At 42.4% G+C, this 144,179-nt stretch overlaps 2 protein-coding genes across 2 annotated transcripts; one reads left to right on the top strand and one right to left on the bottom strand.

The window, feature by feature from the left end:
- Nucleotides 1-41,274: 41,274 nt before the first annotated feature.
- On the top strand, nucleotides 41,275-73,999 carry COPB2 (COPI coat complex subunit beta 2). Its single transcript, XM_061167702.1, has 22 exons — nucleotides 41,275-41,401; nucleotides 46,559-46,696; nucleotides 52,193-52,279; nucleotides 52,513-52,639; nucleotides 53,565-53,713; nucleotides 55,531-55,677; nucleotides 56,517-56,616; nucleotides 57,276-57,418; nucleotides 57,664-57,863; nucleotides 59,215-59,325; nucleotides 61,304-61,392; nucleotides 61,485-61,591; nucleotides 62,804-62,947; nucleotides 63,818-63,948; nucleotides 64,707-64,914; nucleotides 69,417-69,527; nucleotides 70,485-70,699; nucleotides 72,550-72,642; nucleotides 72,731-72,911; nucleotides 73,097-73,165; nucleotides 73,323-73,394; nucleotides 73,636-73,999. Exons 1-22 carry the CDS (start codon nucleotides 41,399-41,401, stop codon nucleotides 73,729-73,731), a joined length of 2,721 nt encoding a protein of 906 aa, XP_061023685.1. The 5' UTR covers nucleotides 41,275-41,398; the 3' UTR covers nucleotides 73,732-73,999.
- Nucleotides 74,000-74,577: 578 nt separating this feature from the next.
- Nucleotides 74,578-88,050, bottom strand: MRPS22 (mitochondrial ribosomal protein S22). Its single transcript, XM_061167703.1, has 8 exons — nucleotides 87,854-88,050; nucleotides 83,448-83,611; nucleotides 82,187-82,351; nucleotides 80,453-80,596; nucleotides 80,057-80,140; nucleotides 78,690-78,835; nucleotides 75,684-75,792; nucleotides 74,578-74,706 (listed from the first exon to the last, which is right to left on the bottom strand). The coding sequence occupies exons 1-8, from the start codon at nucleotides 88,023-88,025 to the stop codon at nucleotides 74,611-74,613; spliced, it is 1,080 nt and encodes a 359-aa protein (XP_061023686.1). The 5' UTR covers nucleotides 88,026-88,050; the 3' UTR covers nucleotides 74,578-74,610.
- Nucleotides 88,051-144,179: the final 56,129 nt, after the last annotated feature.

Genomic DNA, 144,179 nt, shown 5'->3' with positions numbered 1-144,179 from the left:
TTTAATACTCTACAGATTATCTGCTCGTGATCTCAGTCTAATGTTGCCAGATTTAACAATAATAATAATAATGATGCCAGGACAGCCAGTTAAATTTGAATTTCATATTAACAAAAAGTAATTTTTAGCATAGGTATGTTCTAAATATTGCATAGAATAAAAACTACACTGTAATTTTATGGATATAATTTAAATTATATTGCATAGATAAAGAACTATTATTGCTTATCTGAAATTCAAATTTAATTGGAGATTCTATATGTAAATTGGCAGCCCTGCCTTGGTCAGTCTTGCTCCAGATGGGGAACAAGAGTTTTGGGAATTCTCAGAATTTTATTCACTCATGTTCTTCTGGAAAGTTTACGAGTCATGGCAAGTCAAGTCATGTTCCTTGACCACCACTCTTTGGGCTTTTGGGCATGAAGTTGTACCCCTTTCCTTGATTGGCTGATGCTAATTTTTATTTTTGGGGCAAGGATGGTGTGGGTGGCAAAGGAAGGTTGGTTTTAATTCTGTGATTCTTTCATTAATTATTCCGGGAAGGTGAGTTGTGATCCAACTTCATATTCTCTCTAGAGCTCAGGAATTATATTCTTTACTAGAACCTTTAGAAAAAAACAAAGGTGAATCCAATCCATAATCCACAGCAAGTCTCCTCGGAAATCTGTTTTCTCTGTTTCCTAATTCTCTTACACTCCACTCTCTCTGAAGCCCCTCACTAGCCAAAATGCCCTCAAAAGTATGTCTCTCTACCTCCAGACTTTGAAACTTTTTTTTTCATCTCCTCCCTTCTTTCTATCTACTCTTTTTACTCTCTTGGTGTGGAGGTGGAGTAGGGAAGGATTGAAGTAAGGATAAAGTGAAACCAGGTAGAAAATTAAGAGGGAGTGGGTTCTCTTTGGTGGGCTGAGAAAGAGAAATATCTTGAATATCTCCATGCTAATAATTGATATCTCATCTCAAGTTCAGTAGAGATCTTTACAGTTTAGTGATCAGGGAGCTTAAGTTGATTTTCCCAAGGTCACATAGCTAGTCATGGGTACAGCTTGAACACACCTTTGGATTCCAAAGGTTTCTATCTCATGACTCTGCTTATTTCATATTTTAAGTGTACATCATAGTAGTGATATTTTTGTAATTTTCATTACCTGGTGGCAGATATGGTGATCAACTCCCCAACATTTAGTCCACCTCTGTTTTAGTTTGCTAGGGCTGACACAATGAGATATCACAAAGTGGGTGGCTTAAACAGAAGAATTCATTGTCTCATAATTCTGGAGGCTAGAAGTCCAAGGTCAAGGTGCCTGCAGGGTTGGTTCCTACTCGGGGCTGTGAGGAAGAATCTGTTCCCAGCCTCTCCTCGAGCTTCCAATGGTTTGCTGATAATCTTTGATGTTCCTTGGCTTCTGCTGCATCACTGCAACCTCTGCCTCCCTCTTCACATACTGTTCTCCCTGCGTGCAGGTCTGTGTCCAAGTTTCCCCTTTTTATAAGGATAATGGGCATATTGGAGTAGGGGTTCATCCTACTAAATAATTGTGTTTGTAATGACCCTATTTCCAAATAAGGTCACATTTCAAAGTACTGGGGGCTAAGAATTCAACATGTAAATTTGAGGGGTGGGAAATGGGGACATAACTCAACCCATAATATCTTTCCCCAAATTGATATGCCTTTGCTGAGTATGGACTGCAATATCAACTTGGCTCATTCCTCCTCTGTATTGTTCATGATGAGTAAGACATCACTTGTGGGAATAAACTGCCATCCAGGGAGTGCTTTCCCAGGTGTCTCCCCATCCTCTCTCTCAGACCCCAGGAAGCAGTGCCTTATCTCTGCAGTGAAAAATGAAATGCCCGCTCATCTAGGGGGCTGGGCTGCTCTGTGATTCGTTCTGTTCTGCGCACTTTTTTGTGTTGGCTTATTCTCAATATAGGGGTATTATGGCCGTAGAGTCCCTTGGATTGCAAGGAGATCAAACCAGTTGATCTTAAAGGAAATTAACCCTGAATATTCGTTGGAATGACTATTGTTGAAGTTGAAGCTCCTCTACTTTGGCTACCTGATGGCTTCCAGACTCACTGGAAAAGACTCTGATTCTGGGAAAGATCGAAGGCAGAAGGGGAAGGGGTGGCAGAGGATGAGATGGTTAGCTAGCATCATCGACTGAATGGACACGAATTTGAGCAAATTCCAGGAGATAGTGGAAGACAGAGGTATCCAGTGTGCTACAGTCAATGGGGTCACAAAGAGTCAGACATGACTTAGTGACTGAACAATAACAACAATTCTAGATGTCATACCCAGACTTGTCAAACTGCAATAAAGTAGTCTATTTTTGTGGCTCTTTCTTTAAGAACCAGGGAACTTTTTCTACAAGGTCCTGGAAGACTTCCCTCTGGGTCTCATTGACTGTTTCAAAACTACATGACCACTTGTAAACTTGTAACTAACAAGATGATGCAGTTCCTGCTCAGCAAAGACATACAAAATGTGCAGTCCCCAGCAAAAAATAGGCAGTTAAGTTAGACTGGTCTTTGTTGTTGTTCTCACTGCTTTCAGCTTGATGGAACTCTCAGGAAAACTAGAAATTCAAGAAGGTGGTTTGCTACCAACTGCCATTGTTCATTGGAAGCTACTGATGGTCAGCTGTTCTGGGGAAGAGAGCAGGTCAGTGCCTCTAGACCCTCAGGGACTGAGTCCTGAGAAATGATTTTCCTCTGAGAAAGGACAATGTCCCCACCCACCCCCCACAATACTTTTCAAGGTGGGGTGTTGTGCAGGAGGGGAAACAGAAACCACTCTAAATTCACTATCTGTCTCCTCTAGACTCTAGACTGACTCTTCTTGGAGGTCCTCTTTCCATTCAGAGCTGGACCACAGGCCCAGGTCTAGGTGTCTAGAGAATCTGTCTCCTCCCTTTGATGTTTATATACAACTACAACTCCTTCTTGAATTCTACCATTTCTTCATTCCTGGATTGATGGAGGAGCTGAAATTGGAGCCCATGGCAATTATCCAGCCCAAGTCTTTCATTCTGGAGAAGATGCCCAGAGAAAGAAGTTGGCTTGTCCAAAGTTTCACAGGATATTAGTGACCAAGGTGTGCTGAAGACAAACCCTACTGAGGGCTGTGTTGTGTAAAAGCTGGCCAGGAAACATGTTTTTACCCAGCTCAGTTTTATGCTTATGTTTCTTATTGAGTAGAGGCAGAGGGAAGGGTTAAGATATATGTCATTGAGGGGCAAGGGAAAGAAATAACCACCATGTAAGTGCAATTATGTATCTGCCTTCTTCCACTCCCCATATTTTTAAGAGTCACTCAGGTTTTGTGTGTTCATCCCTTTTTTTAATTGTTGCATAGCATTGCATTATATGGACATATAGTAGCTTTTCGTCCATTCACCAGCTGATGGACATCCAGTTTTAGGCTACTGCTACCAACTGCATCCAATTTTGGGCTACTGAGAATTAAGCTGCTATGAACATTCACATACAAATGGTGTGAGGACTTATGCTTTCATTTCTCTTGGGTAAATGTTTGGATAAACTTCTCTTGGGTAAATAGGAGTAAAATTTCTAGAAATTAAATTAAGTATATGTTTAACTCTGTAGAGCCAAACTGTTTTCCAAAGTGGCCTTATGATTTTACATTCATGCCAACAGTGTGTGAAAGTTTCAGTTGCTCCATATTCTTGCCAAATCTTGGTATTGTCTTTTTCATTTTAGTCATCTAGTGGGTGTGTAGTAGTATCTCACTATGTTTTTGACTAACGTTGAGCATCTTTTAATGTGTTTATTTGCCACCTGTATATATTCTTTAGTAAAGTATTTGTTCAAGCCTTTTGCCTATTTTTAATTGGGTTTCTTGTTTTATTATTGAGTTGTGAGAAAACTTTCATGTATTTTAAATACAATCTATTGTTAGATATATGCTTTGCAAGCATTTTCTACCAGACTAGACCATGATATTTCATTTTCTTAATAGTATCTTTTGAAGACACTGTCTTTAATGAAGTTCAATTTAATCATTTTTTCTTTTATGATTCATGCTTTTTGTGTCCTATTAAGAAACTCTTGCTAACCCAAGGTAGCTAAGGTCTTAGTTTATATTTTCTTCTAGAAGTCTTTTAGTTGGCTCTTACATTCAGGTCTATGATCCATTTTATGCTAATGTTTGTATATAGAGTCACATAAGGGTCAAGAATTGTGCTTTTACATAAAGATATCCAATTGTCAGTCCTTCTATTCTTGAGGTTCCTGATACTTAAAAAAAGAAACTACACCAAAACAGAATCTTAAAATATTTTCACATATTTTAAACATTTACATTAAATGAGTTAGTACTCTTAACCTCAAATTATGAAAGGACAGTGATTATATGTATAATCTCATTTGCTCAAATGATCTCAAGGTCTCTGAAGATAAGCCCCACTTGCATGCCTGTTTCCTTCAGCCAACTGGTAGCTTCTCAGCTTACGGCTGTCCACACTAACTGAAAAGTGAGATGCTACACTTTTACAGTTGTATAACAACAACAATAATGATAATCTAAAGGTTTACCTTCCCAAAGTATTGACTGCTTGCCAGGAGCTGGGGGAAGATGCAGAGTCACCAGAGAAGTTTAGTCCTCCATGACACTTTGGTCCGGGAGTTGCCAGGTAGAAGTGTAGAGAACCATGCCTCCCAGCCTTCCCAGGACTGGTTGAGCCCTGGAAATCAGAAGTGGGAGGGGTGCATGGGGTCACATGAATTTCTTGGTAAACAAAGGCTGTGAAATGTGGAGAGGCAAAAGGTCCATTGGCAGGGAATAGGACAGGCATCCAGCAGACCTGGCTTCTAAGCCCAACCACCCCTAACAGCAGCCTGCTTTCTTGGACCTTCCCCCCAGTGTACAATATGGGATATGCCCAGGTGATCTCTATGGTTACCAAATATGACCTTATGCATGCATGCATGCTAAATTGCTTCAGTTGTGTCTGACTCGTTGCAACACTATGGACCATAGCCTTCCAGGCTCCTCTGTCCCTGGGATTCTCCAGGCAAGAATACTAGAGTGGGTTGCCATGTCCTCCTCCAGGGAGCTTCCTGACCCAGGGATCAAAATGACTTTATGGGAAGGCTCAAAAAAATGGAGCATGTGATAAGAAGCACAATCAACTTAAAGGCAACCCCATCGAACAAAACTGAAACAAAATGAGAAATAACTAAAGTAAGGACTGTATTACAATATAAAATAAATACACATGATTCCATATTAATATAAATTTTTATTGCATAAGTAAATTAAATGAGAAGAAGGGATGACTCTTCTATAGGGAAGACTCCCAAAAAATAAATGTAGAAGAAATGAAAACCGTAAAAAAATCTTGTAAATCAATTTATACCTCAGTTTAAAAAAATAAATGTAAAAAATCATGATTAGGAAAACACCACAGCAACAGTTATTACAGGAAAAATCTACTGATGGATGCTCAAATTAGTATGAGAAAGTTTGAGGATAAACAGAATATTTGCATAGTTTTGAAGTATTTCTCCCAAGATACTTATTAATTATAAAGGGAAAAATAGCAATTTTACACCATAGAAACCCAGAAGACACCCCCTCAACCAACTGCTCAAGGTTAATGATCACCAGTAATAAGGCATATTGATATCATATACCTCCAGATATATATGCTGAGAAGGTCACATCACTCTGAGCTATTCCTGTCAAAAATCCATAACCTCAATCTAATAGTGAGAAACATCAAATAAATCCCAAATGACAGATAATCTACAATATAACTGACCAGTGTTCTTTAAAGTGGCACCGTCACCAAAGGCAGGGAAAGACTAAGAAACTTGTCACAGATTAGAAGATTTTAGGAGGCCTGGCAACTAAATGTAATGTGAGCTCTACATTAGTGGAAGAAATTCAGATCAGGCCTATAGTTTAATTAATAGAAATTAATAGCACTAATCATCACATTCATAGTACCAATGTCAAGTCCATGGTTTTGATCACTGGACTATGGCTAGATAAAATGTTAGCATTTACTTTCAGGGGAACTGAGAGATGGGGACTATTTTGGCAACTTTTCTGTTTCCAAAAATTTATTTCAAAATAAAAAGTTTTTTTTAAAATATTGCTCTGTACTTAAGTGAAGTAGAAGTTCCCCTAGACATTGCAGTCTGAGGGACACAGGTAAGAATCCCCTGTCTTTCCCGATTTCCTCTCCAGCCTGTTAAGATGTCTGAGACCCCATCATTCAGGATGCACACCTTTCAACTAAGTTTTTGAATCCCATGATTCAAGATGCATGCCTTTCAACTAAGGATAGTCATGTAGCAGATATTTGTTAAGCACTTTCTACCTTCAGACACCTGCCAGGTACTAGGGATATGTAGTGAATAAGTCATATGGGACTTCTGTTCCCTTGGAGCTTATAGTCAGCCATTAGCATCTTAGTGTGAATTAGCTGGTTTGCTCCACTTTCTACAGCAGTCACAAACCAGGCTAAGGAGAGGGGATATTTTACTGAGTAAGAGAGAAGACTCAGAGCAGGGAGCAGGTGCCACATGCAAAAGGTAGGTCTGCACAGGGGCTTCTAGAAGTTCTAAGATCTGCCTATGGCCCCGAGACAGACAGGATGGGACACTGGGAGGCAGTTCACCCCATACCCTGCATGTTAAGGCCAACTATGAGACAGATTCCTGTGAAGCCTGAATTGAACCTAAAATAATAGGAATAACAACATCTGGAGAGCACTAACTATGTATGTTAGCATACATACTATGTTAGCATACTAACTATGTATGCTCTCATGACATGAGTGGTGATGACTCATTCAATCTGCCTAACAACCCTGAGGTAAGGTACTATTATCATCCCATTTTATAGATAAAGAAACTGAGGCTCTAGAAGTTTAGAAATTTGCCCAAGTTCACACAGCAGGTATGTGGTAGATCTGGACCATGGACTGGGGCAGTTTAGTTCCTAAGTCTGTGCACTTAACATTCATTCAAAACTTCTCCTAGAGCCAAGTGGAAACACAGGGAAGGAAGATGAAGAGTGCCACAGAGTCAGGACTAAGGCTTTTTCTGCATCTAAAGGAACAACAACAACAAAAAAAAAACCCTGAATCTTGTTTTGTATGAGTGCCTACAATGTTTTACACAAAGCTGCCCAGGGCTTTAGGCATTAATACTTCTGAGGGCTATCATTCCTAATTTACAGATGAGGAAGCTGAGGCTTAGGGAGGTTAAGAATTTTTCCCAAGGTCACATGAGTCTAATATTAGGGCAATCCAGAATTTAGCCGATTTGGGAAAGTTTTAGACTTGGCGACTATCAGTCTCACCCATGGCCTGGTACTAAATAAGCCCTCTCTTTCGGTCTCTCCCTCTCTTTCTCTCCTCCCCTCTTCTTCTCTCTCTCTCTCTCCCTCGCTTTCCCACAGGGAAGTTAATTATTTAATGCCCACAGTATAGATCTTGAGTATGGCATTTTGCAGCACTGAGCTTTAACAGTGCATGTTTAAATACATTTAATCCAATGAATATTTCAAGGTAATTAATCTCCACAGGGTGAGAGAATGCTCAGGTTTTCCAGCACATCATAATACATCTGAATCAGCTAAGGAAATGATCTGCTCACTCTGCAGTAGGTTGAGAAAGATTCTCTTAAAGACTTTTAGAGCTGACTCCCTGTGGTTAAAGAGCAAAAATGCGGCCACTGAGAAGTACTTAGGCACCGCCTAGTGGCTGAAAGTATTTATGCAAAGAGAGAATATGGCTAACAACTTTAGGACCAGATAACAATTCTTTAGGGCTACCAGGTGGTGCTAGTGGTAAAGAACCCACCTGCCAATGCAGGAGACATAAGGGGTGTGGGTTCGATCCCTGGATGGGGATGATCCACTGGAGGAGGGCATGGCTATCCACTCCAGTACTCTTGCGTGGAGAATCCCCATGGATAGAGGCGGCTTGTGGGATACAGTCCTTGTGGTCCCAAAGAGTTGGACTTGACTGAAGGGACTGAGCTTGTTTGGGGGTTTTTAGAGGGGTTGCCCTGAAGCTATCTGTTTTATGTTATAATATGAAATATATAATATATAATATTTGGTATTATTAATTAATATACGATTCAGTTCAGTCGCTCAGTCGTGTCCGACTCCACACAATCCCATGGACTGCAGCACACCAGGCTTCCCTGTCCATCACCAACTCCCAGAGCTTTCTCAAACTCATGTCCATTGAGTTGGTGATGCCATCCAAATAATATATGATTAATATTATAATTACTTCTATAAGAGAAAAATAGAATTTTATTATATATATATATAATGTATCAAATATACATCACCATTTTTCATGGGGATGACAGTGGGATATGGATAAGAATGAATGAGAATTACAGTCACACACCCATGTCTCCCTGCCTGAATCCTGTAACCCTTCTGTGAGGTGTTGAAATGACTGTGTTTGTTGTAGTCTGAGTTTGAGGCCATGGAATTCCATGCAGCTAATAGACCTTCAGTGATCTCCAAATTATAACAGTAGTCATAATGGCTGCCATCGACTGAAGGCTTTTGGTTGTGACCATGTGTGTATATAGGTATGTTATATGCCGTATATACATAAATGTATATGAAAGATTTAAAGCTTTTGTCAGTCCTGTGAGAATAAATATCATTATCCCATATTGCAGATAAGCAAACTGAGGTTCAAGGTCACACATCCTGTCAAAACCAAGCCTACTAATCTCCATATTACACTGCCTTTGTAACACATATTAGATTTCAGTCAGCTTGTGCTACCAACATCCAATCAACTAATATGCATTTGTATCCATCCACTTGATGCATGATACTGTGCTTGGTACTGTTGGGAGAACACACACGCACATAGAGTATGATGTCCATCCTTCAGAATTAAATGATTTTATTGCATAATGTAACACATAAAGGCTTAAAAATTAAGTAATAGCAATATATATACATGCATATATTTTCAAGCAGACAAAACAACCTTAGCAGATAAGACATTAAAACAATGCTTTGGCTTGTTTAATTGTCAAATAGTATGACAAGAGGGCTTCCCTGGTAGCTCAGCTGGTAAAGAATCTGCTTGCCATGCGAGAGACCCTGGTTCGATTGCTGAGTCAGGAAGATCCCCTGGAGAAGGCATAAGCTACCCACTCCAGTATTCTTGGGCTTCCCTGGTGCTCAGACAGTAAAGAATCCACTTGCAATGCATGAGAACTGGGTTCGATCCCTGGGTTGGGAAACAGTCCTGGAGGAGGGCAAGGCTACCCACTGAAACATTCTTGCCTGGAGAATCCCCATGGACAGAGGAGCCTGGTGGACTATTCAGTCCATGGGGTTACAGAGACTCGGACACGACTGAGTGACGAAGCACAGCACAGTATGAGAAGAATTTCCATGGAGAGGTTCATGAGGGGGTCTCAAAGCTCGGTAGGATTTAGGTGGGCTGTTGGGGGACAGGTAGCTCTGTCCCAGGAAGAAGCTACCCCAGAGGGTCATGAAACATGGTGAGGTAGCCACAAGTCACTGGGATGGGGGCTCAGAGACCCAGAGACTCAGTCCCTGGCTTGCTGGGCACATTGAGACAAAGAATCCTTCCCTATCTGTCCCTCAGTTGGCCCACTTGTAAATTTAGGGTGTTGGCCCCTCTAGGAACCTCGTTGGCCTGAAACTCTATCATTTCACAAGTCTGGAAGTTTGAGTCTCAGTGAGTCAAGAACTGCATGGTGTTTGGGAGTTTTATTGGTGGTGGAGTGGCTGTATTCCTTCCTGGAGGGAGAGGCGTCTCCCCACCCAGACTCATAAACGTGCCAAGGATGCCCCCTTGTGGTCATTGGCAGCACACCCTTGGGGTGGTCTGGGAAACCAAAGACATGCAGCATCATGACCCAGATGGTGGGTATGGCATTTCATGAAAAGATCATCCCAGCTTGGAGCATTGCAACCCATGTGTAAAAGAAGGAACAGAACACAGCATAGAAGGGAACCGCACCTGACAAGGCAGCCGGTGGTGCGTACTTTCCCATGAACAGTCTGCAGCTCCCAAAATACACATGCTCACATCTATCTCCAGGCTTTGAACATGCTGCTCTTTCTGCTCAGAACAAGCCACACACTCATACACTCACACACTACTAGGCATGTACATATATATGTGTGTGTGTGTATCTTTGTTCACAATATTCACTGACATGCATTCCATTATTACCGACAGGGATGAATCTCAGCTCAGGAACATAAGAAACATAATCTTTATTTTGCTATAACTCAAAATAGATTCTGATCTGAGCCCCTATTCTGCTAGATGCAGAGCCAATTTGGAGGGCCCCTTCAACACCCTGATTGCATCTAGATTGGGGGGGGGGCAAAATGATGGGGATTTATATAATATCTTGGACATTTCCTGTTCGTGCTGACTGAGAAGTCTCCTGACCTCTAGCCCTTGAGTTGCACAAGCCTCTTTGGACTTCTGTGGTTTTCCTCCCAGGGACACATCTAAAAATTCAGAAGGGAAAGGACCTTGCTTCACAGGACCCAGCAATAGCAGTAAATTCTCCCTCCACCGCCCGCCACCCCTTTCTTTCCACAGGAATCCTTTCCAAATTTCAGAAGCTGAAAGCTTTCCATGGCTTCATAGCACAAGGACCCAGTCCAATCACAAGAAGATAGGTCTGTAATGAGAAGCATTCAACAACGACAAAAAACAAAAAAACCCTTGATCTTTGGTGATGTCAAGATCATGAACAACAAGGAAAATCTGAGGAACAGTTAGAACTAGTCAGAGAATAGGGGAAATAACAACCAGATACAACATGGAATCCTGAGCATTAACAAAAAACTGAATGGGGTCTTCAATACGGTTAGCAGGATTGTAGCAATGTTAATTTCCTGGTTCTGATAACAACAGATGTTTATACAAAATGTTAATAATTGGGAGTGTATAGGTGAAGGATATAGGAAAACCATGCTATTTTACAATTTCCCTGTGAATCCAGAGGAAGTTCAAAATAAAAAGTTAAACAAAAATCTACTTGCTTAAACTTCTATGACAGTAGTTCTCAATTAAAGTAAGTTGCTTCATAAATAATAAAAAAGAACTTTTCTTGCACAAAGCACTGATACTTTTAATTAAGCTTTTTATTTTGAGGTAATTGTAAATTCACACACAGTTGTAAGAAAGAATACAGAGATCTTGTGTAACTTGCTCATTTTCCCCAATGGTAACTAACACCTTGTAAAACTACAGTACAAGATCACAACTGGGATATTGGTATTGATACAGCTGAGATATAGAACTTTACTATCACCACAATGATTCCTGCTGCTACCCTTTTTAGCCACACCTCCTTTTATCGCCCCCATGGTCCCCTTGCTCCTGGCAACTACTCATCTGTTCTCCATGTCCACAAACTTGTCATTTCATCCATACATACTGTAAATAATATAGTATTGGCTTTTGAACTCAGCATTGTGTGCACATGCTCAGTCATGTCCGGCTTTTTGCAACCCCATGGACTGTAGCCCGCCAGGCTCCTCCATCCATGGAATATTCCAGGCATGAATGCTGGAGTGGGTTGCCATTTCCTCCTCCAGGGAATCTTCCCAACCCAGGGATAGAACCCACTGTCTCCTGCGTCTCCTGCATCTCCTGCATTGGCAGGCAGATTCTTTACCACTGCACCACGTGGGGAGCCCAGCTTCATTCTCTGGCAATTCATCCAGGTTGTCATATGTATTATCAGTAGCCCCTCCATTTTTATGGCTGAGTAGTGTTCCATGGCGTTTATGTGCCGCAGACTGTTTAGCCATTTTCATTCTGAAGGACATCTGGATTGTTTCCAGTTTGGGAGTTAACACAAATAAAGCTGCTGTAAATATTTGTGTACAGGTTTTTTGCGAATGTAAGTTTCATGTCTTTGGAATAGAATCCTAGAAGTACAGTGACTAAATCGTATGGTAGATGCATGGTTAGTTTTTCAAGAAGCTGCTAAACTTTTCCGGAGTGGTCTCACCATTTTACATTTCCATCAGCAATGTATGAGTGGTCCATTTTTTCCACATCTTCATCAGCATTTTAGCCATTCTGACACGTGTAGTAATACCTCATTGTGGTTTTAATTTGTATTTTACTAATGGCTAAAGATGAACATCTTTTAATGTCTTTATTTGCCTTCTGTATATCCTCTTTGGTGAAATTCTCTTTTAGCAAAATTCTTTTCACATTTTTTGTCCATTTTATAATTGAATTATTTGTTTGTTTTACTGTTGAGTTTTGAGCATTCCCTATATATTCTAGATGCTAGTCCTTTGCAAGACATGTAGTGTATAAATATTTCTTCCAGTCTGTAGTTTATTTTTTTTCTCCTCTTAACAGTCCTTCACAGAGCAGAACATTTTCAATTTTTATGAAGTCCCATTTAGCAAATTTTCCTTATTTGGATTGTGCTTTTGTGGTCAAGTCTAAGAATTCTTTGCCTAGCTCTAGATTTGCAGATTTTCTCCTGTTTTTCCTTAAAAAGGTCTGTAGTTTTATATTTTACATTTAAGGCTCTGATCCATCTTGAGTTTATTTTTATGCAAATTATGAGACAGAGTGAAGTTCTCTTTTCCCTCTCTAGATATCCAACTGCTCCAGTATCATTTGTTGAAAAGCCTGTATTTCTTCAATCGAATCGTTTCTGCACTTTTGTTAAAAATCAGTCCAGCATACTTGTGTGCATCTATTTCTGGGTTCTCTAGTCCTGTTACACTGATCTATGTGAATATACTTCTTCCAATGCTATGTGGTCTTGTTACTGTAACTACATAATAGGCCTTAAAAAGATTATTCCTCTCACTTTACTTTTTTTCAAAATAGTTTTATCCACTGTAGTTCCTCTGTCTTTCCATACAAATTTTAGAATAACTTTGTCTATATGTACAAAATACTTTGCTGGAATTTTGATAGGAATTGCAAATATATATAAATCTGTGCATCAGTTTTGGGGAGAGTTGACATCTTTTCTATGTTGAGTCTCCTAATCCATGAGCAAGGATTGTCTTTCTATTTAGTTTAGTTGTTGTTCAGTTGCTCAGTTGTGTCTGACTTTTTGCGACCCCATGGATTGCAGCACTCCAGGCTTCCCTGTCTTTCACCATCTTCTGCAGCTTGCACAAACTCGTGTGCATTGAGTCAGTGATGTCATACAACCATTTCATCTTCTGTCATCCCCTTCTCTTCCTGCCTTCAATCTTTCCCAGCATCAGGGTCTTTTCCAGTGAGTCGGCTCTTCCCATCAGGTGGCTGAAGTATTGGAGCTTCAGCTTCAGCATCAGTCCTTCCAATGAATATTCAGGGTTGATTTCCTTTAGGATTGACTGCTTGGATCTCCTTGCCGTCCACAGGACTCTCAAGAGTCTTCTCCAGCACCACAGTTTGAAAGCATCAGTTCTTCGGCCCTCAGTTTTCTTTATGGTCCAACTCTCCCATACATACATGACCACTGGAAAAACCATAGCTTTGATTATACAGACCTTTAGATCTTCTTTATTTTATCAGTGTTGTGTAGTTCTCAGCATACAAGTTCTATACAAGTATTGCTACATTTACTCGAAGTATTTAATTTTTAAAGCAATTATAACTGGTAGCTTGGGCTTCCTGGTTGGCACTGGTGGTTAAGAACCTACCTGTCAATGCAGAAGACGTAAGAGATGCAGCTTCAATCCCTGGGTCAGGAGATCCCCTGGAGAACAGAATGGCAACCTACTCCAGTAGTCTCGCCTGGAGAATCCCATGGACAGAGGCCCATGGTGGACTACAGTCCATAGTGTCTCAAAGAGTTGGACATGACTGAAGAGACTTAGCACACAGCATTCTATTTTTAATTTCACTGTCCCTATGTTCATTGCTAGTATATAGCAATAAATTGTTTTGTATGTTTATCTTTATCATGCAAACTTGCTGAAACCACTTATTTGTTATAGTTCCATGGAGATTACTTGAGATTTTCTACATAGACAACCATGTCATCTGTAAATAGGGATAGTTTTATTTCTTCCTTTCCAATATGTATGCTTTTTATTTTTTTTTCTTGCCTTAATGCATGAATTAGAATGTCTATCACTATGTTGAATAAGAGCAATGAGAGTAAATGTCTTCCAGTTCAGTTGCTCAGTCGTGTCCGACTCTTTGCGACCCCATGAACCGCAGCACGCCAGGCCTCCCTGATCATCACCAACTCCCGGAGTCCATCCAAACCCATGTCCATTGAGTCGATGATGCCATCCAACCATCTCATCTTCTGTCGTCCCCTTCTCCTCCTGCCCTCAATCTTTCCCAGCATCAGGGTCTTTTCTAATGAGTCAGCTCTTCACATCAAAGTATCGTGGCCAAAGTATTGGAGTTTCAGGTTCAACATCAGTCCTTCCAATGAATATTCGGGACTGATCTCCTTTAGGATGGACTGGTTGGCTCTCCTTGCAGTCCAAGGGACTCTCAAGAGTCTTCTCCAACACTACAGTGCAAAAGCATCAATTCTTCAGTGCTCAGCTTTCTTTATAGTTCAACTCTCACATCCATACCTGAGCATTGGAAAAACCATAGCCTTGACTAGACGGACCTTTGCTGGCAAAGTAATGTCTCTGCTTTTTAACATGCTATCTAGGTCTTTGCTTTGTTCCTAATCTTGGGGGGAAAGTATTCAACACTTTACTATTAAGTATAATGTTACTGAAGGCTTTTAGAGATGACTTTCATCAACTTAAGGAAATTTCCTTCTATTCCTAATTTTCTGAGATACTTTATCATGAATGGGAGTTCAATTGATACCATCATGTGATTTTTTTGGCCCATTGATATGGTGTATTACACTGATTGATTTTCAAATATTGAACCACCCTTGCATCCCTGGTGAATAAACCCCACTTGATGTATAACTATTTGTATGTATTGCTGAATTACATGTGCTAATATTTTGTTGAGGCTTTTTATGTCTACATTCTTGAGGTCTTTAGGGTTTTTATTTTCGGTATTAGGGTAACACAAGCTTTATAAAATGATATGGAAAATTCCACTTCCTTTTTCCTAAAAGAGACTGTGTATAATTTGTGATAAATCCTCTTTGAACATTTGGTAGACTTCTCCAGTGAAGTCATTTGAGCCTGGAGACTTCTCTTTGAGGAGTTTTAAAATTATAAACTCAATTTTAAAAATAGTAATAAAGGTATTCAAATTGTCTACTTACTGGACTGGGTAGCCATTCCCTTCTCCAGGAGATTTTCCCAACCCAGGGATCAAACCCAGGTCTCCTACATTGCAGGCAGATTCTTCACCATCTGAGCCACCAGGGAAGCCCTTAATTTCCTTAATAGTAATAAAGTTATTCAAATTGTCTATTTCATATTAGGTTAGTTGTGTATTTTTTTAGAAATTGATCCACCTCAGCCTCAGACTTTTTCCTCTCCTTCCAGGACTCTGAAGACACAAATATTCTTCTTTATGTATTTTGTTTCCTTGCTGAAACTTTCTTTTTTCACTTTTCATTTGTTTCAAGCATGTTCATAATTGCTCACAAAACATTTTTAAGATGACCACTTTAAAATCATTGTAAGATAATTCTAGCAATTCTGGCATCTTGGTGTTGACATCTATTGATTGTATTTTTCCATTCAGTTTGAAATCTTCCTGATTCTTTGCATGATGGGTGATTTTCAATTGAAATCTGGACATTTTTGGTATTGTGCTTGACTTTTGATCTTATTTGAACTTTCTGTTTTACCTGACTTCCTCTGACACGCTCTAGTGATGTGGGGAGAAGAGAGGCATCTCATAGCCAGATAAAGGTAGAAGTTCAGGTTCACTACTTAGCCTCCTTTGACACCTAAGAGCAGTATGGGGTAGCTCCTCGTTAGGTGGAGGTGGGAGTTACAGCTCCCCACCAGACCTCCACTGACACCTGTCTAGCTGGGAGGGGTAGGAATGTATCATTGTTTTCCCCTAATGGCCTCCGCTAACATCATGAGGGTCAAGGGGACAGTGATCACCTTACTGCTAACTCTCCATTGATGTCACTCCAGCAGGATGAGGGGCATCTCCTTACTGACATGTGGAGGGGAAGTCCAGGCTCCCCACATGGTCTCCACCGACACTGTGGGGGGCGTGGGCAGGGATGAAGGATCCAGCTTGGTGCTGGCCTTCCCTGACACCACCACAGCAAGAAGGTTGGGACACCTCGTTACCATCTGGCATGGGTGCAGGCCTAGGCTCACTACTTGGTCTTTGCCAGCATGAGTGGGGTGGGACAGCATTTTTTTCTGTAGTGTTTGGCTAGAGAAAAATGGTTATCACCTAAACCTTTTCTGTCTTTCTAGATTTCTTATTTCCTGATCCATTGGTTAGTAAGAATAGGCTTTTATTTGGGATTTTTTGTTTGCTTGCTTGTGTCCACTGGTGTTTCCAGATTGCTGGCTTCCTCAGTTCCAAAGAAGCTGATGATATATAGTACAAAATGACAATCCAGGGAACTCACCATTGTGTCATTAGTTGGGTCTTGGGTCCCTGGCTGGTCTGTTATACTTAGGAAGAATAGTAGGGAAAAGTCTGTCTACTTCATTTTCCTGGAAGTGGAAGTCAAGTACTGACATTTACAAATTTTAAAACATCCAAATTGTTGAATTCTCTTGTCTATGTCCTATGTCCTTTCTTTCCTCTCCTTCACCTACTCAGTGACTAAAGGGGACTTCTCATAAGTCTGTTTTTTATACAGTGCATCTTACCCCTGGGGAAGTAATCACAAAATAGTTGACCATGAATAAGGGGGTGGGGGGAGGAATTTTAGCACACACGAAAAAGGAAATATGAGGTTAAAAAAATTGGGTCAATATTTTTAAAAATGGTAACCTCATTTCAAATGTATTATTTTTATAACACCTGCAGCAATCCATAAGTTAGGTATTATTATGAGTTTACATTGAAACGACTGAGGTTCCTAGAGGTGACAAGCTTCCCTAAGGTAAGAAGAAAATGTGAAGAGTTTGAGTCAGCTACATCTGTTCCCTTTATTAGGAAAGTGAAGACTTTCTCAGAACCTGCACTGACAGACTTCTACTAGCATATCACTGGTACAATACTATGTAACATGGCCATTCCTCACTGCAAGTAAATCTGGAAAAGCTAGTCACTGTTTCAAGTGGATGACTATAAGGAGAAGGTTGACAATGGCTGTTGGGTCCACCACCCTGCAGGTTTGCCATAATCCATAACTGTTATCCAGGGGCCTCTCCTTATGCTAACTGACCCAAATTTCCAGGGAATCTACTTCATTTTTAAAAGGTATATTCAATATACTTTCATATATGGGAACTTTAAAAATATATAATAGGTTGAAAAAAATTTAACTTAACATCTTCCTCACATCTTGGAATCTGAAACTGTAATGACCTATATATGGTAAGGGAAAAATTTTATATTTAACCAAAGAAGACATAAATTTCAGCAGGTTGAAAAGTTTGACAACAGAAAGTGAGCACCTTGGGCACTATTAAAAGATACCATCTGTATTAGTCAGGGGTCTTTATGAAGCAAAGCATATTTATGTATGTGTGTATGAGTGTGCATGCATGCTTAGTCATGCCCAATGCTTTGAGACCCCACAGACTGTAACCCACCAGGTTCCTCTGTCCATGGAATGTTCCAGGCAAGAATACTAGAGTGGGTTTGCCATTTTCTACTCTGGGGGATCTTCCTGATCCAGGAATCAAACCTATGTCTCTTGCACCTCTTGCTTTGGCAGGTGGATTCCTTACCACTGCGCTACCTGGGAAACTATGCGCGCGTGTGAGTGTGTGTGTGTGTGTGTGTGTGTGTGTGTGTGTGTGTGTGAGAGAGAGAGAGAGAGAGAGTTATTATGAGGAATATAATTATGGAGGTTTCAAAGTCCCAGACTTGCCATCTGCAAACTGGAAACCCAAGTAAGTCGGAAGCATGGTTCAATCTGTGTCCAAAGGTCTGAGAGCCAGGGAAGCCAATGGTTTCAGTCTCAATCCAAGGGCAGAAGACCAACATCGCAGCTCAAACAGTTATAGGAGCTCTAAAGGCCATATACAAAGATGAATTGACTGCCCTCTTTGTCAGCTTCAGCTTCAGCTTCAGTGTGTTCTCTGGACCTGTCTAGAGTCAAGGTGTAAGTTGTCACAAACAGTTTTGTGACAGTGTCACATGTTCCTGAAGTGCAAGGAAGACCCACAGAGGGAGGGAGAAAGGAAAACATATGCTGTAAACCATGGCCAGAGCTAAGGGCCTTGTTGGTTATGCTTTCCTTCAGGGTCACTTGACATAGAGAGTAGTCAAGCTCAGGATTGGAGGAAAATCTCTTCTACTCTATTGGATTGCTAACTGCCCAAGAAGTATAGCACAGTAGAAATAGCAGGCAGATATAAGACTCCAGATGTTGGTGATAATTGTATTTAACCTTTCCTAAAGGAACATTAAAGAGGCTTTAATACTTTGGGCGCGGGGGGGGAACCCCTGTGTGTGAAAAAAGAAACAGCAATTGCTGACAGAGTCACTTTCCTTCTGAAGGAACTATGCCAGAATCAATTTCCGACGGGAGGGAAGGGCCAAGAGAGTGCATTGTGGATTACAGTCACGTTCAACATCACATGCTAAATCTCTAAAAGCTTCTCTGGACAGATTGTAAATTACCCTGACCTTAAAGAAAATGTTCACATTAAGGCTTTGGTTTTTATGAACATTCCACCTGGACAGTCTGACCTGGCTTTCAATGAAATAAGAAACGAGCCAAGAAACCAGCTGAGTCACACAGAACCAAGGCTTGGTTTGATGATTGATTCAGAATGTTTCCTTGCCACCCATATATTGAGGAGAGAAAAGAGCATTATTTCCATAAATGATGACCAAACCCAGAGCTAACTTGGAATGACTACTTGCTACCCTGGGTTTCCCTGGTGGCTCAGGGGTAAAGAACCTACTGCAGTGCAGAAGATATAGGTTCTATTCCTGGGTCGGGAAGATTCCCTGTAGAAGGAAATGGCAATGCACTCCAGTATTCTTGCCTGGGAAATCCCACAGACAGAGGAACTTGGTGTGCTACAGTTCATGGGGTTGCAAAAGAGTCAGACATGACTTAGCAACTACACAACAGTAACAACTTGCCTCACCAAATTTGCTTTGGTTACTGTCAAAAATCAATGTGGGAGGAGAACAAGATGGTGGAAGAGTAAGTGGACGTGGAGTACATCTCTCTCCACAGATTCATCAGTTATACACCTTCAGACACAGAAGTGCTTGGAGAACACCAGCTGAGAGTGGACAGGAGCACCTGACCAGTGAAAAAGAATATATAGAACCATGCAAAACTTGGTAGGATGAAGGAACTAGAGGAAAAAACAGGAGTGTTAGTAGTAGGACTGAACCTGCCCTTGGCAGGTGGAGGAACTGAAGCAGGGATCCGATCCCCACATGGGGCAATTGTCTGAGTCAGAGGAGAAACATTTAAGGCTGAGAGTGAGACAGTTGACCCGTGGCAGCCTATATGGAATGCGAATCAGACAGTCCTTGTTGCAGCCATACATACCACGGACAGGGATGCAGTTGCCCTAGAAGGGGCAGTGGCTGGGAGCTGGAGTTGAGAGATTGTGGAGCAATCCCAGGGTAAGGACTGCTGTTGACTGTGGAGAGGCGGATCAAGGGATTATGAGGGAGGAGATTGTGGTGGGAAATGCCTGTGGATGAAAGCCAGTCAGCCATGGAAGCAAGGTGATACTGCTGAGCCACGCATAGAGGGTGGAGTTACTACCATAGACTCTCTCTCCCCACTCGCCATTATCTGGAGCTGAACAATAGACAGGCTGGTCCATCAAATGCCTGATGCACTGAACTACAGAGTAGGACGCCACCCAGGGTGCCACTTTAAGTGCCTGAGGCACAGATCTACAGAGTAGAATCCCAGCCAGGAGGCCCCTCTGTGTGTCTGCTGCTTGGAACAGCAGAGAAGGACCCCAGGCAAGGGAGCCCTCTAAATGCCTGAATGGGCGGAGCTACAGAGAAAAACTGGCCAAAGAGACCTTCTGATCACCAGCTACAAGAGGCTCGAAAAAAGACTCTGATAGGGCCATAACTCCTGCGGTGGAGACAGTCCATGTCGCTGCACACTGGACACCACCAGGATCCCTGCAAACCAAGCACCTGTGCCACCTTCACGCTCAGCTCTCACTGGGGCAGAGCTACCACAGGCAAAAAAAGCCTCACGTCTATGCACACAGGGTCACTTTGATAGTGTCCCACTCTTTGCAACCCCAGAGACTGTGGTCTGCCAGGCTTCTCTGTCAGGGAGGGTGGTTCTCCAGGCAAGAATACTGGAGCATATTGACCAATACTTGTTGCCATATCTTTCTAGAGCACTGTATTTCCTGCTGCCCTAGCTGCCAACTCCCCTGAGTACCTGGTGCTGCCAGAACCCCTGCAATGCAAGCAGATGTACCACCTCCACACCTGGCCCTCATGGGGGCAAACCCAAATCCTCCAGGGCAGCCTCAGGAGCAAATCCCAGTGGACGACCCACATGCAGAGGTGGAAGTAAAACCACAATAGAAACCCAGGGGCAGTGTGGCTAAGGAAGAAGACCCAAAACCTTCCCACCAGCTGTACAAGCTGCAGATAAAATCCACACGACCAACTAGGCAGATTCCGTGTCTATGGAATATATAAAAGTCCATCGAGAGCTCCCACTAGGCAGATTCCGTGTCTATGGAATATATAAAAGGCCACTGAGAGCTCCCACAAAAGAAAACGACTAGTTCTCATAGCTGTGGACATTGAAGGCAAGAACACACTGAGGTAGGTCCAGATTAGAATCTGAGCTGCCTCCCCAGCAGGTCCAGAGATCAGCACAGCGTTTGAGGGCCTCCTAGGGAGGTGAGGTGGCCTGTGACTCCCAGTGAGGAAAAGGGCTCTGACAGAGTGACTCAAGAAAAACATTTATTATTCTTATGTTTTGACTTGTTCTGTAGATTCTTTTGGATTTTTTCTTTTTTTCTTTCCTTTTTATTCCCCCCTCTATTGTCGTTGTCAATTTTATTGGCACTATGAAATCTAATTAAGCTTTTGAACTTTTTTCCCCCTCAGGTTTTTTTTTTTTGGCTATTGTTATAAACCTCTGCCTCTACATTGGGCTTTTGCAGTTCTGTGTTTTCCTTTGTTTTCTTTTTTCCTTTTTAATTTTAATTTTTAAAATCTATTATTATTTTTTCTACATTTATTCCTTTGTTTGCCTTTTCTACTGTTCTTTCCCCCTTGCACTTCATTTTTAATGTATATAAATCTTCTTCATCTACCTCTATTTAATTTTGCATATCTATTCTCTCTTTCCTTTCTTTCTTTCCTTTCCTCTCAACATATTTGTTAGTTCTTTTTTCATTGCTTTATTGCTCACTTGACACCTTGCTTTAGTTTTGTTTTCCAGTTTGTGCTTTAGTTACTTTTGCTATTTACTAGTAAATATAATTTTTGATTTCCTTTGTCCGCCAGGTCAATCTACTGTACTTTATTTTTGTTGGACTGTTTTGACTTTGCTCATGGGTGCATATGTATATGTGTCTATTTCATTATTTTAATTATTATTTGCCTGATTTTGTAACTGCCATTTGTCTGGGGTTCATCTTTGATTTCTCATTTTTGGATATTTGTTTTAATCTCACTTAATGTCATAAGGAACCTCTTGTGGACTCCTCGTTTCTGACCAGAGATCAAGCCCTGAGCCTGTGGAGTAGGAACACTGACTCCAAGACCCTAGAAAACCAGAGAACTAGCCCTAGGGAGTATCAAATAGTGAGAACTCACACAAACAAAATGACTTGAACACAAGACCCGGCATTATCCAACCACCAGCAACACCCTGTGCAGGATGCCTCATCTAAACAACAAACAAAATAAAAATGCAAACCAAATCATCAGCGGACAGGATGACCACCTCACTCAGCCTTGCCCATCAGAGGAAAAACAAACAAAAACTCAGCATAAATCTCACCCTATACAAGCTTACACAAACCACTGGACCAACTTTAGGAGGGCAGAAACCAAAAGAAGAAAGAATTCAACCTTGAAGCCTGGGAAAAGGAGACTTCAAACATAATAAGTTAAAAAAAAATAATGAAAAGGCAGAGAAATTCTACACAAATGCAAGAACACACTAGAAACACAGAAGTCCAGATAAATGAAGAGGAAACAGGCAAACTACCTGGAAAAGAATTCAGAATAATGATAGTAAAGAAGATCAAAAACCTTGAAAACAAAGTGGAAAAAAATGAAAGAATAAATTAACAAAGACCTAGAAGAATTAAAGAATAAACATACAGAGATAAACAACACAATTACTGAAGTTAAAAGTACTCTAGAAGGAGTCAATAGCAGAATATCTGAAGCAGAAGAACAAATCAGTGAGCTGGAAGATAAAATGGTGGAAATAACTTCTGAAGAGCAGAGTAAAGTAAAAAGAATGAAAAGAACTGAGGATAGTCCAGAGACCTCTGGGACAATATCAAATGCACCAACATTCAAATTATAGGGGTCCCAGAAGAAGAAGAGAAAAAGAAAGGGTATGAGAAAATTTTTGAAGATTATAGTTGAAAATTTCCACAACATGGAAAAGGAAATAGTCAATCAAGTCCAAGAGGCACAAAGAGTCCCATACAGGATAAACCCAAGGAGAAACATTCCAAGACATGTACTAATCAAACTAATAAAGGCTAAACACAAAGAAAGAATATTAAAAGCAATAAGGGAGAAGCAACAAGTAACATACAAGGAAAACTCCATATGCCTAACAGCTGATCTTTCAGCAGAAGCTCTGCAGGCCAGAAGGGAATGGCAGGATATATTTAAAGTACTGAAAGGGGAAAATTTACAACCAAGATTACTGTACCCAGCAAAGATCTCATTCAAAATTGGTGGAGAAATAAAAATCTTTTCAGACAAGCAAAAGTTAAGAGAATTCAGTACCACCAAACCAGCTTTGCAAAAAATGTTGTAAAGGGACTTATATACATTTAACATACAAATGTTAAAGGGGCTTAAATAGTCAAGAAATACAAGAGAAGAAAAAAGATCTACAAAATCAACCCCAACAATTAAGAAAATGGCAATAGGAACATATATATCAATAACTAATTTAAATGTAAATGGATTAAATGCTCCAACCAGAAGACACAGACTGGCTGAATGGATACAAAAACAATATCCATATATATGCTGTCTACAAGAAGCCCACTTCAGACCTAAAGACACATATCGACTGAAAGTGATAGGATGGAAAAATATATTCCATGCAAATGGGAAGCAAAAGAAAGCTGGAGTAGCAATCCTCATATCAGAAAAAATAGACCTTAAAACACAGAGGATTACAAGAGATAAGGAAGGATGCTACATAATGATCAAAGGATCAATCCAAGAGAAAGACATGACAACTGTAAATATCTATGCACCCAGTGTAGGAGCACCTCAATACATGAACACTAACAGACACAAAAGGAGAAATGGACAGCAACACAATAATAGTAGGAGACTTGAACACCCCACTCACACAAATGGACAGATCATCAAAACAGAAAATTAATAAGGAAACAGAAGTCTTAAATGATACATTAGATGAGATGGTTTTCATTGATGTCTTCAGGACATTCCATCCAAATGCAGAATACACCTTCTTCTCAAGTGCACATGGAACACTCTCCAGGATAGACCACATCTTGGGTCACAAATCAAACCTCAGTAAATTTAAGAAAATTGAAATCATATCAAGTATCTTCTCTGACCACAACACTATGAGACTAGATATCAATTACAAGAGAAAAAAAACTGTAAGAAACACAAACACATGGAGATTAAACAACACATTTCTAAATAACCAACAGGTTACTGAAGAATTAAAAAAAATTCTAGAAACAAATGACAATGAAAACACAACAATTCAAAACCTATGGGATGCAGCAAAAGCAGTTCTAAGAGGGAAGTTTATAGCAATACAGTCCTACCTCAAGAAACAAGAAAAACATCAAATAGACAACCTAACTTTACACCTAAAACAACTGCAAAAAGAAGAATAAAAAAAACTAGTAGAAGAAAAGAAATCATAAAGAAATGAGTAGAAATAAATGAAAAAGAAAAGAAAGAAACAGTTGTAAAGATTAATAAAACTAAAAGCTGGTTCTTTGAGAAGATAAACAAAATTGACAAGCCTATGGCCAGACTCATCAAGAAAAAAGAGAATAATCAAATCAACAAAATTAGAAATGAAAAAGGAGAGGTTACAACAGACAGTGCAGAAATACAAAGGATTATATGAGACTATTATGAACAACTATATGGCAATAAAATGGGTAACCTGGAAGAAATGGACAGTCTTAGAAAAGTTCAGCCTTTCAAGACTGAACCAGGAAGAAATATAAATTATGAACAACCCAAAGACAAGCACTGAAATTAAAGCTGTGATCAAAAATCTCCCAAAAAACAAAAGCCTAGGACTAGATGGCTTGACAGGAGAATTCTATCAAACATTTAGAGAGGAGCTAATGCCTATCTTTCTAAAACTCTTTCAAAAAATTGCAGAGGAAGGAACACATCCAAACTCATTCTATGAGGCCACCATCACCCTGATACCAAAACCAAAGACAACACAAAAGAAGAAAACCACAGGCCAATATCACTGATGAACATAGATGCAAAATTCCTCAAAAAAATTTTAGCAAACAGAATTCAGCAACACATCAAAAAGTTCATACACCATGATCAAGCTGAGTTTATTCCAGGAATGGAAGGATTCTTCAATATATACAAATCAATCAATGTAATACACCATATTAACAAATTGAAAGATAAAAATCATATGATAATCTCAACAGATGCAGAAAAAGCCTTTGACAAAATTAAGCACCCTTTTATGATTAAAACTCTTCAAAAAATGGGCATAGAAGGATCCTACCTCAACATATTAGGGCCATATATGATAAGCCTAGAGCAAACATTATTCTCAATGGTGAGAAACTGAAAGCATTACCCCTAAGATCAGGAACAAGACAAGGGTGTCGACTTTCCCCACTATTATTCAACATAGCTTTGGAAACCCTAGCTACAGCAATCAGAGAAGAAAAAGAAGTAAAAGGAATCTGGATTGGAAAAGTAGAAGTAAAGTTCTCACTGCTTGTAGATGACATGATACTATACATAGAAAACTCTTAAAAATATTGTCAGTAAATTACTAGAGCTAATCAGTGAATTTAGCAAAGTTGCAGGATACAAAAGCAATACACAAAAATCACTTGCATTTCTGTGTACTAACAATGAAAAATCAGAAAGAGAAATTAAGGAATCAATCCCATTCATCATTGCAACAAAAAGAATTAAATACCTAGGAATAAACTTACCTGAGGAGACAAAAGAACTTTACACAGAAAATTTTAAGACACTAATGAAATAAATCACAGATGACATAAATAGATGCAGAGATATTCCATGTTCCTGGGTAGGAAGAGTCAATATTGTGAAAATGACTATACTACCAAATGCAATCTACAGATTTAATGTGATCCCTATCAAATTACCAATGGCATTTTTCACAGAACTAGAACAAAAAATTTCACAATTCATATGGAAACACAAAAGACCCCGAATAGCCAAAGCAGTCTTGATAAAGAAGAATGTCACTGGAGAAATCAAACTTCTTGACTTCAGATTATACTACAAAGCTACAGTCATCAAGACAGTATGGTACTAGCACAAAAACAGAAATATAGACCAATGGAACAAGATAGAAAACCCAGAAATAAACCCATGCACCTATGGGTACCTTATTTTTTACAAAGGAGGCAAGAATATACAATGCGGCAAAGACAGCCTCTTCAATAACTGGTGTTTGGAAAGCTAGACAGCTACATGTAAAAGAATGAAATTAGAACACTTCTTAACACCATACACAAAGATAAACTCAAAATGGATTAAAGACCTAAATGTAAGGCCAGAAACTATAAAACTCTTAGAAGAAAATATAGGCAAAACACTCGATGACGTAAATCAAAGCAAGATCCTCTATGACCCACCTCCTAGAGTAAGGGAAATAAAAACAAAAGTAAGCAAGTGGGACCTGATTAAACTTAAAAGCATTTGCACAGCAAAGGGAACTCTAAGCAAGGTGAAAAGACAACCCTCGGGATGGGAGAAAATAATAGCAAATGAAACAACGGACAAAGGATTAATTTCCAAAATATACAAGCAGCTCATACAACTCAATGCCAGAAAAACAAACAACCCAATCAAAAAGTGGGAAAAAGACCTAAACAGACATTTCTGCAAAGAGGATGTACAGATGGCTAATAAACCCATGAAAAGATGCTCAACATTGCTCATTATTAGAGAAATGCAAATCAAAACTACAATGAGATATCACCCACACCAATCAGAATGGCCATCATAAAAAGTCTACAATAAATTCTGGAGAGGGTGTGGAGAAAAGGGAATGCTCTTGCACTGTTGGTGGGAATGTAAATGGATATAGCCACTATTGAAGACAGTATGGAGACTCCTTTAAAAAAAAAAAAAAAAAAAACTAGGAATAAAACCACCATATGACCCAGCAATCCCCTCCTAGGCATATACCCTGAGGAAACCAAAATTGAAAAAGACACAGGTACCCCATTACTCATTGCAGCACTATTTACAGTAGCTAGAACATGGAAGCAACCTAGATGTCCATTGACAGATGAATGAATAAATAAATTGCAGTACGTATACACAATGGAATATTACTCAGCCATAAAAAGGAATGCATTTGAGACAGTTCTGATGAGGTGGATGAAACTAGAACCTATTATACAGAGTGAAGTGAGTCAGAAAGAGAAAGAGAAATATTGTATTCTAACACATATAAAGAATCTAGAAGAATGGTACTGAAGAACTTGTTTACAGGGCAGCAATGGAGAAACAGACATAGAGAATAGATTTATGGACATGGGGAGAGGGGAGGAAGGGTGAGATGTATGGAAACAGTAACATGGAAACTTACATTACTATATGTAAAATAGATAGCCAATGGGAATTTGCTGTATGTTTCAGGAAACTCAAACAGGGGCTCTGTATCAACCTAGAGGGGTGGGATGGGGAGGGAGATGGGAGGGAGGTTAAAAAGGGAGGGGATATATGTATACCTATGACTGATTCATGTTGAGGTTTGACAGAAAACAACAAAATTCTGTAAAGCAATTATCCTTCAATAAAAAAATAAAAAGGAAAAAAATCAATATGGGACTTCCCTGGTGGTAGAATGGATTAGAATCCACCTGCCAATGCAGGGGATGTGGGTTTGATCCCTGGTTCTTGAAGATTCCACACACCATGGAGCAACTAAGCCCATGTGCTGCAACTACTGAAGCCTATGTGCCTAGAGCCTGTGCTCTGCAACAAGAGAAGTCACCACAATGAGAAGTCCATGCACCACAAAAAAGAGTGACTCCTGCTCACTGCAACAAGAGGATGCCAGCATGCAGCAAGGAAGACACAGAACAACCAAAAATAAATAAATTTTTAAAAAATCAATGTGACATTTGGAGCTTTCTTTCAGCTTTCAAAACTACAGTTGAGAGCACCATACCATCTTTCATTTGTGGCCCAGTTACTGGATACTATATAGGTAGGGTTCTAGATTGAAAACAGCAGACACTAACTCTGGGTATGTATTCGATGCATATTGGCTGGGGAAGAAGGCCAACCTATGAGCCTACCAAGGATCTGTGTGTGCAGCACAGTGCTATGGGCACTGCATAGGCATCACAGACCTGCAACCCATCCACTGGTGCTACTGCAGCCCATCACTTTGGACATACACTCTACACTCCTGGATTCCACTGTGAATTATCACCAGCAGACAAGTCTCTCAAGATGCAACTTAGACAGGAACACCTTTCAGTTGGTGCTGAGACCACAGGGCCATGCTTGAGTTCAAGCTGCCAGGGGGTGTGCAAGTCCTCCACATACGAAGGACATAGTAGGCACTCAAAACAACAATGTTAACTGTGGATTTGAGGCCCAGGTCTTTCACATATTGTGATCTTGAGAAGTTATTTAAACTTTGTAACCACCAGATTTCTCAACTATAAAATGGAGATACTTTCAGGATTGTTGGCTGAAGGACCAAACTCTGTGACACATGGCCAACAGCTGTTACTATCTGACAGTTGAAAACTGTCCCAGTCTTAAGCGTCTCTTCCTCCCAGGAGAGTTCCTCAGTCTCCCAAGGGAGCTGGTATCCCACGCTCCTCCTTTTGTGCTTGGTTTTTACCTTCTCTGCAGAGCTCAACACAGGCAGCCAACACTATTGGATAGCAGGAATCTTCACCATATCCCCAGTAGCACCTAGCAATGCCTTGCACACAGTGGGTCTCTATAAAAAGTCATTGAATTGAAATAGTCAAACTAAATTATTCATGGCCAACTTTCCATTTAGCAACCTAAATGTGCTAGTGAGTTGTCTAAATTGCTTTTTCTCAACAGTAAAAAGGAGATGTTTTGTACTGAGAGGCACACAAGCAAGGTTTGGATTCCTCATTCAGCATATTATGCAAAGTCATGACAAGATAACCCTTAAACACATCCTTTAAAAGTAGCCATGCTGGAGATTGACATACAATCTTGCCATAAATCTAAAACAGCTATTTCCACTTTGATTACTGATTTCTGAGTTAAGAACTACAGGAGACAGATGGGTTACATTTAAGGACAAGTGATAGAAAACTCACCTGTTTTTAAATCTCAAAATCCCACTAGAGAGGGAACAGGATCTCATCATAAGTATAAAGGAACTGAGGTGTTTAGAAGGAACAGCAGATTCACTCCTAGTGTGTGTTCATTCCAAGAAGAGAGAGATGCTGTTAATATTTCTTTATTTCTTTTTGTTTGTTTGTTTATGTTTTTATTTCTCTTGGGTATATACTAGGTGTAGAGTTGCTAGTCACATGTTAATTCTATATTTAACCTTTTGAAGAACCATTAAACTATTTTCCAAAGCATTGCACAATTTTACATTTCCGCCAGCATGGCAACAGGGTTCCAATTTCTCCACATTCTCGCCAACACTCGTGATTATCTATCCTTTATTATTTTAACCACCCTGGTGGCTGTGAAGTGTTTTTTTAAAATTAGTTTATTTATTTCAATTGAAGGATAATTACTTTACACTATTGTGGTGCTTTTTGCCATACATCAACATAAAGCAGGCATGGGTGCACATGTGTCCCCCCATCCTGAAACCCCCTCCCACCTCCCTCCCCACCCCATCCCTCTGGGTTGTCCCAGAGCACTGGCTTTGAGTGCCCTGCTTCATGCATCAGACTTGCACTGGTCACTCAAATAGTGGAATTTGTATAGATTTAGATGTATGATGCAGTTTCACTACATAGTCACAGGCTACAGAACTCACTTTATCTTAACTCCCTGTTGAATCCTATTCAGGGTTTTGTTGTACACACTAACCTTTCAGCAAATTGCAAATAAGAATGGCAGGGAACAGATTTGGTCTGAAAATGTTCTAAAGCTGTGTTAAGAACCCTCTTCATGGTAATCCTGATTATTGAAAGACATGGCTAAATTTCTAGGCTTCCTGCCTTCTCCCCTAACACCAAATACAAGATTGATGTTCCTCCTTATCCAGGGTTCTTAGGGGCTGTGAATAGCTTGCATCTCTCATTGGTGTCACATGGATGCCCTCTTAGCACTGCCATTGGTCCCAGCTGCCTATGGGAATACGACCTTCCTTGTCTAGGGCACAGGGGTGGAGCCTCCTGCGTAAGCACTGCTGGGACCTGTCAGGTGACCACTGCACTGTGTCCGTCATTCTTTACTTATTCACCTGTGGCTACAAGTCACTAAAATTTGTAGCTAGTCCCCTACTCTTTCTCCTGTAATTGGATTTATAATGAATCCAATCTTCCTGGGTTTGGGTTTCTTTAAAACACAGGCAAAACAACTGTATAGAACCCCTTTAAACAGTGCTCACCCTGGATATGTTTGTGAGGACAATGTTTTTATTATCACAGTAAGCTCAAGACCTTTAGAATAGGGATGGTGTCTTTTCTACCTAGATCTAGAACTCTACATGATTCCTAGCACAGAATAGGTCACCAAGATATACTTGTTGAATTTGCATTGTCTATACTATAGGCTTGGTGCTTGAACTTTTTAATGGGTTCCATGAAGTCTTAAAACTGTATGAAAAGTACATACACATACACTCTTCCCTTTAGGAGAATATTCCATCCTAATCTGGGAACACCAGTGACTTCTGTGAACACTTCCCTTGTATACTGATCCAGGTGAGGAAGGCAGCAGTGTTGGAGAGAATGGAAGGAGAACCTGAGACAGATGCTTGAACAGAGGTTGTTGGAGAGTCAAGCTGAGAGATGCAGGGAGAAAAGAGGCACATGAAGGAATGTGGGGAAAATTCTTGCCAAATATGTCAAAACATTACCCTGCTACAGCACTAGAGACGGGGTCAACTTTCAGAAGCACTGTAAAGGGCACTCTCTCACCTCCGTTGAGAGAGGAAATGCGATGTGTGCTCCTGGCCACTTCAACATACACTCTTCTCTCCGCTGTAAATCAGAATGACTCACTGTCATTATTGTTTTTCATACTCAAAATGCCTTCATTAAGACCCAATTATAAAATCACTCAAGGCTTCTGGTTTCTGTTAATAGCAAGCTGGTATACTCAGATAAAAACTCTTGGTGAGAAAAGAACAAATACCATATATTAATGCATACATATGGAATCTAGAAAAATGGTACTGATGAACCTATTTGCAGGGCAGGAATACAGACACAGATGTAGAGAACAGACGTGTGTGCACAGTGGGGGAAAGAAAAGATGGGACAAATTGAGAGAGTAGCATTGACATATATACACTACCACAACCATGTGTAAAATAGATAGCTAGTGGGAAGTTAAACACAGGGAACTCAGCTTGGTGCTCTGTGACGACCTACAGGGGTGGGATGGGGGGGGGTGGGAGGCAGGGCCAAGAGGGAGGGGGTATGTGTATACTTACGACTGATCTACGTTGTTACATGGCAGAAACCAACATATCATTGTTAAGCAATTATCCTCCGATTAAAAAAGCAGCCGATTAAAAAAGCAAACAATAACAACCTTGGGTCAATATCTGAATGAAAACCTCTATCGAAATGGTAGGAAGGAAGACTATGGGATGATCAGAACTCCCAAGATCATCTGCCAATACTGCTGTGACCAGTAGGAACTAGATGGGCACATGTCAAAGCCTGAGACCCACCAAAACTGAAAAGTCTTATAGGACACTTTCCCCAAATCAATACACACACAGATTGAGGATAAACCAAATGTAAATCTGCCTCCTCCTACCCATCAGCCTCAGGGGACTGCAGGAAAACCTCCCATGGCTATAAGCAAGGCAAAAGAATTAAAAAGAAAAGGAACAAAATGTCTTCAAGAAGGGGTAGCCACAAAATACCCTGTTGTGGATTTGTACTGTGGGTACACTTGACCTGGGTGGGACAGAGGCATTTAAGTCATGAATTTGGTATGAATAGATCTCAGTTGCTATCAGGTGCATGGCAAAACCAAATAAAGCCTCTCTGAAGGGGATGCATCTAAACCAGGCTTCAGATATCCCCCTAAATAATTTAAAGATGGGCTTGCCTGGTGGCTTACAGGTAAAGAACCTGCCTGTCAATACTGGAGATGAGGTTTCAATCTGTGGGTTGAAAATATCCCCTAGAGAAGGAAATGGCAAGCCACTCCACTATTCTTGCCTGGAAAATCACATGGACAGAGGAGCTTGGTGGGCTAGAGTCCATGGGATTGCAAAAGAGTTGGACACAATTTAGCGACTAAACAACAACAATTTAAAGGCAGTGACTAGTTATCCAATTGAAGATAACTAAGTATCAAGGGAACAAGAACCAGCAAAACAACAGAGAGAAGAAATAAACCCACACATACTTCTGCTATTAAAGCCAGGCTTCCATGTTTATGGAAATAAACAATAACCATGAAAATAGCTATACAGAGACTATGAAAAATTATGTACTATATCTGAAAAAAAGAACCAAACTAAAAATAAAGATAATAATTGAAATTTTAAACTCAACGATCACATTTACAACATAGTGACACTATGAGGGAGAAATAAAGAACTGGAAGGTGGGGTCAGAGGACCTTACACAGAATGCAGGACTGAGAGAAGAAAATGGAAAAAATATACACTTGCAAAAGAAGTGTGTAGAAGTCATGGAAAATGTGGTACAAGGTTGGTACAAACATTGGCATGCTAGGAAGATATAAAAGAGGGAAAAGCAGATGTGGTTGAGAATTTTTCAGGACTGATGAAAGATACCTATCCTCAGATTTAACAGACTCAGTAGATTCCAGAAAAATAAAATAAAACCCATTCCTAAACAGCTCATATTAAAACTTCATAAAATCAAGACATAGAGAAAACATTAAAACAACCAGAGGAAAAAAAGATTATCTTCAAAGAAGGAACTGACAATGGACTTTGAACAGCAAGTGAGAAAAGGGAAGACTGATACAGCTTTAATGTGCTCAAAGAAAATTAGTGCTAAACCTATAATTCTATACAAAACCACAAATGAATGAATTTTGAAAGAAAAGAAAAAAATGAATTTGGTCCCTTTCCCTAGAATGTGGTCCCCTGTAAAATTCTTGACACTCTGAGAGGGGTCTGAAAAACCCATGTTGGTTGATTGCACTTTAATATGACGGGCTAGGTGATGAGTTTTCAGAACGGTGTTTGAGAAAGTCATAGAACAAGGCCCTGTAATGGCACACAGTTAGTGGGAAAGGGAGGAGAGGATACCTGAGAGACTGAAGTGGCTGCCAAAGACCAGCCAGGCTTACCTTATAATTTAAAATACCTGCTTTCTCCTTTCACTGATTCCTCAAATAGATGCAGCAAGGACCAGCTCATTATCCTTACCTTACAGGCAGAGTTGATACTCAAAATACTAAGGGATCAGCACTCATCAATCAGAAGAGATGTCTAATACCAGACTAGCTGCTGGCTGTTGCCTAAGTTCAGGGGTGTATGTTGTTGCTCCTTTAGTGGCTACAATAGGGAGAAACCCAGGGGAGACACTTGATCAGCTTCAGCTGAGATAATGGAGACATTCAAGGGAGCAGCTATCTAATAATTGGTATATTAATAAATTTGTTGGCATCCTAATACATACCTGCTAAACATAACCCTTTTAGCCCTTCCACCAGGCTCTTAGTGGGTCTCATTCTTCCTCTCCTCTCTGATCACTACCTCACCTTGCCCCACCCCCGCCCACAACTTCAAACATTTCAACAAAGCTGCTTCCCTGTATTCTATGAGGAATACATCTTAGCAAAAACACCTTTCTCACAACCCTCAGACAGGTATTGCATATTGTGCCTAGGTAACTGCCTGGATATGACTATACCATTTTGTTGCAACTCAAATGGACTTTATAAAATGAAAAGTGAGATTTATGCAGAAAATAAGAGGTATTTATTTGCTTTATAGCCAGATTCAAACTAAGCTTCCTTCATATGACAAGCTCCTTTGCTACATTTTATATTTGCATAAAGTAATTTATTTTCTTTATTATACAGTTTAGATTAATAAAAGTTAGAAAATATAAATAACCAAAAGCACCTGCAATTTTTTCCTATCTCCCTCAGATATCGACTTTATCTCTATATGTACATACATCTGTATATATGAACAGATATATATATATGATTCAATTAACATTCACTTTATATGTAAATCTTTTCAGGATAAAGTTATATCTGTATTCATTGTCAATATCAGAGGCACCAAAGTATGGCCATATTTAGCAAAGGAAACACTTTCTTCTTCTATTTGGATTTTAGTGAACGGATCAAGCACTATCCATGTGAAGTTGCTTTGACATCAAATGCAAAGTCCTGTAACAGTGCGGCTCAATGTGATTTGGATTATCATCTTCAGGTACAAAAACATATCAGAGCCCAAGCACTTCATTTTTAAGCTTTGGGGCTTGAACTTGATTTGAATTCAAATTAAGTAATGCCCTTAGATCAACTTGAGCTGACAAATTCTTTAGAAGAAAGTGGAATAAGGCAATTTGATGGAAATTATACTGTGCAGTGCCTTGTCACTCCAGATATTTCACCTTTACATTAAATTTTTTTTCAATTAACTTAAAGGTAACTGCTATATGCCTGATATTCAAGCTGTCATTATTATTCATTTATTTATAAGCAGCACTATCATTTACAAGGACCTAATTCTTAAGGAAACATAATTGCTCTAAACCGATCAATTTGCTTATATAAAACTTTTCTCTGGAACAAAAGTTAAACACTGGTTGTCAAAGCATGTTCCCTGGGGATCCTCAAGTTTATACAGCATTGTTCCAAGCTTCAACAAAAATTTGCTGACTTAAGGTGACTTACTGAAAAAAAGAGCAATGTATGCTATAAAATATGCAGAAAGAGCTACTTCACTGGCACCGGAATGAAGTAAAAAAAAAAAAAAAAAGTCCATTAATATATCCTGCACCCACTCCCTTCACCCATTTCACTTGAAAAGAATATAGAATCACAGACCTAAAATTCTAAAGAAACTAAGTAGAAAGAGAGTTTAGAGTTCATTTTTCCAAAATAAATGTGTTTTGTAGGTAATGAAATTGAGACCCAGAGAGTTCATTCCACAAGACCACCCTGAGCCAAAAAAAGTCTCCAGAACCTACTGGTCTTGACTTAACCATGGGTAGTCTTAGCACCCCACATATGAAGAACTGATAGAAAGCCAAGTGTGTGGACTGCTGTGCAGGTCACTAAATGACAAATTCCCAAAACTCTGTTGCCATATTTTCAATGTCTAGCAATTTCCACCTAAGAAATCACCCCCTTTATTCATTCAAAGCTCACTTTAAACTCTGCCTCCTCAAAATATGTTTATTAAAAAGATATGAAAGTGAAAATTGAAAGTGAACTCGCTTAGTTGTATCCGACTTTTTGCGACCCCATGGACTGTAGCCTACCAGGCTCCTCTGTCCATGGGATTTTCCAGACAAGAGTACTGGAGTGGGTTGCCATTTCCTTCTCCAGAGGATCTTCCCAACCCAAGGATCAAACGCAGGTCTTCCACATTGCAGGCAGACGCTTTACCATCTGAGCCACCAGGAAAATCTAAAAGATATGAGGTTAATACAATTTTTAAGAAGGTAAAGCTATACTTGTATCAAAACATGACTAACGATCTGGATAGTTATGCTTTCAGGTAAACAAAAGCAAGCATTCCATCTACCTCAAATCCCACAACAAGCTTGCATGGAGTAAATTTAATAAGTTTTAAAATTTTGGAAGGTAATCATACTAAGTGTATAGCACATTGTAGTCGAACAACGCTTTTGCAACCAGTCAAAACTGCCTCTAGTGTCAGGCAACCCTAAGTTTCATTGTTCTTAGAAGACAACTCAGTGGTTCTCCATTTCAATTTAGTCTCCTGCTGGTTAGCATGCGATTATGTGGTCAAGACTCTCATTCACCTCATGAAGAAATCCACCTGAGAACCTTAACATTTCCTTTAATAGGGAAAGTAACTGACATGCAATGATGAATCAGTAATAGAGCATGAAGATTATCCTACTTGACATTCTTCAATGGTTCCCTAGAGCCTTCAAGGTAAAGTCCAGACTTCTTACACTGGCAGTCATGGACTTTCAGGATCTGAGCTTCATCTATCTCCCTAGTCCCATTTCTCAATCCTCTCCCTTCTTACTCTTTGGCCCAAGCATGCTAAACTACTTTTAGTTCTCTGGAAAAATTGAACTCTCAAGTCTTTCCACTTAAAATGCCCTACATATACCCTCTTGACATTTGTCTTGCTAGCTCCTACTCAATACCGCAAAAGTTTACTCCATCCATGTGGAGTAGTTATCATGCGGTAATTAATGTCAACTACACCCCCAAATACAGGAACAATTAATCCACTTTCAGTGAGACATCAACATTTGTCTTTTCATGACTAAACTTTTGGTAAAATATTTTATACTCACCACTTTCACTGCTTTATCATCCAATCATTTCTTAATCCTTTGCAAACCCATTCCCCCTAGCATTACTTGACTGAAAAGAAATTTTTAAGGCTACTAGTGTCCTCATAATCATTTAGTTCACTGACAATAGTTTTTTCCCCCCAAAACCAAGTTTCCTTAAATTCTCTAAAGCTATCTAGACTACTGTCAATGAACTAAATGATTGTGAATCACCCTACTATATTCTACCTCCCTTTCCTTCAGTTTTTCTTGTTGTCGTATTCTAATTGTGCCTTTTCTGTGTCATTTTCTGGCTCCACTTCTTCCTCTAATTAAAGATATTCCTCTTGGTTCACTAGATTCAAAATATTAGCATTAGAATATCTCCCAATCCCTTAACTCCAAAACAAAGTCAAATCATTTGTGTATCTTGTTGATTCTACCTTCTTAGTGAAAAAGGAAAAACTCATAGTCCAGTAGAAAGAGCAGTCATTTTGGAAATAAACTTGGGTTCAGATCTCAAGTATGTCACCAGCTCTTGAGCAGTGTGGCACAGAGCTTATTATTTAACCCATTTGGGCTTCATCATCTCATGTATTGGGGGCTACCCAGGTAGCATTAGTGGTAAAGAACTGCCTGCCAGACATAAGAGAATGTGTTTGATCCCTGAGCCGGGAAGATCCCCTGGAAGAGGGCATGCTAACCCACTTCAGTCTCATCTATTGGGCTTCCCTGATGGCTCAGACAGTAAAGAATCTGCCTGTGAAGCTATAAATTTAAGAAAATAATGACTATATGTTAGTATTACTATGTGAATTGTAGCATGCAAAGTGCATGTTTCAATTACAAAAGTAAGCACCCAATGAAATCTATTCAATATTACTGTTATTTCCATACCCACTTCCTCCAAACGTGTATAGTATCTCACTGTTCCAATCCATTTCTTCATACACATCAATGAAAGATAAATCTTACAGAGTGCATACATAAACATGTTTCTTTTCTGGCTTAATTGTTCCCAATTTCTTACTGAATCAAAGTCCAATTCCTATTTCAGTAAAATTTCAGATTTTAGCACCATCCTTTCTTTCTAGCCATCTGCCTCATGCACTTCTAAATGAATACCATTCTCCAAGCAAACTAGACTTTTTGTGGTCCAAAAGTCCAGCTCAAATTCTGCCTCCTTTATGAAAATTATCTCCCCAGTTGGATATTTTATGCTGAGTATTTTTACTCGTACTTCTTACAAAGTTGTAATCCCTTTTAGTTTGGCCAGACAGCATGCAGGATATCTCAGTTCCCTGACCAGGATTCAGACCCTTCATCCCTGCATTGGAAGTGCAGAGTCTTAACTGCTGGACCTTCATGGAAGTCTCTTAAATTGTACTCCCTTTGAAGGGAGAAACTAGGATCTTATTCTCCTACTCACCACTTTGCTAAGTGATGAGACATGTATATATTTAAAAAATACCAACTAGATTTCTCTTCAAGGAATTATTCTCACTTCCTCAGCTTTTAATGAAGGGGTGGGAACAGAATAGGGAGGGAAGGATGTTTGTAGGGTATTAATAGAAGCACAAGTGAGCTTCCACTTGGAAAAAGGAAGAATTGAAAAGTCACCCTAGAAATCCAGTTGTGATCAATCTTTGGGAAACCCTTTATCAACTTGCTAAGCTTGTTCCTATTTATTTTCTTCCCCAGAGTTATTTTCTAACGTTCTAGTCTTCTCTAAACCAAAGAGTAAATGGTTTTACTCTTTATTTTTATTTTTTTTATTTTTGTGTAATAAAGTTTTTTTAAAGTATAAAGGAGATAGAGAAAGCTTCTGACATAGGCATCAGAACGGGGCAAAAGAGTACCCCCTTTGCTAGTGTTAGCAATGGAGTTATATACTCTCCAATGAATCCAAAGAATGTCTGGAGGTTGTAAAGACCTCACCAGACCTACTCCCATAATTTACATTTTAAGATAACAGAGCTGGCCAGAAGGTTTAATCCAAAGATTGTCCTCAGGCAGGATACATCCTTGTAAAGACCAGACCTACTCCCATAATTTATGTTTTAAGATAACAGAATTAGCCAGAGGGTTTAATCCAAAGACTGTCCTCAGGCAGGATACATTATTGTTATATAATCCTAAGGAATGTAGAGGAAAAAAAGTAAAAAAGTTTGTCCTTTCTTCCTCCTTGAATATCCCAGACCTCTCTCTCCTTGGGGACCCCTAGACTTCTTATCAACCTACCTAGGAAGTGACTCTCTCATTCCCCCCTTTTCTTTTAGGAGAATTATGTTGCCTAGGGAAAAGGGGCGTCGTTCTCATTCCATAACTGCTTCCGAGCTGACAAGGGATGTTGTCCCTAAATTGCTGAGGCAACATATTCTCCTAATCCTCATAGTGAGGATGTCTGATCCAGGGGCTCCAAGTAATAGTTGGAGGAGGCTGTGGCACTCATAGGAGCTCGGACAACTATTTGTAAATTAAAAGCTTTTAGACGGTTAGAAAATCCCATTATACAGTTACAGATGTAAGGCAAAATAGTCATTAAACCAAGTTAAAATCAAAATGAAAAGTCACATTATGTCCATAGTTACATCAGTCCATCTTAAGGTTGTTAGATGTCATCAGTTTAAGAAGAGGCATCACATGTGATTGTTGAAGGTATTTGCAGACTTGGAGAAAGTCCTTTCCTTGAAGTGGAGATGTCCACCATGGGACGCCTTCCACTGATGAAGAGGGGAGTGCTCCACAGACCCAGCAGTTAGACCTATTGTGGAATGCAGCATAGGAGTGAGCCCAGGACAGGAAGGCATTGTCTTGAGGATCAAACGGCAGACTCAGGATTTCTGGAGTCAGCAGAAGTAGGCTCACATAGATTATCGGGCCCATCTTGTCCTGAAGGATCCCGGACGAGCCCCCACGATGAAAGGTTGTTACTGAACGATAAGACGTGGGATTCTTGGCCTCTGGAGGAGATGAATTCAATCCGGGGCCAGAAACGAGGCTGGATCGCTCAGAGCTTTTGTGTAATAAAGTTTTATTAAAGTATAAAGGAGATAGAGAAAGCTTCTGACACAGGCATCAGAAGGGGGCAAAAGAGTACCCCAGGTTTTACTCTTTATTTTTAAACCCACAATTGAACATACAGGGACACACACACACATAATGTAATTTTATGTATTAGTTCATATTTTAGAATCTTATTTCTTTAAAATGAAATTTCTTTCAATCCAAATCCAAGAGGTATAATCTTCAGGCAGCATCTAGTATAGTGCTTTGGATATAGTACAAATTCAGTACGTATATTACATGAAATAATGTATAATGCACAACTACAGAACTTAATGGAAAATATATAGTCCAAGTGAGTATGATACTTGGGGGATAAGCCCCTCATCAATACCAACTAGGTAAACTCTTGGGTGCCTAGTGATGTACAAACTTTTTATTTTTTAAGATGAGGAAAACTAAGACCCACAAAGAAGTTACATTAGCAATAAAGCTCCTGCTAAAAGCCAAATTACTTGATAAGAGTCTATATGTCTCCCTCTGAATATTACTTTCTACACACACACACACACTTTTTTCCTTTCTGATAATTTAAAGGTCTACAAAAGCTCCAAGGCTACTTTCACGCCTTTGCTACACGTGTGTGTGTAGCAAAAGGTCAAAGTTATTTGGCCCACTGTGTTTAGAAAATTAAAAACTAAATTTATTTTAAAAAGTGGGAACTCAGAAGGTGGTGGTAGGCAAATGCTCTAGCAGTTCATCTTGCAATCCCTATGGCTCAGGTCCCTATGCTGGAGATCAACTACCTTAATGAAGGTGTATTTCAGTGAAGGAGAAAGAGCACACGACTTTGAGGACATATCACATCCTGACTCTATGATTTACTGTGTGGCCCTGGCTGGGATACTTCTTTGAACCTTAGTTTCCTCATTGGTTTCCTGAAATTCGAAGACGCTTGCTCCTTGGAAAACAAGCTAACCTAGACAGCATATTAAAAAGCAGAGACATTACTTTGCCAACAGAGGTCCATATAGTCAAAGCTATGGTTTTTCTAGTAGTCATGTATGGATGTGAGATTGGACCATAAAGAAAACTGAGCACCAAAGAACTGATGCTTTTGAACTGTGGTGTTGGAGAAGACGCTTGAGAGTCCCTTGGACTGTAAGATCAAACCAGTCAATCCTAAAAAAAATCAGTCCTGAATATTCATTGGAAGGGCTGATGCTGAAGCTGAAACTCTAATACTTTGGCCACCTGATGTGAAGAGCTGACTCACTGGAAAAGACCCTGATGTTGGAAAAGATAGCAGGCAGAAGGAGAAGGGGACGACAGGATGAGATGGTTGGATGGCATCACCGACTTGATGAACATGATGAGTTTGAGCAAGCTCTGGGAGTAGGTGATGACAGGGAAGCCTGGTGTGCTGCAGTCCGTGGGATCACATAGTCGGGCAGGACAGGGCAACTGAACTGACAGAACTGACTTCCTCATCAGTAACATGGAGATAATTCAGATTTGATGTGAAGATTAGAGACGAAAGTACTCTGGCACATAGCCGAAGACTGATATATAATTATAAATGAATGAACAATGCGGTGGATGCTCGATAAAAGGAGATCCTGCAGGGCCTGATACTCCTATCTCCTGGGGAGCTCCAGAGCTGAAGACTCTTCGCTGCCCTCCGATCTCCGAAGCATGAAGCTCAGCCCTGAAACCCGCCCACATCTTTCCAACAGAATTCGGTGCCCCGAGCAGGGCCGGAAAAGGACTGCTACATGGGCCTCATTCTCAGGCCGACCAAAGTACAAGTGGGCTGAGAGCCTCGCTTCATCTTCCCTTCTCTCCTCCGCCCTCTCCCTCTGACAGCACTTCTCAGCTCCTGTGACACAACTCCGCTGTGGGGGGGTTGCTCCGGCCGTTAGCACTCGAAAGTAGCATTTCGCTTTTTGTTCTCGTTTTTAACTCTCGGTTTGTTTCTACTCCACTCTCAACAGCCCCAGGGCACTGCAAAGGATTCTAGAGGCCACACCCCGCCTTCTCCCAAGCGGCCAGGTCCGCTTGGGGCAGTTTGGAGGCCCTGTTGCCTAGGAAATTGGGGCGGGGCTTAGGAAACCAGCCCGGCGCTGGCTTTGCGCAGGCGCTCGCTCTGGTCTTTACTATCGCGAGAACTCCTCCCGGAAGTTCCACGTCAGTCAGTCGCCTGGTCAGCGGGTCGGTGGGTTTCTCCAGGACTGCTTGGTCTATAGCGAGTGAGGGCGCCAGGCCTCCGACCGTCGGAGCCATGGTAAGTCCAGGCCTTGCAAGAGGCAGTGGGGCCCCATGTGGCCAAGGCCAGTTCTTGGGGCTCCTGGCCTGAGACCCGCAGTTGTCCGCGGCCTGGGTTCCCGCTGCGGCCACCGCCTCAGGCCTTGAGGGGTCCTGGTCCAGTTTGAATTCTGGAAGGGAAGAGGCGGCAGGTCGTTTGGGGAGGCAATGGTTGGACTTCGGTGCTTACGGTGTTTGCTAGAGCTTCTGCGGTCTGCAGTGGGGTCCTTAGTGTAGGGAAATATAAGAGGCTGAAAATGTTGAATTCTGTAGAAGGTTTTGATGAAACTACCTCATTATGCCTTTAAAACGGTGACAGCTGATTTTGCACTCTTGTGCTTGTTTTGGTATAGTATGACCGCAAACTGCGAACTTAAACAGGCAGGCGCCCCCCATCCCCCCGCCTTTCGAAATGTGAATGGATCCTATAGAGTCAAAAGTGGAATTTCAGATGCTTTGGAACCCCAGCTTAAGTGTCAAGGGAGAAGCTTAGAGTTGGAACGTATTTTATAAAACTGGTTGGCGTGCTTGTCTGCATTTGCAAATATACTGACTGAAGAATGACCCTGAAAAGATCCTGATGCTGGGAAAGATTGAAGGCAGGAGGAGAAGGGAACGACAGAGGTTGAGATGGTTGGATGGCATCACCGACTCAATGGACATGAGTTTGAGTAAACGGGAGTTGGGCGATGGACAGGGAGGCCCAGCGTGCTGCAGTCTATGGGGTTGCAAAGAGTTGGAGACGACTGAGCGACTGAACTGAAGAATGACAGTCACACAGCATTTTTGACAAATGACAAATCATCACACCATTTTTTGTATTGTCACCCCCAAATATGCGCTAAAATGTTTTTGCACTTGTTATACTAGTAAGAAAAACAGTATGATAGTGTGAGAATTTCTTTCCAAAAGCATGTAAGGGATTATGTATTTTGTATTTAAACATTTTCTTGCTTTTTTTTTTTTTAACTTGTTAGGCAGCACAGATTCAGAGCCTCTGGAGCTTGAAGACCTTAGGGATTAATAAGTCCAGGTCCCTCACCTTACAGTTAAAAGGGAGGGAAAAAAAAAAAGTTTAAGGCTAATTGCTGCAGAGTTTTAACTGCAACAGAAGTTGATTCCCTGGGGAAACTTATGAACGTTATGAATATTTCCATAAAAATGTGTAAAGAAACACAACGTTGCATAAAAATTTAATGGGCTTACTCACAGATACTGTCACCCACCAATACTCATTCATGAGCTTTCTTGGGTCCCCAGGTTAAGAGCCCCAGAACAAAACTTAAGTCCTACTACCTCGTATTACCAAGGACCTGCTCTGGAGTGTGCTGTGGTTTTCAAAATGGACATTTTTGGAAACAGCCCCTTGCATCTGCCTAATTTAGTTTTCTTTTAAGAGTATTTTTATGATTAAATATTTCATTCTTTAACACATTTAAAATCTTTTACAAAAGATTTTAAATGTAAATTTGTTCACTCATTTACCATAGAGTGTTTACTGTGTGCCATGGATTTTGCTAAACATTCGCTTCCTAATTCTCATAGCAGGTGGGAGAGTAAGTTATAAATGTTCATGGAGTGGTTAAAATAGGCAAGACATTGTTCTTACTGCTTAATACTGAATTTAATTCTCATTACACTAAGGGATAGATAATAGTCAATAGTTTTATATACATCAAACCTGAGGGAAGTTAAGTAAACTTGCCCACTGTCATGCATTTGAGATGAGTGATGGAACTGAAGCTTGAGTCTATCATGATTCTTTAGATCTTGATTATACTATCTTAAACCTCTTTTGTTGTTTAGTGGCTCAGTCACGTCCAACTCTTTTGTGACCCCATGGACCCACCAAGGCTCCTCTATCCATGGGATTTTCCAGGCAAGAATTCTGGAGTTAATTGCCATTTCCTTCTCCAGGGGATCCTCTCAGCTCAGGGATTGAACCCATGTCTCCTGTATTGGCAGGCAGATTCTTAAGTGCTGAGCCACCATGGAAGCCTCCCATACCCAAATATATAAGGTGCTGAATATTGCACATGAATGAGCTCTTTAGGAGCATCCACTCTAGAAACCAAAAACAGACATGTGCACAAATATTAAACGTTAAATTCTGTAGGATCCTGTAGGGAAGGATACTCCTGGTAGGGTAATCCAAGAGATTATATGATGGCGGTAACAGTTAAGCTAAGTCCTAAGTGCCTTCAGCCTTGGGGAGATACAAGGAGATGTTTAGAGTTAAGGCTGCAGTATGAGTATCTTCCCTGATAGCTCAGTTGGTAAAGAATCAGCCTGCAATGCAGGAGACCCTGGTTCGATTCCTGGGTTGGGAAGATCCCCTGAAGTAAGGGAAAGGCTACCCACTCCAGTGGAAAATTCCATGGATAGAGGATCCTGGTGGGCTGCAGTCCTTGGGGTTGCAAAGAGTCGGACACAACCGAGTAACTTCACTTTAATTTTCACCCACTCCAGTATTCTTGGGCTTTCCTTTTCCTTGTGGTTCAGCTGGTAAAGGATCTGCCTACAATGCTGGAGTCCTGGGTTTGATCCCTGGGTTGGGAAGATTCTCTGGAGAAGGGAAAGGCTACCCACTCCAGTATTCTGGCCTGGAGAGTTCCATGGACTGTATAGTCCATGGGGTCGCAAAGAGTCAGACACAGCTGAGCCACTTTCATTCACTTTTATGAGTACCTTACTCATCTTGGTATTCCACAGTCCCTAGTACAATGTCTCTGTCAAAGTAGGCACTAAAATATTGGGGGAGATGCAGCAAGAGCCCTTGGCTGTGCTTTTAAAAGCTGAGATTGTGCATTAGGGGCATGTTGTTATACTGGTGTTGCTTTGTACCGTGGGCCACCTTCACTTTTACTCAGTAATCAGTCATTTAAAACATTTTTTAATGGTAAAATATACATAGTTTAAAAGTGTACAATTTCCTCATTTGCTAGAGAAAAAGTATGAGATATGCTGGCTTATGTAAACTTCTACCATGATTCCTGGTATATAATAGACACATCATGTTTGCTAACTATGAAGAGACCAGAAAAAAAGTTAACATCTGTGAAGGTAATTAATGGGGCAAGATTCAGAAATAGATGAAGTGAAAAGTCCTGCTTCAGGAAGGAATGTAAAGATAATGGTTTGAAAGTAGAACGTTTGAGATGGAGAAGATATTTTTGTGGCGATTGTGAAGAGCCAGAGAACTTAGATCTTTTAAAGGAGAGTAAGAGGTGGAGGTTGTTGCCAGAAGGAGGGGAGGCCTTTATAGAAGTGACAACCAAGTTCAAAGTACTCAGTGACCCAGATTTGATAGAAGTCCAAAATGATAAGTAAGAGCCTTGTGAGGTGTTTGCTTTGTCTCAAGAAATTACCTCTGCTGAAATCATTTAGCAGTCTTCATTTGTGTAGAAAAGTAATGTTAAATTTCTCTCCCATTCATGAACATCACAGACGATAGCAAAAATAAAAATTTGATAGTAACTCAACTTGCCAAGTAAACTCTTAGGTTGTGTTTAAAACCTGCTGAAGGAGAAACATGTTTTAAATCAGTCTTCCTCATATCTGCTTCCAAGAGAGAACTGAGACTACTACCATAAGCCATCAGTGTGTATAATGAATTAACTTTTCTCCTAAAAAGCCATCCTTGGAAGAACTGAGAAAATAGTTAGAAAATCATTTTTTTTTTCTGTGGTTTGGATGATAAATCCAGGTTGAAAAACACTGTTTTTAACCTATTAGTATTTATGATGAGAGAGAGTATTTTAGCTTTGGTTCAAAATTCTCCTAATTTCCATTTGGTTATTATAACTTAAATCCATTAAAATATTATAAACATTCCCATTTGACTCCAGAGCCCTTCATGGACATGTATATAATAACCCTTATTGAGCCCACATTACATTGTCTGGCATTTACTATTAACACTATTGCCAAAATAAATCTACTATTCTCTGAAGAACTCAATTTAAAAAAATAGTAAAGGTATAATTGACATGATATTATATTAGTTTTAGGTGTCTAGTATAATGATTTGATACTTATATATAGTAAAACAGTCACCACAATAAGTCCGGTTAACATTTGTCACCATAGATAGTTACAAAATTGTGTGTTTTTTTCTTGTAATGAGAACATTTAAGATCTACTCTCTTAGCAGCTGTCAAATATGCAACACGGTATTATTAACTGCTTTGCTGTACATTACATCTCCATGATTTACTTTATAGCTGGAAGTTTGTACCTTTTGACCCCCTCTACCTATTTCTCCCTCTTCTACACTCCACCTCTGGCAGCTACAATCTATTGTTTTCTGTATCTATGAGTCAGGTTTGTTGTTTTTTTTTTTTCTCATATACCAACCAAAACAACATATCACAACATATTGAGGGCCAAAGCAGATATGAGAAATGAACTGTCTTCTGTTAAGTCAGAATTTAAAGAGTTCTGCAAAACTGTAAGCATCGCTACTCTTATCACTAAATTTCTTTTGAAGCTCTAGTTATTTTATTTAAGTTAATGTGAATAGGTTTAGTTTGTTTTTGAAAATGAATTAATACATGAATATTTTAAAGTTGTCTCAGTTTTCGTTTTTAACATGATAAATATTAATAAATATAATCTACATAAATAAGGTGGCTCAAACAGTAAAGAATCTGCCTGCAATACAGAGACTCGGGTTCGATCCCTGAATTGGGAAGATCCCCTGGAGAAGGGAATGGCTGCCCACTCCAGTATTCTTGCATGGAGAATTCCATGGACAGAGGAGCCTGGTGGGCTACAGTCCATGGGGTCAAAAGAGTTGGACACAACTGAGCAACTAACCCTTTCACCTTTCACCCTTCATATAAACAGAAGCTTTTTAATGTCCTCAAAAATTAATACTGTAAAGGTGTCCGTAAACCAAAAAGTTTGACAAGTGCTGCTGTAAGTTAAAGTTTTTTAAATACTCGTATTTTTTTGTATGTATGAGTGTATAAGTAGATGCTTTAGACTTTAAACTGTGACTACAATTTCGCATAGTAAAAACTGAATTGTTTTGTAGGCATGTTAATGGACATTTTACTTAAGATTGCAAACATGTTTCATTTGACATAGCAATGTAACATTTTGTTTGCTTGTTTTTCATGTTGTTTGTCCTTAGCCTCTGCGACTTGATATCAAGAGAAAACTTACTGCTCGATCTGATCGAGTTAAGAGTGTGGATTTGCATCCTACAGAGCCATGGATGTTGGCGAGTCTTTACAATGGTAGCGTGTGCGTTTGGAATCATGAAACACAGGTAGAAATTTTTAAGGACTTTATTAGAAATACTCTTAGACTGTTTATAATGAAAGAGGATAAATATAACAGTCTAGTAGTATGTGTGTGTATACTGCTTTTCCAAATAAATTGGTACAAAATATTTTTAATATAAGCCAACATTTATGAAGATAGAGCTTGTGGGAGAAACTATTCTGGGCTTATTGTATCCAATATTGAAGTATTAAGTTCTCATGTAGGTATATTAGCTCTTCTTTGAAGAAACTGACCAATATAAGATCACTTGCTGTAGATAATAGTATTTAATGGTACTTAATTTTCCATTCAATGAGTATTCTAAAAATCTTTATAATGGGATTTTTACTTTTACTGATTTTCCCCCACATGCTTAATATAATGCATGATGCAGATAACTTTCAGGCAGCCATACAGATTATAGACGATATCAGAGAGATGTTTGCAGTCAGCTTTTCATTACATGTGGAAATATGTCTTTTACAGATTTTCTGTCTTAAATGCTTTCATCTGAGTAAGTAATATATTTTTAACTTAGTTTATTTTTTCCAGTCTTTCTTGGCCATCCTTAATCTTTTTCTTTCAAGGTATAGAACATATAGTCAGCACTATACTATACAGTTTTGTGTCTATTTATACAATAATTATCCCCAACATCCAAGGTTAAGTTTTTAAAATCCAGATAAAATTCAGATTTGAGGAGTTTAAGATGGCAAAAATAGGCTGTAGGAGGAACCAAGTTCAAAAGTAAACTTAAAACCACCCTTTCAGCTTATATCATTCTAATGAAACAGTAAGGACTGCACATTTCAACCAGGACCCCACCAGTGATATTTTATTCACGTTAACATTTTGTTTTCTGCTGTATCCCAGTGCCTGTGACATTACCTGACACACAGTAAGTGCTCAGTAACTATGTGTTGAACTACTGAATAATAAACTTTCCATTTATCAGTATATCACTGATTCAGAATTTCTGTCCTCTGCAGTTTCAAATCTTGTGAATTCCTTTTGCCTTGATGTGGAAAGTACGCTTGCTAACTGCTTTTGGTGGGGTAGGGGATCTATTTTATCCAAATGTTTAAAATCTTTCTGATTTTATGCTTAACAGATGTATTGGTGCATCCACCACCCCTACCATGCTTCCTAGGGGTTCCCTCTGTCAGCTCCATTTCACCATCTCTCACTCTCCTTCCTCTCACTATGGTATGCTCTAAAGCCCAGGTGTACTTCCCTCATTTTTACTATAATGTAACTGCTTGATTCAGGTCATCTACTTTGCTTCATCTTTGTTTTTGTACCCTTCTGTGCCCTTCTGCAGGGCCATCTGCTTCCCCCTTCATAATTCCTCTCATTGGTAATTTTTAAAATTTCCTTCTTTCCTTCAAGAAAAGAAGGTTCTGTGAGGACAGGGATTTTCCTAGTGTCAATTCCCGTTGTTATTTCAAGTGGGCACCTGACAGTCAGGCTCATAGTAGATACTCAGTAAGTCTTGTTGAATGGTTGATTTGTTTTGGTTCTCCCTGCTTTTCTTCCTTTATCACCAACAGAAGTTACTTGGCACTCATGTATATGGATAGCAAGATGCTTGAAAGAGCCAGAAAGGTTTTTGGGAGTAAATTCAAATGTTCTTGAATTTCAAATAAGGAGGAGTTATATACTCTTTGCGGTGATGGGTACAGCAGTTTAAAAATCAGTATGTTAGAATTTGAAGCCATCCTGCTAATTAAATGATGTGGACACGACTTAACTATGTTGAGGCTTGATTTACTTACCTAAATGAAGATGATATGTTGCCTTTCTTACTTCACAGGATTGTCAGAAGAATTAAATTAGATAAAATTGTGTATGAAACCCTGTCAGGCACCATACAAGTATTTCTTTATTTATTTACTTACTTCTCATTGGTGATTTATATGTTGAGTGTGTAGTGTTTCATCCTCTTTATCTTGTTTAGCTTCTGGAGTAGGAATGCCATCCCTTAGGTCATTTGTATCAGCCACAGCACTTAACGTAGACCTGAACCATGACTGTTACTGCTGTGGCTGCTTTATTTTTTACTGCACAGCAGATCCCTGAGTTTGTTGCCTCCTTAAGAGGAGGCCTTACACATAGCTGTGAAAAGAAGAGATGTGAAAAGCAAAGGAGAAAAGGAAAGATACACCCATTTGAATGCAGAGTTCCAAAGAATAGCAAGGAGAGATAAGAAAGCCTTCTTTAGCCATCAATGCAAAGAAATAGAGGAAAACAATAGATTAGGAAAGACTAGAGATCTCTTCAAGAAAATTAAAGATGCCAAGGGAACATTTCATGCAAAGATGGGCTCAATAAAGGACAAAAATGGCATGGACCAAGCAGAAGATACTAAGAATAGGTGGCAAGAATACACAGAAGAACTCTACAAAAAAGATCTTCACGAGCCAGATAATCACGATGGTGTGATCACTCACCTAGAGCCAGACATCTGGAATGTGAAGTCAAGTGGGCCTTAGGAAGTATCACTACGAACAAAGCTAGTGGAGGTGATGGAATTCCAGTTGAGCTATTTCAAATCCTGAAAGATGATGCTGTGAAAGTGTTGCACTCAATATGCCAGCAAATTTGGAAAACTCAGCAGTGGCCACAGGACTGGAAAAGGTCAGTTTTCATTCCAATCCCAAAGAAAGGCAGTGCCAAAGAATGATCAAACTGCTACACAATTGCACTCATCTCACACTCTAGTAAAGTAATGCTCAAAATTCTCCAAGCCAGGCTTCAGCAATATGTGAACCATGAACTTCCAGATGTTCAAGCTGGTTTTAGAAAAGGCAGAAGGACCAGAGATCAAATTGCCAACATCCACTGGATCATCAAAAAAGCAAGAGAGTTCTAGAAAAACATCTATTTCTGCTTTATTGACTATGCCAGAGCCTTTGACTGTGTGGATCACAATAACCTGTGAAAAATTCTGAAAGAGATGGGAATACCAGACCACCTGACCTGCCTCTTGAGAAACCTGTATGCAGGTTAGGAAGTAACAGAACTGGACATGGAACAACAGACTGGTTCTAAATAGGAAAAGGAGTATGTCAAGGCTGTATATTGTCACCCTGTTTATTTAACTTATATGCAGAGTACATCATGAGAAATGCTGGGCTGGATGAAGCACAAGCTGAAATCAAGATTGCCGGGAGAAATATCAATAACCTCAGATATGCAGATGACACCAGCCTTATGGCAGAAAGTGAAGAGGAACTAAAGAGCCTCTTGATGGAAGTGAAAGAGGAGAGTGAAAAAGTTGGCTTAAAGCTCAACATTCAGAAAACTAAGATCATGGCATCCAGTCCCATCACTTCATGGCAAATAGATGGGGAAACAGTGGAAACAGTGGCTGACTTTATTTTTTTGGGCTCCAAAATCACTGCAGATGGTGATTGCAGCCATGAAAATGAAAGACGCTTGCTCCTTGGAAGGAAAGTTATGACCAACCTAGACAGCATATTGAAAAGTAGATACATTACTTTGTCAACAAAGGTTCATCTAGTCAAGGCTATGGTTTTTCCAGTGGTCATATATGGATGTGAGAGTTAGACTACAGTGAAAGCTGAGTGCTGAAGAATTGATGCTTTTGAACTGTGGTTTTGGAGAAGACTCTTGAGAGTCCCTTGGACTGCAAGGAGATCCAACCAGTCCATCCTAAAGGAGATCAGTCCTGGGTGTTCATTGGAAGGACTGATGTTGAAGCTGAAACTACAGTACTTTGGCCATCTGATGTGAAGAGCTGACTCATTTGAAAAGACCCTGATGCTGGGAAAGATTGAGGGCAGGAGGAGAAGAGGATGACAGAGGATGAGATGGTTGGATGGCATCACCGACTCAATGGACATAAGTTTGGGTAAACTCCAGGAGTTGGTGATGGACAGGGAGGCCTGGTGTGCTGCGGTTCATGGGGTCGCAAAGAGTCGGACACGACTGAACAACTGAGCTGAACTGAACTAAGAGCTTTTGTGCATTACCATGTCATCTTGTAAGTTGCATGTTCTGCCTGCTCACATGTGTCTATATCACAGTCAGCTGGTAATGGTTGTGCAGGTTGGAGCTCATGTCCCCACTTATTCAGTCTTTTCTGAAGAATCTTTGAGGTCTTGCTCAGGAAGCCAGATTGGGCTCAATGGTTCTTATGAACCAGTTCCTATATTTAAATTTGGTACACATGGTTAATCAATCAGAATATGCTCTTTTCATTATTCTCTAGTACAGAAACAGATATAGAAAAGTGATAGTTTGGGGCTTCCCTGGTGGCTTAGTGGTAAAGAATCCACCTGTCAATGCAGGAGACATGGATTCGATCCCCAATCCGGAAGGATCCCACATACCGAAAAGCAGCTAAGCCCGTGCACCACAGCTGTTGACTCCGTGCTCCAGAGCCTAGGAGCCGCAACTACTGAGCCCATGTGCCACAACTGCTGAAGCCTGTGCACCCTTGAGCCTGTGCTCTGCTTTAAGAAAGGCCACTACAGTGAGAGGCCCATACACAACAACTAGAGAAGAGCCCACACTCTCCACAACTAGAGAAAAACCTGTGCAGCAGTGAAGACCCAGAACAGCCAAAAAATAAATTATATATATAAAAAAAGAATGAAATAATTTTTTAAAAGCGATAGTTTGACTTTCAGAATTTTAAAGAACAAAGCATCAAAGTGAGAGGACAGAGAAATGCATTCATTGCTGTTCTTTCTGGCATGGTCTTCTAGTTTTCCACCTTCATTCTGTGTGTATAATTCTTTTCTGAGCAGCTTTCTATCCTGTGTATATAATTATATTCTGAGCAGCTTTAAAGGACATCTTAATCACTGTGAAGAATTAAGAATCACTTAATTCATCACTAAAAAGAAACAGCTTCTTATGGAAGTATATTGCTGAAGTATACAAAAGAATTGTATATTGTTTATAAGTTTATTTTATGAGTTTATGGGCTTAATTTTTAAAAGAAGAAAACTAAGAGCTAATTCATTCAATAAATACTTATTACACATGGGTTGTTTTTCATCCGCTGTTCTAGGCTCTAGGTATACAGTGGTGAACAAGATTCCCACCCTCAAGGGGCTTAGCAGGAAAGACTGACATTAAACATGTAATTATGAAAGTGCTATGTTATGAAAGTGGAGCATAAGGTTCTCTGGGTGGGTTTTCAGGCAGAGGGAATGGGAGCAAAGGTAAGACTGAGAGTAGCTAAGAATGGGGCTAGAAAAGTAGGGAAGGACTGGAGCACAGAGGATGAGGGACTTCATCTTGTGGACATATGCTTTCTTTTCTCTTTTATAAGTATTTTAGGTTTGAATCTGTTAAAGAAAAGATGATTGGTCAATGTTTTCCATTCTGACTGCTTTTATATTTTAGCTAGAGAATATTTTTAAGATTAGAAGTGATCTAAATAATTGGATGTTTTAAATATAACAGAATAGATTTTTCAGTTATTTTCTCATAACTCAAAGTGGTATGTTCTTGTTACATTTTTAAGACACTGGTGAAAACATTTGAAGTATGTGATCTTCCTGTCCGAGCTGCAAAGTTTGTTGCAAGGAAGAATTGGGTTGTAACAGGAGCGGTAAGTAAGCATATGAATTTCTTTTTTTTTCTTTTTTAGCATATGAATTTCTAATCCCATTTCTGAATTGGTCCGTGATTACCTAAATGAGTTGCAGAATTTTGATTCTGGCTTTCTTTTGTTAATTAGTGCAGTGTTTTGAAGTCTGGACTTTATACCTTGAGCCTATAGTATATTTTTTTGTGCAATTTACTTCATAAGAGTAATGATGGTTTTTAAATTTCCATTTCTAGGATGACATGCAGATTAGAGTGTTCAATTACAACACTCTGGAGAGAGTTCATATGTTTGAGGCACATTCAGACTATATTCGCTGTATTGCTGTTCACCCAACCCAGCCTTTCATTCTAACCAGCAGTGGTAAGAGATGACCCCTTTTGGTCATGTAGGTCTCTGAGTGATTCATTTTCATTCAGTGAGACATGCAGTTCATTTGCTGCTGTTACAAGTAGAGTTCTAATTCCAAGCAGCCTTTCAACTATTTAAATCCACTAACGTGCTATCAGTGCTACTTGCTTTTGTATTTTAATGAATATCAGCTCTACTTAGGTAGGATTTGTGCAGCAGTTGCTCCAAAATCTGTCAGGGAAGACCTGAAGGTCTAGATGCTGAAACATCTGCTGAACAGAAAGCTGAGTGAGTGAGTGAGTGAGTTAGTTTTTGGCAGATTGCCGTATACTCTAGTCAGTTTTATCTTCATATTCAGACTACTTTGCACCTTGGTATTATGTATGAAGCTGTGGAGCTTTTTGGAAGGCAGTTAAAACAAGTTGCACTAAATTGGTAATAGCTCTTTGAAACATTTTTAAGCTAGAAATTGAAAAGTAATTCAGAACTTTTTTTAACCAGTTGAAGCCTGGTGTGCTACAGTCCATCGGGTTGAAAAGAGTCAGACATGACTAAGCAACTGAACTGATTAAAAGAGAAATGCTTGTTTCTGAAATAGTCATTGTCATCATTATTCAGTCATACTTAGACTCTAATTAAACTTATGTTGCTCTTTCATCATTCTGTAAAGCCCGTTGAGTCTGTTTTAAATTTTTTCCATGAAATTTGTATATTTGCTCTTAGTAATCTCTTTTATCTCCATTCTTCAGAAAGTTAAAATTATTCTTAGAATAAGCATTTTGAAAAATCTGTCCAATTCTGATTCTGTGCCTGTAAGTCATGGAATATATGATTTGTGTTAGATTTTCTTCCTTAAAAAGGCACAGAGATTCTGCACCTTAGTTCTGAATGAAAGAAATAGAAATTGCAACTAACTGGAGACTTTCTTTTGGTCTAGATGACATGCTTATTAAACTCTGGGACTGGGATAAAAAATGGTCTTGCTCACAAGTGTTTGAAGGACACACCCATTATGTAATGCAGATTGTGATCAACCCTAAAGATAACAACCAGTTTGCCAGTGCTTCTTTGGACAGGACAATCAAGGTAAGGTGCCCATTGTTTGTGTCAGTTATGCTTGTTGGTGAGATTTAGTTGTGTTAGGTGTTTTACTGCTGGCTTCCCAGAAAGTTATTTCTATCTGAAAAGTTTCTCTCAAAAGCTCATTTTGAAGCAAAATAAGACTTCTTATTTTGATTCAGAAGGGCATATTCTGTTTAGAAAAATGGTGTGGCAACTCAGTGCTCTTAATGGAGGGGTGTTTTTCCATGTGGAAGCAATATATTGTAAGAGTTTTAAACCTCTGCAAACCCAGAGTAAAAAAATGCCTGTGTCTTCTCTAAGTCACTGTTTTCCTCTTTGTTAGTGTATTTGCTGCTGCCTTCTACTGATTATTAATCTATTTCATCTGCCTCCATTCTCTTTTTCTTACTCCATTTCTCCATACCACTACCAGTTGTCTTTCCAAAACCTGGGTTCTGTCTTATCAGTTCCCAATCTAAGGGTAAAGTCCAGTTGCCTTGGTATGGAATAAAAGGGTTTCCAAGACCAACCTTAGCTAATGTCACAAGACATCTCCTGTAAACCTGGTCTTCTCACCGTTTTCTCAAGAGGCCATGAATGTTCACAGAACCTTACCTCATTCAGCTGGTCCCTCTGCCTACAGTATTCTTTATTCTCCCTTTTTGAGTTCTTTTCTTCTGGAGAATTACTCATGTTTCAAGGCTTAGCAGTTATTTACTCTGAGAAGCTCCCTTCAGACATCCATTTCACCCCTAGACAGAGCCATTCTCATCTCATTCCTTTCTCTTTTTTTGGCCTCTATTATGGTCTTCCTGTTGAATAATAATGGGAAATCTTTATTCCTGAAATGTTGATGTTTGGGGCAGGAACCGTATGTTACCCTCCTCCCACAAGCAGACAAACATTAGCAAGCAGCACAGTGCCCTGTCTGTATTAGATGCTTAATACATGTTGCAATGAGTGCAGATATATTCCTTTTCCACTATAATATTTAAAATATTTCTATATGCATAGATTTAACTTTGCTTACATGAATAGGCTTACATCTATATAACATTTTTATTAGTTTTCCTTTAACTTATATAAAATGTTATCTTCTGTTTGACAACTTACTATTAAATGGAGCATGTTGAGTATCTTGGGGCTTTGAATTACTTTATTTTTTTTCTTTTACTGGATTATCCTTGCTTTTGACATAGGTTGAAAACTTAGAAATTAGTTTCAAACTTTCTTCACTAAATTAGATATAGCCTGAGGACAAAATTGTTTTACCTTTGGCTCTAGTAAAGTTTGTTTACATACCTTTATACTACCCACAGGGCTTCCCATGTAGTAGTCATACAAAATAAATGTTTGTAAAGATAAAGCTCAATAGCAGTGCTGTAGTAATATTTGACTGCTTTTTCATACTTTTAATTTTTTGATTAAAGCAGTAATTTTCTCCTTTTAGTATATCTTACTAAGCCCATTTTCATTAGCTTTGTGTTATTAATAACTCTCTCATAACATCATTTCCTACCCTTAAAGGAGTGTTTCTCAAAGTCAAGACACCTGGGGTGTCTGTTGATAATCTATATTCCTGAACTTCATTGTAGTTCCACTGAATCATAATCTCTTAGGATAAAGCCTGAAAATTGGCATTTCAGAGAATGCCATAGTGATTCTGCCCCCTGGAAATTCAAGTAAAGTGAGGAAGAACCCAAACAAGTGGGTTAAAAATATGAGCATTCTTCAGCTTCTCTCCTGGGCTTTGGCATTTCTGTGACTATCAGGGGTGTGGTGGAGCTGCCTTCTGAAATGAAGGCCCCATGTTGACTGGCAGATGCTGTTGCTCTCTGAAGGTGTGGCAGCTGGGCTCATCATCACCAAACTTCACTCTGGAGGGACATGAGAAAGGCGTGAATTGCATTGATTACTACAGTGGTGGTGACAAGCCATACCTCATCTCAGGAGCAGATGACCGTCTTGTGAAAATATGGGACTATCAGGTACAGTTTTTTCATAGCTTACTTGCCTTATGTTAGATATACTTCTCACTGTTTCTTATAGGACAGTTCAAACTTGAGTTGTTGAACTCTGTTTTGGGCATAATAAGTTAAGGCATCAGGAATTGTACCTAAACTGTGGTCTCAGAATTCCTCATGAACATAACAACAAATGCTTATTAAGATTTTAAAAATAAAATGCCGTCATGTTTATTTTTCATTTACTACTAGAAATGAGAAATTTCAAGATTTTAATTAAAATGAATTCTTGCATCCTTTAGTATCCTCATTGGCAGACTTCCATTTGTATTTCAAAACTAGCATACTAGTGACTAATGTCAGACATCACAATAGTGCTATCATTTTGCCACATAGACTTGTAAACCTGGTTATGAACTTTTGTTACTACACTTTTTATCTCCAAGATTTTAAATTTTTATATTTTTGTTTCTCACATCAAAATAGCCACGAATAGTTAATAAAATGAGAAAACCACTTATAGTGAGATACTCAAATCTGTGTTTAAATACAGGATAAAAACATTAAAGACATCTTAGGAAATTGGGGGACTGATACTTAGATGAAAACCAACTCTTTCAGGCTGTGTGTGTGTGTGTTTGTGTGTGTATGTTTTCTTCTTTAAATATGATAATTACTTTTGTCTGTACAATCAATGAGAAAACATGTACACAATAAGATGATTCTCTTTCGAAAATCTCTGTATTGAATACTATTTAGATTGTTATGACCATTACCATTGATTCTGTATCTGTGCTCTGGGAAAATTAAGGATGAGTTATTGTTTTCCACTAATGAGAGTGTTTTCTGTGTATTGACTATAGAATAAAACTTGTGTACAGACACTGGAGGGACATGCCCAAAATGTGTCTTGTGCCAGTTTTCATCCTGAGCTGCCAATTATCATCACAGGTTCAGAAGATGGTAAGTTAGAAATGTATATTTATTCCTATGCTTATCATTCATTGCTAAGTGGATATTTAAGCCAGCTTAGTGCCCTGCGTTTTCATTGGAAGTTTCAAAAGATTTTGATATCGTTTATTAGAGTAGATTACTTAAGCTCTAAAACAGTACAAGGACATTGTTATTATCATTATCATCATCATGATTCTGATATGTTTTGACTCTGTTAGGTACATAAGAGGACACCTAGAAGTGCTAGCAGAAAACGGAAAAAGCCTGTGCTTTGGAGTCTAAAAACCCAGGATCAGATTCAGGCTCTGCCACTTCATAGATGTGTGGCTTGGGTACATTATGAAATGGGAATAGATATACCTACCTCATAGGATTGTAGTGAAAGGATGTGGAGAAATAACATAGAAAGCGTCTGGCATGTAGTAGGCACTGTACCCAGGAATCCTGTCATTATTTCACACATAAAAATTACGTTTCTTTGTTTTAGCTTGTTATGCACTTTCTATTATATGTTTATGTTGCTTTATAAAGTCACAGACTACAGATCAAAAATGAAGCTTCTAGGAAGTGTGTTGTGTTTGAATATAAAGACTTCCACATGGCTGGTTCACCTGACAGTTCATTGTTGGGTATTCAAGTCAAATGGCTTATTCACATTGTTTTTTCAGGAACCGTGCGTATTTGGCATTCAAGCACCTATCGCCTTGAGAGTACTTTGAATTATGGAATGGAGAGAGTATGGTGTGTAGCCAGCCTGCGAGGGTCCAATAACGTTGCTTTGGGCTATGATGAAGGGAGCATCATTGTTAAGGTAATCTCTCATTCCACTGTCTCTGAATAGGGGTAAACAGGGGGAGCAATTTTCTTTTAAGTCATCAGTTTTGTTAAACTGGCACTCTGCCATTGAGCTATGTACCTAAAAGAGATTAGGTACTGTAGAGGAGAGTTAAGTGGAAGAAAGGAGCCCTCCATTAAATGAAAATAGAAAATGTTTATTTTGTTGTAGTTTCATTTGTTTTCCCTTTTGTGGCTAAAAGTCATTTGTCATTCCTCTAGCTTGGTCGGGAGGAACCTGCCATGTCCATGGATGCCAATGGAAAGATAATCTGGGCCAAACATTCAGAAGTCCAACAGGCCAACCTAAAAGCAATGGGAGATGCTGAAATTAAAGATGGAGAAAGACTACCACTGGCAGTAAAAGATATGGGCAGTTGTGAAATATACCCTCAGACTATTCAGCACAATCCTAACGGGCGGTAAGCTACCACCAGAATCTCCCTCTGGGCCTCTATGTGTGTTTGCATATCCACAGCTTGTCCCAGCACTGCCCTGTGATGCGCACTCCTCATTGAGCTTTTGCCCTGGCCTCACAGTCCTCAACACAGTGGCAGGCAGCCAGTCCTGTTGATCTTGTCTGCATGCACGGTGAAGCATAATTGCCTTCCTGGCCTTTCCCACTACACAGTTGTGAACAGTGTAGTTTTGTGTTGACTCTATTTCACATGTGTTGGTATGCATCCTCATGACATGTCTTTATGCTCCTTCAAGGGCAAGAATCCTGTCTTATCTGAGACTTAGTAGGTGCTCTCTAAATATTTGCTGACTCATTGCTCTTAAGAAGAGTTGTGAGGTCTTTGTCTTTTGAAAAAGTTTTGGGAAAGGTAATAATTCTGCTTCTTCTCTGTAATTTGTATCTCAGCTTTGTTTCTCCCTTAAGATTTGTAAAGCACTGAACATCTTGTGAAAGAAAAGTTTCTCATACAATGAGTTTAAATGTGTTTAAAATGAGTTTAAAAATTATTTTACAGTAGATCTGAGCATTTTATAATGCTCTCCTGAGTATTAAAAAATACCAAGTATATCAACCAAGTATGCTGCCTTGTTCAGTAAATGATCTCCATAATTACTTGCAATAAAGTTTTCTTATGAAGAGTAAGAACACATTACATATTTTCCCCTTAATATCATAAAACATTTTTTGCTTAAGTTTTACATTTCACCTTTGGCAGTCTAATAACAGCCAATGTGTCTGTTGAGAAAGTTTTGACTATGCAACTTTCTTTTTTTCTTATCAAATGTTAAAAATGTCATGTTCATTATAAATATCATAAATTTAACAGTCATTAAAAAATGGGGTAAGATATTTTCATTTATTTGAATGATCAGCTTTAAAATGATGGTAGGCTTGCAAGAAGATCAGAAGATCATGCCTTCTTATGGTGTAGAGCATGGTAATGAGCAAAATGCCAGGTATCTGAGTACTCAGCAAATGCTAGTTGAATTATTGGAGTCCTCTCCTATATGTCTCCAGCCTTTCTTATCTTCCTGACCCTTTGTTTTAAGAGAGGCCATTGCAATAATATTTTCAGCAGTAACCCCATCTTCATAATCTGCTTTTGATTTGTTGGGTGTAATATTTATGTCTAGTTCTGATTCCAAGAAATACAACTTTAAAGGATATTAGGTTCATTTGTAACAGTTAACTGAAATAATGTTTGTTATTAGAAATATTTCACCATATTAGAAACAAGATAAATCATTGTTTCTTATCTTCTGCATGTCATTGGTCCTCTGTATTTCCTCCCACCCGGCTTTCCTAACTTGCAGGTTTGTTGTGGTGTGTGGTGACGGCGAGTACATCATCTACACGGCGATGGCACTGAGGAACAAGAGCTTTGGGTCTGCCCAGGAGTTCGCGTGGGCCCACGATTCTTCAGAGTAAGTTTTGGCTGTGTCATATCAGCTGCCCCTGATTGCCAGTGGACATTCTGTGTGCAGCTGTATTGAAGAGGTCTGCAAGGCTCAGTAGACTGTGCTTCTCCATGTTGAAGACCAGTTCTCACCAGACCTGTGTTGGAGAATTAGTCGGGCAAATGTGCAGCATGAGCTGTTCAACTTTTTATACTCAGTTTGGAGCTGGCTCACTCAGTCTGACCCAATAATAAACTGGGGACCCAACACCTATTTTTCTTTGGTGGAGCCCACGGCAGGGCTGAAGGTAGAGTAGGCCCTCAGATAAAGACCTTGGTAGGTCCCACCCCCACCCCAGAACCTGCATCCTGAGCTGCTGCTGCTGCCCTCATCTGAGTCACTTGGAGAGACGCTAGATTCTAATGTAATCATGATAAAAACTTAATGAATCTGTGATAAAACATCACAAAAATGAGTTTTCATGATGTTACTTATTTCCTATTCTTAACAAATTCTGTCTGAATTCAAAATGTTCATTAAATTGTCTCATTAAAAACACTACCTCTCAATATTATACTAGATAGTTATTGACTGGTTCCTTGTTGATTCGTTTGGTGCATGTAATAAACATGGGGGCTTTGGTTTTTTCCAGACTACGCACTGAATTACATCTATACAGTTTTCTTGGTTTTGTTTTCTCCATATTTTGTGTTGCCTCTTCTGCCAACAGTGGGTAACTTAGGCCTCAGCATTGCTCAGTAAGATGTTTAGTTTTTAACAAAAAGGTCACTGAGAGGTAAGATCTTTTCATCAGTTTCCTAAATAAACTCATTTATGCACAGTCCCATATACTAAAAAGTACTTTGTTACCGTGAGCACAGTTATAGTTTGTGAATTGCCATACCTGTGTCAGCACACATCTCCCTCTGTTTTGATAGTTCCGTCTTTTCAGGTTTATCCAGCCCAGACCCTCCCTGTTCAGCATCTTTCCTGTTGGAGCAAAGTACTTGTTCCATCCCTTTCTCATATACTCTTAATTATCCAGCCATAGCCCCCTTTCAAGAGAGAGGCCTGAGTATACACAATTTATTAAGTTGTTGCTAAGCATGACTGACTAGTGAGCCACTTAGAAAAGTTTTTGTTTTTTTAAGTTACTTTTTATTGAGGAATAATTTATACAAAATAAAAGGCACTTGTTTTAAGTGTATCTTTCAGCGAATTTGGACAAATGGTTGTAACCTGTAACCACCAGCACAGTCAACATTTCTGTCACCTCAAAAACAATCCCCTTGTTTCTCTTATAGTCAGCACCCCATCCTTTGTTCCCCACTAGACTAGATTTGTCTTCTTTAGGATTTCGTCAGTGGAGTTGTGTGGTATATACTTGTCTGGCTTGTTTTGCTCAGCACAATGTATTTGAGGTGCATCCATGTTGTTACATGGGCTTCCCAGGTTGCTCAGTGGTAATGAATCTGCCTGCAATGCAGGATATGTGCGGGTTTGATCTCTTATCTGGGAAGATCCCCTGGAGAAGGAAATGGCTACCCACTCCAGGATTTTTGCCTGGAATCCCATGGACAGAGGAGCCTGGCAGGCTACAGTCTATAGGGTTGCAAAGAGTCAAACACGACTGAGCAACTAAACAGCAGCTTGTTGCATGGATCAATAACTGGTTCCCTTTTTGGCAGAGTAGTATTCCATTGTATGCATAGACCACAGTTGGTTTACTCATTCACCTGCTGAAGGACATTTGGATATTTTAAAATGGCTTGTAAGCCCTAGTATTTTGTGTAATAGACATTGTGAAGCCCATTCATTATTTGTCCAACTGTAAGCAGTTCACTGATCTCTTAGGAAAAGAATATATTAGTGAATCTTCAGATATTAATTTTATATTTTTGTGTAATTCACTACTCAAGTACATTTGAAGATATTTGTAATATTTGGTGGAATTACAGTTTAGTATATATGTAATAGGCTATGATTGCTTTCCTTTCCCCCCCAGATACGCAATAAGAGAGAGCAACAGTGTTGTAAAGATATTTAAGAACTTTAAGGAAAAAAAATCATTTAAACCAGACTTTGGAGCTGAAAGTAAGTGCTGTTTATATATGATACAATTTTAGAAACTTTGTAATGGCTCAAAAACATCTGAAGATCTCAAAATATTTTGTTGTTCTTTGTAGGTATCTATGGAGGCTTCTTACTGGGAGTCAGGTCTGTAAATGGCTTAGCTTTCTATGACTGGGAAAATACAGAACTCATACGCAGAATTGAAATTCAACCCAAACACGTGAGCTTCCGTCTTTGCTGTTTTTGGAATGTACCTCTTTGTGACAAACTCTGGGTCCCCGAGGCCAAGAAATACCCTGGTACCCTGCTGTCCGTGTCCCATTGTGCTGGACATGGGGCCATTTACCTCAGGATTGCTTTAAAAAGGAAGATTGGGGTATTTGAATGAGGCAGTAGATGTTGGGCTTTGAAAAGTATAAAGAGTTGTAAAAATGCCAAATGCTAGTCGTATTTTAAATGGCTTTAATGCTTTGAAGAGGAAAAGTCAATGAGTTCTTGGCGTGGCAAGACCTGCAAGTCTCCGACACAGTTCAGAAAGCCTTTGCCTACGTTACCTGATAACGGCTGTTTAAACTTTAGGTGGCCGTTCACCAGTGACAGTTTTCTACCTTTAAATCTGCCTGCTTCTTTGAGAGCTTTCATTGTCAGGAAATTATCTCTGGAGACAGATACTTCCCAGGGTCCTGGTTCTGATTTCTAGAGTCTGCATTCTCAGCAAGGGGGGCGTCATCCTCAAGGGGGCAGACTTCCGTTCCTGAAACCAATTGATGAGAAAAAGTACTCTGTTTTATCTGTAAAGCATAGATGTTCCTATGTTTATACCTGTTATGTGTCTGTGTACTGTGTGTGTGTTTATGTATTACACAATGTATAGATGGATAGTGGGCTTCCCTCGTGGCTCAGTCGGTAAAGAACCTGCCTGCAACACAGGAGACCTGAGCTGAGCAACTTTCACTTTCAGATGTGTAGTATCTGTGACATTAAAACTTCATAAAGGAAAGTGATTGGGAAAAAATGCCTAAAAAGGGTTTGGGGTGGGGGTCATAATGGGGGTGGGAGGGAGGGAGAAACACTGTTGTAGAGCAGTTGGGAATAGTCTCGTGCTCCTCTGAATCTCAGTACACCTGGCACTTACTGCCAGCGCTCCTTCCTGCCCCCCTCAGGGCTTCCCATTTCTGTAGATAAAATAGCAGCGCCCTGTCCACCCTCCCAAATGTGAGTGTGTGTGTATGTGTGTATATATATATGTGTGTGTGTGTATGTGTATATATATATGTGTGTGTGTGTATGTGTGTGTATATATATCAGATTAAGTGCTTGCTTATTATCCTAATGTAAGAAGATAAATCTTGTAGGAAACAGCATATGCAGTTTGTCACATTCACATAGACTCCAAAATCATTTATCTGTGTTTTTGTTTGTCATGTCGCAGATTTTCTGGTCTGACTCTGGAGAGCTAGTCTGTATTGCAACTGAGGAGTCATTTTTTATCCTTAAATATCTGTCGGAAAAAGTCTTGGCTGCACAGGAAACACATGAAGGAGTTACTGAAGATGGCATTGAAGATGGTTTTGAGGTAATTGCATCAGTAAAACTTTAGCTTTGTTTTCAAATGAATTATGTACTTACAGCTGAACTTCACTCATTGGAACATTTTATTGTCAGTTAGGTTTGGGAAGACTTAATAAACATTTATGGAGTTATGGTAAAATGTGAAAATTAAAGTCTTGGCTCAGAGATTAGGGTTTGAAAGTATTTGTTAAAAGAGATTTGTGCTTTGATTATAGGAAATCTTTAGAACAACTTTGACTGTTTTTCAGTAAGGAAGTTAGAAGTTGTTATGGTCCTAAGACAGTTTAGCTAGAGTTATTTAAAATGGGTTTTCAAGCAGAGGGAGCCTAGCCTGGTGCTCTGTGATGACTTAGAGGGGTGGAACTTGGTGGGGAAGGGATGGAGCCTCAAGAGGGAGAAGATATATATATTAATTATGGCTGATTCACTTTGTTGTACTGCAAAAACCAATACAATATTGTAAAGCAATTTTCCTCCATTTAAAAAATAAAATAAGAGAGTCTATAATTATCTTTAAAAAAATAAATGGACTTTCAAATATAAAGATAAACCGTGGTGGAGGTGTCTTTGAAGATTTTATGAAATATTTATTATGCCAATCTCATGTATGTTAGGAATTTCAATCAGCACTTTCTTAGATTATAGCTTTGACTCAACGGTGAGACTTTACATTATAGATGCTCATCCAGGAATCTGTTCTTAAATGAAGAAAGAAGATAGACATTCCAAGAAAGATTTTCCTTCTTGAAATAGGATTCTTTCGTTGCATCTGTTTTTCTATCCATCACCCCTAATTATATTCAGTTTTTTGTTATTGACAGTTTGTTATTTGTTGTTGAATAAGATAATAACAGGCTTCATTTTCTTTCTGTAGGTTCTTGGTGAGATTCAGGAAATTGTGAAAACAGGGCTGTGGGTAGGCGATTGCTTCATTTACACAAGTTCTGTGAACAGATTAAATTATTACGTCGGAGGAGAAATAGTCACCATTGCCCACTTGGACAGGTAGCTGACTATTGTTTTGCTTTTGTTTTTAACATCCTAAATTTAAAAGTATACTTTAAAAATAAAACCAATTGCTGGCTTATAACAGTGATAGGCCTGGTTTTTCAGTGTTATGGTTTAAATAGGTGGCAGTTGCTAACAAGCAGAGACATTACTTTGCCAACAAAGGTCCGCCTAGTCAAGGCTATGGTTTTTCCAGTAGTCATATATGGATGTGAGAGTTGGACTATAAAGAAAGCTGAGTGCCAATGAATTGATGCTTTTGAATTGTGGTGTTGGAGTAGACTCTTGAGAATCCCTTGGACTGCAAGGAAATCCAACCAGTCCATCCTAAAGGAGATCAGTCCTGGGTGTTCATTGGAAGGACTGATGTTGAACCTGAAACTCCAATACTTTAGCCACCTGATGCAAAGAGCTGACTCATTTGAAGAGACCCTGATGCTGGGAAAGATTGAGGGCAGGAGGAGAAGGGGACAACAGAACATGAGATGGTTGGATGGCATCATTGACTCGATGGACATGGGTTTGGGTGGACTCCGGGAGTTGGTGATGGAGAGGGAGGCCTGGCGTGCTGTGGCTCATGGGGTCGCAAAGGGTCAGATATGACTGAGCAATTGAATTGAACTGAACTGAATTGCTAACTAAAACTGCATCAATCAAATGAAAAGATTTTGAGCAAGAGGCAGAGTGAGGGAGGGAGGGAAAGAGTATGTACTGATTTGGGCTTAATTCTAAATTAGTTTCCATTTCTCTCACAGAACGATGTATCTCCTGGGTTATATTCCTAAAGACAACAGGCTTTATCTGGGGGATAAGGAACTGAACATCGTTAGCTACTCCCTGCTGGTTTCAGTGCTGGAGTACCAGACGGCCGTCATGCGGAGGGACTTCAGCATGGCCGATAAGGTCCTTCCAACCATCCCGAAAGAGCAGAGGACCAGAGTTGCACACTTCTTGGAAAAGCAGGTAAGGGGGGTTGTTTGTTTATTTGTGTGTGTTTTTAAAGCCAGCAATTTGAAAGAATGGTTGTTAGAATTTGAAGAACTTTATTTCTTAATTGTCACTGATTTCCTTATGGCAGTGGACTTTCTCTTATAAATTTAAGTCACTTGTTAATATGCTTCCTTTTCCTTTCTCATTGTCCTTCATATCCCCTTTATATGTTGAAGGTGATTTACTAGTCTTCCCTTTCTGTAGATTTCTTTTACATTCTATCAGTATTTTCATTTTTATGCTGTATTTTTCTCTATCCTAGCTAGCTTCTCTCTTTCTGTAAAATACACATAAAATTTATTATTAGCGATGAGTATTTTCCTTTAAGTAGCATTTTTATAATGCTTATAATAAAGCTTGTTTATTCTTGGAACATAGTTGATTTACAGTGTTGTGCCTGTCTGCTGCACAGCAGAGTGACTCAGTTACACACATGTATGCATTGTTCTTTATACTCTTTTCCCTTGTGGTTTATCTCAGAATATTGAGTATAGTTCTCTGTGGTGTACAGTAGGGTGTTGTTTATCCATTTTATGCAAAATGGTTTCACCTACCAACCCTGAGCTCCTAGTCCATCTCTCTCCCTCTCCCCTCCTTGGCAACCATAAATCTGTTCTCTATGTCTATGAATCTGTTTCTGTTTCTTAAATAGGTTCATTTGTGCCATATTTTAAATTCCACATATAAGTGATACTATGTGATATTTGTCTTTGTCTTTCTGACTTAATTCACTTAGTATGATAATCTCTAGATCCATCTGTGTTGCTGCAAATGGCATTATTTCATTCTGTTTTATGGCTGTGTAGTGTACCATTGTTTCTATGTACCACATCTTTATCTAGTCCTCTATCGGTGGACATTTCGGTTGTTTCTGACTTTTGTGAAAAGTGCTGCTTTAAAATCCAAGTTATGTATGTGCACAAAATATAAAGCTTTGCAAGGCTTAGGAGAAAACAGCCCTCTCCCTTCTCTCATTTCTACTCCCTAGTGGTAATCACTTTTAATTCTTTTAGCTGGCTATTGGCATTTATTTCCACATGTCTAACATGATTATTATATTACTGTTTCTCAGTTTTTAGGTATTTCTTGGGACTTCCCAGACTGTAGAAAATGAAGAATTTATTCTTTCTTTCATTCACCCTACTTCAACAACATACATGCCACTTAAATCATTACATCATAATTTTGATTAGATCAGTATCCATTGTTGATATTACTATGACTATTTAAACCCTGTTCACAGCTGAGCCATATTATAGCTTTGCCTTTTTTCAGTTGTTTTCCCTGAGTTAATAATTGATTCTTTTATTAAACTTTGCTTATTTTTCTATATGTTTAGGGTTATTCTTCCTACTCTGCTGCTTCTCCAGATTCCCTTGCTATCTCCTTTCAGTGTGTTCAGTCTACTTCAGGCTGAACTGATTCTTTCGCTCATCATGGGTATCCCCTCCCCATCATGTTGGGGCCTCTCTTTGGCTTGAGCCATTGTTTCCTATATCCCCTGTCTTCTTTCCTGATTTACTCCCTCATTTTGCTGGAGTATGTCCTTCAGTAGTTTTCTGAGAAAAGGCTTTTTATTGATATGAAGTAAATTTTTTTGTGACCTTGAATATCTGAAAGTGTCATTGTTCTACCCTAGAATATATTTGGCCACTTAACTGGATATAGAATTCTAAGTTGGAGATGGTTTTCTCTCAGAATTTTGAAGAAAAAATTCTATTTTGTATTCTAGTTTCTAGTTATTGTTGAAGTCTAAACCATTTATATTCCTGATTCTTGGTACCTGATCTATTTTTTCTCTTTGGAAGTTTTTTTGGATCTTGTTCCTATTGTTCTGTAATGTTATCATGATGGTGGGCCCTGCTTTAGGGGTCAGTTATCATTCATTCTGCTGGGTATTAGATGAGCTCTCTTAATTGGAAGCTCATTCCTTCATTTTTGAGAGATTTTGTTGAATCATGTTTCTGTTGTTTTCCTTCCTATGTTTTCCATATTCTCTCTGTGGAACTGTTATTCAGATGTTGGACTTCTTGCACTGGTTTTCTCATTTTGTTATTCTTGGACTTTTAAAATCTTGTTTATGGATTAAAGTTTCTCTTCATACCCTCTGTTAGGGTATAAGTGATAGTTGAAGTTTTCTTTTTCCCTTATTGGTATGCTCTCTTCAGATTACTGTTATTGGTTCTGCTATTATTGGTTTGATTTCTGTCTTTCCTTCTAAAGATTTTCCTCAGGGGTCTGATGATCTTTGGGCACTTATTTAAGAGTGGAGGTCTAAGAAGCAGGTCAAAAGATCTGAGTTTATGGCTGAACTTATTGAGTATGAACTTAAAATATGTGATGTAGCTTGGCCATTTGATTGGGAAACCTCAATGTCAGTATCTTCATCTAATGAATTTGTTCATTTAGTAAATTTAATGAGCACTTAATATTGTACCAAGCACTGCTCAGGCTGGCATATAACCCACATTGACATTTTAGTATTTTTAAGTCTAGCCCCTTTGACTGGTTAGTTTACAGAGAAGCTCCCCAATAACCATCATGCTAGGGGGGAGTAGAGTACAGCTTGGTGTCTCCCGTATTTAGTGTTTCAAACATTTAGTTAAGTATCCATTCTCATAATCTCCTGTTTTCCTTTTGCCACTCAGTATTCCTGCTGGGTGTGTAAGTATCCCTCAGGCTGGAGACCCTCTAGTTTACGTTCTCTAGAAAACAAGCCTTCTGTCTTCCATGTGTGTTGAGAGGATGGGGGGTGGGGGGGCGCGTGAGGACCTGGGGTGTCTTAACTGCTTCTTAGATAGACCTAGGCAGTTTGATTTCTTTACTGGCTTTAATACTGCCCTTCATGAGACACTGCTGAGGTGTGAATTGAGTTATTTCTATGCTGTCTTGACTCCTGATTTAGGGATTAGTCTTCTCTAGTGTTTTAACTGAATGTTTATTTCAGTGAGTTTAACTCCTTCACCAGCTTTCAAGCTTCACAAAGTGTTGTTATTAATACTGATTTCTCCTCTGCCTTTTTATGTGTCCTTGGGAGTTTGTGCTTTAAAGAAGAATCCCTTTAGTGTCATTTCAGTGGGGATTTGGAGGAAAACAAAAGTAAACATATATAGTCCACCTCATTTCATTTGCTTTGCCCTCACCTACATCTGACTAGTTCTATAGATTGTCTGTCCTCCACTCTTGGATTGTATATTGTCTGCATCAGTGCTCGGGGAGAGAAGGAGTAATGCAGATTATTCAGAATTCCTTGTTACAGTTTACTCAGGAGTGAGTGGAGGGAGGATCAGCTTGTATAGTCTGGGAACTTATTTTGAACACAGTGATACAGCCATGCTGACTGAGTATCTAGTGAGACAAAACTGTCGTTTCTGCATCCTGACCTAACAGAGCATTCACCCTCCGTCTGAGGAAGTCTTCTGCAGCTTGAACTTTTTGTCGCATTTATACCAATCCCCTGAAGCTGAAGAACTTCCCCGTAGGGCAGACCCCATCAGTACTGTCTTGAGGGAGAAGCTAATATAGTGATTATAGTGGTTGGCTTAAAATCTTGTTTCTGATGACTGACTGGAGCGTGGGAAGGAGGTTTTAGACTTCTGCCCTCTGGAATACTTGCTGATGAGTAAACTGGACATGAGCCCAACAGTAATGACACCTAATCAGTGTCTGGACCTGAAAGCAAAATGTTTGCTAAATGACCTGCGGATGATTGAAAATTGTAAAGTTTTACATTTGACTTTCCTTTCTGTGAGGCCCAGGACTAGATCTCTGAGGCTCAGCTTGGGCAATTACAGACAGCTAGGGCAATGGCACCCCACTCCAGTACTCTTGCCTGGGAAATCCCAGGGATGGAGGAGCCTGGTGGGCTGCAGTCCATGGGGTCGCTAAGAATCGGACATGACTGAGCGACTTCACTTTCAGTTTTCACTTTCATGCATTGGAGAAGGAAATGACAACCCACTCCAGTATTCTTGCCTGGAGAATCCCAGGGACGGGGGAGCCTCGTGGGCTGCCGTCTCTGGGGTCGGACAGAGTCGGACACGACTGAAGTGACTTAGCAGTAGCGGGTGTACACTACTGTGCCTTTTTTTTGAAATGGCTCTTATTCAGTCAACGTTCCAGAATCATTTTTAATGTTTACTTTTATACTTCTAAATTTTACTAGTTGTTGTTTAACTTGAGTTTATCAAGCATTGGTCAGCGTTCATGCTTAAAAAACAGGCGTGCAACTGAATTTTGTCTGCCCTGTATGTTCTTAGCAGTTGATTTAATGGCTCATTAATTTTTCTGTCTTCTTATTGAAGAGTAGTTGTTGTTGTTGTTACTTTTGTTTAAGTAACGGGGCTTCCAGTGTCAGCAGCATATTTAGTTTTGAGGGGAAAACGGATTATTTGCCGTGTGTGTGCACTGTATATGTAGACTACACACACAGGTTTTGCTGTACATAAACACACACACACATCTTATCTGTTCAGGGCTTCAAGCAGCAAGCTCTTACAGTATCCACAGACCCTGAGCATCGCTTTGAACTTGCTCTTCAGCTTGGAGAACTAAAAATTGCATACCAGTTAGCAGTGGAAGCAGAGGTATGTGCTAATTTATGATTTTTTGTAACTGATGGAAAGGTCAGTAGGTACTTGTATGTGTTTAGTGTAAGTTGTGTTATTAAAGTTTTCTGAAATGCAAATTAGTAACTCATTTTAATGAGGCTATTGCCTTTCTTTGGTCTTCTTTAAAATGATTAGTTACTTCTATATTAATATATTCTTAGCATTCTAATTAAAGCTAAAGTTTTTTTTTTAATCTTATATGGGATCTATTTTGGAAAAGAAGAAAAGCTGGAAGATAGTAGATAAAGGAATCTGCAGACACAGCAGTAATGTGTCAGTAATCCAAACTAGTGAGGAAGATGTTGGTTTTAAAGAAGGATTCTGACATTTTGAGAAAGTTTAATGACTTTTATGGATCATACATTGAGGGCTTCATTTATGGTTTCAGTCTAGCTTTTATGGGTAAATTCATTTCAGATGTACTAAAGAAATTTTAGCTGTGTTAAGATTATCCAAATGAGCAGCATTTCATTTGATTTCTGAGAAGCTACCAATGACAGAAATTATATTTATTATTAAATATTTAAGAACATAAAATCTTTTCTTCTGTTCTTTTAAAAAATGGTTATAAATCATTCCTTAAATTACAATCTAATTACCTTAAAACTTATTAGTTTTAGTTTCACTATATAATTACAAAATAAAAATATAATGATTATTCATACAGCATTAAAATTGATTTGTGTTTGAATTAATTTTGTATATGTGAATAATTTCCATTTCCTCATTATATATTTTGTCATTCCGTTCTTAGTTTGACTGACAGAACCAACTTAACAAGCACAGCTCAGTATACATAAAACATGTATTTTATAATTATAGAAAATATAAAATTGTCAGCACAGTAATGCTCAGATTAACAGAATAATGTTGGTATTGGAAATTCAGATGTTTATTTAAAAGATATTTTAATGTGGAAACTCTTTCTTACAGTCAGAACAGAAGTGGAAGCAGCTTGCTGAACTTGCCATTAGTAAATGCCAGTTTGGCCTGGCCCAGGAGTGCCTGCACCACGCACAGGACTATGGGGGCCTGTTGCTTCTGGCCACGGCCTCTGGTAACGCTAGCATGGTGAACAAGCTAGCGGAGGGCGCAGAGAGAGACGGCAAGAACAATGTGGCCTTCATGAGCTACTTCCTACAGGGCAAGTAAGTATTAACCCACGGTCTAAAGGTGGGCAGAGTAATGAGAAGCACTGTCTGCATTGACTCTTGAGGGTGGTCTTTGGAGAGGAACGTGAAGAGGAAACCCTGGAGAGTGCACGGATGCCTGACCAGGGGTATTGCTGGGGAGCAGGCAGGGGGACAGGGCTGCTTCAGCAAAGGATGCTTTTACCACAGTTGGTCTAAATGTTTGAGCAGAGTTGAGCTTCAGGGAAGCTCAACTGGGAGAAATGTTAAACCCCTTTCTCAATAGCCCTGCCACTTCCTGGCTAAGGTATTTTATTTAATGACAGCAAGAGGCTGTCATTTGGTACCTGAATGGCAGGTGATTTTGCCCAAATTGAGTAATTCTGATCTGTTTACAACAAAAAATAAGGGGGATCAGGATTCTAGTTACTTTTAGATTTGCATTTAAAGCATTAAAATGTCATATGTTTTCAAAAGTGTAGCAGTTAGTACATATCAGATCATTTCATTAGTTGACCATATTATGAAATAAAATGCAAAAGTATTCATTAATTTTGCCTTACAGAGTTTCTAAACCTCAGTTAATCATAAAAACTTTGAATGTATATGTATTTTATAACATATATATGCATACATTTATATACCTGTGAGAAAAGGTCTGGGCTTCCCTGGTGGCTCAGTGGTAAAGAATCTGCTTGCCTATGCTGGAGACATGGGTTTGATCCCTCTGTTAGGAAGATCCCCTGGAGAAGGAAACGGCAACCCACTCCAGTATTTTTGCCTGGTAAATCCCAGAGGAACCTGGTGGGCTTCAGCCCATGGGGTCGCAAAAGAGTCGGACACGACTGAGCGACTTAACAAGAATAGGTCCACTGTTTGTTTATTTTTTGGCTGCACTGGGTCTGTTGCTGTTTAGGGGCTTTCTCCAGCTGCAGTGAGTGAGGGCCACTATAGTTGCGGTGCACCAGCTCCTCACTGTGATGGCTTCTCTCACTAGGGGGCAGGGACTCCAGAGCATGGGGGCCTCAATAGTTGTGGTGCATGGACTCAGCCGCCCTGCAGCATGTGGAATCAGTCCTTCTGAATTCCTGTCCCCCTGCATTGGCAGGCAGATTCTTAGCCATTGGACCACCAGGGAAGTCTGGTCTGCTATTTCTTATCAATAATTCAAAAACCCAAAGACATTCTGAAAAGAGTATTTTATTTGGTGGCATAATCAGACCTGAACTCTTGTTAGTTGTTTTTATGCCACTTGGTATGTTTTTATTGTATTTAGTAGTCACATGTTTTTTGCAGAATATTAACGTTTGTGACTTTGGTGTTGAGGATGTTATGTAATGTATGGCATATTACTTTGTAAAATGCAAGTATTACCTTTTTAAAATCAAAAAAATTCTTAATTGTAAAACACATTATCTGCTTTATCAAACTTACACAGGAAAAAACTGAAATAAAGAAAATGGACACTTGGATACTTTCCTACTGGGCACCACTGCATTGTCCAGCACTGTTCATCTTAGAGATGCTGCCCTCAATAATACAGTTGTAAAACTGAGTTTCTCCTCTGTATCTCCTGAAGTCCTTAAATGTGTTCATCTCAGCTACCTTGTCTTAAAAAGCCCCTTTAGTCTGCCTAGGACAGTTAAGATTGAAAATGGTCACAAAAGCTGTCTTATTTCTCACGTTCCTGGAGTCCATTATGTAGCTCACTGGTGATAAGTTAATGGCTCAGTGACAGAAAAGAGGTATACGTGTGGGAGCTGGAGAGGGAATGCTGACTTTGCAGCACTAAATCCACATTTCTCTAATGTGCTAAGTGCCATTATTACAGCATTTATTCTTGGTAACAGTGCCTCTCTAATCTGTAGGCTTGATGCTTGCCTGGAGCTCTTGATTAGAACTGGACGACTGCCAGAAGCTGCCTTCCTGGCACGGACTTACCTACCCAGTCAGGTTTCAAGGTACAGACTTTTCATTTTGGGAGGAAATATTTCGGATAAAAACTTCAGAGTCTTTACCAGTCTCCCTTTGGTTCCATATCTGTAACAGGGTGGTGAAACTCTGGAGAGAAAACCTCTCAAAAGTCAATCAGAAAGCAGCAGAATCCCTTGCTGATCCAACAGAATATGAAAACCTTTTCCCTGGATTAAAGGAAGCCTTTGTTGTAGAAGAATGGGTGAAGGAAACGCATGCTGACCTGTGGCCGGCCAAACAGTACCCACTTGTCACAGTGAGTGCCTGGGGCGCCTAATTTTGTATAACTACAAGTAGAAGGGCATTCACGACTTAAGGTTTTAAACTGTACTACATACGTTCTGGTTTGATTGAGAGCTGGTATTTGGGATTTGGGCCGAGTTCATAGATGAATTATGCTTTCGGAATATTTCATTTCATCATTGCTTCATTCCCTGATAGCCAAATGAAGAAAGAAATGTTATGGAAGAGGCAAAAGGCTTTCAGCCCTCAAGATCTGCAGCTCAGCAGGTCAGTAGACTACTACACAAGATAGTCTGGTTGAGATTTGTTGATTTTAAGTACCATCTCCCACTTCCTAATCCCGACCAGCCTTCCCTTTGGGGAAAACTTCGAATTCCTGAACAAATTCATTTCTTTTTACTTGTATCTCTACCTGGGTTTTCAGGAACTTGATGGGAAACCTGCTTCTCCTACTCCTGTTATTGTGACCTCCCAGACAGCCAACAAAGAAGAGAAGGTATTGACATCATACCCGGCTTCCCATTGGACCCCAACCTCACCGTCTCTCCACGTGAATGTGTGCTAGATGTGCAGGCCTGTGTTTTAAGTGATGTAATCAGTTTCAGAGCAGGGGCTTCGAAATGGAAAGATAGCCCTTTCTGACTGTTGGTTTAGTTCTCTTTGGATCATGAATCACAGGTAACTTTTCTTTAACACAGTACTATAGAACTAAGTCACCCTTTTCCTTTTGTTTGCAGAGTTTACTTGAGCTGGAAGTAGATCTGGATAATATGGAATTAGAAGATATTGACACAACAGATATCAACCTGGATGAAGATATTTTGGACGACTAAATAATGTTTCCCGTTTACTCAACTAAACAGATCATTATTATGGACAGGTATCGATCATCACCCTGACCACCATGCTTTGGACTCTGAGAAACTCCTTAAATTTTTTATATGTAGACGCTGCTGCCCACTAGGAACACAATGCCCTCATCTTTGGAGGAGTTTATGTGCAGCATCTAAAGCACTGTTCCCTTATTAACTAAAACAGCTGTGGGCTTTGATTTTTTTCATACTGTCATTGGACCATATCTCATAAAATCTTTTGAATTAATGAAGATACTTCAGAGTTTCCTTTCTGCAAAATGAAAACAGGATTCCAGTTTGGCTGAGCCAAAACTACACCTCTTCTAGGTATCAGCCCATGTTCTCTTCTCTTTGAATAACTATTTTCAAATAGCATCACTCATATTTTTCTTAGAACTGAGTATCTGTGCTATAATTTTCTAAACTCTTTCCCTTGACCTCACTGCATTATTCCCCTCATTCTACGTAGCTTTCTTATGCCTTCCTCTGACTTTGTCTGGTAGTACCTATTTCTAGAATCAGCTCCCCTGACTCATTAAGCTGGGCTCTGTTTAACTTACCAACTACCCATTTGGTAACAGAGAGACATAGTACTTTTTTTCTTTCATTTTATGCTGTACTCATCTGATATGATTAGAGAAATTCATAACCAGGTATTTAAATATACTTCTCAGTTATCCTCTCATAGCCTCGGAAAGTGAGTGGAATAAACAGTTTTTTCTTTGTATTTCTGATAGAGGTACTATTTGGAGTCTAAAAAACAATTTTATAAGGAACTCTCGATTTTGACATTTTTTTTCAGTATTAACAGAAAACTAGCTAGAATTTAGTAAAATGAAGTTTATTTAAACAATGTTTTTAGGAAGCTGCAGAACTGCTAATGAATGCTTCTTGGTAAGCTTGCAGTGTTAATTCTATATATGCTCCCTTCTGTGCTTCTGTTTTTGCAAAGACCTGTTTAAAGTTAAAAAAAAAAAAAAAAGTTTTAAAATAGAGAATATACTATTGATAAAGTTCCTAGTGAAGTCCCAGTTTAAAAAGCCCTCCACATTTCACAGTATTTTTTTTGATTACCAAACAATAAGCATACTACATGGACAGAAAAACAGTATCACAGTTAAAGCAACCTAATTCCAAACACCAGAAGTTTCCAAACGCGATTGTCATTTTTCAGAAAAAAATTAAGAAAACCTGACATTGCTGGATCAAAATGAGAAGCATTAGGTTCGAGAGAAATCCAGAGGATGAAAGTTAGCAAGATGATTTTTCACTTTAAAGAATGGGCTTTTCCTACTCCACCTATAATGTCATCACTGGTTGTTTTCATCCTCAATAAGCTTTATAACTGCTTTGCAGTAGCATAAAGTAATACTGGGACAGAAGCCAGATCCACAAATACATGTCTATTCCGAGCATTAGAAAAGATGAAAATTATATAATGGTTTCCCCGCTTCCTGAAAAAATCATCTCAGCATTTACAGAGAAATCTGTGTAAGCCCGTAGTTTTGAGAGCTTTACAGTTCCACAATGAGAACGCACCACCCTGCCTGCTTCTGGAAACCTGGACGGGAATGTGGCCGAGCTGGGCGGCGTGTGCTCCACAGAGCACTGAGCGGCCAGCCCACTATCTGAGCTTCTTCGACTCCAGTGGCGGCTGTTTCTGTTGTCCAGGCTGAACCAATACGGGGCTCTCATCACTCTGCTTTAAGACCACAAATCTGTGTGCGTTGTCACTCAGTTGTGTACTACTCTTTGCAACCCCCACGGCGTGTAGCCCTCTAGTCTCCTCTGTCCATGGGATTCTCCAATTAAGAATACTGGAGTGGGCTACCACTCCCTTCTCCAGGGGATCTTCCTGACCCAGGGATCGAACCCTATGATTTCTTTACTCAGTTACTACATGATAATGAATGTGAAAGAAGTCCCTTTACCTTAATTAACTGTAATCCCTCAGCAGCCTGCTCTTTGGCCTCTTGAGCTGACTGGCCATCAGGATGGAGGATGTGATAGAGCTGGACCAAGCTGGCAGCATCATCAACTCTGGAGGGAAAGGGTTACTGTTTAAAAGGGTTTGTTGTTTTCGTTTTCTTTTTACATTTTTTAGTTTATAGTTTCCTTCTTTGGCTTCACAGTTCTATAAAAGTATATGCTGATCTTTAAATTACATTTCAAACTTCCTTCGGGCCAGAAAAAAAAAACTTTTTTACAGCCTTCAGTTTCATATTTTCAAAGCAATTTCAAGAATATTGGCTAGTGTAGGCTTCACAGGGCAAGAATCAATACAGGCGGGTACCCAGTTTATGAAAGTGAATATATTCAAAACGTGGCTGTATCCTTTCTGAAAGCAGGGCATCATTTCTCATAGAAACCGTGTTCTAACACTGGATAATTTCCAGGCTGGCCCACATCACCAGCAGATAATAATACAACTCAGAGGGTGAGTTAGTACCGTCATCCCACGTAAGCCAGAGGCTGGGGGACATGGGGATGCTCAGTGCCACTTGCCTTCAGGTGCACCAGCAGTGACATCTGCTGAGGAATTTTCATTGAGACTCTGAATTAATGGATAAATGCCTCTGAGAGGCATCTCAGAGTCCAAGTCCAAGGAAAGACTCCCAAGCTACCTGTCAATTCACAGTTTCCCATTAGTTAAAAACCAGCATCCTAGGGAAGCAAATTTGAAATTATGCACTCTAGACATGAGAATTCAGGTTCTTGTCAGCAGTCTGTCTTGTGTCTCTTGTCAGACAACTACCCATGATGAAGCCAGAACAAGAGCTCAGTTCTTACAGTTTGTACTTAACCTTTTGAGAAACCTACAATCTTGATCAACATTATAACTTAGCCTTCCCCAAACTAAATAACCTCTATCCTCTCACCCAGTCAACACCTTCCTACCGTCTGCCACCTCAAAGCCCTTCTAGGGTGGAGTGGGAGTGGGGTAAAGAGTTTCTTAAGCCACAGTGACCTTAGAGAAATGCTCGGGGCTCATCCCAAAGCCCGTTCACCCTAAAGGTCATCTCCTGGTAAAACTGAGAAAACCAGAGCTGAGAAACCAAACTTTCCAGAGGAAAAATATTTGTTTAATGTTCATTATGAATCTGTTGTGTTTGTTGTACTCTAACAGTTCAACAAACGTGGCAGCAAAAGGTAACAATCATTCTCTTAAGAGCATAAGCATGTGAGTCCATAAAGAGCTTAACTGGGTTTCTATATCTTGGTCACAGCAGGGCTTCTTTATGTTCATACTACTGTATAATAGCAGTTTCACAGAACGATTTAGCTTCACACCCAGCCTCTGTTTGAAATTAAAAGCAAGTAAATCCCCATGTAAAAAAGATTTTAAAGCACCTCAATTCAAGACCAACAGTGGAACCTGAGTGTGAAATAAATCTGTGCAGAATTCTGGCATGGGCTCCATTTGCTAAGGATATGCACCCTCTGCTGTTTAAACTGGGATTTGCAGCAAACTGTCCTACTGAGAATTCCCACAGGAAGTTTTACTTACACAGAGCAGGAAAGGTTAAGTACTCAAAATTCCCTCCCAGTATGCAAATGAAATGCTTCAGATGTAAAGCTTACATGTGATAAGTATTAACCATAATAACTTATGAGTACACCTTAACAAATAACTCATACATTCTGTGTTGCTCTAATTTCTTACGAAAAATGTTAAATAATTTCAGAACATTTACAGCTGAGAAGCTTTAAATTCATTCACGGCTAACGCACCTAAAGGCAAGTCATTTTTGAACATGCTCATGATCACCAGCAGCCTCCTGCTTATGTGGGATGAAGGCATATTTCTGCCCTCTGAATTGGATTTACATGATTACGCCACACATGCTGGTGAAGAGGGCTGGCCTGGAAATCATTTCCCATTATGAATGTTTCTATGAGAAATGATGCTGTTTCCATGTGGACTTTTTTAAGACAATATGGAACTTTCTAGTTCCAAATGCCTTGCCTTTGTGTGAATGGTTCAGATTACATGGAGGATAGATAGACTGAGTCAAAACTTAACGTTCAAGGTGACAGTAATCACTAATCCTTCCTGTGACCTTCTTACTACAGCCATGCTTGTTTCTTTTCCTTGCCATTTTGACCTTGACTCAACCAATGGAAAGATATTCAAAAGATAATTTTCTCTTCAGTGTCATCACAAATCATAGTGTTATTTCAGCTAGAAGGCAGGGCACACACCACTTGTATACTAAAATACAATAGACATTCTTTGTTTTATTCAACTTTGAAAAAACCTGTAAACTTTTTAACACCTTAAAAATCTTGCAAAAACAAGGAGGATCAAAAGCAGGAGTATTTTTGTAAATGATGACTTTTACTGAAAAGTACCCCGCAGACCTTATGTCTACTTCTCTGCATTTCCTGTCTAATCCCCTTGTTCATTGGCAAGTTCACTGGTACCCAGAAGCACCAGCAAGGCTACAGATAAGTCGACATCCAGGGTACACAGCATAGGTCCAGAGTCATTTACTGTTTCAAAGAATCTAGCCATGTTTACATGACACAGAAGCAAAGACTGAGGAAATGGGTTATGCTGGAAAAACAAATCATAAATAAACTGAAGTAAGTGAAAGCTATCACTGGGCGCGCACATGCGCTCAGCTGCTTCAGTCGCGTCCAAATCTTTGAGACCCCACGGACCGCAGCCCGCCAAGCTCTCTATCCATGGTGTTCTCCAGACAAGAATCCTGCAGTGAGGTGCCGTTCCCTCCTCTAGGGGTTTTCCCACTCCTGGGATTGAACTCATGTCTCCTGTGTCTCCTACATTTCAGGCAGATTCTTTACCACCGAGCTACAAGGGAAGCCCTTATCACTGGGCAGTACACTGTTATCACTGGAAAAATAACATAGATTAAATACAGGTTTACTGTAATGGTAGTGAGAATTTCTTTACTTACTAAGATCATACTTACAAATCTCTCTGAATCTGGTCAATCAATAAACCATCGATCTTTTTCTTATTTACAAAATACCAAGCCATTCCACCGAAGTGTCTTGTTGAACGTAAAAGGTCATACTTTCCGTATTTATCTATATCTTCATAGGTCTGATGATGAATCTACCCACACAAAATGCAATTTTTCAGAAATACAAAAATAAAAGTGAGCCAGCATTACTGGATATACATCTACTAGCATGCAGGCTGTCCAAGAAAGTATTGGTAAACCAGGTCTCCTGATCCTGCATCCACTATCGATCATTATCTAGCAGGTATTAAGTAAGGACAGCTTGCCACTGCAGAAGTGTGTGGAACCTGGAACAGGTCTGCCAGACATTTAGAGCCAGATCAATTACTCTTCAGCAGCCATGCACTATATATGAAGCACCTATTATATATATGGACCACTGGGAATAATGGACCACCACTTCTTTCCCCTATCCAATCAACTATCCCATTCCATCTAACTAATTAATGTTCCTCAGTTCTTCCAGACTGATCTTAAATGAGGACTCCGATGACGGCATTCCTATATTAAAAAGGCTGCTGACTGAAGTCCAGATTCATCAACCTAGCGTCTGAGGTCACCTGTGATATGGCCCCATCTACCTTTCTAGCTTAATCTTGAACCACTTCCCTAGGTATTCACCACATATACAAGCAAACCAGATGACTGGCCATTTCTCAAGTCTACTTTTGTGTCCTGCCTGTTGTTCGTACTTTCCTCTCTACCTGAAATACTTCTCCATCCACTTGCCACAATGTTCCCTATCCTCGTAGATCCCTCTTAGGCCTTCTCTGAGAGCATGTTGCAACCTTCTCTTAGCACCTAACATCTTAGACCTATGGTGATGATTATACTTCCCCACGATCTTTCCTGGACTGCAAGCTTTGGCAAGGCTCCCTATCCTAGTTCATGTCATCACCTGTACCTCCACAGTAACACCTTACACACAGAAAGTACTATATGATTATTAAATTGCAATGTAAGGCACATATACTGCATTTTGGCAAACTTTAGAAATAACTTCCCTGTACAATAAACTGAAGAAAAAATCTCTGCCATCAAGTTTGGGTACTAACTCTACCACTTACTAGCTATGCAACTTTCAACAAGTTACTTGACTCTCTAAGCTTAAGTTCTCTCATCTTTAAGTCAAGGGTTGTTGAAAGGATGAAAATATCTATTTGGTGTACATCCAGCACTCGACAGGTGTTCAGGCATTTCCCTTTTCCTCCCCCTGTATCGAAGCTTATAACCTAACTCATTGTGTTGGACTAAAAAATCTTACTAGTAACCATACTTACACCCATACTTTAGAAACTATAAAATATACTCACTTTGATATAGTCAGCAGAATCTGGCTCAAACTGGGCAACGCAGAGATTGAGGACATCAACATGCCGGTCCTGACTGTACATGGTCTAAACCCACATAGCAGAGTTGGAATTAGATGAGAAGAAAAGAAAGTGCAACACCTGTCCGGACGCCATGACAGCCCTGCCCATCCACACACAGGCCACATCTGCGCCCAGCACGAGGGATGCGGAAACCACACACAAGCCACCTGTCACACCTGGATTCAAATCCCAGCTAACCCAGTTACAAGACAAATGACCCTACTTATCATTAGAAATGCCTGTATTTATCAAAGCAAAATACCTAGCAGCACCAGAGCCAACTGGTTCAACAAAGAAATCATCACCACTGCCTCTATGACCCCAAAGTCATCTTACCTGAAGATTTTCTTCCCTGAAAATTACTGGTGTTAAAACTCTACGGCCTTCTTTTGGGAAATAAATTTGAATCATACGGTCCCGTTCTTCCCAAGAGGCTTTGCGTAGTGTGCCACTTGGTTCTCTGACAACAATAAAACGCTCCTGAAATAGAAAACACAATCAAGGATAAGTTTGTGAGAGCTGAATTTTAGTTCCAGTGTCCCACCAAGCACCATTATAAAAATAATTTGCAATCAATATAACATGCAACTGGCAAACAAAATGCAATCATGTGTATGATTTCAATAATTGTAAACCTCAGATTTGGCAAGATTTGATACTTCCTTCACTAATCATTGCAGTGCCTGTGACAATCAGAAATCTAATGAAAGTATTTACTAAATGTGAACTACAGTCCTAAAGTGAGCTGAATACATAAAATGGTTCAATTAAAAACAGTTGACTTGAGAGTCATCTAAATCCATTTCAGAAAAAAAGAAGTGCTATAAACCTTTTTAAATTGTTTCCTCATCCTAAAGTCTCACCCAGATAAGACTTGACTATTTTATAGTCCACATTTAAAGTCACAAGGATAAATGGAATAAACCCAAGAATGTGGAATCTTAATTCCACACATCTGCGATTCCTCATTCTGGCAAGAGACAAATGCGTCAGAGAGACTGACTGGTGCACCTGCCTCTGGTCTCTTCATTCTCTTAACTGCGAAATCCCAGGCCAAAGGATGCTTCCTTCACCCACTGGATGAATTCCACCCACTGTCTGTACTACTCAGTTGGCAATCTAATTTAGCATAGGCAGCATTCTTGACACCTCTTAGATACTTGTTAACATTGTTTCAAAACTAGAAAAGGTCAGGAACTGGATTATGATTCTTTACAAAACCCAGAATGACTTACACAGAGCTTTGCACACAGTTGATAAATGCTACATATCTGATTAATGTTTAATTTAACCAGAAGGTAGTGACTCTCAACTCTTCAGAACTTTAAGAGTCTCTGAATGTATTTCAAGGATAATATAATTAAAACTTTCATCAAGCACTGCAAACAGAAAAAAAAAAAAAAGAGCAGATGGTAAACTAACACAATTGTTCCTCAAATGGATTTTGGCAATTTGAATTCCAAGTTCCTTTCTCCCTTTCAGGTTATAGAATGCTCCCATAACCAGCCTTCACAGCACTGCAAACATATAATGTATATTAAAACATTTCAAAGCAAAAATTCTAATAAAATGAAACTCTGATCCCATTCATTATGTCAGATATACAGGTGATTGACATACATACATGGACACTGCTCACATCGTGTCTTCTAACCATAATCAATATGATAAGAAAATTAGCACAGGGTGGCCCTTTTTTCAACCCTATCACTATTCAATATTCTACTGAAGTTTGTGGGCTGAAATGTAAATTACTCTTTTCACTCATTACTTGAAAAGGCTCAAACACAAAACTAATATATTTTATTTTATAGGTGCTAGAGTGTTCTTTTGGAACTGCCAATCAAGGGAAGAGGAGCTAGACAATAAAAACTACAGCAGATGAAGTGGTGCCTAAAAATTATCTGGGAAAGTGTGATATTCTTACTGCAAATTCTGAAAAGTGAAAATCCTTTGGGAAGTCTGAGCTTTCTGGGCATCAGCAAGCATTTCCATCTTCTCAAAAAGTTTGAGCTTTTTGAAGTCGATCTAACTTAGGCAGAATCATTTTGCAATTAGACATATACTTACTCGATGTGGTATGCTGTATGATATATCAGTAAACACATATTTGACTGTTTCGGTTCCTTCCAATATCTTATCTTCAGCTAATACATCATTTATTGGTGTTCGTTCTTCCAGAACTGGTGGCATTTTTAATCGGACTTTAGCTGCCTCAATCGCCTGTCTTGTAGCCTAATGAAATAAAATATATCTTAGGGAAAGCCACAAGGTTACAGACCAAAAGGATCATCTGACAAAAGCAGATACTAATTTAAAAAAAAGTGCTAAAGACTGCAGAGAGAAGCTGTAGGTGTGAGTGAGTGAGTGAAAAGCCAAACTTGGGCTCCTGGGCCCTGGCCCTTGTCTCTGTGATGAGAGCGCCAGTCACAGGCTCAACCACTCTCAAAACAGCAACGGAAGGCTCTGAGACAGAGCCAGGCCACAAGAGCCACCTAAAACAGGACAGAGGACTTCACTTACTGGGTGCTTACTATGTTCCAGATATTGCTCAAACACTCTGAGTGCATCTGGCTCCCTTAATGCCACAACTACCCATACAAGCTAAGCGCTACGTTAGAGGTCATTTTATGAGAGAGAAAATAGAGGCACACAAATATTAAGTAAACTGCTAAGAAGCTGCAGCACTACAATTTGAACCCAGGCAATTTAACTCCAGAGCCCATGCCCTTAACCACTGAGCACAGTGCTCCATGCCATACCGCTGACAGTGGTTACCTCTGAGAGATGAAAGGGGCCTTTCACTCTTCATGTGCTATATACTTTTGGGTATTTGAACCCTGCTATGGTTCTCAATGATGTTCGAGTTGAAAGAAAAGCAACAATACTTTACATATTCATACATGAAAGTGTTTTCCACAAAGCACTCAATACCCATGACTCCAGGAGGACACCTGCCTGGAACAGAATACTGTTCAGAAGGATCTCATTATCTCACCAAGCCTCAGCCTTAAAGCAGCTCACAAAAAATGTTTCTGCAGTAAGAAGGCTGGAGCAGGGAGGACAGAGGAAGGATGCTAGGCTGGTTTTGCAGCAGAGGTGGTTCCGCCTGATAGCCAGACCTGACCCATATGCGCAGTCTGTCTAATTCTGGCCATCTTCCCTACTCCTCTCTGCCAGACTGCACACGTTTCTTTTCTCAGTTCTGTGCCTGGAACTCCCCCTCATTAGTACCTGTAGAAGAGCAACTATCAGAATCTGGAGGGACCCTGAAAATTTTGTTTAATCTTTTAAAGAAAGATATTCTACCACTATTCGTGCATTCACATACCTCTTCCAACTGTGCCTGGGTCATTAGCTTGTAAGTTGGTGGCTTCGTTTCTCGTATTGCTGGCTTAAAAATCTTCAGTAAATCCAAGCCTGTCATCTTGATGAGTATGCTTTGGACTTCCTCATCCATAAAAGTAGGTTTCTTGATCTTTGGGCTACCAGATTCTGTTAAATGAATTTTTAGTAAATAAGATGGCAAAAATGACAAGACAACAAGACATCTAAATGGAAAAAGTCAATGATAAAAATGATTAACACCATGTCTATTCTACCTCAGTATGCATAATGCTAATACCTACAAGATTCATTCATTCATTTAAAATTTACTGGGCATTCACGATGATCAAGCTATAGTTTCTGCCAAAAAGGCACTCAAAGTCTAGTGAAGGAAGCAACAGGAAAAAAGTAGTTAATGCAATATTAATAACACTAACGGTTACTGCCAACCAAGGTATTGTTTCCTATCTGACAGGAGTTACACACATTTTCAGGAATGCTTACAACAAGCCACAAAGTATGTACTGATATCCCAGTTTTGTATATGAGAATACTGGAGCCTTGCTAAAGACAATTAGCTATTAAATGATATACCCAGGATTTAAACCAAAGTTTATCTGATTCTAGAACCTAGACCAATTTTAACTTACCATCATGTTCCTCAAAGTAAGTGCTACATACAAGGGAGGTACAGGGGGTTGTGTGATAACAGAGACTGAAACTAAACTTAGCCTGGGAGCAGAGAAAGGCATGGTAGAGTCAAACAATGCTTCCCGGGGGGTCTGAATAGGGCAGAGAAAAAAAGGGAAGGAAATTCTAGGCTGACGGGTTCCAGTTAGGGGAGAGGCCTGGATCACTGGACATGATACTGAAGAGGCCATGTGATGTTACGGAAGAAAGCTGGACAGGAGCGGACCCAGCTCTCAGCTCTGCCTTTCCTAGTACGCCGATCCCTCTGCCCAACCTCCATTTCCACTGGGGGTGGGGGAAGCCATTCCTTCCCAACCACCTCTTCCTCTGCTGGTCCTATAAATGCTGGTGTCCCACAGGATTCTGAACTACATTCTTCTTCTCTCCCTTCTCACATTCTTGATAGATTATCTCCTAACCTTCGGTAACTATTAATTACCTAAAAACTCTAAAAGCTGAATCTCCAGCCAGATCATCTTCCATCCAACTACCCAATGGACATCTCACGTGTACTTCAGTACTGCCAAAGCAGAACTCCTAACTGTTCTTCTGTCACAAACCTGCCTTTCCTCCTATCCTTAGCACCATCCAATAGGTCACATGGGCCAGAAACCTAGTCATTCTTGACGTCCCCACTACCCTCCACATCTAGTCAATAGCATCAGTAATAAAAACAGTAAAGTTAACAGCTAACATCTGTTAGATACTTACTATATGCCAGTACTGACTAACACTTTTACATACTTGGTACATTTAATCCTCATAACAATCCCATAAATACTATGATTAGTCCCATTTTTACAAGAGGACACTGACACAAATCAATTGCCTGTTACATCTTATAAATCAGTCTTTAACTCTCTATGTCCCACTGCCACTACCCTAGTCAAGGCCATCCTATCTCTTGCCTCAGCCTTCTAACCTGTCTCCTTGCCCCATTCTGACCATTCTCCACAGATCAATCACAGTCATCTATTAAATCTGTAATCCAAACAACAGAAAAGATTAACAAAATAAAGAGGTGGTTCTTTGAAAACATAAACAAAACTGACAAACCTTTAGCTAGACCAAGGGAAAAAGAGGACCCAAACTAACAAAATTATAACTAAAAAGCACATTACAATTGATACTACAGAATTACAAAGGATCATAAGGGGCTACTATGAGTAACAATATGCCAGCAAATTGGACAACCTAGAAGAAATGGAAAAATTCTTAGAAACATACAATCTACCAAGACAAAATCAGGAAGTAATAGAAAATCAAAGCAGACCAATTACTACTAAGAAGACTGAATCAATAATAAAAAATCCTCCAGTGAAAACCGGCTCAGGACCAGATGGCTTCACAGGAGACTCTTACCAAACATTTAAAGATGAATTAATGCCAATCCTTCTCAAACTCTTCCAAAACAAATGGAAGAACAGGGAGCACTCCCAAACGCATTTTATAAGGCCAGCATTATCCTGATACTAATAGAAATCTACAGGCCAATATCCCTGATGAATACAGATGCAAATATTCTCAATAAAATACTAGCAAACTGATTCAGCAGAACGTTAAAAAGATTGTTCACCATAATCAAATAAGACTTGGGATGTAAATATGGCTCAACATACTCAAACCAATCAATATGAAACATATTCATAGAAAGAAGGAAGAAGATTTCTTTGATAGATGCAAAAAAGCATGTGACAAAATTAATGATTTTAAACTTCTAACAAATTAGGTATAAAAGGAACACACCTCAACACAATAAAGACCATAAATGACAAACACACTGCTAACATACTCAGTGAGGAAAGGTTGAAAGTCTTCTCCAAGAACAGAACCAAGACAGGGCTGCCCACTCTCACCACTTCTGTATAACCCAGTATTGGAAGTTCTAGTCTGAGTACTCAGGCAAGAAAAAGAAATAAAAGGTATCAGAATTGAAAAGGAGTAAAATTGTCTCTGCAGACAACATGATGTTATCTATAAAAATCCTAAAGACTCCATCAGTAAACTATTAGATCAACAAATTCAGCAAAGTTGCAAGATACAAAATCAATATCCCAAAACCAATACCATTTCTATACACTAACAACAAATTACCTGAAAAAGGAATAAAGTATCAAATACAATATCATATTTATACTAAATTTAACCAAGGAGGTGAAAGACTGCTTTGCTGAAACCACAAAACACTGGTGAAAGAAATAAAACATATAATGAGTGGGCAGGTACCCTGTGTTCATGGATTAGAGAATTAATACCATTAAAATGTCCATACTACCCAAAGCTATCTACAGATTCAATGTAACCCCTATTGAGAGTTCAACAGGATTTTTTACAGAAGTGGGAAAAAACAGCAGTCAAATCTGTATGGAATCGAAATCACAAGAGACCCTATGATTGCCAAACCAATCCTAAGAAGAACAAAGCAGGAGGCATCACACTTTCCAGACTTAAAGCCATTAACATGTAATCAAAATAGTATGGTCCTGGCATAAAAAAAGACACACAGACCAAGAGAACAGAGAGTGCAGAAGTAAACTCATGTATATACAACCAACTAACAACTGAAACTGTGTCCTCAGTAGACTCTGTGCTCTCCCAAGGCGACAACCCTGTCTTGTACTGGTCTCTGGCACCCAAGGTCTCTTACAGTGCCTGCCACACAATAGCGCTCAGCTGTACCTCTCGCCTCAGACAACCTCACCCACTCCCCCCAGCTTCTGCTAACATTTTTACTCCAGTGTTTCTCACCTTGTATGTAACGGCATATCTGACACCTCCACGTGAATTTCAAAGGCATTTCAAATTTAATGCATCCAAAACAGATGTTTAATTCCGCTTCCTCTCCCATCTCCTTACCTCATCCACTACTGCCTTTTCCTCACTTCTCCTCCTCTCATTCCCCTCTAAAAAACTGTCCTATAATTAATTTTCTCTCTCCAGGTACAAATAGGACTTACTTCCCACTCAACTGCTCAGGCCAGAAACCTGAGAAATATTAATAATACTGATTTCTCCTTTTATATCTAGATTCACAGTTACAGCCAAATTCATCAATCCTACCTCCAAAATGGGTTCCCAGTCTACCTGGGTTCAGTCTCATTTCTGGACTTTTGCTTATGCTGTTTCCTGCACTTGAAATGTTTCTTGTTTTCTCTTGAACACCGTTAACCAAGTTTCAACTGTGGTCATATTTTCTAGGAAACCTCCCCTGCCCTTCCAGCCTAGTTTGAGTGAGTGCCACTCTTCTCTCCACTGGAGAAGGAAATGGCAACCCACTCCAGTATTCTTGCCTGGATAATTCCACAGACATAGGAGCATGGCAGGCTACAGTCCATTCCGGCGAAAAGAGTCGGACACGACTGAGCGACTATCATTCATTCACTCCTCACCATCCCCAATCACAGTCCAGGTCACACTGCACTGCCTCTTCCCACTGGACCACGACTTCCCTCAAGCAAAAATCCGTGTCAGTCTTAGTCCCCCTTAACCCCTAAACTTAGCTTAGTACTCTACAAAGAGCGGAGCTCAAGCAGTGCTGCTTAAGCGACGGAACGAACCAACAAACGCGGGCGACGTCCGAGACAGTGCGTACAGGCGAGAGCCTCCTGGGTCTAAGGGCGCGCCACGGGAAGACTAGGGGCCCCCACGTGGGTCTCGTCATCTGAAGGGTTCTAGATCTCCCAGAAGAACGCCCCGGAGGACGCCTAGCAGGTCACTTACCGGCCTCGGAACAGAGCCCACGGCATGGCGTTCCCGCCCCGGAGACCCCGGGCAGAGGCTGGAACAGGTCACCGGGCCGGGGCCGAGCGCGGGCCCGGAAATAGACTCGCTCGGCACCGCGAGAACCTGCATGGAGATTCCACAGCAGTAAAGACACTCTGAGGGTCGCCATGATTATCCGGGCCACTTACGCCGGAAGCGGCTGAGAACGATTCTGGGTCTCACGCGGTTCGCACGGCACCCTGGGAAATGTAGTCTTGATGGAGGAGGAGGCAGCGACGCAATTCCTATTTATAAAACAATAAACTTGTTTATAAAACAATAGATTGTTTCTTGTAAACCGCTCGTTCACACGGAAAAGGTGTTTATATGCTCTTTTTTCTGGACCTTTCCTTCATTTCCATGGCTCTATGTAACAAATTCCCATTTCCTGCCCAAACCTTTTCTCCCAGCTCCAGTTTTAAATCCAACTGCCTAAGCATCCTACTTCTCCATTCAAACTTCTCACGCCCCTCCCCACCCCGCCCCACTGCTCCCGGCAAATAACACCTGATTCCAAACCCCGATTGCCACGGCACCCATCATTCCCCTTCAACTCACACACCTTTTTCTGTCTCAGAATCTTAAGTCTCTTTTACAGCTCTTTTCTCAATTTGTGCTCAATTATTTTGCTTATTTATCTGCTTGCTTATTTTTCTCATGCCATGAAATCAAAGACATTATATATTGTGTTATAAGATCACCTAGCCTGGTACATATGCACACAGCAAACATTTGTTGAATAAATGACTGAGTGAACAATTAGAGGATCCTGTTATGTTCCTCCCAGTTGTCCAGGATGTGCAGGTTTTATCCTCTCCTAGACTGGTGCCTGTGCTAACTTGTCCCAACGTCTGACTTAAAAGAGGCGTTAAGTAAACGACTATTTGAATTTGCTAGACAGATAAACTCATCTTCTAACCTCACCTCACCATTGCCCAGTTAAGAGCTCTGTTTATGAACTCATACCCTATTTGGACAGGGAAAGAGAGAGCCCTAGGCTTTGTGCTGTATTCAGGCATGACTGCTGCCCAGTATGTCCCAACACTTCCTCTCACACCTACAAGATAAAAGGTGTTAGGGAGTGCTAGTGGGATGCATCCAAGTGTCTCCCAGCCGTGTCCTTTCTCTGAGAATATACCACCTACTTTCCCAGAGCATAGGCCTCTGTGGTTGTGTTTGTCTTATTAACATCCTCCTAGATAAAACTGATTGGACAACGAGTGGACACCTAATGCAGGAGAAATGACTCATTGGATGTTGCATTAGTTCCCTATAGCTTCTGTAGCAAATTATGACAAATGTGGTTACTTAAAACAACAGAAATTCTCTCACAGTTCTGGATACGAGTCATCTAAAATCAGTGTCACTCAGCTAGGTCAAAGAATTAGCAGAGCTGTGCCTCTTTCAGAGGCTCCAGGGGAGAACCTGTCTCCCAGATTCTTGTGACTGCAAACACTCCTTGGTTTATGGCTGCATCACTATAATCTCTGCTTCACTGCACCTTCTGTTCTGTCTGTGCCCAACTGCCTTTTACCTCACTCTGTAAGGTTATACACATGATTGCATTTAGGGCCCACCCAGATAATCCAGGATAATCTTTCCATCTTCAAACGCTTAATCATTTTTGCAAAGATCCTGTTTCCATGTAACATTCACAGGTTACAGGAACTAGGGAATAAATATCCTTTCAGGAGGGAGAACATTTTCAGCCAACCCCAGCTGTCAAGGCACCAAGCAGGTTTTATCTCAATATTTCAAACTCAGAAACACAGTTGATGGCAGAAGCTTAAAATGGGTAACTGTTTAGAAATGTTTGCAGCAGCCTTTTCCAGCCAATATGCTCACTAATCAACAAGCAGAGAGAATGCCAGTCTACAGAGGAAGGCAGGAAAATGGATCAGAAACATAAATGGCAGACTAGGATGCTTGAGAAAGAGAGGGAGGGAGGGGTGTGCTGTCTTGCCCAGAGATGCTCTCACCTTCCTGTATTAACCTCCTCTTCTTGGGCTACACTAAATTACTGATGGGATTACCAAGACTCTTAATTTCAGCTGTAACCTCGGACAGATGCCCATATCTTTCAGAGCCTCAGTTTCTCACCTGAAAACTGGGTATGATGAAAGTACTTATCTTGCAGACTCTGAGGACAAATTACCTTCAGGATCTAATGCCTGGTATTTCCAAAGGGGACACAAGAAGGTCATGTGGCAGCAAGTTGGTGGCTTTCTGAAGATCTTCACAGGGAAAGCTTTACTGCATTATATGGTTATCAGTTAAGATTCTCTGGTTGCAAGTGACAGAAATCTTTCTTACAAAACAGAGATGGAAGTGATGGGAAGGATGCTTAATATTTCACAGAGTTAAAGAGAAAGCTGAACAGCCAAGCCTCAAGAAAGACTCGAAGGATGGAAGCTCCAGCGTCCCCAAAGGCAAGAACTTAAGAGAAATTGCTTCAGGAGGCTGATGTCAGAATGACTTGATTCCAACTCAGTTGGCCCTCTGAATCCACAGATTAAAAATCCACAGGTTTAACCAACTGTAGATTGAAAATATTAAAAGAAACAATTTAAAAGTTCCATAAAGCAAAGCTTGAATCCGCCACATGTCAGCAAATATTTACATATCATTTACATTGTATTTACAACTATTTATATAGCTTTGGACAGCAAGGAGAGCCAACCAGTCAATCCTAAAGGAAATAAACCCTGAATATTCATTGGAAGGACTGATATTGAAGCTGAAACTCCAATACTTTGGCCACTTGATGCAACAAGTCAACTCACTGGAAAAGACCCTGATGCTGGGAAAGATTAAGGGCAGGAGGAAAAGGGGGTGACAGAGGATGACACAGTTGGATGGCATCACCAACTCAATGGACATGAATTTGAGCAAACTCTGGAAGATAGTGAAGGACAGGGAAGCCTGGTGTGCTCCATGGGGTCACAAAGAGTTGGACACAACTTAGCACAATACACAACAACAATATAGGATTTACATTGTATTGGGTATTATAAGTAACCTAGAGATGATTTAAACAGTAACTTGAGAGTGTGTGTGTATTATAAGCAAACAGTATGCCATTTTATGTAAGAGACTGGAGCATTCTTATATTTTGGTGTCTGAGAGAGTCCTAAAACCAGCCCTCTGTGGATCTTGAGGGATGACTCTACATGCTTTCCACCAAATTCAAGTTCCTGGTGAGAGAAGCGGATTGCCCTGGTGGGGCTCTGTTTACTTGGAAATGGGAGGTTGATCCTCTGACAGTTCCAAGACAACGTGGGTGCATCTAGCAGTGGCATTCATCAGGTAAAATGATGGGAGAGGGATCACCAGCTCTGTGGCGCAAGAATGAGTCTTATTATTTGTAAAGCAAAAGTATAGTGATGTTTCAATTACTCAATTGTGATTTTACAAGGTCTGGACTTTTCATTATTTCTCTAAAAGGACTGGGATTTTGCCCTGGTCTTTTAGAATCCTTCAAGATAAGGGTGTGAGGATAGATGTCAGTCAGGGAGAGGGATGACAGAGACTGAGAGAGAAGGGTAGCAGTTTGGGCAATCCAAGAACCCTTTCAATCTTCAGGAACACCCTTGCAACTTCCACATAATCTTCAAAACCCTATCTTTGAAGCTGTCCCTAAGGGCCACATGTGCCCCCATTTTTATCCTCACCCAGAATGTTTTCCCCTGCTCCTGTTCAAGGTCCAAAGCTCCAAAAGGTTCCCACACACACAAATTCCAAGGCCAAAGCCCCTCTGTGCACTGAGAAGGAAGCATTAGCAAGGAAAAGAGTAAAGTGAGAAGAGGTACTCGATGATGGGAGGTTCCCAAAGAAGCCGCAGCAAATAAGGTCTAAGTGGGGACAACGGCCATTGATGGGACGGGGCCTTTGTACCAGGAGGCAGGGAGGTAAAGATGGTGGAGTGTGGATAGGTTTTGAGTGGAGAATCAGAGGGCCTTCCTGATTCGCAGCCTCTCTGCTCTGAGCAATGGAAAACAAAGTTATTGGCTGAGAAAAGGCAAGGTTGTATTGGGAGCTGCAGGAGCAAAAAGTCTAAAGTAGCTGGTGGGGGCTGTGCACAAGGGTCTGGTGCTAGCACGTGAATCCACACAGTCCACCAAGTAGTGGGAGGGTCTGAAGCAGTGCTAGAAAGGAATCAAGATCTGGAAGCCAGGAAACTATTCCTCCTAGTTCCGGAGGAAAGCAGAAAACATTTGAAGATGTGCCTGGAAGCCTGTGGAAGGCTGTATCTGAGCAGAAGAACCTTGAGCAATGGTGAGGATGTTATCAGACATGACAAAGCACAACCACCTTCCCACTCACTCAGAGCACAGACTTCTCCTCAGTCCTGTGTGTCCTCATGGCAGACTGATGAAGGAGACAAGGCAGATACTGACATTCCCATCTTCTATACATAAGCTGAGATTCTGCAGAGTTAAGGGTCTTGCCTAGGGCCACCCAATTTAGAGACAAGGCTATAAACTTTGTGGTTCCTTGGCAGCTGTTACAATGGAAGAGCTCTGTTTCACATGTGTTTAGTAGGGTGAGGCAAAAACACTTGAGAGTTGCAGAAATAATAAAGACTGAACACGGCCCAAAAGAGAGCACGCGGGAGACTGTCCTCCCCCACAAGATGATGGGGTGGATGAGTCAGTTCTTCCAACCCTAGAATCATCTGTTTATCCTCAATTTTCCACATGACACTCTGTCTCTTTTCTTCTGACAGCACCTACTGAACTACAGTTATACCCCAAACTGAACACTCAAAACAGAAAATGATCCCCCAAAGCCAAGGCTACATCTGTCTGTGATGACAGGCAGACTCTCTGTCCTATAGCACAAGGACACGGATATCAAAGACACTTAGGCCAGCTCCTTCCTGCCATTCTGGAGCCCCCACCATGATGCAGGCCCAGAGCATCACCGCCTGTCACAGCCACAGTGGATATGATCTATGATAGCCGACACTTGGCTCCCCTACTCGTGAGAGCTGGCTGCTGTCAGGTTTGGTATGTGGAACATTTTGTCTGAGGGATATGCTGGCCTGGGTTGAAAGTAATTCCCATCAGCTCAGAACCGGGTGGTCTGTCACAAGGTTATTTTTCAGTTTGATCTGGACTCAGGAAGTCTTTCGGACTGAGAGCTGATATTTTCAAAGGTTAATAAGCCCATCAGAGATTTCTTTCATGAGAAAATGTGATGCATCTGATTGCCCTGACTTGCATGCAGTTCCCAGATCAGGACCTGAGCATTATTTCACTCCAGACTCAGGACTGCAGTGTCCTCAAGATGCTTGGGGCCCAGAATAGGAGAAGCACTGGCCGCTACTAATGGAAATCCAGATAGGGCAGAATGTATGGTCTTAGGATGCCCTAAGTGTGTGCCTGTGTGTATGTGCGCATGCAGCGTGTGTTTGGCTATATGTGTCACACAAATGTTTATGTGCATGTTTGTTTGTCTTCAGGGGACATGTGTTTGTGCATATGTGTATGTCAGGGTGGCCAATTGGTGTAAAAGTGCGTGTTCAAATGTGTGTGTACATGCATGTATATGTTATTTTGAACACGTGTGTGCAATTGTGTCATCTTGTGTATGCACTGATGCACATTCAGTTCAAGTTCAGTTCAGTTTCTCAACCCTGTCCAACTTTTTGCAACCCCATGGACTGTAGCATGCCAGGCTTCCCTGTCCATCACCAACTCCCGGAGTTTACTCAAACTCAGGTCCATCGATTTGGTGATGCCATCCAAACACCTCATCGTCTGTCATCCCCTTCTCCTCCTCCTTCAATCTTTCTCAGCATCAGGGTCTTTTCCAGTGAGTCACTTCTTCACATCAAGTGGCCAAAGTATTGGAGTTTCAGCTTCAGCATCAGTCCTTCCAATGAATATTCAGGACTGATTTCTTTTAGGATTGACTGGTTGGATCTCCTTGCAGTCCAAGAGACTCTCAAGAGTCTTCTCCAACACCATAGTTCAAAAGCATCAATTCTTTGGCGCTCAGCTTTCTTTATAGTCTCAACTCTCACATACATACATGACTACTGGAAAAACCATAGCTTTGATTAGATGGACCTTTGTTGGCAAAGTTCTGCTTTTTAATATGCTGTCTAGGTTGGTCAAAGCTTTTCTTCCAAGGAGCAAATGTTTTTTAATTTCATGGCTGCAATCACCATCTGCAGTGATTTTGGAGCCCCCCAAAATAAAGTCTGTCACTGTTTCCATTGTTTCTCCATCTATTTGCCATGAAGTGATGGGACTGGATGCCATGATCTTAGTTTTTTGAATGTTGAGTTTTAAGCCAACTTTTTCACTCCCCTCTTTCTCTTTCATCAAGAGGCTTTTTAGTTCCTCTTTGCTTTTTGCCATAAGGGTGGTGTCATCTGTGTATCTGAGGTTATTGATATTTCTCCTGGAAATTCTGATTCCAGTTTGTGCTTCATCCAGCCCAGCATTTTGCATGATGTATTCTGCATATAAGTCAAATAAGCAGGGTGACAATATACAGCCTTGACATACTCCTTTCCCAATTTGGAACCAGTCTGTTGTTCCATGTCTGGTTCTAACTGTTGCTTCTTGACCTGCATACAGGTTTCTCAGGAGGCAGGTCAGGTGGTCTGGTATTTCCATCTCTTGAAGAGTTTTCCATAGTTTGTTGTGATCCACACAGTCAAAGGCTTTGGCATAGTTAATAAAGCAAAAGTAGATGTTTTCCTGGAATTCTCTTGCTTTTTCGATGATCCAACAGATGTTGGCAATTTGAGCTCTGTTTCCTCTGCCTTTTCTAAATCCAGCTTGAACATCTGGAAGTTCATGGTTCACATACTGTTGAAGCCTGGCTTGGAGAATTTTGAGCGTTACTTTGCTAGTGTGTGAGATGACTGCAATATGTGGTAGTCTGAACATTCTTTGGCATTGCCTTTCTTTGGGGTTGGAATGAAAACTGACCTTTTCCAGTCCTGTGGCCACTGCTGAGTTTTCCAAATTTGCTGGCATATTGAGTGCAGCACTTTCACAGCATCATCTTTTAGGATTTGAAATAGCTCAACTGGAATTCATACATGTGTTCAAACATCTATGCTGGCCTGAAAATTGGGCAGTTAAATGGTTAGAGATTTGGAATCAGACAGATATGGGTTCAAATTCTAACTCTACAATTTATTAGCTATATGAGCCCTTGCTATTCATCACCTTGGCTTCCTCCTCTCTAAGTTGGAATGAGAACAGCTTCTTCACAGGCCCAGGGAGAGGGTTAACAGCCATGGAACAATACAGCCCTGGCACATAGTCAGTGCCTAGCAAGTGGTAGATAATATTACTGCTATGACTATCATCACCACCACCATCATCATCATTCTTGCCTCTTGCCATTTTGTTTCCTGGCTGTGTGGCATTTGTTTTGTCTCTTTAAAACCCACCCAGGTCTGCAAAATTTTCAGATGTAAATGAACTAGCAGTCCAGAGAAATGAGTGACCACACCGATTCCACTCACCCACTGTGACTTTGGCTACATCAGTAAATCACAATTCCCCTATCAGTCAAGTGGCACAAGTAACAATGCCACTCACCAACTTTTTTTCCCATGCTGGTACATCTTGCAGAGATGAAAGTAATTAAATGGTTGTCAACTACTTTCTGCACACCCAGGCCTGGCATAGGCTCCATGGAACCTATGAGAAAAGAACACACCTATCCCTGACCTTTACAATATCCAGTGGAGTTGCCCTGTTGTTTTTAAAAAATAAACAGTTAAACAGACTTATTCAGGAATAACTGGTGTACAATAAACTACACACAAATAAGCCATGATCCGATAAGTTTTAGCTTATGTATGTACGCACCACATAACCATCACCACAATCCAGATAATGAAAGTGTCCATTACCCCATTTCTTCCCCCCATTCTTCCTGTACAACACCTTCCCCCAGGCGACCATGCCTTCTTTTCTCTACAGACTGGTGTGCATTTTCTAGAGTTCTAAAATCTCCAGATTATAATCATAAGCACGAATTCTCTGTTTGGGTTTTTGCATTTGGCATAATTATTTTAAGCTTCATCCATGTTATCATGTCAGCTTCTTCCTTTTTATTGGCAAATAATATTCCATTATATGGATGTACCACAATTTGCTATCCATTCACCTGTTGAGGAACTTGGGGGTTGTTTTTCTCTGATTATTACAAATAAAATGCCTATGAACATATGTCTTTGGACATATGTTAATATTTCTCTTGGGAAAGAATCTAGGAGTGGGATGCTTGAATCATATGATAGGGATATATTTAACTTTTTGAGAAACACTCAAACTGTTTTCTAGGTAATTGTGCCATTTTACATCTCCATGAGCAGTGTATGAGAATTCTATCTCCTCAACATTCTCACCAACACTTGATATGATCAGCCTTTTCATTTTAGCCATTTTCATACTGTGTTGTGGTATCTCATTGTGGTTTTTAATTTGTGTGACCTACTGACTAATGTTGTTGAATATATTTTCTTTCTTTCTAAAAAAATTTTATTGGAGTATAGTTGACTTACAATATTGTGCTAGTTTCACATGCACAGCAAAGTGACTCAGTTATGCATACTCATATATTGATTCTTTTCCAGATTCTTTTCTCATATAGATTATTGCAGAATATTGGGTAGAGTTCCCTGTGCTATACAGTAGTACCTTGTTGATTATCTTATATATAGTAGTAGTTGTTGTTTAGTCACTCAGTCATGTCTGACTCTGTGACCCCATGGACTGTCATCAGCCAGACTCCTTTGTCCATGGGATTTCCCAGGCAAGAATACTGGAGTGGGTTGCCATTTCCTTCTCCAGGGGATCTTCCCAGCCCAGGGATCAAACCTGCATCTCCTGTATTAGCAGGTGGATTCTTTATCACTGAGTCACCTGGGAAGCCCATATATAGTAGTGTCTGTATGTTAATGTGCATATTTGCTATTCATGTATCTTCTTTGATAATTTGTCTATTCAAATCTTATGCCTATATTTAAAGTTGGGTTATTTGTCTTCTTACTGAATTTCAGGAATTCTTATATATTCTTGATACAAGTCCTATATTTAAAATGTTTGCAAATATTTCCCCCCCCCCACTTTGTGACTTGCCTTTCTCTTAACAACTATCTTGTAAAGAGAAATTTAAAATTTATCACTGTGTTCTTTTATGGGTTATGCTTTGCCTAACCTAAGGTCATACTGTTTTCTTTTAGAAGGTTCATAGTTTTCTATTTCATGTTTAGGTCTATGGTCCATTTTGGGTTAATTTTTTTAAATATAGCATAAAGATTGAAGCATATTTTTGCACATATATATATATTAACAATTTCAGAATCATTGTTTTAAAGACTGTCCTTTCTGCACTGAACTGGCTTTGCAACATTTTAAAAAATCAATTGCCTGTATATGTGTAGGTCTATTTCTGGAACCTAGTCTACTGTGTTGATCTATTTTTATATCTTTATGTTAATTCTTGAAAGCATGCAGAGTTACAATAATTTTCCAATTTTGTTCTCTTTTCTTTCAAAGTTTTTTTTTTTTTTTTTTGACTGCCTTATGTCCTTTACATTCCCATATAAAATTCAGAATCAGGTATTTGCTTTTTACCAAAATTCTTCCTGGAATTCTGATTGAGATTATATCAAATCTCAAATCAAATCTAAAGTTTCAAATCAAATTAAATATATTCTCTCCAAATAAATCAATTTGGAGAGAATTTAGATCTTAACAATACTGAGTCTTCTGATTTATGAACAAGGTTTATTTTTCCACTTACATAAATCTTATTTAATTTCTCTCAGCAATGTTTTGTAGTTTCAAATGTCACTCAGTTGTGTCTGACTCTTTTGCGACCCTATGGACGGTAGCCCACCAGGCTCCTCTATCCATGGAATTCTTCAGGCAAGAATACTGGAATGGGTAGCCATTCCCTTCTCCAGAGGATCTTCCAGATTCAGGGATCAAACCCGGGTCTCCTACATCACTTTACCATCTGAGCCATCAGGGGTGGACTTTCAATGTATAGACTGCATCTTTTGTCAGACATATCCCTAGGGTTTTATATATTTGATATTATTTATAAATGTTATTATTTTCATTTCAATTTATGATTGTTGCTAGTCCTTAGAGATACTGTTGGGTTTTGTATATAATATCCTGAAAACCTGCTCAACTCACTTTTTTAGTTCCACTAGGTTGTAAATTCCATCAGGTGCTTTACATAAACAGTCACATTGTCTGTAAATCAAAATAGCTTTAATTCCTCTTTTACAATCTGGAGAACATTGTTTTTCCTTTTCTTGCTTGATTGCACTTGCTAGAACCACTAGTATGATGCAAATATCAGTAGCAAGAGCTAACACCCTTATCTTGTTCCTTTGGTCTTAGAGGGAAAGCATTCTATCTTTCATATTAAGTGTGATGTTAGCAGTAGGTTTTTCATATATGCCCTTTGTCAGTTTGTAGAAGTTCTCTTCTATTTCCAGTCTACTGAGAATTTCTTTCAGAAATGAATACTGGAATTTTACAAATTTTTTTCAAACCTGTTGAGATGATCATGGGACTTTATTTATATAGTCTAATACAGTGAATTACACTGATTGATTTTTGTATGTTAAACCAACCTTGCATTCCTGGAATAAACCCATTTGATAAGAATGTATCATACTTTCATAAATATTGTTGGATTGATTTAATAAAACTTTAACAATTTTTACTCTATGTTCATGAAGATTTCAGTCTATTTTTACCTTTTCTTGAAGTGTTTGTCTGATTTTAGTATTTGTATGAAGGTAATGCTAGCTGCCTAGAATGAGTGAGAAACCTTTTCAGTTCAGTTCAGTTGCTCAGTTGTGTCTGACTCTTTGCAACCCCATGGATTGCAGCACGCCAGGCCTTCCTGTCCATCACCAACTCCGGAGTTTACTCAAACTCATGTCCATTGAGTCAGTGATGCCATCCAAACATCTCACAATGGAGAAACCTTTTAGTCTCTTCAATTTTCTGGAAGAGTCTGTGTAGAATTTGTATCATTTCTCCCTTAAATGTTTGGTAGAATTCACCAATTAAGCCATCTGGGCCTGGAGTTTACAGTGAGGGAAGGTTTTTAACAAAATTTTAATTTCTTTAGTAGATATAGGGTTATTCAGGTAATCTTTTTATTTTATTTATTTATTTATTTTTTGAGTGAGCTTTGCTAGTTTGTATCTTTCAAGGAATGGTCCATTTCGTGTCAGTTTTCAAACTTATTAGTAAATGCTGTCCACAGTATTACTGGTAAATTTTTATTATCTATATATTCTATAATGATATTCCTTCTCTTATTCCTGATATTAGTAAGTTGTATATTCTCTTTTCTTTCTAATCAGTCTAACCAGAAGTTTATCAATTTTGATTTCTCAAAGACTCAGTTTTTGGTTCTTTTTTTGTTTTGTTTTGCTATTTTTCTTCTGTTCATATTGATTTCTGTGTTGATCTTCTGTTTACTCTCTTTATTCTGCTTCTTTTTCTAGTTTCTTAAGGTGGAAACTGAGGTTGTTTTGAGATCTTTCTTTTTCTCCAATATAGCCATTTCATGCCATAAGTTTCCTCTTAAGAATTGCTTTGTCAGCATCCCATAAATTTTCATATGTTGTTTTCATTTTAATTCAAATCAAAATAACTTAAGATTTTTCTTTTTAAAATTGCTTCTTTAATCCATGGGTTATTTACTAGTAAGTTACTTGGCTACTCCATATTTGGTATTTTTCCAGATATCTGTCTGTTATTAATTTCTAATTTAATTCTATTATGGTCAAAGAATATATTTTATATGACTTGAAACTTTTTAAATTTATTGAGACTTGTATTTTGTCCCAGAATACAGTCCATCTTGGTAAATATGCAGTGTACATTTAATTATGTTTCTGTTTTTAACTTCTAGTTTAATTCCATTGTGACCTGAGAGTAGGCATTGTAGGATTTCTATTCTTTTAAGTATGTTAAGGTGTGTTCTGTGGCCCAGAATGTGATCTATCTTGGTGAATGTTCCATGTGAGCTTGAGAAGAATGTGTATCCTGCTGTTGTTGGAGGAAGTAGTCAACAGATGTCAACTATATATGTCAACTATAGCCAGTTGATGGATGGCGCTTTTGAGTACAAGTATGTCCTTACTGATTCTCTGCCTACTGGATCTGTCCATTTTGTTAAAGGGGTGCTGAATTCGCCAACTGTAATAGTGGATTCATCCTATTTTTTCTTGCAGTTCTATGTTTTGCTTCACACATTTTGACACACACACACTAAGGATTATTATGACTTCTTGGAAAAATGACCCCTTTATCCTATGCCATACCCTTTTTTATCCCTGATAACTTTTTTTGCTCTAAGTTCTGCTCTGTCTGAAATGTAACTACTCTTACTTTCTTTTGATTAGTGTTAACAAGGTGTGGGCTTCCCAGGTGGCACTGGTAGTAAAGAACCTGCCTGCCAATGCAGGAGACATAAGAGATGGGGTTCGATCCCTGGGTCAGGAAGAGCCCCTGGAGGAGGGTACAGCAACCCACTCGAGCATTCTTGCCTGGAGAATCCCACGGACAGAGGAACCTGGCAGGCTACAGTCCATAGAGTCACAGAGAGTCAGACATGACTGAAGCAACTTAGCAGCAGCAGCAGCAGCAAGGTGTATCTTTCTCCATACTTTTAACCTTTATGTGTCTTTATATACAATATAATGAGGGGTTTCTTATAGGCCACATACAGTTGTGTCTTGCTTTTTAATCTACTCTGACCATCTCTGTCTTTATTTAGTATATTTAAACCATTGCCATTTAAAGCATTTATTGGTATTGCTGGATTAACATCAACCACATTTGTTACTATTTTCTATTTGTTGCCCTTGTTCTTTGTTCCTATTTTTGCCTTCCAGTCTTTTTCTGCCTTTAATGGTTTTAATTGAACACTTTATATGTTTCCATTTTCTTTCTAAGCATACAAGTTATATTTCTTTTTCTAGTGGCTGCCTTAGAGTTTGCAATATATAGTTACAACTAATCTAAATCCACTTTAAAATAACACCACACAACTTCATGGGTAGTGTGAGTACAGTATAGTAACAAAGGTACTTCTTCCCATCCTTTGTATCACAGCCATCATTCACTTCACTTATACCTTAAGTATATATAAATAACTCCATAATCATATATAATCTACTATATTGTTGCTTTATTTTGAACAAACTGTTATCTGTTAGATCAATTAAGAATAAGAAAAAAGAAAGATTTTTTTTTTTTTACCTTCACTTACTCTTTCTCCAATGTTTTTCCTTTCTTTATGTAGATCTAAGCTCCTGACCTAATTCATTTTACTCCTCTAAAGAACTTTTAACATTTCTTGCAAGGCAAGTCTACTGGCAACAAATTCCCTCAATTTTTGTTTTTCTGAAAAAGTCCTTATTTGCCTTCATTTTTGAAGGATAATGTTTCAGGGTACAAAATTCTAGATTTGTGCATTTTTCTTTTCCTCTTAACACAAATATATCACTGCACTCTTTGTTTGTTTGCATGGTTTCTGAGGAGAAGTCCTCTGTAATTCTTACCTTTGCTTTCCCACTGGTAAGGTGTTTTTCCTCTGGCTTCATTCAAGACTTTATCTTCAGTTTCTGCAGTTTGCATATGAAATACTTCAGTGTTAATTGTTGGAATTTATCCTGCTTGGTGTTTTATGAGCTTCTTGGATCTGTGGTTTGGTGTCTGACATTAATTTGGGAGAAATGCTTAGTCATTACTGTGTCACATATTTCTTGTACTTCTTTCTTTTTCTTGTCCTCCTGGTATTCCTGTGACTCGTATGTTACATGCTTTGTAGTTTCTCCATAGTTCCTGGATAGTCTGTTCTGCCTTTTTTTTTTTTTTTTCAGTCTCTCTTTTCTCCTGACTTTTCCATTCTGCAAGTTTCTATTGACATATTCTCAAGTGTAGAGACTCTTTCCTCAGCCATGATAAATCCAGTCTACTTAGTCATCAAAGGTATTCTTCATTTTTGTCTCAGATTTTTGATCTCTGGTATTTGTTTTTTATTTTTTTCTTAGAATTTCCATCTCTCTCCGTACATTGCCCATCTATTCTTCATGCTGCCTACTTATCTATCAGAGGCCTCAACATGTTAATCATTGTTGTTTTAAATTCCTTTTCTAATAATCCCAACATTTCTGCTATATCTGATTCTGGTTCTGATGCTTATACTGGCTCATCAAACTTTTTTCCTCTTTAGCATGTTCTGTCATTTTTTCTTGATAGACATAATACACTGAGTAAAATGAATTGTTGTAAACAGGCCTTTAGTAATGTGGTGGTGAGGTGTGGAGGGAGAGGAAGTGTTCCAGAGTCCTGTGATTAGGGACTGGTCTCTAAGTGAGCCTCTGCCTCTGTGAACTTTACACGTACCTATCAGTTTCTCCTCTACACCATTTCGTGTGGCAGGATGGCTAGCAGGAAGTGGAGTTCTGTATTTTCCTTCCCCCAGATTATCTGAAAAGTGAAAGTGAAAGTTAAGTCGTTCAGTCATGTCCCACTCTTTGCAACCCCGTGGACTGTAGCCCACCAGGCTCTTCCGTCCATGGGATTCTCCAGGCAAGAGTACTGGAGTGGGTTGCCATTTCCTTCTCCAGGGGATCTTCCCAACTCAGGGATCGAACCCAAGTCTCCCGCATTGCAGGCAGATGCTTTAACCTCTGAGCCATCAGGAAAGCCAGATCATCTAGGCTCTGACAAAACCCTAGCAGGTTAGGTTCTGATAAAATAGTTTCTCTTGAGCTCAGGCCTCATAATGAAAACAGTGGGACTTCCCTAGTGGTTCAGTGGTTAAAAATCTATCTGCCAATGCAGGGGGCCCAGGGCAACTAAGCCCGTACATTACAATTGTAGCCCATGTGCCCTAGAACCCATGCCCAGCAACAAAAGAAGCCACCACAATGAGAAACTCATGCACCACAACTAGAGAGTAGCTCCCACTCACCATAGAAAGGCCACAGAAAGGCCAAGTACAGAAATGAAGACCCAGTGCAACCATAAAGAAAGAAAGAAATTAAATTAAAAAACTAAAGAACACAGTGTTCTGGTAGATTTCAAAATGGTTACTTTCCCCATACCCCTGAAGGAAACAGGTGGGGATTTTTCTCTGATACTTATTGTGAGAATGTAACAGAGAAGAACAAATCTGACTCCATATCAAGATCTATTTCACTAGGGCCTACCTCTGTGCTCTCTTGCCTGGGCTTAGTCTGCTGGTTCTGCTGCTGCTGCTGCTGCTAAGTCACACCAGTTGTGTCCGACTCTGTGCAACCCCATAGACAGCAGCCCACCAGGCTCCTCTGTCCCTGGGATTCTCCAGGCAAGAATTCAGAGTGGGTTGCCATTTCCTTCTCCAGTGCATGAAAGTGAAAAGTGAAAGTGAAGTCACTCAGTTGTGTCCGCCTTTGTAAAGGAATGTTGATTATAGCCTAAAACACATAGGATAGTCCCTTCTGGAGGCTCCAGTTTCCAGGATTGACCTTTAAAAGAATAACACTCCTCATTCATTCAGAGATAAAAAGTTGCAGGTCTGAGAATAACATTTTTCTTGTTGGAAGTTTACATGAACATCATGAACAGATCTATATGGACATCTGCAAGAACAAAGGATTATCCCATCCTCTCTGAGTCTAGCTAGCATCAAGGAGTCTGCAACAACCAGCCACACCCCTCCCATTTTAGTACAAAAGAAACCTGAATTCTAACTCAGGTAAGATGGTTCAGTGGGACACGAGTCTACCACCTTCTCAATCTGCTGGGTTTCCTGAAAAAGTCACTATTCCTTGTCCCAACACCCCATCTCTTAATTTATGGTGAGCAGTATGAGCTTGGACTTGTAACAAGAACCTGGTCCAACTGCTGGAGGTAAAACTCACAGAAGTCTGAAGGTCACCCTATGATTCTGTCCACATAGAGTTTTTAACCTTCATGCTTGTCCACACTGAACCTCCAGCCATTTCTCTGACTTCCGTGCTGATTCCTACAGAAGTTGTGATTCTATGTATCCCACTGTCTCTCCAATTTGGGGGTAGCAATTTGCCCTGTAACCTCACTTCTCTGACATACCTAAGAAGATCTGTTGATTTTCAGTTTGTTCAGCCTTTTAATTGTTACGATAGAGTAATGACTTCCAAACTCCTTACACACTAGACCAGAAACCTGTTAGGTTTTATTTGTCTAAACTGTTCATGATCTTTCTTTTCTGCTTTTTTCCAAAGTAATTATTTTTTAATGATCCACTTAATATCCCTTGTTGGCTTATCATATTTTTATTTTAGTAATTGTTTTAGGATAGTATATATCTATTACACAGCACATTCGTGTGATGTTACCTCAGAATATATTTGTTTTCTCCCCTTCAGTATTTATGCTATTCTAGCATATATTTTACATATGTATCTACATGTGTTTTACATATAATACATGGGTACTATTTTTCTTTAAATTTTAATACTTTAGTTTTGAAAGCATTTTTAGGTTTATTAGAAAAACTGTACTAGAAAGTACAGAATTCCCATATGCCCTCTCTGGACTCCCACCACCAGTTTCCCCAATTATTAACGTTTGTGTATGTTACCATTAATGAACCAATCTTGATAGATTTTTAAAAGCTAATGCTCATAGTTTACTTTAAGGCTCACACTTTGAGTTGAAAATTCTATGGGTTTTGACAAATGCATGTTGCACATCCACATGTTACAGCATCATTTAGAATAGTTTCACTGACAAAAGTGTTCTGTGGTCCACATCTCCTCCTCCTCCCCCTGCTGCTGCTGCTGCTAAGTCACTCCAGTCGTGTCTCTGTGAGACCCCACAGACGGCAGCCCACCAGGCTCTGCCATCCCTGGGCTTCTCCAGGCAAGAACACTGGAGTGGGTTGCCATTTCCTTCTCCATCCTCCTCCCCCTAACCCTTAACAAACAATGCGTTTTTCACAGTGTCCCATAGTCGGAATCATAAAGTATGTAGCCTTTTTAGACTGGCTTCTTTTACTTAGTAATATTCATTTAACATCCCTCCATGTCTTTTTGTGGTTTGATAGCTCATTTCTTGCACTGAAAAATAATCCTGTTGCATGGATGCATCATAGTTTTGTTTATCCATTCACCTATTTAAAGACATCTTAATTGCTTCCAATCAAGGATTCCAATATCAACATTCATATCCACATTTTTGTGTGGACATAAACTTCAACTACTTAGGTAAATACGTAGGAACATGATTGCCGGATAGTATGGTGAGAATATATTTAGTTTAATAAAAAACTACCAAACTCTCTTAGAGTGGCTATCCCACTTTTCATTCCCAACAATTATCTTTTAAATATATTTAAGTAATAAGAATATATAGATATATATATATACATATACCCATACATGCCATTTCTAGCGTTCATTCATTTGTGGATGTCCAGATTTTCATCTGGCCGGTAGGAGGTGCTCTGGGTTCCGGTCCAGCGCCCAGCTCTGCAGAATAACGGGATGCATGTTATCCCAGGACGACACGAGGTGGCGCTGTGGGACTGCTGTCGGGATCCAGGCCCGGGGCGATTGGTCTTCCCAGGCGGCACAGCCCTGGGGGAATCCTTTCCTACCTGGTCCTCTGGGAAGCCAGGGAGGTTCTGTCCCTGTTTTGCTTCTCTCGGAATGATATAGCTCATGTCTTCCCTTTTCATGCAGCTTCTTTGTTCCTTTTCCACCGGCACTGTGGGCAAAGAGGATCGCCACCCTCCCTCCTTCCCGCAGAGACATGAGGTCTCTGAGGATGGAGGCGACAGTGGGAGCAGACAGGAGCTGCGCTTCTGGAAAAGCCAGAGACACGTCTACTTCCTAAATGCCCAAAGCCCACATCCAGGCATAAGAACCCTCTTTCTAATTCTGGAGGCTTGGTGATTAAATCTCTGCAACCCTGTCTTCGGGGAGACTTGCTTTTCTAAAAGGGTCTGTTCTAGGGAGCCAGAGGGCCACCTCCTCCCACCTGGCATCAGGGAACGCTACTTCCGCCCACAAGGCTTAGCTGTGGAGCTTTCAATGTGGATTAACAGAGAGAGCGGGGGTTGGGGAACATCAGCCCTGGAAGCACGTGCAACCTCCACAAAGCGGGTCATTTAGAATCAGTCAGCATGACGACTCCTCTGAGGCTCCTGTGCAGAGTGGGGAGAGGAAGCCCTGTGCTGGAGGGCTGCAGTGAGGAGTGAGTGCGTCTCCTGGACTGCTCTGTCCGCTGGGAAACTCTGGGCACCTATGTGCTGTGGTTATCACAAAACAGTAACGAATTTGGACAGCTCTGAGAGCGAACAAAATGGCTGGTGAGGGCAGCTGAGGGCCAGGGAGGCCACAGGAGGGTGGAAGGGAGAGGTGGGTCTTGAGCCAGGCAGTCAGGATGAAGGGGCTGGGGGTGAGTTCCCAGGAGCAGGGGGATTGCAATGTGCATGGTGAGTGGGGCCTGGTCCATAGGCTGGAAGGGGAGGACAGAGCCTGAGATGGGGCCTGAGTGCCTGGCTGCTGAATCTAAACCATCAGAGAACTTCTACCCAGGAAGGGCAGCCCTTGGAAAGAGCTGTCTGACAGCTGTGGAGTGAGGGATGGATGGGAAGGCGGCCTGGAGGCTATGGTGACCGGTGTGCTTTTACTCTTTTCTTAATTGTGATTTTGGAAACACTGTCCCTCTTCTAACCTTTCCTGACTACGGAAACGGGCTTGAGAGTCGAGGCTTGCTGGGCTTCTCCGTCTCTGGGGAACAGGACTGGCCAGGATGCGGCAGGCAGCCCTTGACAGATGACCCAGGGCTGTTCACGCACACATTCCCATCTGCACTGACTCACGGACAGTCTCTCTGAGGCTTCAGCCCTGCTTCCCAGTGAGGCAGAGAGCCCAGCTGAGGCCTGTCTGGGTTGTCTCAAGGAGACAGGCTGGTTATGGAACCCATGGCAGTGCACCCCAACACACACACACACACACAATGAAATTGGGCTATTTCTGCCCTGAGGGAAAGCCATACAAACCACAGGGCCACGTGATGTGCCAACACCCCTGGGCTTCCCCTCTTCTGCCACCTGGCCCCTCCTGCGTAGTGTGGCGGGACAGCCTTCCTTGGTATCTCCTCCGCAGCAACCTTATCGCCGAGCCTTGGAACTGTTGGCCACAAGACCTTGGCTAGCCAGAGGTCTGGGGCAGTAGGCTCTTCCCCTGGGGAGGCAAAGGAGGCACCTGAAATCGCTTGCCTTTCCCAGCCCACAGCTGATAATTTTTCTGAAAGACCAGCATTCCCACCACTGTTGGTGGCTTTGGGTGAAACGTTCCTTGAATGTTAACTCTGAACCCCAGCAACCCTGACCACAGGAGGAGGGGCTGGGCTGGCCTGAGGATATATTTGAGAGCTACCTCCCTGGAGGAAACCTCAAATCTCAGTTTCTTTCTGTGCATCCTGGGCCTGTCTCCTTCATGGAGAAGACAGAGAAAGGTGGCAGACTCAGGATGATGGGACACTTGGTTAGTTGGGTTCTGGCTTAGTGAGACTTAGGTTCTGAGCTCTGGGAGCAACTCCCTGTGTCTTGTGACTCCCCCCCCCCCGCACCCCCCCCCCCCCCCCCCCCGCCCAGGGGAGGGAGGCAAGACCAGAAAAGAGGCCGAGAAGCCTCTGTGTGCACGGGACAGCCCCCACGAGCTCTGTGCTCAATTTTTCCATCTGTAACATGGGGATGACAGCACACAAAGGCACTTCATGAGGTCATCATGGGGATGAATCAATAGATGTAAAATAATTTGGAAAAGTGCAATGCACCATTTAGTGAAGGCGGTATTTATGTTTTCCAGTGGAAAAAAGCAGCAGTATCTTCTCACTGCAGAGAAGTAAAACCTCAGTCCCTGGAGCCAAGTGAGTCCAAGAAATGAAGCCAAAAGCAAACCTGGAAGGCGGTGGCTGGCGTTCTCCATGAGGCGGCCTTTGAAGTGAGAGCTGTCCCTCCCTCCAAGGGCTCCGGCAGCTCCCCCCTCCGCACTTGATGAAAGGGGAGACGGGCTCTGTTGTGGTTTGACACATGCCCCAGATGTCAGGTTGCGACTCTACTTGGCAGTTAGCTCCCCAAGGTGGCAGCTGTGTGGAGAGGAAAGGCCTGGGCTTGGAATCGGAGTGCATGGTGTCAACGCCAGCCGTGCCCCACGCAACTCCTCTGTGCCGCCTTCTATAAAATGGGTGTGATACCTGCTCAGGCCACCTCGATAGGGCTGCCAGGTTTAGCAAATGCAAATCAAGGATACCCAGATCAATGTGAATTTCAGATAATGAACATATAATCTTTCAGTACAAGCATGTCCCATGCAATACTTGAGACATACTAACACTAAAAAAATTATTTGATATGTACCTGAGATTCAAATGTTCCTGTATTTTATTTGGCAACTCTAATCTCTTGGGAGACTTTACAGGGGTCACCTGGGTGAAAGCGCTTCAAACTGTAAATGCTTTGAAAGTATATGCTGGGAGGTATTCTGAAAAGAGGGTGGACAGTTAACTTTGGTAACCAAAATGGCCTTTTATCTTGAAATTCCTAAGGCCTCCTTCCTGCAACCATAGCCACCCCCACTGCAGTGGAATCTCTTCCTCTCTAAAGGGCTCTCCTGCCCTTCTAACCCCTGCTGTCCTCTGCTGTCGTGTCTCCTTCGTCCCCACCCACTGGAGAGGCTCCTGGGTTTGTGGAAGCTGAAGTCATTTTCTGCTCTGGGTCCTGCCCACTGGGCTCAATACACCTTGGGTTTGCTGTGACTTCAACCTTCATGGAGTGTGTGATGCAGTGAGAGGCTTCAGGGTCCATTCTATAGCCCTGGCTGGACCATGTGCTCTGCTGTGGAAACAGACTGTGGACAAGGTGCTTCTGTCTCAGCTTCAGAGTCCTCATCGATGCAATGGGAAGATGCTAACCCGAGCTCACCTTTAAGACAGGAAAAGATGATGACAGCAAAGCACCTAGGATGGAGCCAGGCCCCCAGTGGGCACACAGCAGGCTAGTTACCACTTCCACCTGTTCACTCTGCCCTCCGCCACACCAGGCTGGCCTACTGGCAGTCCCCCAAGTGTTCTATTTGAGGGAAGGCGCTCACTTACCTCCCCTTATAAGTCTTCACACTCTCAAGGAGTCCAAGCCATCAGCTTTGCCAGCTTCTGTATCCCCAATGCCCACGTGTCTGTCCTCCCCACTCAGGATGGGAATCTGGCCACTGTTGTCCCACACATGCAGCAGAGAAACAGACAAACTCAGCTGACACTGCCTCAGTCACACCACCAAGACTATTCCCGTCCCTCCCCAACCAAGACCTTCCAGAAATTCAGTCACCTCAGGGAAGCAGGGCAGGTGCCCGAGGTGGAGGTGAGGCTCTCTGCTGCTTCCCTGTGGGATGCCAAGTGGCTTTCAGGACAGAGAGTATCTGGAATGGGGGTGGGTAAAGAATGATGACGAGAAGGAGGATTCAGGCTCTTGTGCCTTCTGTTCTCTCAGCCCCAAGTGCCATTCTGTGCTAAGTCGCTTCAGTCATGTCCGTCTCTGCAACCCCATGGACTGTAGCCTGCCAGGCTCCTCGGTCCATGGGATTCTCCAGCAAGAATATTGGAGTGGGTTGCCATTTCCTCCTCCAGGGGATCTTCCTGATCCAGGGATTGAACCTGAGTCTCTTAAGTCTCCTGAAGTTGGGGCCAAGTATCCACTAGAAAGGGCAGGGTGAAGTGTTAGGAGCCATGGCCCATCTTTACCTGCACTGGGCTGCAGCATCTCCACACACATGGACTAACCTCCAGAACTGTTCACTCATTCACCCAACACACAAACTTCTGGTGGGACTGGGGCACATGGAGGTGAAGGAAACGTCACTGCTGTGGTGGGACCTCCAGGCCCCAGCGAGAGAAAGGGACAGAAATGAGGCAGATGCAATGCATGTGGGAAGAACCAGGATGGAGGGAGGCTCGGATCCCTCAGGATAGTGTCGGGAGGATGGTGAGGCTCCCAATTGTGTACAGACCAGTGGGTGTGCAGACTAATAGAGAAGCTACATAGGCATCGATCAGTTGACAAAACTGTTGAAGTTGGCCATCACAAATGCTAGTAAAGATGTGGAGCAACAGGAATGTTCACACCTTGCCAGTGAGAGGCTAGTTTAATAGAACTACACAAAAACCACTGGAGATGCCCATTCCCAGGGCTGTAGGAGAAATTCCACTCCCAGGTCTGCGCGCCAAGACGGCTGCATTAGGCCACTCCTGGCCGCACAGTACACCATAGCCTGAGATCCAAACAGCCACCAGGGCCATCAGTGCTAGTCACGTGTGGCAGGGTCACATGATGGAAGGCTGCACAGCTATGAAAATGCACAGGAGATAACAACCACTTGCAGGGACGAACCTCACAGCACAGACACAAAATAGGACATGCGTGATTCCACTTTGACCAGATTTCAGCACAAGCAAAACAAAACCATATTGTTTCAAGGATGCACAAATGGGTGTTACAAGCCTACACATCGAAGCTGTGACTATCACTAGTCACAATGGCAGCTTCCTCCAGGGCAGAGGTTTTGCACTGGGGTGAATTTGCACTGGGGTGAAATTACCGGCAGGACGAGGGAGTATGCTACCGGTTAGAGATGCTGCTAAACATAGGATGCACAGGACAGCCCCTCCCCCCCAAACACATCCCCATAGAATTATCCTGCCCAAATCTCACCTTTCTGCTCTGGAGACACCCTGATCTAGGGGACCAGGGTGGTGGTGGGGGAAGAAGGGGCTCACCCAGGATTCTAAAACCCTGGCAATGTACAAGAGTGGTCATTTTATATATAACCCAGGTGGCGATAGTGGTAAAGAACATGTCTGCCAACACAGGAGACTTAAGAGATGTGGGTTTGATGCCTGGATTGGGAAGATCCCCTGGAGGAGGACATGGCAACCCACCCCAGTATTCTTGCCTGGGAAGTCCCATGAACAGAGGAGCCTGATGGTCTATAGTCCATGGGCTTACAAAGAGTCAGACACTCAGTTCAGTTCAGTTGCTTAGTCATGTCCGACTCTTTGCAACCCCATGGACCACAGCACGCCAGGCTTCCCTGTCTATCACCAACTCCTGGAGCTTACTCAAACTCATGTCCATGGACTCGGTGATGCCATTCAACCATCTCATCTTCTGTTGTCCCCTTCTCCTCCTGCCTTCAATTGTTCCCAGCATCAGGGTCTTTTTCAATGAATCAGTTCTTCACATCAGGTCACCAAAGTATTGGAGTTTCAGCTTCAGCATCAGTCCTTCCAGTGAATATTCAGGACTGACTTCCTTTAGGATTGACTGGTTGGATCTCCTTGCAATCCAAGAGACTCTCAAGAGTCTTCTCCAACACCACAGTTCAAAAGCATCAATTCTTTGGCACTCAGCTTTCTGTATAGTCCCAACTCTCACAGCCATACATGACTATTGGAAAAACCATAGCTTTGACTAGACAGACCTTTGTTGGCAAAGTAATGTCTCTGTTTTTTAATATGCTGTCTAGGTTGGTCATAGCTTTTCTTCCAAGGAGCAAGTGTCTTTTAATTTCATGGCTTCAGTCACCATCTGCAGTGGGTTTGGAGCCCAAAAAAATAGTCTGTCACTGTTTCCATTGTTTCCCCATCTATTTGCCATGAAGTGATGGGACCGGATGCCATGATCTTAGTTTTCTGAATATTGAGCTTTAAGCCAACTTTTTAACTTTCCTCTTTCACTTTCATCAAGAGGCTCTTTAGTTCTTCACTTTCTGCCATAAGGGTGGTGTCATCTGCCTATCTAAGGTTATTGATATTTCTCCCAGCAATCTTGATTACAGCTTGTGCTTCATCCAGCCCAGCCTTTCTCATTATGTACTCAGCATTTAAGTCAAATAAGCAGAGTGACAATATACAGCTTTGATGTACTCCTTTCCCAATTTGGAACCAGTCTGTTGTTCCATATAGAGTTCTAACTGTTGCTTCTTGACCTGCATACAGGTTTCTCAGGAGTCAGGTAAGGTGGTCTGGTATTCGCATCTTTTTAAGAATTTTCCACAGTTTGTTGTGATCCACACAGTCAAAGGCTTTGGGGTAGTCAATAAAGCAAAAGTAGATGTTTTTCTGGAACTCTTGCTCTTTTGATGACCCAACAGATGTTGGCAATTTGATCTCTGGTTCCTCTGGCTTTTCTAAATCCAGCTTGAACATCTGGAAGTTCACAGTCCACATACTGTTGAAGCCTGGCTTGGAGAATTTTGAGCATTACTTTGCTAGTGTGTGAGATGAGTGCAATTGTGCAGTAGTTTGAACATTCTTTGGCATTGCCTTTCTTTGGGATACTGAGTGACTAACACATTCATAAACTCTACATAATGGTTTATACCTTTAAAAGAAGCACTTCCTGTAAACAATCTGCCTGCCGTGCAGAAATGAAATGAAGTGAAGTCGCTCAGTCGGGTCCAACTCTTTGCAAACCCATGGACTGTAGATTGCAAGGCTCCTCCATCCATGGGATTTTCCAGGCAAGAATACTGGAGTGGGTTGCCATTTCCTTCTCCAGGGGATCTTCCCAACCCAGGGATCGAACCTGGGTCTCCCACATTGCAAGCAGACTCTACCGTCTGAGCCACAAGGGAAGCCACAGAAGACCTGGGTCCAATTCCCAGGTCAGGGAGATACCCTGGAGTCAGAAATGGCAACCCACTCCAGTAGGCTAGACTGGACAATTTCATGAACAGAGGATCCTGGCAGGCTACAGTCCATGGGGTTGCAAAGAGTCAGCCACAACTGAGTGACTAACACAACAACAATGGTTTATACAAGCCAAGAATAATTCCAGAGCATGCAGCTGGGCATTCGCAGGATGAGTGGGGAGGCCCATGAGATGAGGTAAGCCTTGTTCTCCAGATGAAACAGGAGGCCAGGGACCAGTACTGTTGCTGGGACACCCTTCAGAAGGAGACCTGGGCAGTCTGACATGTGTCCTCAACACTCCTCCAAAAAACTAGTACACAGAGGGGTTCCCCATGCTGAGGACGAGCACCCTGCCCAGTGAGGTGGGTTCTCCGGGCTCCACTGCACTGTGGGGTACAGCAGGGGCAACAGGGGACCAGGTGGACAGATCGCCTAGCCAGCTGCCTTCTTGCTACTCAGGAGGGTCTGGGTTTCCTGGGATTCATCAAGGCATTTGGGGGGCTGTCAGGAAGTAGATCTTTGTGGTCCTTGGATTCCCCCAGACAAGGTCTGAATGTTTACAACCCAAGATTAGTGAGGAAGGCAGCAGTAAAGTCTACTGGAATTCAGACTCAGACCTGGGTTTGAATCTGCGCTTGCCAGTTATAAGTGTGATGACCTTGGGCAAGCTACTTGATTTTGTTGAAATTCAGTTTCATCCTGTATAAAAAATGGGAAAAGAGGTGTTTCAGTCATAGTGTTGGCAGAGAAAAAGATGAAATAACGTAGGTAAGAAGGCCAGGTCCTTGGAAAAGATCCTGATACTGGGAAAGATTGAAGGTAAAAGGAGAAGAGGGCGGCAGAGGATGAGATGGTTAGAGGATGAGATGGTTAGAGGATGAGATGGTCAGAGGATGAGATGGTTAGATAGCATTACCAACTCAATGGACATGAATGTGAGCAAACTCTGGGAGATAGTGAAGGACAGAGAAGCCTGGTGTGCTGCAGTCTGTGGGGTCACAAAGAGTTGGACACAACTTAGCAACTGAACCACAACAACAAAGATGGCCAGGCTAACTTCAAGGGCCCAAGTAGCAGCTGTTAAGTGGTAGCCATGACTGTGGCAGCTGGGAACCACTGCCGCCATATTGAGTAGCACACAGGTGATGGCTGTTTTGGGCTCCACCAACCTGCTCTGTGTCAACTGCCATAGTTCAGGCCTCTTGTGTCTGCTTGTTTTCCTGCGAATGTCCCTTTGTATTGACTAATTTAAAAACCACTAGCCTGGTTAGGGAACCAAGAAAGGAATCTGGCTCCAAACCTGAGCCAATGCTTTGGAAGAAGACTGGGAGCCAACTCCAATGGGTGGTGGCATGAGGTCACACATTGGGAAATTTAGGGCCCCCTGGCTCTGCTTCCACCACCTTCACCTGCTCCCCAGACTCTAGACAGTGTCAGAGCCTCTGTTTTGTTTTTACAGAAAAGATCTTGTGTTCCATCAGTCAAGATCCCAGCCGGCAAGATATGGAACACTCACATTAAGATGATTTGAATGGACCACTCCAACGGACCATTCAAACATCAAACATCATGCACAGGTGTAGGGCCACCACAGAGACAGTGTAAACTCTGAAAGTGGGAGTATGGAATGGTCACCAGAACCTGGAAGGGAGAGTAGTCCAGACAGGACTGCCTTGAGGAACCTGTGACCTAAGTCCAAAGGTGCCCCTAGCGTGCAGCAACCCTACAGGATCTGCCAAAGAAAGAAATGCTCCCACTAACCTTCCTCCTCCTGTCAATCTTCTGCTGGTGCCTGGCATTGGCCAAATCTAACAGGAAGACAACTGGCAAGGGTACGTCCATGAAGCTCATTCTGGTCAGCCTCCTGGGTGGGGAAGACAGTACCCAGAGATATCCAGCAAAGGGGTGTGAGGGGCTCTACTTGGGGACTCTGGTGATGGGTCTCTGCCTCATTATGTAGATCTTGGGAAGACTCTGTTTCGAGTCTGAGTGAAACCTTTAAAATCACCTTTCTAAAGGTATTAACTGAGACACAATAAAATGATCTCATCCATGTTAAGTAATACATTGTGATGATAATGTATATCCACTTATATGCCCAGGTAACCATTGCCATGATCAACACACAGAACAGTATCATCACTTTAAAGTACTCTGTGCCTCTTCCCAGTGAATGCTCACTTCCACTTCGGCTCTAAGCAACCGATGGTCTGCTTTGTATCATTACAAAAATTAGATTCATCTAATGGAAGAATACACTGTGTAATTTTCTGTGTCTGATTTCTTTCCCTCTGCATTATTTTGAGATTCATCCATGTTACTGTGTATACCAGCTGTTCATCAGTGTCATTCCTGAATTGGTATTCCATGTACTAATATGTCACAATTTATTCCTTCACCTGTTGATGGCCACTGAGGTTATTACTGTGTGCATGCTAAGTCGCTTAGTCATGTCCAACTCTGTGTAACCTATGGACTGTAGCCTGCCAGGCTCCTCTGTCCATGGGATTCTCCAGGCAAGAATATGTAGTGGATTGCAATGAGGTACCATTACACGCCAGTCAGGATGGCTGCTATCCAAAAGTCTACAAGCAATAAATGCTGGAGAGGGTGTGGAGAAAAGGGAACCCTCTTACACTGTTGGTGGGAATGCAAACTAGTACAGCCACTATGGAGAACAGTGTGGAGATTTCTTAAAAAACTGGAAATAGAACTGCCGTATGACCCAGCAATCCCACTTCTGGGCATACACACCGAGGAAACCAGATCTGAAAGAGACACGTGTACCCCAATGTTCATCGCAGCACTGTTTATAATAGCCAGGACACGGAAGCAACCTAGATGCCCATCAGCAGATGAATGGATAAGGAAGCTATGGTACATATACACCATGGAATATTACTCAGCCATTAAAAAGAATTCATTTGAACCAGTTCTAATGAGATGGATGAAACTGGAGCCCATTATACAGAGTGAAGTAAGCCAGAAAGATAAAGAACATTACAGCATACTAACACATATATATGGAATTTAGAAAGATGGTAACGACAACCCTTTATGCAAAACAGAAAAAGAGACACAGAAGTACAGAACAGACTTTTGAACTCTGTGGGAGAAGGTGAGGGTGGGATGTTGCGAAAGAACAGCATGTATATTATCTATGGTGAAACAGGTCACCAGCCCAGGTGGGATGCATGAGACAAGTGCTCGGGCCTGGTGCACTGGGAAGACCCAGAGGAATCGGGTGGAGAGGGAGGTGGGAGGGGGGATCGGGATGGGGAATACGTGTAAATCTATTGCTGATTCATGTCAATGTATGACAAAACCCACTGAAAAAATAAATAAATAAATAAAAAAGAATATGTAGTGGATTGCCATGCCCTTCTCCAGAGGATGTTGTTTTTAGGTTTTTACTATTGTGAATAAAGTTTCTATGAATGTTTGCATACATGAGAGACAGATATTTTCATTTCTCTCGGGTAAAAACCTGTGAGTAGGATTGCTGGATCATTTTTTAAGTGTCGTTAAACTTTATAAGAAACTGTCAAACTTTCTGCTAAAGTGGCTGTATCTTTTTGCAGACCACCAGCAAAGCAGGAGCATTCCAGCTGCTCCACTTCCTCACCAACACTTGGTATCATCAGTCTTTTTAACTTTACGCATCCTAACCGGGCAGGGGTGCGGGGGTGCAGTGGTCTCTCACTGTGATTGAATTTGAATTTCTCTATGCCTAGTGATATACAGCATCTTTCTGTGTGCCTGCTGGCTATTCAGATACCCTCTTTTGTGGTATCTATTGAAATCTCTTGCTCACTTCTTTTTTTGTGTACTTACTAGTGAGTTTGTTGCTCCCCATCTAGTTCGCTTTCTGGCCTCTTAACAATGCATTTGAAGGTCAGAAGTTTTTTATTTTTCATTGAGACTCTTCTTAAACATGACTCTGGCCTGGGTAAGAAGGTGGGTTTCCCTCAGCTGTGCTCTACTCCAAGGTGGAGAGACACACATGTCCAGGTCTTTCATTCCATCAGTTCTCACAGGACTGCCTGGCTGGAAAAATTGCTTCCTTGTCAGATGAGCGGAACCCAAGAGAACACTCTGCTTCCTCCTTCAGCTTAAAACAGACACAAGGTGCTACACTGGGGGCCCTCAGGTGCCGAGGCTGCGGCACCCAGACCAAGTCCTCCTTGGGCACTAGGCTTTGGTCCACGACACCCTTCACAGGCATCTCCTTCCTAAACCCTCATGACCACCTGTGTGTGGAGTCATTGTCCCCAGTGGACAGATGCAGACACTGAAGTATGAATGGGCATGTCCATCCAGCAATCCCACTACTAGGCATACACCCTAAGGAAACCAAAATTGAAAAAGACACATGTATACCAATGTTCACTGCAGCACTATTTACAATAGCTAGAACATGGAAGCAACCTAGATGTCCATCGACAGATGAATGGATAAAGCAGCTGTGGTACATATACACAATGGAATACTACTCATTCATAAAAAAGGAACACGTCTGAGTCAGTTCTAATGAAGTGGACAAATTTAGAGCCTAGTATACAGAGTGAAGTAAGAAAGAGAAATATAAGTATCGTATACTGACTCATATTTATGGAATCTAGAAAGATGGTACTGATGAAATTACTTTTAGGACAGCAATGGCGAAACAGACACAGAGAACAGACTTAGAGACACAGGGGAGGGGAGGAGGGAGAGGGTGAGATGTATGGAGAGACTAACACGGAAACTTATATTACCATATGTAAAATAGATAGCCAATGGGAATGTGCCTATATGACTCAGGGAATTCAAACAGGGGCTCTGTGACAATCTAGAGGGGTGGGGTGGGGAAGGAGATGGGAGGGAGGCTCAGGAGGGAGGGACATGGGTGTACCTCTGGCTGATTTTTATTGATGTTGGACAGAAAACAACAAAACTCTGTAATTATCCTTCAATTAAAAAATAAATAAAGTGGCAAAAAAAGAGAGATGAAAAACATCTTTTTTGACAGAGCCAATTTCACATAAGCATTGTTAACCAGGAACTGCAGAACTGAAAAGGCAAAAGGAAATACTGAGATATCACAGAAGTGGTAACAGCAGGGATGTGTAAAGAACTCCTGCAACTCAATAACAAGAAAGCAATCCAATTTCTAAAAATAGGCAGAGGATTTCAACAGACACTGCAAGGAAAATATAGGAATGGCAAAGAAGCACATGAAAAAAACGCTCAGTATTGGTCATAACCCCCAGGGCTGGGGAAACAAAGGTGACACTTTGGGGTTATAAAGACCTAGATACTTGGAGGAGGGGCCTCTGGGGTCGGGACCCCGACCTTAAGGGACACAAGGCCTGTGTCTGGGCCTGTGGAGGACACAGACAACTGGAACCAGCAGTCGCTGCTGGAGTGCAAGGCCACTACTGCTGGGAGTGGGGAGCAAGTCTCTTCTTCCTCCTCCAGATGGGCAGGCTCACTCTGGTGTCTGCTCTTGGCAGAGCCTAACCAAGAGCCTCTGGAAGGGCATAGACCTGACTTACAGCATCCCACAGGGCAGGTCTGGAACTGAGAGACAAGAGCTTAACAAGCAGTAGCATAGATAAAGCCCCTTGTCCAGGGAATACAGCTAGTAAGTGATGGAGTTTTGACCCAGGAGCATCTGACTCAGGCCAATGACCAGCTGGAGGTGCCAGGTGCCAGTCTTGGAGGTCAGAGGAGACCCTGAAAAATGTGATGTGTTGGGCAATGGGGCTGAGGCAGAGGGCTGGGCAGGTAGCCCCACAGAGCTCCTAGTGGGTACCTGGGACCTGCCCTGAGTCCTGATGCACAGAGCCAGGGCTGCTGGGGAGCCAAGCTGGAGCTCAGTTATGGGGCTGGGGACGCAGTAAATGCTTGTGAGCTAAGCCCCCCATTCCAGCCTGGATGATGGTGATTCATGTCCTGGCTCCGGGCTCTACACTGGAGGGTCGTGGATGGCCCTGCCTGAGATGTCCTGATAGCCTGAGCCAGGGCCTCCACCGGGCAGCCAGAAAAGCAGAGAGCGCAGAGCTGGACAATCTAGTTCCCCGAGACACAGCACCCTCTTCAGCTGAAGACTTCCTGAGGCAAGGCTGTTAGGGGCCCTGATGGAATCTTTATTTGCAGTTTTCTCCTGAGACTAGCCTCTCTGTTGTAATGGCCGCAAGCCAGCCACCACTCCCTCCACCTCTGTGAGTCCTTTATTCTCAGAAGTTCCCAGAGGGTGGGTCACACCCCAGAATCCAGGGTGGGCGGAAGAGTTGTAAGATGGGGAGTATGGGCTGCTCTCCCCCAGTCATCCGCAGGCAGATCCAGCCTGGGTGGTCACCAGCAGGGCACTCCCCCACCCACCCACTTGCTCCGCTCCTTCCCTTCTGATCCACACGGCCATGCAGCTGCTGAGCTGCACATATGGCGGTCTCTGAGCCAGCCTCCACTGCAAGCCCTGAACCCCAAGCTCTCAGGCCCTCTGACACCACCGCATCTCTCTGCAATGAACTCACATGTGGTCTGATCCGTGAAGACTCAGGTGAGGGGCCCCAGCTTTGGGCTCAACAACCTTGGGCTCAGATCCTATCTCTGCTGCAAGCTAGCTGCGTGAAGGTGGGCACGGCACTCAGTCTCTCTGCGCTTCCTTATGGTACGTGTCACACTGGGGGACACTGGTATGTGTGGCCTGCTGGGAGGACTGCCCGGGGCCAGATGTCACAGCTCTGGTGCGGTGCCAGGTGTATGGTTGATGCTCACACAAGAGCACTGTGGTAATTAGAGCTACCTTCAGATTTAGGACTTCCAGGGCCTCCGTTGGTCCTCTGCCCACCTCCTGGGTCTAAACACCAGGTATAAATGCTTTCCAGTTTCTCACCTAGTCCTGCAGTTGCCCCCTTGTCCACGGTTCCACAGCATTCAGCCCTGTCAGCCACAGACCAGACGAATTCCCTGGCCCAGCCTAAGATGCTGTGGTCCAGTTCTAGACAAGAGTCACTGACCCATCACAGACACACCTTGGGCACAGGGCCTATCCAGGTGCCTACCTGGTCAGCAGCTCCTGGCCATCCCTCTCCCCACCACGACTCCGGGGCTGTCAGCCTGCAGCCCTGGCTGGCTCCTCCCCGCTTCCGCTCCAGCACCCACGGGAAGCGGACGCCTGCCGCCTCCACTTTGATCAGGACAGGGGGTGCTCGGCAGTTGGTTTGGGACCATCTCTATGATGCATTCTGACAGCCTTGGCCAAGCATATGCTTTAAATCCTCAAGAGAAGGGGTCTCTTTAAGTGGAGAGGAAGCCCACCGCATACAGCCTTCAAAGGGCTCCCTGGACAAATCAGGATGCATGAAGAAGACCCCTGGCCCTGTGTCACCCCGTTGCCTGTGTGCAAGTTCAAGGCGGCTCAAGAGAGAAGATTCGGGGCCTGTCTTCCAGCCCAAACAGCAGCCCTGGGGTCGGGTCACAGCCTTGCTTAGTCTCCCTGCCCCAGGGTTCAGCTTCCTGAAACTGTCCCTATGCCCAGTTCCTTTGAGCTGACACCCTGATTCTCCTCCATCATCTGCCTTAAGCAGAACTTGTATTCCTTCTAAAGGCTTCAGAAGGAGTTAGATAATTAGTTATTGACACACCTGGAAAAATGTAATGAGATTTCAACTCAGTATTTCTGAAAAATCAATGATTTCCGGCCACGAGGACTTGGACAGCAGACAGAATATTGCAAACAAAGAGCTTTCACCCCATTCTTTTTCTGTTATTAGTCCCCCTGTTCCTGTCGATAGGAACGCATCATGGAGAGGCAACGCCACCTTGGGGTCATGGCTCTCCGGTGGACAGCAGGGTCAGCCTCTCCCCTGACAGTGCTCAGAGCCAGGCCGGGCCTCCAGGAAGGCAGGGAAGGAAACTTCCCTGGAGCTGGCGTGTCCTTCTGTGTTTAATTTTCCCACAAGTCAGCTCTGATTAAGGGGGACGGCCTCATGTTCCGTGCAGTCAGAGCCGAGTTCTGAGAGCACCTTGCGGGGGCGGGGGAAGCCCCCTGGCTGGCGGGTGGGGGCATGGGGGGTAGCTGCTCGCCGGGTCACCCCCGGCACACACGTCTGCTACCTATCAGAGCTCATCGGAGCAACCACCCTCCGGACGCTGAGATCATCTGACAGCTTCCTCCTAATGAGACCCAGGGCTGCTCCCAGGCTAGATTCGGGAGGCTGGGTGGAAAGGAACCCCCACCGACCTGGAGAAACATCCCCAAGGGAGGCAAGATGTCCTCCCATAAGCCTGTTTCTTGTGTGAAATGGACCCAGCACCCCAGGAGCAGATGCCTTGTGTTCCACTTTCTACCTAGGGTAGCTGCTCCTCAGGTCCCTCCAGGTGAAGACAGAACTCTCAAGGCCTATTCCTGACACTTGGCATCTCTGTTGCTGGTTCACTCCCAATGGCTTTGGGTGGCTGCAGGAGGAGGCAGGTTCAGTTCTCACCTCTGAGAACCTGCAGTCCTCCTGGAGAGTCATGATCAATGCCCAGAGAACCAGGAGGGCCCATGTCACCACAGAAAAGGGGAGTTCTATGCACAGTGGTGCCCAGCTAAAAGCATACATCAGACCATGCATCTTCCTCCTGAAGATGCTCTCCTGCATCTCATTTCACCTAAGAAAAAAATCCAGACTCTTCTCCAAGACACTCCACTCCCTGCCCAGGTGGGTTCCGGCCAGGGTGATTTTCTTTAATTTTTCAAAGGCAAACTCCAACCGCTGGGGTCAGCTCTATTGTCTGGAATTCCCTTTCTCCAGATCATCATAAGGCTATGCCATCTCATCATTAAAGTTTCAGCCCAAAGGCCATCTCCTCCAGGTATATTGTCACCCTGCTTATTTAACTTATATACAGAGCACATTATGTGAAATTCTGGGCCAGATGAATCACAAGTTGGAATTAAGATTGCCAGAAGAAATATCAAGAACCTCAGATACGCAGATGATAGCACTTTAATGGCAGAAAGTGAGGAGGAACTGAAGAGCCTCTTGATGAGGGTGAAAGAGGAGAGTCAAATGGCTGGCCTAAAATACAACATTCAAAAACTAAGATCATGGTCCCATCACTTCACGGCAAGTAAATGGAGAAAAAGTGGAAACAGGGTCAGATTTTATTTTCTTGGGCTCCAAAATCACTGCGGACAGTGACTTGACTGCAGCCACAAAATTAAAAGATGCTTGATCCTTGGAAGAAAGCTGTGACAAATCTAGACAGCATATTAAAAAGACAGAGACATCACTTTACCAATAAAGTCCATATAGTCAAAGCTATGGTTTTTCCAATAGTCATGTATGGATGTGAGAGTTGGACCATAAAGAAGGCTGAGCACTGAAGAACTGATGTGTTTGAACTATGGTGTTGGAGAACTCTTGAGAGTCCCTTGGACTGCAAGGAGATCAAACCAGTCAATCCTAAAGGAAATCAGTCCTGAATATTCATTAGAAGGACTGATGCTGAAGCTGAAGCTCCAATACTTTGTCCACCTAATGCAGAGAGCCGACTCATTAGAAAAGACCATGATGCTGAGAAAGACTGAGGGGAGAAGGGGGCGACAGAGGATGAGATGGTTGGATGGCATCACTGACTCAATGTACATGAGTTTTACCAAACTCCAGGAGATAGTGAAGAACAGGGAAGCCTGGTGTGCAGCAGTCCATGGGGTTGCAAAGAGTCAGACATGACTTAGTAAGTGAACAAAAAACCAACCCCTATATACAAGGCTGTCTCCCCAGGCACTCCTGGTAGCTCCAACTCAACCCAAAGGCCGTGATATCTTTCCTACTGATTGCTTTCTGAATGATCTCATAGACTTCCCACTAGAATGTAGCTCCATGAGAGCAGGGACCCTGTCTATCTTGTTCTCCACCATATCCTAGAATGTAAGGATGTTTGATGAGTCTAACAGGGGAGACTCATTAAATACCCCATGAATATGTGATGGAAAATGGAATAAGGAATCTACATACAGTAGTTGTTTTGAAATGCTCCCAATCACCCACATCGGCACCCAGAGTGCTGTAAAAGTGACCTCAGTTCCTCTATCTGACAGCACATGGGAATAAGCCTCAATTCATTGTAAATAAATGGGACTGTTTCAAGATTAAGCATGGACCACTTGGTAAGGATCAAGTGTGACACATAGTAAGCGTTCCACAACTTGGAGCTTCATCTCCACCCCATCACCACCAGCACCACCATCATCTAACTGCAGTTCAGCATGGACCCACTTTAAACCCTCTTTGTTGTCTCCCCTGAGCATTTGCTATGTGAAGCTTCCTTTTCTGGCTGCCTCTCCTTGCTTCACCTCGCTTGAACCACTAGCAAATACTGTTGGTTTCCTGGCCCAGCCTTTCTCCCTGCTAGTAGGACCCTGACTAGCTGACAACAGATGTCCTATCTTAAGAAAAATGGATGCAGAAATCGGTCTGAGGAGTGGGCACATAAAGCCATCTCTGGTCAAGCTTCTGGAAGAAGTTTCCTTACCAGAAAAGAGAGGCACATGAGCTAGACTTAAATAAAGTTGAATGAGAATGTGATATCTGGAGTTGTAGCATCTGTCTTGTGACTGTGAGGCAACATGCATATGGGGACAAAAGAGTTAATAACCTGCTGAGGACAGGAAAACAGAGAGCTAGACAGAGTCTTCTTGCTTGATGACATCTTAAAGCTACTGAAACCACTCTGAATACATTTCTTCAGTCTTCCTGTCAAGTATCAACATTTTCTAGGTCACCCTTAGGTAAGTTGTTACTTCAGCCAAAAGATAAGATAGCAAATGTAGTTTTAGACCATCTGCGGAGCTCTAACCTGGCAGTCCTTGCATCAGTGTGTACTCCAGTGGCCGCACACTCTCTCTATGAGACACCAACTACCCTGGGCCTGCTGGAGAACCCATGCTTGCCCTCCCTCCGCTCTCTCCCACTGAAGAAAGGAGGCACACTGGAGAATATACGGTAATCAGAAGAGGAGAATAGGGAGCACAGCACATCCTCCTCCCACTTGAAGGGAGAAGGATGTGGGGTATACCTGTCCTCAGAGGCCTACTTCTGGGCATTTAAAATGATAAAATGATTTAAAATAATAAACGGTAAGTTCTCTGAGAGAAGAAAAGCAATTTCATATGTGAGATACTATGCCTGAAGCATACATTTATGACCAAACCTGAGATTAATCTTGTTTCATGTTTACATGTTACACACTGGCCTATAGCCCCAAAGTGAGACTTTTATATTTTCTGTAATAGATTTCCTCTAGCAGGATAGTGGAGGGAAACAGAGGTGATTGAGTTTAACAATGAGAGGAATCACAGTCTCTCAGTATATAGTCTTTATCCCTCTTTTTCTTCCTAAAGCAGCTCCTAAGAGTAGGAGAAAGCTTGTTTCCTCATTTAGTGGAGGGAGGGTCCTCAGGAAAGAGAAATAAGGCCCGGGATTGTTCCCTCTACGTACTGTTGCCTTCTTCTGACGGTGCTTTGGGTTCAGAACTCATGGTTTTTCCTTCAGCATCATCAGTGCCTGCTGGGATTCCCTACCTCAGCCCCTGCTACTATTGTCAGTGATGCTGTGAGCCTGTGTCTCAGCCACATGCACCATGTGACCGCAGCTCAACCTCCCCATCCTGGTCTCTCCTCTGGGGTCACCTTGACCCTCACCATGGCAACCTTCTGGCTGCCCCCCACCCCCAATCTCCCACATCTCCCAGTGGGATCTCGTGAACAACTCCAGATTCCTCTAGAGGAGGCGAAGGAGACCGTCCACCATTTGCGTATTTGCCCTAAGGGTGTGATCAACATGGCTGAACTAGACAAGAAAGGCTTCCTGGAGGAGGGCCTGGAGCCTAGCCCTGAAGGGTGGTAATCCTTGGCTTGCTCAATGACTCAGAGGCAGGATGAGTTTGCTGAGAACATGCCCTTGCCCTGGAGTCTCCCTGATGAGCCTCTACCTAAACCTCCAAGACTCAGATCCAAAGGTCTCTGACATTCTGTCAACAAAGCTGAAGTGGACTCTGTGCCAATCATGGGAAAACACAAGCCCTCCTCCATCAGAGACTCTGGACATCCCTACCAGCTTAGACCTGGCAGCCGCAGGTTTGCGCTGCAGTGGCCCTAATGCCTTGTAGCTAAGGCCTGATCCTTTGGTTTTAAGTAAAAAAGACCTCCTCATGGCCCTTTAAAATCCATCCCTTGGGCTCTTTTTTTCCTTTAGCTGCAGCATGAGGAATCTAGTTTCTTAACCAGGGATCAAATCTAGGCCCTTTGTATTGGGAGGGTGGACTTCTAACCACTGGACCGCCAGGGAAGTCTCCTCCAGGCTTTCAGTCAGTTGACCTTGCGCCACTCAGGAAGGCTGCACCTGCAATCCTTGGGAGGCAGACCCACCCTTGTCCTGATTCACGCTTCCATATTCATCTCTCTGCTGTGTGGCCTTGGCAAGCCTCTTCACCTCTCTAGGCCGGTTTCCTCACTTCTGCCGTCTCTCTCCCAAAGGTCTGAGGATTATAAATGTTCACGCACGTCACACATAGAGCACAGAGTGAGTGTTCAGCTAATGGCAGTTATTACTGTATCTCTTCACACCACATCACTGAGGCAGGTCCTTGTCCTTTTCTCCCTATGAGCAAGCCTGTGCCAAGCTGCAAGCAGTCATGACAGGTATATCACAGAGGAGAGTCTCTCTCTCGGCTTCCTGGGCAGCTCAGTGGTAAAGAATCTGCCTGGCAGTGCAGGAGATGTGGGTTTGATCCCTAGGTTGGAAAGGTCCCCTGGAGGAGGAAATGGCAACCCACTCCAGTATTCGTGTCCGTGGAGAATCTCACGGACACGACTTGGCGACAGAGCACACATGCACATCTCTCTCACAGAGGCATTGCTGTCCCCAGACCTCCAGGCCCTCTGCACCCCTGCTGGGACGCCCCTGCTTGCTCTTTGTCCCTTGCGGGGAGCAGCAGGGCACTCTGGGAACACTCGGCCTACCTCGTCACCCAGAGTTCTGTCGTGCCCAGCACCCCCAGCTCCTCTGACTTGCCTCCCTGCTCTTGTCCCACCTCTCTCCACCAGCATGAGCACACAACCGCACGCACGCATGCTCTCGTACGTGTACACAGATGCACGTGACCACTGGCTCTCTCGTGCACGGAGTGACCTTCCAGAACCCCTCTGCTGAGGATGCCCACACTAAGATGCCTCAAACACACAGCGGGGAATGGGTTTAAACGGCATCCAGAGATGAACAGGCCAGTTGCCTCACACCAGGAGAATGAGAGCCAGCCGCGTGGGTGGCTCAGCTCAGAACAGCGCAGAAGTGAGGGATACTGGCTCCCCGCCATACACAAGAGGGTTCAGATCATGTCCCCTTCACTTCCTAGTCATGTGGCCTCCAGCAAGCTATTCACCCTCCCCGAGTTTCCACCACCGCCGCCTCTGAGCTCTGAAGACACGAGGACCCACCTCTGAGCAGGGTTTGTGAGACTCAATCCAGATAATGTGTATGAAACACCGAGCACACAGCAGGCATATGGCGAGCAATCAACAAGCAGAACAGCTTTTTACTATCAGAATCAGGCCCTCCGAGAACAGGAAATAAGTGAACGCCAGAGGAGCCAACAAGAGCCGCGTGGAGGGCCTGGACACTGACCCCCCCCTTGCAAAGAGGTTAGGAGCTGGTGGAAACCATGCAGGTATGGGAAATGGAATTTACACACACATAGTCCTGTTTGGCAAAGGGTTTGTCCTGCGGGTTGAAGGGCCTTCAGAGGATGTTCTAAGCCTGGAGGGAATCCTGTTTAAAATCCTCTTACCCCAAACTCCTTTGAAACTGGTCTGAGGCCTTGGTTTCAGTGAGCACATCTGGGAGTGTGACAAGGTCCCAGGCCACAGGGCACAGTCCTACTGAAAGGCCAACACTACCCACATCACAGGGCAATGCGGAACAACGGACCCTGGGACCCACAAACCTGGTCAGGATCCCAGCTCCCCACTTACTGGCCACCTGACCTCAGACAAAGCAATTCACCTCCTCAATGATGGTTGTCAGCAGCCACCACTCCAGCACCAGCCCAGCTCCCGGCTCTGCTTCCCGCCAGGGATTTAACCCCCACTCTGGGGATCGGGCCCCACGTGGTCACTGTCCGTGGTGCGCCTCCCCTCCATGTGAACGCTAACGTTCTACTCCTCTCCGGAAGAATTCAAAGGGCCCTGGAAACTTGTTTATTAGGAAAAGCTGTGGGAGTCTGTCCTGCTTGGTGGAGGCGCTGACCTCTCCCATCCTTCCCTGCATATTTCTCCCCAGCGACATCTTTTCATGTTCCCTGGCTCACTCTGGTGAGTCACAGATCTGTAAATCCCAACCACAGAAAGCTTGGCAAAGTATGTTAGGTGTTTATTGGAAGGGGAAGGAGGAAAATGATCAAAACATTGGCTGTGGCTCTCGTCTCTGAAATTTGCAAGAGCAAGTTTTAAAAGCATCTAAACCGACTCATGGAGCACTTTTTTTTTTTTTTTTTTTTTTAAACCACAATAAGGATAAGACCATATCTATTCTTTAGTTACAATCAGATCTTTAGGCTGCCTTTGTATAGTGCCAGATATCTGAGTGAAATACCAAGAAATGCAGTTCTGTTTTCAGTTTCCCCATTTAGACAGAACCCTGGTGATACAAACACAGGCTGTAGTCCTCTGCATACCCCCATGCCTTTGCTCATGCTGTTCCCACCGTCTGTAACTCCCTTCCACAGACACCAGAGGGGAGTGTTTTTACTTCAATTGTTGTTACTCTGTGTCAGGCCCTGGGCTGGGTCCTGGGACACAGAGATGAACCAGGCACTGATCTCAAGAATTAGTGAGGAAAAGAAGCTAATGGAGGAGGAGGCCCAATTTGGGCTTTGATGGATGAATAGAAGTTCTCCAAACCAACAAAGAAGGGAAGACCCTTCTCATGTGAGCACATCAACTCATCCTCAAAGACCTGGATTCTGTCTCCTCCTTTGGGAAGTGTCTCCTCTTGCTGAGTTGGTGACCCCTCTCTGTATCCACACTGACCTGGCACACCCCTTCCCTTGCCCACTCCCTCCTGAGTTGTTAATCTGCCTGGTGGTCTAGACTGGGGGGTTGGCAAGTAGACATTATTTCCTCTCTGCATCTTATGGCCACTCCAGACCTGCCACAGGGTGGGTCATTAGGTGTCTGGTGGTGTTTTTAAGCTGAGCTTCACCACTGTCAGGAGGCAAGAACTGATGCGACCACAGGGCATTCTGAGAGCGCTGACTGCTGTTTTGTCAGAGAATCTACACCTGAACCCCACCCGCCAAGCCCCCGTGGCTTCAAGCATCTGAGCCCTGAAGGGGTCTGGGTGGGATTAACCCCTGGATCCCAGCCTCATTCCAGCATCCGTGGTTTGGGGGTGGTAGTGGGGGGGTCCTATTCAATCAAGGAAGAAATATGCTTTGAAATGAAAACGCTTCTCTTTCTGATCTGCCTGGCTCTCCTTTCTCCTGCCTCCTTAGTATGCATGAATTCAGCCCCCATTTCGAGACGCCCCCTCAGCATCTTCTCCATGCGGATGGGGTTGGAGTAGGCTCCCTCCCCTTGCCCCCCTCTGGTTCTCTCCAAAGACAAATTGCTTACATCTGTCAAGGCTTTTCTGATTAATAGAAGAATACGCCATGGGATGTCATCAGGGGTTCAGAGGGTTTTGATCAAAGAGGGAGGGGGGCCGGGCCACACATCCCCGTTGGTTCATTTATCAGGTCAGTTCAGCACCTTTCCTCCTGAGTGCCCCTGGCAGAGGCCTGCCCACCAGGCCACCATCAGCTCCCACGCCCCCTCTGGAGCAGAGAGGGATGCAGAGAGGAAACAGCGCTCCAGTGAGGTGGCCAGGGGAGCCAGAGGCAAGGCGAGAGGAAGACGAACCAGTCTAGGGTGGCCTGGGTATTGACCAGGGCAGTGGGTCCCAAGATCTTCCTCATTTTCAGGCAGCCACTGGGATGAACATCTCCCAGGCGATTCCCCAAAGCAAGGGATGAGAGGGAGGGAGGGAAAAAGAAGGGGCCAGAGAATGAATGAATAAATCAGAGAGAGAATACGGGAATGAGGGATCTAAGAAAAGAACAAATGCAGGAGGGGAGGGAGGGTTGAATTAATGAGTCACTAAGCATCTGAACGGGTGTAAGAATTTATAGTCCTCACAAAAGCTGGTTTTATAACACAGAGTCATCTCTCATTCTTCCTTCCATTTACCCATTGGCTGGTGTCAACAAGACATGGCTTGGAGGAGCAACAGGAAAGCAACTTGGGAGAAATTGAGGCTTCCTCCTGGTCAATGTATCTAACAGCCCCTGGGAGCTGGGTGAGGACAGATGATGGGGGACAGCTGGGTGACGGATGCTCAAGTACGAGCAGCACAAGACCTGGGCCTGCCTCTCAGCTCAGCCCCCTCCTGCAAAGCCTGGTCCCCAAAGAGTGGCTGGTGTCCATCACAGGCTCCGCGTGGCCTCAGCTGCGAGGTCACTGGCCGCCATTCCCCCGAAGCTCACCTCTGCAGAGACTTTGCGATGGCAACCGCAGAGAGCCTTGTAGGGTAAGACTTCGGTCGACTTTGGAGGCTGCTAAATTAGGCTCTGAGGATTTAGATTAGCCTAATTTAATAACACGGATGACTGGCTGGATTGAAGTTCTTGCTATAGTTTTTTTTTTTTTTTTTCTTTCAACTTGCTCAACAATTATTCCCTCAAGTTAGTTGCAGATGCAGCCTGCCCGGCTATTATAATCCATTCCTTACTAAGCAGCGAGGAGACCCAAGATGCTGGCCACATCCACACACAGACCGCCCAGGCAGGGGGGCCACAGCTGGAGGGAGGGCAATGCCACCAGCCGTGACTGTTCCACAACGTGGAACTTGGGAGGGAGGGCCCAGAGCATCCTGCTGGGCTGGGTTAGCTGTCCTGGAGGCTGGCAGGTGACAGATATAGCTGCATGGTTCGTGACTGGGGGGTGACTCTCTCTACCCCCTGCTCTCAGCCCAGAAGTAGCATCCCACACAGATAGGCAACACACCGGCACACAGTCACAAAAGACAGATGGACACAGCCAGGATGAGACACACACAGACACTCAGTCACGGACAGACACAGGCATATAGACTTACAGACACAGACTTAAACCACAAGGCATATGGGTAAACAGGCCAGAGCATCATCTCATGTCAGGGCTGTGATGGAGGGGGCTGTGGAGTCTGGAGGAGACCAGAGTATCTCTGAGTTCTTCCCAGAGAACACATGCTAAATCATTTCAATCGTGTCTGACTCTTCACGATTCCAGGGACTGTAGCCTTCCAGGCTTCTCTGTCCATGCAATTCTCTAGGCAAGAATACTGGAGTGGGTTGCCATGCCCTTCTCCAAGGGATCTTCCCAATCCAGGGGTTGAACCCATGTCTCTTATGTCTCCTGCATTGGCAGGCAGGTTCTTTACCACTAGTGCCACCTGAAAAGCCAGGGATTAGGTGAAAATGGCAGGAAGGCCCTTCCTGGTTTAAGGAGGAACCCAGGTCAAGACCCAAGTACAACAGGGAGAAGTTATGTTCAGAGAAGGGTGGTTCACGCAGTATGACCTGCCTGCAAAGAGGAGCCAGGAGCATGTGAAGGGAGTTACATGCTGGTCCCACTGCCCCAGCAAGTCAGCCTCAACCTACAGGCACTGACGCCGCTGTGATTCACATTAAAAACACCATTTCCCTCTGAGTAGGGGGCCAACCGGGGGCTTCCCAGGACTGGCCAACTGCACTGGCTATGGCTGCCGACCTTCCTCACCACTGCTGGTTTCCAGTCCCTTCAGAGGCTGGATCAGCCCCCAGAGGAAGGGTGCTCTCTGGAAACACTCACTGCCATCTATGGGGCCACAGCCTCACACCCTACCTGAGCCCAGAATCAGGCTGCCAACAGGGTTTCAGAGTCTGCAGTCTTGATTTCATTTGTCCAGGGCACATGCAAGGGGCTCTGCCAGGTGTGAGGCCCTACATGATGGCCAGTTCTTAGAGGGATCTGTCACTCACGTGCCAAGTGGGCAAAGCCAGGCAACTCCCTGGCATCCATGTCCCAGGGACTCAGCCCCTAGTCCAGGCTCTCCCTGGAGGGCCCACTCCCCACACTCTTCCCTACCTTCCATCCTCCCCCTAGAGAACTCTTGCTTGCCCTTTCAGACCAAGCTGAAGTGTCATCTCTTCCAAAATGCTCCTCTGAACTCCCACCCTCACTGTCCCCAAGGTAGTTCCTCAATGCTTCCCTCTGTCCAGCTTTACCAAACAGCAGACTCATTGTCTGGTTACTTGGAGGTCTCTCCAGAGACCCTGAGAGCTCTTCCTCTCTGGAGTCAGCTTCTTCCCTGCAGGGTCAGGAATTATGTATTAGCTATCTAGCGCTACATCACAAACTATCCCCAAACTTAGTGACTCAAAACAACAACGGTTATGGATCAGTTTGCAGGTTTCCAGAAGTGAGAAATTTAGCACAACAGGGATGTCTTGCCCACAGCACTTGGGGCCTCAGCTTGGGTCTGGAACTGTCAAAGGATCATTCACCATGGCTGGTGAGGACCAGCTGCGCTTCCATGTGGCCTGGGCTTTCTCTCAATATCATGTCTGAGTGCCAAGGACCAGAATCCCAGAAGAGAGAGGCACAGAGACAGACAGGAAGAAACTATATCATTTCTATGACCTAAAATTGGAAGTCATATAGCATCACTATTCTGTTGATTAATATGGCCTCACACATACATCCTGAGTCAAGGGGAATAAACACTTCTTGGTGGAAGGAGAAATAGTCACACTGTAGGAAAAGCACGTGGGGTAGGATAAACACTGAGGTGTGGCTATGTTTGGAAAATACAATTTGCAGCAATTAGTGGCCAGCAGGTGCTAAATGCAGGGCTGGTGAGTGAATGAATGAGTGAAAGGAATGAATGAATGACTCTTGTTCTGCACTTCACATCTCTTCTCTGTCTTCACGCAATGCTCAGTTAAGATGCCAACCAACTCTGACAAGCCTCAGGGCAAGTCACAGCCCCTTCTTTCATTCTGGAAGCTAAGAGGCTGTGAAACCCCTTCCCGGTTCCAAGTTCTCAGAACTGCCCTGGAGTCTCAGTCACTGTGGCTTCAGGGGACAGGGCCGTGGAGAAGACGACTGGCAAGTCTGCTGGGGGTGGAGGGGGTGTAATTTCCTTGATGGCCCACAGACAGGGTTTCAGGAAGCAGGTCTATAAAACTAAAATATTAGAAGAAAGTTCCCTTTGAAAGGCCTTCAAGGTTTTAATAACCGTCTCTAGTTACTTAATATTCTTAGGGAAAAAAGTGCTACTTGTACAAGTTGATTATATTTTCTGAGTTTGAATTTTTGTTTTTCTCTCTTATTCACCTTTCCAGGCACTCTCTGTTCTCATCTTCCTAGAGGTAACCACTATTCTGATGGTGACAGAGGGAGTGGAGTGGGGTTGACTATTTTAGAAAGGAACCTTCATAGTAAGATCTAAAGGAACAAGATGAAGCTGTTCAAAGAGGCAAAGGAAAAGTGTAAAGTACACAGGTCCTGAGGCAGGAATAAGTTTGCTATGTTGAAGAAAAAATTTGGTATAATAATAGAATAAGTGGTATAGGACACAGCATGAGTTAAAGGAGGGGAGTTAGACAATCATAAAAAGTTCTATAGTATAGGCCACAGTGAACTTTGGATTTTACTCTAAGTGTGAGCAGAAGGACAGAAGAATTTCAAACAGAAGGGCAATATTATTGAGCTTGAATTTTTATTACTGTGTGCTTCCACAGCTTTTCTTACTAATAACAGAATGCACTGAGATCTTAAAAGGTCAGGCTCTAGAGAGGGAAATGGCAACCGACTCCAGTATTCTTGCCTGGAACATCTCATGGACAGAGGAGCTACAGTTATTGGAGTCGCAAAGAATCAGACATGACTTAGCAACCAAACAACAACACCGTGCTTTCTTTGAAATCCTAACTCTATAATTACAATCACTGTATCATAACTAAACCTGCTGTCTTGCTTGCTGCTGGCAGGTTGATACCACACCACTGCTCTCATCAGTGATATTTCTGATGCTATTTTCCTTAAGAGGCATATTGAAATAAATATGGGATCAGGATCCCTGGGGTAATGCCTTTGGGCAAGATTTGACCAGATCTTTGTTTTGGGGCTCTAGGTGACTAGGGAATGTAGGCAAGATCCCTCCCAACAATCAGCCAGCAATTCCGTCGTGTGAGCTGGTTAAAAAATATTTTCTTGGGGGACTTCACTGATGGTTCAGTGGCTAAAACTCTGCACTCCCAATGCAGAGGACCCGGGTCCAATCCCTGGTCAGGGAACTAGGTCCCACATGCCACAACTAAGAGTTCATATGGGGCAATTAAGACTCAGCAAGCCAAATGAATAAATATAAAAAAATATGTATACATATACTTGGACATATTCTTAACCCATCAGAAACCTGGAACAAATAAAATATTTGATATTTAAAATAAGGCCAGTCTCTAGGGCTTTACAAGCACTGTTTCTGTAACAGGGCAAATGTGATTCATGCATGGTCATCAGAGACTCCCTCCACTGCCATACTATGATGGTAACCAGTGGGAAAGAACAGAAAAGCCTTTGGTGAGGGAGGAGCAGGCTACTGGGAGGGTTGAGGGGAAGAGGAAAGCAACTTTGAGAATCTTTCTGATGAGCTACGGAATAGATCTCCTGTGACATTCTTGAAGAGATACAATGGAGACTGAGATACCTTTCACAGTGACTTTTGGCTCTTGGACTGAGCTTCCTTGCACGTGACTGCACAGAATCTGAGCCACAGGGACACTGGAATTGTAAGGGTTGCATCTCACTTGGACCTCACGACAGTGAATGAAACAGAAACGCTCATCCTTTTCTTTCAACAGCTCAGAAAAGTCAGAGGCCAACCTTAAACAACATGCCTAAGGTCACAGGACTGAGGAGTGGCCAAGCCAGGGCTACAAACCCAATCTCTCTGATCTGTAGGCTGATCTCTTAGTGATATGACCACTGTGTGAGACCACCTCTTAATCGCCCTAGGTAGGAACTGGAGGAGCACAAACATTCCACAAGGAAGCCAGGCCGGGGGTTATTTCCCCGGTGGGAGAGGAGGGGCTGCCAGTCCCTACCCTACTCAGGTGCCACCTTCTCTGGGAGTTACCCGTGAGCACCCCAGCTCACAACATATGGAAACAGGTGTTGGTCTTGTCACCTGTGCCTGGACCTTATCTCCCTGTGTGCAGAGACCACACCTGCCCCCCACTTCCCCCCTCAGGAGCAGCCAGCCCAGCTCCAAGCACATGGAAAGGGTCCACTAGAACTCTGGACTGAACTAAGGGGTAGGGGTAGGGATTAATCTGAGCTTTAGAGGGAGCTTTTAAGAAAGTCAAATCTGGTAAGACAAATTCCAACATCCCAAATTTAGTCTCAGCTGCCCTAATGTTCTCAGCTCTTTCTTTTGCATTTGCTTTGTTGAATGAAAGTCTGGGGAATCTGTAAAATGAACTAGGATCATCTGATAGAGCCAGGGTTCCTGCCCCTTCCAGACCCAGGCCCTCTCTCAACTAGTCATCACACACACACATACACACACACGTTCTAAGTCATGTTTCTGAGGGCCTCACACTCAGTAGCAACCCCCAGACTTGTTGGCCTGACACACAGGACAGTGTTCCCTGAGAAGTGGGATCTGGATCCACTTCTACCCATCCTCCATCCCCTCTCATCCATCCTTGCTTTGAGTCCTGAAGTAAGTTGCTTGACCTCTCTGAGCCTCCATTGTTGCAGCTTAGAACAGGGGTAATAAGAATGCCTGGCATGGGACTTCCCTGGTGGTCCAGTGGCTGATACTCTGCACTCCCAGTGCAGGGGGCCCGGGTTCGATCCCTGGTCAGAGAACTATGTACACATGCTGAAACTAAGAGATTACACGCCACAGCTAAAAAAGAAAAATCCCACATGTTGAAAATCCCAAAGGTGGAAGATCCTGTGTGTGGCAACTGAGACCCAGCACAGTCTAAATCAATACACAAATATTTTAAAAACTTCCCTGGTGGTGCACTGGATAAGAATCCTGCCAATGCAGGAGACATGGGTTCAATCCCTGGTCCGGGAAGATTTCACACACGTTGGAGCAACTAAACCCATGCGCCACAACGACGGAGCCCACGCAACAAGACAAGCCACCCGTGTGAGAAGCCCACATACCACAATGCAGAGTAGACGCGGCCTGTTGCAACCAGAGAAAGCCTGAGCAAAGCAACAGAGATGCAGTACAGTCAAAAATAAACAAATCCAAACAAAATGAATGCCTGGCACATGGTAATAACTCATTCAAGAGTTTTGGAATGAATGAAAAATATTACTGTCTACTTCATAGGGCCATTGAAGGGGCAGCGCATGCAGGGAGCACTCAATAAGTGGTAGTTGCACTATTATAAAAGATGTGGAAGGACCGAGAAACACTGTACTGAGAGTCTGTGTTGCCCCAAGAGTCTTCATGCCTTTCACAGCCAACATTCCTTACTGTCTCTGCATAACCACATTTCCCTGTGATCTAAGCATTATGAAGAAACAGTAACAAACAAACAAAACACAAAACCAAAACAACCAGCACCAAGTAACTCCATAACTGTCCCCTGTGACCACACACATGCCGAGCATAGCTTAGCGAGGCCGGTCCAGCCACCATGGAGAGGGAGAAGTGGTGATGAGATCCAGCAAAGGAAACCTGAGACTGCTCCTGGGGGGTGAGTCAGACTCCAGCGTGGGGACCAAGGCAGCCAGGGTGAGTGGGGTGCCAGAGAGGCCTGCATGCACATCTGCCCAGCTAGTGCCAGGGATGCAGCTCTGCCCCACGTGTCTATGGGTAAGTGGGGAGGGGACTCGGGAGTGAGCTGAACAGGGAATCACTGCACCAGAAGAGGACCATGCAGAAGTCAGGTTTCCACCCCATGGAGCCCACCATCAACCCCCCTACATGGTGGCTGTTGCTTCTCCACTGACTCTTGGGGGTCTTCCTCTGCACCTGGGGCTCTCCTCCCTGCCCTGCCCCACTGCTCATGGTCAATTCCCCCAGGGGGCAGGCCAAGGGCTGGGGCAGGTCCCAGATGGGCTCCAACTGCTCATCCCACCAACATCTGTGTGTACATCTGAGTGGTTCTTGGGGTGGGACCCACCATGACAAGACAAGCACTCAACAGAAAGGGGCTACCATCATTGCTGATGCAGTCCAGCCCTTTTGGAGCCCACCCAGCTGGGGGTCACAATCTCCTGTGTGCAACCTCGGTCCACTCACTCCCTAAGCCAGGGCCTGCCTGGGGTACAAGTAGTTGGACCTTCAGCGCCACAAGAGGTGGGTGTCTGTGTTGGGGGTATAGCCTGGATTTGATGGACCTGCCAAACCCTGGTGCTCTGGACCCTGCCAAGCATCCTGGACCACACATGCAGGAGGCTTCTCCCAACTCTCCAGCCATCCCAATGGATCTCATCCCGAGACCTGAACTCAGACGGCTTCTAGCCTGCAGGCTTTGCTTTCTCCTACCTACTCAGCGCAGCACTTTCTGGGCAACATGGACTTTATCTGGCTTTGCAGAAGGGACAAGGGGAAGGATAACTCTTGGCCAGCAGTGTCACCCTCTTGGTGGGCCTGCCCCTTCCTTGGGAGTCAACTTCGAGGCCTGGAAGGTCTAGGCCCTCCCTGAGTAACTGGCAAAGTTGGCTTGGCTGGGTGTATGCAAAAGTGCCCACCAGAAAAGTAGCACCCCACACCCCCGCCCCACACACATAGCTCTCTCCAGTGAGGGTGGGCTGAAGTGCAGCCCCATGCCCCCCACACCAGGGCACAGAGTCTTCCAGGTCGGTTCAGCGCCTGGGCATCTCTGACTGCTCCTGACCCCTCCCCTCCCTGGGCCTGTGGGAGTGGAGAGGGCTTAGGGCTGCCTCATCCTCCCAGCCTGGACAGGCACCAACCCCAGAATGTTCACTTCTGTTCACTGTTGTGGCTGGTTGATTGCTTGTTTTTTTTTTTTTTTATCAACTATACAAGTAGAGCTAAATCTATAGAAAATTATGTAATCAGAAAAGTGCAGAGAGAGGCAAACACCGTTATGGGATTTTCCGTTCCAGTCTTTAACAACCCCCCCTCCCGCCCCCGCTGTTCTTTTTTAAAACACAGTTGAAATCCTAAGTATTTCTCATTCTGCTCTTCTACACCTAGCTCCCCCTACCCGCATCCTTGGGCTTCACCTTATATCAGCAAGATTTCCCTCATCTCACCAAACTCTCTTTGTAAACACCATTTTTAGAGGCTGCATGTCTTCCTTCATTGGGCTGACCAGGGTATGTATGGATATTCCCCTCATGTAAGCTTTGTTCGTTTGGTTTGTGGTATTGCAAAAGCAATGACACAGAAAGCTCTGCCCGCATTCCAAAATGTTTCCCGGGGATAGATTCCTTGAAGCGGCACTGTTGGGTAAGGTGTGAGAATATTTTTAGGGCTCTTGGTCTCGTTTGCCCAAACGCCTCCCAGTTTACACTTGATAAGCAGAGCTGTGCTTGGCGCCAGTGACCCAGGACCCCCGACCACAGACCTTGCTGCTCTGAACCCGTCATCTTGCCGCCACTATCAATTCTGGGATGTCTAAACCCCAAACAGCCTCCCTTCTCCCATACCCCCAAAGGACACCTTCCCCACCCGCGCCCCCCACCCCCTGCCCCGCACACACACACAAAAAACTGTAAACGTGTTTGGAAAGCGTTCTGGGCCCAGGAGATTAGAATAGCAGTTCCAGAACCCCTCTGTCACCAGTGAGCTGGGGACTCAGGCCTCAGATCTTCACAGGCCACAAAGGGTACCTGAACTGGATCGTCCCCAAGGCCCCCAGCCAGTGGCTCAGGCTGGAAGAACAGGAGTCAGGGGTCCTGACTGGGCTGTCCAATGGCCTTGGCTCCTGTCCCAGCTTTCACCACTTGCCAGCAGCATGTTCTTAGGTAAATTATTTAGTAAAAGTCTCAATCCCATAATCTGTAAAATGGGAAGGAAGGAAATTAAATTACCTCTCAAGGTATTATGATGGTTGAGCATAATTATATACTGAAAAATTTTATATTGGGAAAATAAGAACAGTGCCTGGCAGAGAGGAAATACAACACAAAAGGTTTGATGCTATTGCATTTGCAGACATGAACACAACCAGAGGGGTCCTCTACGGTTGATATGAGCAGTCAGGAGAGGGTCAGTGCTCCCAGCCCACAGTGGCATGGTAACCTGGGACTGCCCTCCCCATCTCAGTCTGACCAGAGGTCTGGCTGCGCTGCGCCCCTCGGGCTCTGAAACACGATGCTTCCCTGGGAGGGGAGTTGAAGGCCGCTACACCAGCTGGTTATCAAGGCCTAGGCCGCCAGGAGGCTTGGGAACATAATCTCCGGAAAGAGACTGAACTCACTCTCTGGGGAACAAGGACACCAGGCTCTGATAAGCCTGTTGAGCAGATGAGAGGAACTGTACCTGGGGGCTTGGGGAGGACCTGGCTGACACGGCCTGCGGGCGTCTCCCGGGGGCTTCAGCGAGTTGGAAGCCAGATCCTTAAACCTAGGTGGTGGAAGGTGGCAGGAAGATGGGAACAGAAGGGCTGGGGATGGAGAGAAAGAGCCAGGATCAGAAACGTGCCTTAACACCAGGGTCCAGCCACAAGCCCAGCATCCAGCCATGGGGCGCAGCCAGGGCCTTCCGAGTGACTGGGTGGCTGGATCAGGGTGGCTCATGCTCTCAGGGGAAGGCATCATGGTTCGAGCCAAGGGGTGTCCTAGGCATCCTAGTGAGTCTGCTCAGCAGCAACAGGAACGCTGCTTCCAGGACAGGACGTCCTCATGGGGGAGCCTGGGTGGGAGTGACCCTCCGCATTTTACAGATTCCAATGGGAAACTGAGGTTGAGAGCAGTCAGAAAAGGTGCCTGACCTGACAAAGTGAATCAGGGGTCAAACAGCATGTGAACACAAGTCTCCCACGCCTCCTTTTCCTGAGCAGGGTTCATGGCTTCACCAGCCTGTCACAAGAGGGAATAAGGACCCCGGAAGCAGTGCATGTGTTAGAGTCGGCAGCACAAATCAAGTGAAATGATTCTATGTCACAGGAATTAAGTTTCTGTGGGCAAACTCTGTTTCTTAGTGGGGAACATCAGAAAGTAGCTGCTAGGAGGTATCTTCTTTCTTGCTGGCTGGAAACTCAACATTCAGGCAACAGCCATTAATGTCCACTTCAACAGGCCCTGTTTCCTAGGGAGATGCCACACTCTCTCTCTTTCTCTTTCCCAAGAGAACCCTGGTTTTGCTCAAGTCTCCCTCATGTCTGGCTCCATTAAGGCACGATCATTAGTCTAAGCCAATGGTTCCCAAACCATGCACCAAGGCCCCTAAAGGAGGAGCAGTGAATTCACTCCAGCACCAAGTGATAACTTACATTTTTGAGGAAAATGCAGTGATGTCTGAGAGAATCATGAGAACTGCTAGCCCAACGCACTTCACAGTTTTCACATCAATAACCCCATACCTTGTAAAGCCAGGTTCTCAGTGAGTCCTATCATAAAAAGTACCACACGAAATCTATATAAATAGGAAAACAGGATGTGGTGTCCAATCTAACGCCTAGTTTGAGAAGGTATGCAGTGCCATCAGGCACACACAACCTACTAGTAAATAGTTGTGGTTAATTAGCCAAAAAGGACCTACTGTATGGCACATGGAATTCTATTCAATATTATGTGACACTCTGGATGGGAAAGGGGTTCAGGTGAGAATGGATGCACATATACGTATGGATGAATCCCTTCACTGTTCACCTGAAAACTACAACATTGTAATTGGCTGAATACAAAACAAAAAGTTTGAAGTTTGAGAAAAACAAAAACAAAAATAGTTGCAGTTAACTAGAAATGACATAAAAAGACTTTTTTCAGTGTACTTTTCAAATGGCTACAGAGTTGTTAGGCCATAAATACTTATTAAATTGTTCAGACCTAATTAATAAGGAAAACTGTTAGGTATTTCTTTATTTTTTAAAAAAATTTTAACCAAACCCATGGTATGTGGGATCTTAGCTCTCCAACCAGGGTTCACACCCATGACCCCTGCAATGGAAGCTCGGAGTCTTAACCACTGGACCACCAGGCAAGTCCCTATTTCTTTGTTTGTTTGTTTGGTTGGCTGGTTGGTTTAAGATGCCATGGAAAACTACTGAGGCACTACAGGTGCTATAATTGAGAAAGTCTGGAAACCTCTGTGCTGTACTTTGCTCAGTCACTCAGTCCTGTCCGACTCTGCAACCCCATGGACTGTAGCCTGCCAGGCTCCTCTGTCCATGGGGATTCTCCAGGCAAGAATACTGGAGTGGGTTGCCATGCCCTCCTCCAGGGGATCTTCCCAACCCGGGGATTGAACCCAGGTCTCCAGCATTGTAGACAGATTCTTTACTGTCTGAAACACCAGAGAAGCCCTGGAAGCCTCCGCCCTAAGCTAATAAGAATCGGCCACTTCTGCCTGGCCCCTGTCCATGGGGGCCACTGTCCCCACGAGACTGAAGATGACGACACACGTGGTATGATTGGGGAGCTGACTCTCTCGCTCTCCCGCAGGCTGAGAACAGCCCGGAACACACACACGAGTGCCACCGGGCAGCACCTTGTGAATTCAGGGAACCGCCCTCAGCCTGGCACCTGCGTGGAGGACAGCAGACAGAGGGACAGGAGACCTGAGCCCCTGATACCGTCACTGAGCTGAGGGACCTGTCCCCCCTGCCTCCAGGCTCCCTGTCGTGGGAAACAAGACATTTCCTACTGACCAAAGTATGTGAGTCAGACTGTGCTGCTTGCAGCCCATAGCATTCCAAGGTATAAACACGGTCACAGTGATTCGGGCCGTGTCGAGAGGACCTGGGGACGTGGAGAGGAGCAGCACGGCCCTGCCCCTGAGTAGTCATGGGGCAGGGGAGTCGCCAGGAGACTCCCCGTGGTCAAGGTCTATACAAAGCTCTCCTGGGGTGGGTCCCTGCTCTTCCCAGGGAAAGAGTGAGGGCAGCAGGTGCAGGAGTCTTTGGGGGGGCCTTCTCTCCTGGCACCAGTCATGCATGTGGCACTCTGCACTGCCCCCTGTTCCCACGTGTTTCCTTCATTCACCGGAGCTCCTTGAGGGCAAGAACTGAGAACTCACATAGTGCAATCTCAGCCAATAAGCTCCTCTACAACAGTGCATTCAGCAAACAGAAAGAACTGTAAGAATTAAATGAAGAATGGGGTGAGGGGAGAGAGAGGGCTTCCAGGAGGAGAGACGAGCATGGGTAAATGCGTGGATATTTATTGACGTAACATAGTAAGGGCCTGGCCGCTGCTGATGCTGACCATCAGTCCCTTCCCTGGGGCAGCTCACAGCTTAGTGCCGAGAAGGCTTGATGGAGGCTGTATGTCTAATTCGAAACGCAGGGCAAAGGAGGATGCTCTGAGGGAGAATAACAGGGAGCCTGCTTTAGACTGGGGGGGTCAGGGAAGGCCTCCTGAGGAGGTGACACCCAAGCTTCAGTGTGAAAGCACGAAGAGGAGCCAGCCAGGTGGAGGGGGGAAGTACACTTCAGAGAGAGGGGAAAGGGCAGCGGAGGCCCCAAAGTGCCGACACTCAGCAAGTGGAAGAACAGAAGAGAACAAACCCAGAGCTGCCAGACTTAGTGGCACCCATGCACACAAGTCAGATGTGAATTTCAAGTCACAAGTCACAAGCCAAATGAGGAAGCAAACACTTCCCCATTTTAAGTATGGGTTGGTCAAAAAGTTTGCTCAGGTTTCTCTATACGATGTATCAGAAAAACCTGAATGAACTTTTTGGCTGACCCAATATGTCCCAGAAATGGTATGGACCTAATAGAAGCAGAAGATATTAAGAAGAGGTGTCAAGAATATGCAGAAGAACTGTACAAAACAAGTTCTTAATGACCCAGATAACCATGATGGTGTGAACACTCACCTAGAGCCAGATATCCTGGAATGCAGTCAAGTGGGCTTTAGGAAGCATCACAACAAATAAAGCTAGTGGAGGTGATGGAATTCCAGCTGAGCTGTTTCAAATCCTAAAATATGATGCTGTGAAAGTGCTGCACTCAATATGCCAGCACATTTGTGGCCACAGGACTGGAAAGGTCAGTTTTCATTCCAACCCCAAAGAAAGTCTGTGCCAAAGAATGTTCAAACTACCACACAATTGCATTAATTTCACATGCTAGCAAAGTAACACTCAAAATTCTCTAAGCCAGGCTTCAACAGTACGTTAACTAAGAACTTCCAGACAAGCTGGATTTAGAAAAGGCAGAGGAACCAGAGATCAAATTTCTAACATCCATTGGATCATAGAAAAAGCAAGAGAATTCCAGAAAAACATTTACTTCTGCTTCATTGACTACACTAAAGCCTTTGACTGTGTGGTCAATGACACAACAAACTGTGGAAAATTCTTAAAGAGATGGGAATACCAGACCACCTTACCTGCCCCCTGAGAAATCTGTATGCAGGTCAAGAAGCAACAGTTAGAACTGGACATAGAACAACAGACTGGTTCTAAATCAGGAAAGGAGTACGTCAAGGCTGTATACTGTCACCCTGCTTATTTAACTTATATGCAGAGTACATCATGCAAAATGCCAGGCTGGATAAAGATCAGTTTGTTTTTTTTTTTCCCAGTGGGTTTTGTCATACATTGACATGAATCAGCAATAGATTTACACGTATTCCCCATCCCGATCCCCCCTACCACCTCCCTCTCCACCCGATTCCTCTGGGCCTTCCCAGTGCACCAGGCCCGAGCACTTGTCTCATGCATCCCACCTGGGCTGGTGACCTGTTTCACCATAGATAATATACATGCTGTTCAAGCAGACTTGTGGCATCAGTAGAGTTAATGTGGCAATGTGGATAAATGCAGGGACCAAGATCCAGAAAAGCTGGTTCTGGTCTGACTCTGCCACTGGAAGCTTCATAGTCTCCATTGAACTATCAAGCATTCTGTGCATCTATTTTCTTATCTGTAAAATAGGCATGATGCTACCTCCCCTCCACCGAGTTGACGTGTGCACACCCGTTAGAAGAGTTGCCAAATCTGTTTGCTCTCACTGGCACTGTCTCTAAAAGATCTCCCTGACTCTGTAGGGAACATTGCAGGGAGAGGGAGGAGACCAGAAATGAGGCAGGGAGACCACAGAGGAGGCTGTCCTGGGGGAATGATGTTGACCATAAGGTGGAGGAGTGGTGGAACAAGGCTCCACGTGCATATCAGGGAGGCATGAAACCAGGCGTTCCCTCTTCCCCTGACTGCCCTGGCTGCTCCAGGTAGGCAAAACAAAGCCGTCCTGCCCTTCCAATGGCCATTAGGGCGAAGGGGGGCCCTCACAGAGGCCAGGAGCCCTGGCCAGCCAGAGAGTGGCCTCTACCCTCCAGTGGCCTTCACGCTTCTCCCTTCCTACAGAGGCAGGAGTTGGCTCGGGGAGCGTCTATTTCCATGGATCAAAAGGCACTCTACATGCAAATCAAGAAGGAAATTACAACAATGTGAAGCAGACTTGCCTTCTATTTCTGGCACCTTGGTAACTTTAGAAAGTCCTGAAAGATTTACATGGTTTGTCATTTAAGGAGAATTCCATCCCCCTTTCAGAGTGAGCCACGCCTGCCGAGCTCCTGCCCAAACACTCATGCATTTGAGACGTGCATGGCTGCCAAAGAAGGTGCAGATGGGAAACCACAGCTCACTGCTCACTGCAGAGCCTCAGGCCTGGAGACCTTGGCGGGCCTGCCAGTCCAGCCCCTCTCTGCTCCCTGTGGGTCATGGCTGCACTCCCAGCCATAGTGGCACTCTTATCTGGGATCCAACAGGGGGCGCCAGAGACTGCTTGGGACAGTGAACACAGCACAGCCAGGAAACTGGCGAGAAGGTTCCAGACCTGGGATCTGATCCCAGGAGCAGCAAAGATGAAGATCATGGTGCACTCACAGTGAGCCCTTTCTCCCCATCTGCCTTACAACAAAAAGCAGAGAGATACAGGCTCTCAAATGACTGGACGAACCCACCCTGGACACACATTTGTCCCCACATACACAGAACATTACAAGAGCTTCCAGGTTGCCTCCCAGCTGAGATTGACTAGCAATGTCTGCTAGGGGACAGGAGGTGGGAGTATGCCAGGTTTTACTCATTTACAGACAGGACAAATCTTGGAAAAGAAAGTTATCGGTGTTCATTAGTTCAAAGAGTTACAGTAGTCCCTGTAGCTCCAAAAAAGCTAAGCCTGGCACTGAAGGCCCTGTGCAATCTGTACCCCACATCCCTGGCAACCTTGATTCCCACCAGTCACCTGCTGGCCTGGCTGCCCCTTGGTGGACCTCCAACATGCCTTCCATAGACCCAGTGTAGCTCTGCTCTCTAGGGTCTGCC

The sequence above is a fragment of the Dama dama genome, chromosome 19, assembly GCF_033118175.1.
Source record: "Dama dama isolate Ldn47 chromosome 19, ASM3311817v1, whole genome shotgun sequence".
Classification (NCBI taxonomy): Eukaryota; Metazoa; Chordata; class Mammalia; order Artiodactyla; family Cervidae; genus Dama; species Dama dama.
This window is presented reverse-complemented; position numbering and strand designations above follow the sequence as displayed.

Excerpts from the sequence above, each read along its gene's own strand:
- COPB2 (XM_061167702.1), top strand. Across the intron at positions 46,697-52,192 it reads TTTGGAATCATGAAACACAG|ACACTGGTGAAAACATTTGA; the intron begins GTAGAAATTTTT and ends TACATTTTTAAG. Across the intron at positions 55,678-56,516 it reads TGAAAATATGGGACTATCAG|AATAAAACTTGTGTACAGAC; the intron begins GTACAGTTTTTT and ends TATTGACTATAG.
- MRPS22 (XM_061167703.1), bottom strand. The coding sequence starts at position 88,025 with ATGGCGACCCTCAGAGTGTCTTTACTGCTGTGGAATCTCCATGCAGGT. Across the intron at positions 75,793-78,689 it reads GACCAGATTCAGAGAGATTT|AGTTGATGATGCTGCCAGCT; the intron begins GTAAGTATGATC and ends CTTTCCCTCCAG. Across the intron at positions 74,707-75,683 it reads AGGGATTACAGTTAATTAAG|GTCTTTGCAAAAACAGAAGC; the intron begins GTAAAGGGACTT and ends AACTTTAAACAG.